Here is a 118,180-nt window from a genome sequence, read left to right on the forward strand (position 1 = left end):
CCAATCAATGAACATGTAAGGAGATGTTTTGGGTATTTCATTTTAATAAGTAAGGATAAATTCAGAACACATTTAAATCGTCTTAAATTTTGATTGGACTGTCCCACTGCCACGTGGTACGTTTGCCACGTGGTACGTTTGTCCTACGTAAGAATATCTCATAAACAAGTCGTCGTAGAACTAGGAGCTTATATCTATGTTACTTTCTTGCTAAAGCATAGCAGAGATGGGTGTGGATTTGATCGACTCGTCGTCTTCCGCCACCAAACCAGACGAATCGACCGAAAAACGGCACCGTTTCGGCGCCAGAGGCTAAAATCGATGCCGAGAATGCCAATGCTACGATGGACAAGGACTATCCGAGCGGTTGTTACGATCCCCGGGATCGTAGCCATGGAACGACATCGCAAAGGAAAGGAACTAAGAGAAAACTAGAGAAAATAAGTAGATAAAAACTGATTTTTCATTGATATCACTCATCAAGCAGACAATGGATATATATAAGCAGCTGACTGACAATTCCATCTACAATACTGAAACGGTGCGCAGCACCAAAGCAAGTAAAACGGTGCGTTTAGAAAAAGATAGCAATAGTCCTAGTAACACAAGAATTCTAACACCTGGGTTCCTAACAATCCAGCCCCCTTTAAACAAACTTGTCCTCAAGTTTCATAATCTGAATGAAAATCTGGGAGCATGTGGAGCATCTTGACAAAAATCAACCATGTGGAGCATCTCGAAAATTATCGTAGTTTCTGAAGCAACCCCAAGAATGTTATACCAGCAGCACTGAGACATGAAGAGATGATAGACAAACTCGAAGTAGAAGATGAAAAATGTCATACCCCATTGATGAAATGAGACGTTGCCTTTATCAGCAAGTTTGGTCATCTTTGTGGCCTCATGCACCCCAAGCTTGTCATTGGAGGTGTAGGACGGTGTCATCATACCCATTCTGACATTGGCAAAGGTGTTTTGAAGTTCATAACAGCTCGTGGCAATTTCCAGTATGAGGATTATACAGTCTAACTTATTGGTAGGCTGCCCCCATTCATCGTTGAACATCTTGACAGGCCTAATTATGTCAGTGCTTTCAAATGTCCATGCAGTACCAACCTGCTTTGTATTATCCTCAACTATGATTTTTTGTGCCATCATAATGTATGAGACAGACATACTGTACAAGACAATCCTGATGAAACTTTGTTGAATCTGTTCTGAAGCATCCACAATTACAACTATAGGAAGAATCGAATTGCACTTGCAATAGTAGCTAGATAATTTCCAAGATAGGAAACCAGCTATACTCTTAAGTAAAACATTAGTTAAGCAGACAACACAAAGTGAAGCAGCAACAATGATGTTCAGCATGCCAACAAGAGTCACTTCAATGCTACAAAGTGCAACAAGACAAAAGCCACCAAGAATGTTGACTAAGAAGATGTGAGAGTTATCCTCTGAACATGGGTTAAAAGTGCACCATGCTAAAGGCTGATGACCACTAGAATCATAAAAACCAATAATCCTCAATGTTTTTCTACTGCCAACATGGTATACTCGTGGTTGTGGACATTCAAATGAGATCTTGGGCTCTAGTAACTGGAATGACCACACAAGAAAAGAACTATCAGACAGTTTATCCAAGTTAGACTTACAAACTTGCAGTTCTGCCTGAATGAGTTTCTTCAGAATTATCTGCAGGGAACTGAATTGTTGGACCATCTTATTATTGAAGTGATGGACGGTAAGCAATGTGAGTAACCTTCTGCTGATTCTCTTTGTACCTTCGCAAAAGGATCTTTCATCATGAGCAGGGAGCCATTGATCGACATTTGTATCATAAAAATTCCCAACGAATGCAACATCAATGAATTGCTCAATTAACAGTTGTGGACCAACTGAGCAAAGATGGTAGGCCAAATAAGCAAAGGCTATATATATCCCAAAAGCTTGAAGAAGTTTGTCCATTCCCTTGCATAACTCAGTAGTTTCATTTGAATGCAATTGAATAATTACAATTGCAATAACAGCCTTGACATCGACTTGATCAATTTGATACTCATTTTGCAGCAACTCCAAACTCGTAAATTCAACATTTGCATCAATTTTTGGGGCTTCCTCTAAAGTAAGCGCATAAGATTCACCAGGTACAAGGGATATATCGTGGAGGTGAATGTCTGATGGTGCATAGACTTCCACCAGAATTGGTTGACTCAAAATTTCATGCCCAAATTGCTGCAAAGCATTGATAAAGAAAGTTGTGATCCCAAGATGTGAAGCAAAACTCTTAAATTTTGGGACATTTATATATTCACCACCTGAACTTGACATCTCAGTAATTGGATCCTCAACATGCACTTGAACACTAATGTAGGTAAACTGATAAGAGTCAAAAGTTCTCCCATCACTATGCTCCTTGACACCAAACTCGCCACATTCTTTGGCACAAAAACCCAATATACTTGACAAAGAATCTGCACACTCTATTTGTCCCATCAGATAATGCAAACCACACACAGTGAATGCCAGATTTTGTGTAATTAGTTTGTCGGCTGCATCACCAATAAGTTGTGCCTTCAGTTGGCAGCAAGGATACACATAGATTGCTTCCCATATATCCTCAAGGTCCCTATCAAAACACAAATCATGGAACTGATTCAGAATTTCTTTTAGCATAACCAATGAATAAAATGCCTTTTTCCAGAAAAGAATGGTAGTTTCATGAGGAGAATCATGAGTGACAGCATCTATGGCAGACTGTAAGATACTTTCAGTCACTTGTAATACACTATTGATATGCTTGTGGAATCGTTTCTTCATGACTCCAACTTCAACCAGCAAACTCAAAACCTGAGCTGCTACACTCCACAGTTGCTGCTTCTTACCCAAATACCAAGATAGACTCAGATTAGACAGCAAAAAATCTAAATGTTGTTGAAACCGTTTGTCTGAAAGTGGATAATCATTTAAGAAATGAGACAGAATCTTAATACACTTGTGACGAATTGGTTCTACTTGGCTTGTTACCATCAGTTCAGCAACTCTAGTAAGAAGATCATACACCTCCGAAGCAACTAGCTTGCATTTAATAATTGCCTTCAGAAGTGGAAGAGCATTAAACGAGGGGTCTCTTTCAATATCAACAAACAACGAAGTAGAATCAATATGCACCCCTTTCCTCCACATTAGCTTAAACATTTCCAAAGCCTCCACGACTTTGTCCTTCTTCTTTAACTCACCCATCATAGCCATAAAAGTAACCTCATTAGTCCCAGCCATGTCACCGAAAAGCTGCATTGCATCACTAATGACTCTGCACCTAGCATAAATGCAGAGTAGAGCATTCCCGTTCATTATCTCAATCCTATCATCAAGAGCCCAATTTTTTTCTCCATCTTCATGGTTCCAGGAACTATGATTATAGAGCTTACTCACATCACACAACACCCCATAAAAAGCTGCTTGAAAGTATTGAGAACCAGATATGATGGTAGTGAATACCTGAGGGACTAAGGTTTTGATGCTGTAATGTTCATGCAATGCCTCTTCTTTAATGCATACTCTGCTTCCTTCATCATCAGTAACCACTTCTTCATCTGAATCTGTCATAATACGCCCATCAACGCTCTGAAAGTCATCACCATAACTTTCAACGCTTTGATTTGATTTGATTTGATGAAATGATGACTTTCTCATCACGATATGGTAATCCTGATTTATTTATAACTTTTACTTGCAACGTTAAATGGCCAAAAATAGAAAGATATATACTTCAAAAACAAATCTGAATATAAAGTTGAAGACAGACCTGACATAATTTCAAGAATATTTAACATAAAATTACAAAATATGATTGCTTATATTAAATCTGGTGAACCTTTCGGACAAATTGATGCAGATGTTTGCACAGTAGAATTTCAAAAAAGAGGACTTCCTCATGCTTATATGTTATTTTGGTTAAAAAAATATTATAAATGTTATACAGCAACCGATATAGATTCAATTATTTCAGCTGAATTACCAGATAAAGATAATAATCCAGAACTATATGAAATCGTTAGTCAATTTATGATTCATGGACCCTGTGGACAAATAAATTCAAAATTTCCTTGCATGAAAAATGGAAAATGTTCCAAATTTTTTCCAAAACCATATAATACAAATACTACATTTGAAGCAAATACACCTCCAATATACAGACGTCGTGATGATCACACAAAATTCATAGTAAAAAATAATGTACATATTGGAAATAATTTTGTTGTACCTTATAATCCAAATTTATTATTAAAATATAAGGCTCATATTAATGTTAAATCATGTTCTCAATCAATGTTAATTAAATATTTATTTAAATACATTAATAAAGGCCCAGATCGAGCTCGAGTTCTACTAAATCAAAATTTAAATGATGAAATTACAACTTATCTAAATTGTCGTTATTTAACTCCTCATGAATCTGTATGGAGATTATTTGAATATTCAATTCATTCTCGGCATCCTGCTGTTCAACATTTACAAATTCATTTGCCTTCACAACAAAATATTATTTTTAATGAATTCCAATCTCTTGAATCAATAATAAAAGAAAAAAGTGGAGAAGATACTACGCTTACAGGATGGTTTAAAGCAAATTTAATGAACTCAGATGCATCCGAACTAACTTATACAGAATTTCCAACTAAATTTGTTTGGGACGATCGTAAAATATGTTGGACACGTAGAAAACAATATGAAACTATTGGTCGAATAGCATATGTACATCCTGCATTAGGTGAATTATATTTTATGAGAATGTTATTAAATATTCAAAAAGGTTGCCAAAATTATGATTAGTATTACATATACTTCTTATCAAGAAGCTTGCCGAGTTTTAGGTTTATTAGACGATGATAATGAATGGATTGAAGCATTAACAGATTCTTTACATACTGCAACAGCATCTGAAATTCGTGAACTTTTTGTTACAATTATTCTATTTTGTGATGTTGCAAATCCTGAGATGTTATTAAATTCACATTGGTCAAATATGTGTGACGATATTTTGCATAAAGCTAGAATTCAACTCGGAAATCCAAATCTAATTCTATCAGAAACATAATTAAAAAATCAATTACTATTTGAATTAGAACAAATATTCAATAAATCATCAAGTTCATTAAAACATCATCGATTGCCAATGCCCAGTATAGATAAAATATTAGAATTAAATAACAAATTATTAAGAGAAGAACTAGATTATGATTGTCTTCAATTAAAACGTGAGCATACAAATTTAGTAGCTCAATTAAATACATGTCAAAAAATTGTATACGATGAAGTTATTAAATGAATTGAAGAAAAAACATCTAATACTTTTCTTGTTCATGGTCATGGAGGAACTGGTAAAACATTTTTATGGCATACAATAATAAGTAAATTACGATCTGAAGGAAAAATTGTTTTAGCTGTTGCTTCATCTGGAATAGCTTCATTACTACTTCCAAATGGTAGAACTGCTCATTCTCGATTTAAAATACCTTTGACAATTAATAATATATTGATATGTCCAATAAAAAAAGGTACACATCTTGCAAAATTAATTGATAAAACAGAATTAGTTATTTGGGATGAAGCTCCAATGTCTAATAAACATTGTTTTGAAGCATTAGATAAATCTTTACGTGACATCTTATCAGATCCAAATGATATGCAAGTTAACAAACCATTTGGCGGTAAACCTATTTTATTAGGTGGAGATTTCAGACAAATTCTACCCGTTATTACAGGAGGAACTAAAGAGCAAATAATTGAAGCTTCATTAAATAGTTCATATCTTTGGCCATCATTTAAAATATTTCATCTAACAGAGAATATGAGGCTATCAAAAAAAAATCTAACTGACAAAGATAAAACAAATATTTCAACTTTTGCAAACTTGTTATTGCGAATTGGAGAAGGTCATATATGTTCAATTAATGATGAAAATGACAGAGACGCATCTTGGGTTGAAATTCCAAATGATATACTTATTCATACTTATACAAATCCGATAGAAGCAATTTTTCTTGCAACTTATTCAAATTTTAACATTAATTACAATAATTTTAACTATCTAAGAGAACGTGCAATTGTTACACCGCGAAATGCCACAGTTCGAGATATAAATGATTATGCTATTAATCTATTGCCAGGTGACAAAACAACTTATTTAAGTGCTGATAGTATCTTATTGAATTCCGGAAATAATGAAAATATGAATCTATTATATCCAATAGAATTTTTGAATAAGCTTGAATTTAACGGATTACCATCACATGAATTAATTTTAAAAATTGGAATGCCTATCATGTTACTAAGAAATTTAAATCAAATGTCTAGTTTATGCAATGGTACAAGATTAATAATAACACAATTATTTGATCGACTAATAGAAGCAAAAATATTAACAGGAAACAACATAGGTCAAAAAAATTTTATACCTAGAATTGTTCTTACTGCATCTGAAAACAAATGGCCATTTATTTTTAAAAGACGACAATTTCCAATAAGACCATGTTATGCTATGACTATCAATAAAAGTCAAGGTCAGTCACTAAATCAAGTTGGCATATATTTACTAGAACCTGTTTTTACACATGGACAATTATATGTAGCGCTCTCAAAAGTTACATCAAGAAATGGGTTAAAAAATTTAATAAACAATAACAACGATATGCCAAATAAATACACTAAAAATATTGTTTACAAAGATGTGTTACAAAATTTATAAATAGAAACAAGACAAACAAAAAATTTATCTATTCATTTGAAATTCGGAAAGCCTCCATCAAGCTTAACATCTACTGTTGCGATATCGCCAAAAACTGGGTAAAATTTGGTTCTCATAGAATCACTTGATTTAATCAATCTTTTGATTCTCTCTTATTCTATTATATATGTGTGTTTTGCTGTTACTTTATTCATGTCTTGAATTTAATGGTTTAACTAATTGGTTTTCTTTTTTATACAGATTAATTTGGTTCCCATCAAACCAATTGAAGGCCAGATGACCGGAACCAGCAGCCTCCAAAATAAGGTATGTATCTATCTTTCATTCTTGTTGTTGTGGCATTTTGCTGAAATTATGAAGAAAATTGTGATTCAAGTAAACCAATTGGTCTAAGCATGCCTAGCTGAATAGTATTTATATATGCAGTCAATTCTTACTTAAAGATTTAGAAAACAAAACTGTATCTGTTAATTCAAACATCAATGGCTAAATGGATACATGCAATAGTTCATCAATTTCATACAAGTGAAGACAAAGAAAGTTTTGATCAATTTGCTACCGCTTTATCTCTCATCTGTTTTGAGGGATTTGATTGTGTGTGGAGCTCTGTTTGGTTAGTGGCTAAGTGAAGGAATAGGAAAAAATGAAATCTTGATTATGGGTTTTCATTTAATTCTGATGATATGTACTATAGCAATGGAAAAGAAATTTATTTGTGGCTTAGAACATCTGTGATTTTGCATGTTCTGCTTTCTGTAATTCTGCAACATCTATGGCCACAAGTTTCTGTTACATGCATAAAACAGAGCTGTAGAACTCCTTTTACAACTAAAACGATTCAGAACATGTGATATACACTGTTCAAATGAAATTGCAGCAGTTATGGGATTGCTCATTCCAGAACATGTGATATTTCTTATCACTTCCAATTAAAGAGGGAGCTGTAAGGTCATTAAAAATCGGTAAGTCAATTCACAGCTCTGTTAGGTGAGTCAAACCAACTGTGGTTTTGGAATTCACAGCAAGCTAGGGTCACCCTTCATGCATAAATACTAACAGTTTGTCCTTATATATATTCTGACTTCAATAGGTTAAAGCAGTTTCAGACAAAATGGGAATTGGATTTCTTGAAATTAGTCATCAACCGAAATGGATCATTCAAAACATATCAATGATGCCCCAGGGTATTGTTTGTTTCTCTTATAATTCATATAGATGCTCAGGGCATCATTTCTTTTCAATTACTTTGTATTAGAATTACTGACAACCAAGTGCTTATATATGTTCAGCGAAGATATGAGATTGCTAATAATTACATGCCAAAGGTTGGCTTGCTTGGACATCATTTCGTATTCAGGACTTACACAGTACAGGCAAGATAACTTCTTTCATAATTTTGCGTTTCATTCTTTTTTTGACTGGCTAAATTCATACTCCACCTACCTTCCAGCATGGTTGTTCTTCTAAAATGCCGCACTAGGGAAGAGTCTTTTCAGGGCTATGAGTCCAATTCCAGATCCTTTGATGCTAAAACCATTCAAACAGTTCGCAGGGATATATCAAAACATGCCTGAGGTACAAGTGCATGTGACTGCTTCGTTTAGTTTTACATCAATTCTTTTGTTCTGTATAATAAATTTAATATCTACTTCAGTTTAGCAACTCAGCAAGAGAGACACAGTTGTGCTCACATGAGGAAGAGCCGCGCCTCATGCTTGGGTATGTCTTCTTACCAAGCTTTGTTATTTCCATATTTATCTGTTAATCGTTTTCCTGTGATTACTTACCTTGTATGCTATTCTCTAATTGTACATTGCTAGAACAGATCAAAGGCTTGCAGTATATCATACAACAAGTAAGCATTCCATTTAGAATAACCTTACACAAATCAAACATCTTGAAAACACATGTAGAGACATCATTGCTAATGTTGCTGCACAAGCCCAGATTCAAGAATCAATGGCTTAGATAAACAAAGAGGTTCTTCAAGACCAAGATTAAAGTAAGTGGACTTTTATCATTTGCATGTTTTTCAACAATCTCTTGGTAGTTTATATATTGTATGCTGATCATTTTCACAATCATCTCATGTAGCTTATCAGTGGTGATTTGGATTGAGTAAGGAAAGAGCAAAAGTCAAAACTTCAAAGATCAAGGACAAGATAATGTTAACTGGGAAGAGGCTGCAGCTGCAGGTACATATCATTATTTGACAATCTATGTTCAATTCAACTTGACGTTTGATTTGAAATCTCAACCTCCTTTGGTCAAAAAAACAATGAAAATAGCCTGTTGATGTATTCTTTCTTATTTAAAAGTTTATGTCTACAATTAAAATTGATTAATTAAAATGTCAAATGTGATGTATTCTTCTCTAATGTGCTTCGTTATTGCTGTGTTGCACACTGCTCTTATTGACACCATTTTTTTTTTTTTTGACAGATTGGGGTTAAACATGAATACTTCTAGTACTTTGGATGGAAGATTAACTAATCTTCATGAGGTACGAAGTCTATGTTTATCTTTTAATCTAATATTAAATCATTGTTTATTAGGTTCAACCTACTGTGAAAATAATATTTTGACTTTTTTCCTACTGAAGTAATTTTTTGTACTGACAATTTGTGTATTCAGTTTTTATGTGTCTTCCTTTTTTCCTGAATTCCAATACCCATCTTTTGCAGAACATGAGTTGTAATATATAGGACCACTACATGTTTTCTACAACCGTATGTGCTTGATTGCGATGGCAAGGCAAACTGGGCCAACTAGGACTGCCAGTGTTCCCAATAAGAAAAAACAATGTGACACAATGTGTAGTTGGTGGATTTTGTACCACACATGTATTCCCACCTAGCTTGGAATTGGAATGTATAAAAGAACTATTTAGCTATATAATCCATCAATGTTTGTAACCACTCTCTTATAATGGATGAATAAGATACCCGCTGCATCGGACGGGCATCATTTCTTATGTGATGTCATTAGAATTTGCTTCTTTGATATATGTCGATTTACTTGCTAGAACACTGTAATTTCTGCATTAAACGATTTTATTTTTCAATATCCTCAAAGCTAATTTGGTATATTAAATTTCCTCATGTGTCTCTAAAATTTAGTTACTTGAATCTTAGGACAGCTGCTACAACATGTCTATCCGTTTATTTTAGCATTCTCTGCTCCCTGCAATACTTGATGCTGTCTTAGTATGCTACTATGCTATGATACAATCTTATTGTAAACTGCAATAATGTAAACCAAACAATTTTAGACAGATGATACTTTGTCTCTTATTTTATCATTGTGATCAAGAATCAAATCCTTTTCATTGACAACAACAAATCTGGCGGCAGAAGCGCGGGCACCAGTACTAGTATTCTATATGGCAAACTATTTCCCATGACGTCAGCACCACCACGTAGAAATTTCTTTTGCTCAGGTTCTAGGAGATTTAGCCATATTAAAGACCCATCTCTTTGACTCTTTCACTTCGTCGGTCAAATTTGCAGATCTGAAAAAGAAATGAGGCTCTCATCCAATGAATGGAGGCCATGTCATATTCCCATGACGTCAGCACCACCATGGAACCGGCGCTCAAACTATTTCCCATGACGTCAGCACCACCATGGAACCGGCGCTCAAACTATTTCCCACACCACGTAGAAATTTCTTTTGCTCATGGAACCGGCGCTCAAACTATTTCCTACACCACGTAGAAATTTCTTTTGCTCATGGAACCGGCGGTCAAACGTGCAAGACAAAATCTCTCTATAAAAAGAGAGGTTTTCTACCAATGGTCTCAAAACACGTACTTCTCCGAGCAAGACTTGGTCGGGTTCCTGATCCTCCAAACGTAGAAATGGCTCAACTAGCGGACGTAGAAATGGCTCAACCACCGGCAGCAGCAGAGCCCAAACAACCCAACCATTATTGGGCAAAGATACTTGCTCTGTTCTGCTCGGCATCCACCATCGAAATAGCTCTCCTCTCCACCGAATCCGGCGCGGAGCTCCCTGCAATCTTTTACTTCCTCGGATTCACCCTCATCCTTGGCTTTACTTGCTTCTTTGTGGGTAGATGTATTCGCTCCATGTTCAGACAAGCGGCTGAGGTGCTCCAGGGAGTCGGCATTTTCTTTGGGGTCACTGCAATCTTCATATCCATCACTATTCCATTTCCCGCTCTTTGGTTCAAATGTGTCACCGGCTTTATCTATGCGCTCTGCTGGCTTACAATCTTGGCTTGCAATTACTTCGATTCTCACCTGCGACCAGTGTATAACAACCTGTATGACAAAGTGACCACTATGAGCTCCGGGCTTCTGAGCAAATTAAGGCAGATTAACTTACCCAGAAGAAGAGGAGGAGAAGAAGGCGGAGAGGGAGAGAGAGAGATACCTACAGCTCGGAGACCGGAGACGGAGAGAAAGTCAGAAACGGCGCTGATATAGGCTGGGTTGTAGGTTGCTGTGTTTGCGAATCGGGACTTCGGGAGAGTCCAACCCCGGCTTCAGTGGTGGGAAAGGAGTATTCCCAAAACAGGTACAAACCTAAAAGCTCGGTGGGGCTTGAGCCCTACCCATATGTGGCTGGATCCGCCCCTGCACCGGCCTGCAACTGTATAACAAAGTGACCAGTATGAGCTCGGGGCTTCTGGGTTCTACTACCTAACCACCACACACGGCCGTTTTAGTCATTATAGCTATTTTTGTATTTCTTGATTTTGGAAATATGAATGAAGCTGTAGATTTCCTTTTCTTGATTTTGTATTTTTGTCCAACTCTAATCCAATATGGTCAAATCCTTTTTATAATATACGGAATGTTTTTTTTTTTCGATAATTATAATATATGGAATGTTGCATCTCTGTAACGGACTGTTTTGCCCCTATTTTTCTTTTATTCACGACACTGCCACTCACCCAATGTTTTTCGCGTTTGTTACGATGCTGGCCCATGAAACGACATCTCGTACAGGAAAGAAATGAGAGAAAACTAAAGAAAATAAGTAGATAAAAACTGATTTTTCATTGATATACTTCTCTTCTCTTCTCTTCTCTTCAAGACAATAAATATATAGGCAGCTGACGGACACGAGTAACCATAGTCAGCTCTATCCAACATTGTAGAGATATATGCCGAAACGGTGCGCAGCACCAATACAAGTAAAACGGTGCGTTTAGTAAATAGGTAGCAAGAGTCCTAGTAACACAAGAATTCTAACACTTTTGGGTTCCTAACAGGGTTCGTCATCAGCAAGGTCATTAGGTCATCAGGAAGAACATGCATAAAAAAAAAAAAAAATTGAACAATCCAGAATCAGGCATGTTCTTCCTGGGAATTTGTTTGATGCATGAATAGATTCGTCGGAGGCTCGGCGAAGAACACCGCCTTTGATAAGTTTTTTTTTTTTTTCCTACTTTGAGTTGATTTTAGCAAAGAACACCTCAACCAGCTCCGTCTTTACCTTCTAAATGTGAAGATAGTTTATGCTTGAATATGCTCAAGTTTTATATTAGGTCATTATCAATCAAAAAAATGTAATACCCATTGCTTACTGGTTACAAAGGGTTCAGTTCAGTTATGAGTTTTCTTTATTCCATATGCTGTCGTGATTGCTAGTTGCTAATTTAACGCATTTTTATGGTTCGATACTTCGATCTTAATTTCAGGCTCAGAAATCATTGATGTTGAACAGCAGCAGAGGAGCAATAGTGACAGCTTTTTGGAGCTCCTACAGATTGGGACCAGATGCAGAGAGGTGTGGTTTCTGCTTTTCAAAGTAAAAGAAATAATATATTGGTTATGTTGTGCATCAAAATTATGAATATGAACTGCAATACAATAGGAATTGACTCTGAATTATATCCAACCAAGCAGCTTGAGACGGTAATAGTTGCAAATTTGCCAATACGCTTCCTTTTTGTTGTCTTAGTCGATGTATTGGTTTGTTCGGTATTATGGCTTAAGCAAAGATTTGGGACCGTGCGTTCCTGAAACAAGAGGCTACTTGAATTTTGTACCATTCCACAGGATTTCGATTTGCTAATGTCTTTTTCTCACTATTTGTTTCAGTTGCTACTGGAATCAATGCTTTGAATTGTGATTTTGTGGGGAGCAAGACGGAAGTGGGTCAGTTTATTTGTGCTTAAAGGAAGGAACTTTTTTGGTGTTGGAGGCATTTAGGATTTTGGGTGAGTTGTTATTTGATAGTGAGCTTGGAGAGTTTGGAGAGGTATGGTTTTCTTTTAGCTGAAATGCTGAGTATTTAGGGATGTGCTGATTGTTCATGGCTTCCTCGAGTGTGCTTATTCGGCTTTGTTTATCTCTGTTCTGATTAATTTGATGACTGTTCAGTTGAATGTAAGGTTTGGTGGCTTTACAGGGTGATGTGGTAGAGAAGCTGATATATCAGATATGCAAGAACCCTCATCCAAATATTGTTGTTTTAACTGTTGCAGCAGGTATTTCGTAGTCCTCTCATTAATCTCGTCTTATCATATTCCATATACAAAGGGGCAATTCTGAAATAAAAGTTGGAGTCATTGATGATTTGAATTACACATTGGAGTCATGGAGGGTATGCAATATAGATTTACACGTTCACATTAAAGTTAGTGACTGATGAGTATAGCAAGGTCACCTAGATGAAGTGTGGCTGGGCTTGGTTTTTTCTTGATCTTAGTTCTGGCAACAAGTATCTTATTATACAGTATGTTCCTTATATATTCACCGATCTAAAGTTAGTATATTCCTTATATGTTCCTTATTAAAGTTAGTGACTGATGAGTATAGCAAAGTCACCTAGATGAACTGGGCTTGGTTTTTTCTTGATCTTAGTTTCTGCAACAAGTATCTTATTATACAGTATGTTCCTTATATGTTCACTCCAATCATTACTTGATCTTTGTTATTGATGCTTTCCTTTTATGAGTTTACTGCTATCATTACTTGAATTGGCAGAGAAAAAAGTATCAAGTAAAAACTTTCTACCCACTTTTGCTATGTGAAGATAATGCTGTTAACGTTTCCAACTTTTCTTATAACTTACAAAAGGCACATTTGAGTTATTACGCATATATGGTTACTTGAAATGCTCAATATATCTATTCTGAGTCACTTCTGAGATGTTAGCTTTGATTTCATTCACAGTTTTGGGTTCTCTTCCTAAAATCTCATTCCACATTGTTGCTCAATCTTAAACCTGTGTATGTGATCAGTTTCGATATGGCAGGTTTGTTCAACAAAAGTTAGGAGGGCTATCTGTGCGTCTTGATATGAAAAGATGCAGGCTGATTTATCATTTGCGGATGGAGCATGACCAAACGTTTCACAGTTTACCAAAAGAGCAGCGCAGAGGTACTTTTCTCGCAGCATCAAAAGTTGTCTGCATATGAGGTTTTAATATGAGGGGATTCATATGATGTTTTTGTAGTAATTTGTTATTATATTTGAAAAAACATGATAGAGGATTGGTTAAGATCTGCCATTGTTTATTTTGTATAATTGAAGAATTTTATATGATATTTTGCAACTATTGAAGTAGAAGAGATTTTGGTTTCACTGCCTACTGCAGTACATAACTTGGATAGGTTTCTGTGAATAATCCTTAAACTCGCAACAGTAATTGGTCTTCAAGAGTTGCCGGCAATTCTCTATATACTAAAGCTCCTGTACTGTTCCTAAGCACGATTCCTATCAACAGTAAAATGCGCTTTTGTCCATGAGGTTTATGTTATGTAGTGAGAAAAGGGTCGGTGTATTTGCGCGTTCGGGAAACCTCCATCGACTGTAGCTATCAAGCTGTGAGATACAGGCGTAGAAGCGTAGCATCGACTGTCCGATAGAAGCGTAGCATCGCATTGATCAGGTTCTGAGATACAAAGGTTGCACTGAAAACAAGTGGGAGAGGTTTGGTTTTCAAAGTTTATTTACCAAATTTGGGATTTTGAATTGTTGATTTGATGTCATCGTAGGTTGCTGGGGTGGGAAAGAGAAGAAGAGAGATTCAAGATTGTGGTGGACTTTGGGGGGAGGGATTAGGTTTGTTTCCGGAGAGGTGGATTCGAAAATTTTGATCGAGTTTGGGGGATAGCTTTCAGCAGGAGAACAGGTGTGTGTTTGATTTTGGGTCTGTATGAGGTCTTTAAAATTGCGGTTTTGATTGAGTTTTGTGTGCGTTTGAATGGAGCTGAGAGTGATGATGTTTTTTTTTTTTTTTTGAGGGAAATGAAATAGATTTCATTGACTTACAAGTCATTACAATCAATGGATATAAGCTCCACCACATTTGGAGGAGGTACAGTAAAGAACTGCATAAAAAACTGCCCATGTCTAGCATCTTGTGCTAAAGTATGAGCCACTATGTTTGCTGCTCGGCGCACATGATGAACTTGCGCAAAGGATGCTAGCTGCAAGACCTCTCGAAGGTCACCTAATAGGTAGCCCAGCTCCGAATGATCAAAGGAGGCATGCACCACAGCTTGTACCAAGTCTTGACAATCAATCTCCACTATCAGAGGGACAAATTGATGAGAGATAGCTAGCTGGACACCCACCAGCAGCGCTACCAGTTCCGCATGCCGAGCGGAAGAAGCTGCAGGAAGTGTGTGGCGAAAACCTCCCAAACAAGAGCCCTCAAAGTCTCGAAACACACCCCCAACACCTACACTCCCATCCGCAGTGCTAAAAGCCGCATCCACATTTAGTTTGATCATCCCTATAGGAGGCTTCTTCCATCTAACATTCTGTATTGGAGATGCTAGGCGAGAAGATGAATGAGCAACCTTAAATTCCTCCCACCATCCTAGAGTAAGTGGCACAACTTCCGAAGCTAACTTAGCTTCATCTCCCCACACTTTCGCGTTTCGATTACGCCAAGTTGCCCAAATCACCATCAACAAGGTAGCAAAGGTAGTAGGGGACTGAGAATAAGAAGCTACTAACCACTCTATCACGCTTGCAGAAGAGGGAACAGTGGGAATATTTGCCAATTGAAGAAAGGATTTTGCATGAGAGCAATCTCTTAATGCATGTAGAGGGGACTCAATTTCTTCGTCACAGAATGGGCATTGGGTATCAATGTCTATACCCCTTTCACTTAGCCGACTCCGAGATGGAAGAATATTGGACGCCGCCTTCCATACACAAATTTTAACCTTCCCCGGGACCGGGGCTTGCCAAATCCTGTTCCAAAGCTCGGCACTAGGGTTAGGCATGCTAGAATTCTCACCCAAAACTCTATCCCGTGCTATATGGTAGGCGGATTTGACGGTGAAGCCTCCCTTCTTATCACCAGACCAAATCCACCGATCAGCATGCATACGATTACTAAGCGGTAGCGCCAAGATCTTTTGTGTAATATGTAAAGGGAAGAGCTCCTGTAGTAAAGCCTGGTTCCAAACACCTGGAGATAAAATAAGATCTGAAACCATATTAACTCGAGGAGTATAGAAAGAAGTCAAATCCTCCCCTATCAACCAAGGATCAGTCCACACGTTGGTGGACTTACCATCCCCAATATGACGCCGAATACCGGCCTGCAGAATATCTCTACCATTCAGAATGCTCCGCCAAGCATAGGATGGAGCTGAACCAACCTCCGCATCCCAAAAAGTACAATGGGGAAAATAGATTGCCTTCAACAGCTTACCAACCAAAGACCCAGGATCTTGAATTAGACGCCATCCTTGTTTAGCTAACATAGCCAGATTAAAAGCAAACAGATGACGAAATCCCATTCCACCCATCACTTTAGGTTTACATAACTCATCCCAAGCTCTCCAATGCATAGCTTTTTTATCTTCTGTACTCCCCCACCAAAATTGGGCACAAAGTTGGTGGAGTTCATGGATCAAATTCTGCGGTAGAAGGTAGCAATTCATAGTGTACAGGGGCATTGCCTGTGCTATGACTTTTATCAGGATCTCCTTACCAGCTGCACTTAATAATTTGGTACGCCAACCTGTAAGCTTCTTTGACAAATTATCTTTGATATAAGCAAAAGTGTCAGCTTTCGATCTACCTACCAGAGTAGGAATGCCAAGATACTTCTCATGCTTGTCCACTACCTGAACGTCTAGAATGTCAGCCAATGAGCGCTGTAGAATGGAAGGCACACTCCCACTAAATACCACACTACTCTTTTGCAAGTTAATCTTTTGCCCCGAAGCTCTCTCATAGACATTTAATATATTCCGAATCAAAAGGCAATCCTGAGAAGAAGCATTAGAGTACAACATACTATCATCTGCAAAAAGCAAATGACTAATAACAGGGGCCCCATCACAAACCCGCAACCCTTGCCACTGACCATTAGCCACAGAGTGAGAAATAAGGGTTGACAATCCTTCAGCACATAATAGAAATAAATAAGGAGAGATGGGATCACCTTGCCTCAATCCTCGATGAGGAGTAACAAACCCGCTTGGAATCCCATTAATGAGGAAAGAATACCGGACTGTGGAGAGGCAGAACATGATCAAATCCACCCATTGAACCGCAAATCCCATTTTGAGCATTATTTTCCTGAGGAAATCCCACTCCAAACGGTCGTAGGCTTTAGTAATATCCAATTTGAGAGCCAAAAATCCTTCCTGGCCTCTTCGCAACTTATTCATATAATGAGCAAGTTCAGTGGCCACTAAAGTATTGTCAGAGATTAACCTATCTGGGACAAACGCACTCTGCTGTGGGGAGATAATGGCCGGTAATAGCACTTTCAATCTATTAGCCAACACCTTTGAAGCTATTTTGTAAAGGACATTGCATAAAGAAATAGGTCGTAGTTGTGACATATGCTGTACTTCTTTCACCTTCGGAATCAAAACCACATGAGTAAAGTTCAAATCCGAAGGCATATCCTTAGTTGTCAACAAAGAAATCACTGCTCTACTAACCTCTGACCCCACAAGATCCCAGTACTTCTGGAAAAAGAAGGGAGACATGCCATCCGGTCCAGGTGCTTTGGAGGGATGCATTTGGAAGAGGGCATTTCGAACCTCCTCCATACTATAAGGAGCCAATAACGACTCGTTCATTTCGACAGTAACTCTTGAACCAATTGTCTGCAACACCACTTCTTGAGCTCTAACATCTGGTGCCTGACTAGCATAAACCTGCTGGAAGTATTTCATAACCACGTCTTCAATGTCATTAGAGGAAGTCTGCCATACCCCATTATCATCAAACAAACCTTTAATCTTATTCTTCTGCTTACGATTCGAGGCTCTTTGGTGGAAAAATTTAGAGTTCCTATCTCCATCTTTAAGCCAAATTGCACGTGATCGTTGACGCCAATAAGTTTCATCAATGGACATCAACTCACTCAATCGCCGAGATAACTGGAGCTTTTCAGCTTGGTCACCCGAGTCAAAAGGCTTCTGCAGCAGCAAATCCAATCGGCATCGGACCGAATCCAACTCTTCCCTCCTACTTTTGAAAGTTGTTCTGTCCCAATCCAACAACGTCTTTCCCGTATCCTTTATTTTTCGACACACTTGCACTATCGGGCTCCCATTCTGGGGTACCGTCCAGGCCTCCTCCACAACCTGGGTAAAAGATTCATGGGAACACCACATTTCTTCGAATCGAAACCGCCTCCTGCCTCTATGATGCACAATCTGTTCCGTTCGGACTTCCAGAAGCATAGGAACGTGGTCAGATCTGCTAGGGGGCAAGTGAACTACCCTGGAAAAGCCGAAAGCCCCTTGCCACGTTGAGGAACCAACAACCCTATCTAACCTCTCCTTTGTGTGGGCATCACTCCATGTGAAGGGTCCGCCAGCTGCCCCCAGGTCTACAAGATTGCAGTCCAGCAAAGCTTGGCGAAATGCGTTCATCTGTTGCTGACTTCGGAGCCTTCCTCCAGATTTCTCACTCAGTTCCAATATCTCATTAAAATCCCCGGCTACGATCCATTTGTCTGTCGATCGGCGCGCGAGGGAACGGAGCAGATCCCATGAGAGATGTCGCTGCCCTGTCTCCGGGTGCCCATAAAAACCAGTGAACCGCCATTGGATGTCATCAGGCCCTTTCACATCCACATCAATGAAGAAAAAGTTTACGTCTCGTACAGTTACCGTGATCGAATCATCATAAAGGAGGGCAAGCCCTCCAGCACGATCCACTCTATCGAAATGGATTATGTTTGGCAGCCCCACCGCCTGGGGAAGAGATTGATGCTGCGGCTTGGTGCAATGAGTTTCACTCAGGAAGACAAGACGAGGCTGGTGCTTCTGGGTAAGAAGTTTGAGCGCATGCCGGGTCTTCCGATTCACGATTCCTTGGCAATTCCAGACCAAGATATTCATCTTTCACCAAAGAAGACGAGTTGTCTTCTTCCTCCGGGCCGTAAACGGCTATGCAGAAACCCTAGAACCCGGGCGGCAAAACCCTAGGTTTCAAGAAGTTTCACTTTTTTTCTCGATATGTTGAAATGAGAGTGATGATGTTTTTGTTATGTGGTGTGAGTGAAATATCTGATGTTGTTCTCTATTTATATGGATGTGTTGTTTTTGTATGTGGTTGCTTTAGTGTGATGCATTTGTTCTTAGTGCGATGCAGCATGTACTATGATGTATTTTCAGTTGGTTATCAATTAGTAGATAGTGTTTCCAAAATTGAAATCTTGATTATGGGTTTTGAATTAATTCCGATGATATGCAGTTGAGGAATGGAAAAGAAATTTATTTGAAGTTTTTGTGTTTGGATTTGTAAATTCCATGGTCTGCTTTCTGTGATTAGCTTCATGTTCACTTGCATTTTTTTCTGGGTTCATTTTTCTTGAGAAACCCACAACATTTGGAATTGTTGTCTTGATTTTGCTTCACCTAATGAAGTGAGGGAGTGAATATATGCTTCTGATATAGTTTTCTGGTAATGATCATAAACATCAGCTTCATGTTTCTCGGACCTGTTCATTTTAAATCCTTTCCTTATGTAGCTCTTCATTATCAGTAAATGTTTATTTATGTGTGTTTATATAGAGTTAGGTATCTGCAGCAAAAACAGAACAAACATAATGAGCAATGACATTCTATGGTGATTAATAGTCAATGGGAAAACTTCTCATACCTTGGCATTCTCCTTATAGTCAAATGCTCACCGGAGTTTCATCTTCAGGGAGGCAGAGAAAACTAGATTCTTAACCTAAACCGGGCAGAATATTAGGTTATGTAATAATTCATGAAAAAGCTGATCTCTTGAATTGCGATTCTAACTTACCAGAATGAGGCCTATAATGTTTTTGGGATTGCTGGAGTAGTAGGTACACGACTGTGACCCTTGCCCTTGATTAAACCCATTGTTTGCCTCAGGATATAATGTAGCCGTAAACGTATTGGAAGATTCAAAGAAGTAAAAGAGGGAGGAAATATTGGACATACATGTTGAGTGTGGAATTTACGTCCAGAGAAAAGGTTTCAGAGATGGGTGTCCACATTGCATCCTTGACAGTTTTTTGTGTCAAATCCAATGCACCAGCAATAATACTAGCTTCATGATTTCACAGATCTCCTCCTTTCCCTGCCTAAACTGTATAAATGCATAAAAGACTAAAGTTATGGACTTCGCAATAATCCTATGCACCAGCAATAATACTAGCTTCATTATTTCGCAAAAAAATTGCTTTTTTATTTTTAAATCACTGTCATCGATTTTAAGACTATGGTACTGATTGAGTTCCACAAAATGATATAATTAATTTACACCTTTCATTAAGATTTGAAAAATTGGAATTTTCAGATTGTATATTCTTTATGGTTTTACTGTCAATGATTTCAAGTTTAGTTTGAAGTTTATAATGATAGCACATATTTCTCAGAAAGAAATGATAGTATTAGTCAATCTTTTGATATTTTGTACTACTGCTCTTTGAAATATCGTAGAAAAATGTAATGGCTTGGTATATTGAAAGATGATAGTACTGCATATCACAATTTGTTTACAATGATACAGATTTTGTAATAAAATTTATACTGTGAACAAATTAGTTACCGCACAACAGAGCAACTGCAATGTGCATTGTTTTTGGTTTCAACTTAATCATTTTTTTGAATGAAATTAGACAATATCATAGAGTGCATGATCGCTATTCAGCAGTCAACGTTTTTAGCCTATTACAAGTGTTAGAATTGATTGAAGTTAAATGAAAAGTTATACTCCAGTGAAATACATTTATAAGAGACAAATACTAGATCATTACAATGATAGAATGCTGCAATTCCTTTGGTTTCTCTATTGCTAGAGAGCTTAAACTGAAAATCAAGCCCAGTTATAACTATTTCGTTGCTACTTCCCTATCTTTCCTGCTTTCTCTCATGTTTATAACTATTTCGTTGCTACTTCTATATCTTTCTTGCTTTCTCTGATGTTCATAACAATCGTAAAGAAACTAGCTTTTTGATTCATATGTAATTTTGATTGCTATTTTGTTTAGCCATTTCAATTATTGCAAAAAACACTTCTTATCATTTGTTTTATATATGAATTATTTCTGTTTAACTTTGTGCAGCTTCATCTCTGTTTCAAAAGTTGAAATCAGTTAGAAACAAGAAAGACTTGAACAGTGACTTAGTCTGCTGTGTCTTAAAAGTGAGTAAACATTTAAAGTAGCGAAGTAAGAAACTTAATTGGTATCTTTCATAACTGAGGATTATTTACTATCATGTAAATGGGCAGTAAACAATCCTCAGTCATGAAATACTGTTTACTATCATGTAAACAGTGACTTAGTCTGCTGTGTCTCAAAGGTGAGTAAACATTTAAAGTAGGAAAGTAAGAAACTTAATTGGTATCTTTCATAACTGAGGATTATTTACTATCATGTAAATGGGCAGTAAACAATCCTCAGTCATGAAATTGCAAACTTACATCTGTGACATATGACATGTCCTTATTCATATGATCAATGCTTCATTGTTTAACATTTCAATTTGAATCCATATAGATCTTGCATTTGATACACGCAATTTAAAAAAAAAATGAAGAGCAAAAAGAAAAATAGTAAAATAGAAAGGAAAAGAAAGTATCAGGGATTACTCTTCATTTTTGTTTACTGAATTATACCTAAATACTCATATGGGTTGCTCCACAGGTTGATTTGTGCTGATCTTATTTCATTTGAGGCTTTCAAGTTTGAAGCGACTTAGCTTCTGAGGTATATACCTCTTCATCGGTTTCTGTAATTTCACTAATTTGTATCAGTTTGCTTTTTGTCTTCATTTTTTTTTTTTTTTTTGGTGTCAAATGGAGAATTCATATATTTTTGTATTCACTATTAGACACAAGTAAATGGAATGCAGGACAGGGCTTTCTCTGGAATACTTCCATTTGATGTATAACATAAAACTATTCATTTAGTTGTTTAGTTTTGGATGTCTCATGTGTAATCTTTTCACAAACCAACAAAACAACTGCCACATTTCGTTGTAATGCGATTTTTATCATTTGATTCAATTAGTTACCCTTAAATCAAGTGAAATTTGTGAAAATCCAAAAAACTATTGATCAAGTGATCATTCTAATCACAAACCAAAGACCAATTTTTTCGTGTGCAGCTAGCGAATTAATACACAATAAACCAAACTGTTTAGTTCTAGCTATTCATGCTTGCTCAGCGTACATACATCAAAACATATGCTATCCTTCATACCTATGCTGTGCACCTTCTCCATTAAATATCAACTGTTACTAACCAAATTAGGATAACAGCAAAAAAAAATTCTTTAGTGAATCATAATTGAATACTGATATCAGTTCTTCCACAGGTCTATCTTTTGTGGTGCTGTTGTTTCATTCAAGCCTTGGAAGTAACTTAGCTTCTTAGGTATGCATCTCTTCATACATTTTTATCTCCTTCTGTGAATGTGATTTTTTCTTCTTACTGCCTATATACTTCAATCAAAGCTTTTGCTTATTGGTCAGTTAGGATACTTTTGCTCAAGTTTGTGATCACCTTTGAATTATGCTATCAATTGTTTTGAATGGTATCTTATGGTAAGTGAACAGGTGTTTAGCCAGTTCAAATTTGTTTGATATTTTTTTGTCAATTCAGCTTTAGGCATAATGAATTCTATTTTTGTATTTCCTGTTGTAAATTTTTGAAACTACTTTCAAATCTTACAGAGATAATAATCTGTGCCATTAGGTAACCTAAATGCAATATCTCTGTAAGCCAAAAAAGAGAAAAAAAGATAACAAAAGTGTAGCAAGGGAAGAAACCAAGATGCATTATTGGCTGCTTGCCTACACATTGCTTGTAAACAAGAAGACAAGCCCAGAACTCTCGAGGAAATCTTCTCCGTCGCGAATGGAGCCTCAAAGAAAGAGATTGGTAGAGCAAAGGAATACATAATCAAGCAACTGGGGTTAACGGAGAAGCCGTTACAAGTAGCAAATGCTGGGGACTATATGAGGCGATTCTGTTCCTCTCTTGGCTTGAACAATCAAGCAATCAAAGCAGCACAACAAGCTGTGCACAAGTCGCAAGAATTTGATATAAGGAGGAGCCCTGTATCGATAGCCGCAGCAGTGATTTACATCATCACTCAGCTTTCAGATGATAGTAACAAGAAGCCTCTCAAAGATATTGCAGATGTTACAGGAGTAGCACCAGCAACTATCAAAAATTCATACAAAGACCTTAGTCCTCATGTATCTGAAATAATACCCAACTGGTATCATCTGAATTTGTCAAGATGATCAACAGTTTAATACCCAACGTCCCAACAGGCCCTGAAAGTGTTGTCAAGCTGATTAATTGTAGAATATGTTCATGCAGAGTTTTTCTTTGTTGTATTAAACTAGTATCTATGAACAATTTACAATGTGTTAAACTGAAGCTTGCATAAGCTTTACATAAAATCAAGTTTTACTTTGTTGTATTAAACTAGATATATGTTGCAAGCTTCACATAAAATCAAGTTTTACTTTGTTGTATATATATCTAGAACAAGGCACATGGCTTTAACTGAAGGATGCATAATCTTTACCTAAAACCAAAAACAGAGTACAAAGAGAGAGACCTAACCAGAAGAATCGTGAATCGTAATACAACATTATGTTACCACCACAAGGCATTACTAAACATGCAAATAGCGAGGTAACACACAAATTAAACATAGAACATGTTGCAACCATTCATTTTTGGCTAGTTAACAATCTAACTGAACTAACACCAACAGTTTCAAGATACATAAAGACGGTGCCAACTATGGCATGCCATGACTAAGTCTGCAACTCAAGCTAGCTCTGAAAAGTACAAAATACAACAAAAGATGAAATTAAATCCAAGGCCTAATCCTTTTTCTTTACTCCCCGCTCACTATCTTTCAAATGGGAAGAGGTCCAAGAGTACTCCTTTGTTAAGGGACTGCAGCACTCAATGGAAGTAACAAGGCATGTCAGGCGTCGATGAATCTTATGTCAAAAGTTTGGGGATTGATCAGCCAAACATTCAAGGCTGCGTATTCCTCCAAACATTCTTTCAGTTGGGCTTCACTGTAACCCTGTTCAAAAGCCAACGTACCCATTGGATTAAGACAATATACAGGGAAGATTCTTTAGAATCACCTATGTTATGACATATTGATTGTCTTTAACTTCTATATTAATAAAAGAATTAATTTCTGTTTACCCCCCTGAGGTTTGGGGGTGTCATCATGTCACCCCCTCGACTCTCAATTTTGAATTTTTACCCCCCAAACTTTCCAATTTCAGTCAGTCATGTCCAATTTCTCAGATTCCGTCCAAATTGGACGTTAATTCTGACGATCTAACCCACTTTGAAGCCTTTTATGGTCATTTCAAAGACAAAAAACTCATATGTGTCCTTAAAAGGCTTCAAAGTGAGTAAGATCGTCAGAATTAACGTCCAATTTGGACGGAATCTGAGAAATTAGACATGATTGATTGAAATTGAAAAGTTTGGGGGGTAAAAATTCAAAATTGAGAGTCGAGCGGGTGACATGATGACACCCCCAAACCTCAGGGGGGTAGACTGAAATTAATCCTTAATAAAACTTATTTTCTTATCACTTTGATGCTTATAAACATGATATAGCTTTACATTCAATCAACTTTTCATATGTCACAGATGCCTTGCAAATTTGAGGTTCAAAAACTAACCTTTCTAGAAATCCAATTCAGTGCATGTGCATAGCTGACATCTAGCTTATTTGTCCTGGCAGCTTCATCTCGCAGAATTGAATAGATATCAGAGATAGCATCAAGTCCAGATCTCTGACGATCGTCTGAGTATAAAGAGAACTTGGACATCTGCATTAGCCTGAGCGATTCATCCACGTCACTCTGAGCAACTGTTTCAGAGAATCGGAGTCTTGCTAGTGCCTGCAATTAAAAAAGTTAGTTTCATCCCATTTTTTCCTATCAAATCAGTTTCATATTTCAGGTAGTCAATAACCTCTCTGGATGGCAGTATTTGAGCAACCCAAAGAAAAACAAAGTGCAGCCGGTTTGGTCTATTTACCCAAAAAATAGTGTGAGGGTATTTGACAAAACTTTACCTTAATAGATATTTCTCTCTAATTGGATGACACTTTCTGTGCGACCCATTTAATGCATAAAAGATGTATAAAAGCAAATAAACCATACAAAGACCTTTTGCTCACACTATGGGTAACATTAGCCAGCAATTCTAAATATATTTCCCTTTTATAATTTTATCCTCAAAATCTGATTATTCAGCACGACGTCATTTCTTGCAAGCTAAATCCAATAAAGCACTTGTAGACAGTTCTCATTCAATGAAGCCAAACTTAAATAAACCATAAAGCAAATGAATAGCTAGACTTACTGCTGATATGCGAAGAATGCTGAGCAGAGTTCTCACAGTTGTATAGGAGTGGGGAGCATTAGATTTAGCTTCCTCTTGCCGAATTGCAGAGTAGGCACTTGCAATGTACTCCTCAAGTTCCGGTGGGACAGATGGAGACAATCTTCTTGCAGCAGAAATATATGCGCTAGAAAACAATAGATGAGGAGATAAGTATTGTATCAGAAAGTCCCACTGAACAACAAACTTGAAGATAGAGATTTATGTAGCTTTACAGAAGTGATGTACTAAGAAAGATTACAAACCAAGAGTGAATATATAAAATTGTTCCTTGTGTTGTGCTTTCTATGTCAAAAGTAATTAAATTTACCGAAGAACAGATGGTTCAAGTGGAGTGAAGCCAAGAGCCGGAGATTCTTTATTCTGGTGGACATAAACAATATGCCTAGCCATCTCAAGATCACTATCCATATCTGCTCGATCCAGTATCAACCAGAGAAGATCAAATCTTGACAAAAGGGCTGGAGGAAGATTAATGTTTTCAGCTGGAGTTCTACGTAGGTCATATCTTCCCCTTCAAGAAAATGTATGATAACCATAGTAAGACTTTGCATAGAGGAAAGACTATAACATTAAAATAGTTAGGTGTCTGCAGCAGAAAAGCTCCCACATCATAAGAGCAAGATGATGCAAATGAGAAACGTAGGACAACTACCCTACATAAAAACTAGGTTAAGTAGAAGGTTTGTACCATGCTGGATTAGCTGCAGCAAGAACAGCAGTTCTTGCATTCAAAGATGTAGTTATCCCAGCCTTAGCAATGCTGACAGTTTGCTGCTCCATAACTTCATGTATTGCTGTACGATCTAATTCATCCATCTTGTCAAACTCATCGATAGCACAAATGCCCATATCAGCTAGCACCTGAAACAATTAAACTCTTCTATTATCTAAGACTCAGAACCCCGTGAACACCAATCAGATAGGAAGTCAAGTAGAAAATGATGAGGAGTCAATAAGGGATTTGAATTCCAATTGGTTTGGGATTGGCTTCTATAAACTGATTAAATGCAACACTTTGGCAATAGACTTGATCAAAATATGCCTCCCTATATTTCTACTTCTCTCTTCACCTCTCTCCCACACTTTTCTACCTATTAATTCTGCATCAAAGCCACAGATTTGACATATTCCAATAACTATTTTAACTTTATATAGTCTTGTCCTCTGAAACAAATCTAAAGTTAAACAGTAGGGGATTTTCTTTTGAGACAGTCTGAGTCATGCAAGTATGTCATAAGTATTTATTGTTTATCCTCTGTTTCACTTGAATAGCATGTGCGGACTAACATTGAACAAGATCACTATGTACACTGATAAAAGAAATATATAATCTTACCAATGCTCCTCCTTCCAAGACCATTTCATTTGTGACCGGATCTTTCTGAACAGCAGCAGTCAGACCAACTCCACTACTTCCTTTACCAGTTGTATAGACTCCCCTGGGTGCTACATTAATTATGTGTTTGAGAAGCTGACTTTTTGCAACTCCAGGATCACCCATTAAACAGATATGTAAATCTCCTCTAATCTGCAATGTTAAAGGAGATATATTAAGACACTTTGTAGTCCAATCATTCAAAATTTAATCATTCTATAATCAGTATGTAACCTTCATTCCATCCTTCAGTTTTCTATGAGGGGCACCCACTAGGAGCAGAAGTAGAGCCTTCTTTATATCTTCATGACCATAAATTTCAGGTGCCAATGATCGTGCCAACTTATTGTAAATGTCCCCATCATCAGCTAAACTTCTAATTTGTTCTTCCTCATCTGCTCTAAGTTCATACCTGCAGTAGAACAAAACTTAGTACACAACATCTAACAAGTGAAAAGGTTGACCTCAGGTAAGAAAACAGCTCCTGTTTTACCAAAAACTGCATTTAAAGCACCAGATGAACTTCATACCAAAAATTAAAAGAAGGGACAACATTATGGAGTTGAAGATGGATGTGTTAAAACTAATTTGGTAAATTACAAAAGTACACATGTCCTCTCTTTTGTAAATTAAGAACTGATATAAAGAATATACAACAGATAAGTAAACTAGAATTGAGAAATGGAAAGTGGCTTACTCTTCATATTTTTTCTTGTAATGTGTAACAGACATGGCTTCTAAGTACGTATCTGCAACTAAGCCAGCTCGCATTGCTCTAAAACCAGTGTATGGAATGGGAAGAAATATGCCAGATAATTCAACAACATCACCCGGAGCTACCTAAAAAATAGAAGTTCAAAGAACAACGAGCATAATCAGTTAAGTAGAAGAAGGTTGTCATCACTCTTTTTTTATCATGCAAATAAGTAAATTGGGAACTCAGTACTTTCACTCCCATGAAGAGGGATTCAGTGAAAAGCTTGAAGTGTTTTTCTTTGGACTTCAGAGTGAAAAAAAAAAAAAAAGTAAGTTCACCCTATGAAATTGACAGAACAACCGACCTTTCTTGTAAGTTCACCCCTGAAGTGAACAGTCATTGTCCGAGGAATATGGCCTTTTGGAACATGTTCAGCCAACTCTTGTATCTTGGCCTGCAATGAAATGATATACACTATAGTTAAAAAATTGAATAAGCAATAATATGAGTGAATTGCATAAACTATACAGATTCCCTCCTAGTTATCACATAATTTATGATTGAATCAGAATAACATATGAACCTCCTGAAACTTCAAAAACTTTGATGCCCTGAGCTGAAGAATAAGGTTCCCCTTTGTTTTGTTAATATTGCAACGCCTAGATGGGCATTCGAACAGAGGCATAAAGATTCGAGCAGTTACTTCCTGTCAAGCAAAAATAGAATTAATGAGTCAACAAAAGTAGCTTTAAAGAAATGAGACCCGAGTATACACCCAATAGCATTGAACAGATAAAACTCCATTGAGTGAAAGAAAAAGGATGTTTCAAACGTATGAAGCTAGTACCGTGAAATATGAATGCTAGCTTTATTAACTACTTGGCAATTAAAGGGTTTAACATTATGTCATGTATGAGGGATATAGGAAAAGGCACAATTTACATCTGTACAAAAAGTTGCCATGAAAAATCTTCTTATTTACCGAGGAAACTCAGGATATCTGAGATAGACGTGTCCTTAATTACCTGGTAAATCTCGAAACCACATTCTTCACACGTGTACACAGCAACCTGCATCAATGGCTTAACATCCGAACACCGCGTCACAATACCTGATATCCTCACAAGCTGACCAATATATGAAGCCTTCACCTCCCTGATGGTAAATGGCTGCCCCTTTGAAGATGCTCTTATGTAAACTTCACTACAATACGTATGAAGAAAAAAAAAATTAGGAATTATGTAAACCTTGAGCTACACAAAGACAGGTACTGCTCCCATCCCACAAATGTTAAATACATCTACTACAAGTCATAAATGGGCTACTAAGGCATAAATTGGAACCACAGTAGGAAGTGTATTTGGCAACACTGATTCCAACGCATAACTTTTGGTACTTAAACTAACATTTAAACGCAAAGATCAGTTACTGACCACACCATTCACAGTTGGGAACAAATTTGGACAAGCCCAATGGCAGTTAAGGTTTTTTTAAAACTCACAAGTAGCGCTTGATTTCCGGAGGCATCTTCTGATGTGGATCAGAACCATCCATATTCTCGGGTCCATCATCAGACCTTTGTGTCATCAAGATGTCATGATCATCATCTGTAAAGGCCTCAGTGGGCTGCGGCATGAGCTCATCAATAGCATCAGCAAAAATACCCACATACCGCCGGGTGTTTTCAGTAACCCGTCTGAGGAATTCTTCGTCGAAATCCTGGTACTGCATAAACCAAATCCACAATTGGCTCGCAACAGAAACAACACAAGTTACATAATCAAAAATGTCACGGCTAGGTGGAACTTACATTAAACAAGTCCTCAAGATCAATCTGGATTGCCCGAATTTTGCGATTTGCAACTTCTTGCTGAAAGCAAACAAAAATCCAAAGTAAGATTCGACTTCCATCTACGGAATAATGTTGAGGACATGAAAATTAAAAGCGAAGAAAAGTTAGAATCTTGGGAAGGGGGGAATTTAGGGTTTAGTGTTGTAGAGGTGGTAATGAGAAAATGCGAGGAAGAAGATGAGAGAGGGCTCACAAGGATGTTCATGTATTTGGGTTCCCCAACCGCATCGGCAAAGTTGGAGAGGAATTCCTTCGCTAGCGCTGTCAACAACAAAGTCGAAATAACAAAAATGAAATCGGAGAATGAATCGAGAGAGAGAGAGAGATGAGGGAAGCAGAATTACCTTTGTCGGCGTCGAAGTTGAGGTCCTTCATGGTGACGGAGGAGACGTGGCGGCACAGAGAGAGAGAGAAGAGAGAGACTGAGACTTGTTTTTTCGTTTTGGGGTTTGGGGTTAGAAAAGGGAGATTCAGATTTGGCGGTAAATCAACAGATGGGGATGACGGTTTTGGCGGGAAACCAAGGTGGAGGTCAGGGCGTCTCACAATGGACTTGGGCCGGGCCTAACCAGGTATATAAAAATTATTCTTTTTTTATATATTATTATTATTATTAAGTTTTTTTTTTTTTTTGAATAAATGGCTGGTGCGGCTGCCCTCAAATCTTAATTAATAAAACTGTTGAATACAAAGGTGGACATTAAGCCTAAATTCTTGATTACAATAAGCATCTAGAGCACGTTCTCAAATACTATCATGAAGAAGGTTGGCTTGGATTTTATTTTCAATCATTCTTGTCGTTCAGTTCAGCAAGCAGGTAGTGGTATTAGGATTCCACATTTGAGATAGAGATGATTTTGTTTATGTTGAAAATGTGTATAAATATAACTCCCACATTGGAAAAATATAACTTTGCTTATGAGTTTATAAGGGTTTCGGCCACTCCATCAATTGTCAATTGATTTTGGATGTGAAACCCAGATTACTTTATCACTTTATGCCAAAGTCTTTATATATAAAAAGGTCCAAGATTCTTGAAGATACTGAATTAATGCTCTCTAGGTTAATCAAAAATCGTCAATCCTGATAAATTGCTTCTAATGTTCCAAGGATATTCGTTTGTATGAACTTGTTGTTTTCCTTTCTGACAGTGGTTGCCACGAGCAGCTATGGGTCATATCACAGATGCTACATATTCATGCGATTGCCGGTCAGTCTATGCAACCTTAATTAATGCTCTCTAGGTTAATCAAAATCGTCAATCCTGATAAATTGCTTCTAATGTTCCAAGGATATTCGTTTGTATGAACTTGTTGTTCCAAGGATATTCGTTTGTATGAACTTGTTGTTTTCCTTTCTGACAGTGGTTGCCACGAGCAGCTATAAGTCATATCACAGATGCTACATATTCATGCGATTGCCGGTCAGTCTATGCAACCTTTGAAGATTCAAACATGTGCAAACCACTTGGCATGACTTCATTGAATTGGGAAGAAGCTAGGCCAACAAGGCTAATTGAGGAAAACATGAAACAAATCAGACAACGACTCAGAGAAATAGTAGAAAAGGAAAGAAAATATATTTTGTTCAACAATAATGGAAAGAGATTGAGAACTGAATTTGCTGAATAATTGGAAGAGGAACTGGGTGATTACAAATGAATGGAGTTGATACACCTAGGCCAATTGGTTGGCTCTAATGGAGTTGATACACCTGGGCCAATTGGTTGGCTCTGGAATGCCACTGGACATGTATGAACAACTGATTTACCGTCCTCTAAACTAGTACAAGAGAGAAAAATTACTCTTCATTTATCACTTTTGGCTCAAGCTGATAGAAGATCAAGGCTAGAAAGACAATTTCAAGTCTACAATTGAGAAATACAACAGGAATCACAAGATCCAAGAACGTCTTAGAGAATTTTCAAGAAAATAGAGATAGTCATTCCAAAGGATCTAACAAGACAGACAATATCATACCGAACCATATGAGGAAAATGCTCTAGGAGTGTTAGAGTTTGCCAAAAAATTGATTACTCACTGTAACTATCAGTGCACTTTGGCAGAGAATTGACCCTAGATGAGCTTGAGCATGGAATCACAAACACCTTCCCTGAGTTGGCACTGCACATTTTCAATCACTGCCTGATCAACAAGATCAAGGTGAAGGATCTGCTTATCTACGGGATAAATAAAAAAAACTGTCAACATCTTTAAGAGGTTGATTTCTCACAAAATCGTTTAACCAGTCAGATTCCGGCGAAATTTTCCAGCTTTGGAAACTCACGAAGCTGTTGAACTATCTCTCTAGTGAAATCCTGCTGGAGATCAGAAACTACTCGTCGTTGATTCATTTATGGTGAGCAACAACAAGCTTACCACAGCAATCTCCCAGCAGATTGGGAGTCGACATTCTGTACCAATCTAAAAGTTCATCCAAGATGAACTCCCAATATTCTAATCCAAACGACCACACCGCTCCAATGAAGCTTACCAGAAGCAGGTAGTTTCCAATTACAAGAAACATGGTTACATAGAACTTCCCCATGAGCCTGGTGGTTTCAGTTTGATCTAGGACCCTAATTAAAACAAATGAACTTTAAGGTAGTTTCGTTTGTTACACCTTAAAGATAGGCTTCTGCAGAGTTTGTCATATCTTATGTGAAAATGAACTTTAAATAAACGAAAGACTGATGAACTTGACCATGCAACTTTGAAAGTTTTTCGTTAGAGAATAGAAAGAAGTAATTAATGATCTCTAGGTCAATCAAAATCATCAATCCTGATAAATTGTTCATTCTACTACCAAGAGCCTTCTGAAAAATTGTGCAAACAAAATCTTTGATGGAAATGTTCAATGGAGGAAAGCTGAAGCACAAAATTATGGGATAATCAGGTTGTCTTAACTATGGGACTAATGCATGGGAACCGATATAGCTGAATGTCTTTAAGCGACGTTTGTCCTACAAATTCAACCGCAGTGTTTCCATTTTTTTTGGTAGAGGTGGCATTCAGACAACGAAAGTCTCCAATTGCAAATGGTGAGGGATGGATCATCGATGAACGTTACAATATATTGTTTTCCACAAAAGAAAATCAAGTGTTTCAAGTCCGGATGTTACACACTCGACACCTATATGTTTTGTTTAATTCTAATTGACCTCTTAACACGCACAATGTGCATGCTATTTGACTCTTTTTAATATAAATTTTTGTAAAAAGTTAAATATAAATTGAAAAAAAAAGGATAGTAAATAGTTATTTTTTACAAATTAATAAACGGTGGCATGAGTAGTCCAAAAATTTAATATAATAGATGTCGCATACCTATGTCATTTCCAACTGTCAACATTTAGATTCAAACATGTGCAAACCACTTGGCATGACTTCATTGAATTGGGAAGAAGCTAGGCCAACAAGGCTAATTGAGGAAAGCATGAAACAAATCAGACAACGATTAGAGAAATAGTAGAAAAGGAAAGAAAATATATTTTGTTCAACAATAATGGAAAGAGATTGATAACTGAATTTGCTGAATAATTAGAAGAGGAACTGGGTGATTACAAATGAATGGAGTTGATACACCTGGGCCAATTGGTTGGCTCTGGAATGCCACTGGACATGTATGAACAACTGATTTACCATCCTCTAAACCAGTACAAGAGAGAAAAATTACTCTTCATTTATCACTTTTGGCTCAAGCTGATAGAAGATCAAGGCTAGAAAGACAATTTCAAGTCTACAATTGAGAAATACAACAGGAATCACAAGATCCAAGAACGTCTTAGAAAATTGAGATAGTCATTCCAAAGGATCTATCAAGACAGACAATATCATACCGAACCATATGAGGAAAATGCTCTAGGAGTGTTAGAGTTTGCCAAAAAATTGATTACTCACTGTAACTATCAGTGCACTTTGGCAAAGAATTGACCCTAGATGAGCTTGAGCATGGAATCACAAACACCTTCCCTGAGTTGGCACTGCACATTTTCAATCACTGCCTGATCAACAAGATCAAGGTGAAGGATATGCTTATCTACGGGATAAATAAATAAAAACTGCCAACATCTTTAAGAGGTTGATTTCTCACAAAATCGTTTAACCAGTCAGATTCCTGCGAAATTTTCCAGCTTCGGAAACTCACGAAACTGTTGAACAATCTCTCCATTGAAATCCTGCTGGAGATCAGAAACTACCCGTCGTTGATTCGGTTTTTGGCGAGCAACAACAACCTCACCGTAGCAATCTCACAGCAGATTGGGAGTCGACATTCTGTAACAATCTAAAAGTTCTTCCAGGATAGAACTCCCACAATTGTAATCCAAGCAAACACCCTTAAATAGAGGCTCAAAGCCCAAAGACATCTTGCTTAGGCCTAACAGTTAAGCTTGCCCCATCCACGCTCCACAGCCCAGAGGACTTCATGCTCCACGAGCACCTGCAGAACTATGCCGCCGTGCCCTTGCATCGACTCCACCGCACCGGCAAGCCGCCCAACCCCGCCCCACGTCAAGGAAGACCGCCATCTTGCTCCACCACCCAGAAAACGAAGGACGAGCTACAACATAGGCCGACCCTAACCCTAAACAAGGAAGGGTCTCTGCATCGAAGCCAAAAAACCCCTCAATGGTAGTCGCACAAGTCGCCGTCGCCTGGAGGGAAACCTAGCCGCCGCCGTCGCCTTCCCTGAAACAGGCACGCACAAAACCTCTAGCCCCAAAGCTATCTCAATCCGAATAGGCCCAGCTACAACTATCATACCGGAAGCAAAGAAATCCCAGAGGTTTAAACCATATGTCACCCATCCGGCAACATCACCACGACGTCGGAGAGCCACCGAACGAGATCTGGAAGTGCCACACCGCCGCAACCTTAGTGTTCTCGAGAGAGAGTTTTAGGGTTTTCTCGAGTTGGTAATGTGTTAAAATGTAACATTATCCTATGTTATTAACTCACAAAACCATTTAGATTATATATCAAATGGGGAAATTAGCAATTTTTATGCTAATAAAAAGCATCACATATTCCATGAAAACAAAACAAAAACAAATAATCAAATCTTCTCCAGCAAAGCCAAAATTAGCTTCCTTATTCTTTGTTTTACATCTTTCTCAATACCATTGTAAAGGTTAGATTGGGCATAAAGTTTCTTTAACTAACCATACGATCATAAAATTTAAAAATTGTCACCTAATCTACACAACATGGCCAGCAAAAAAGAAATTAATTAGAGACAAGTAACTTTACTGTCAATTTACAAAACCTCTATAAAAAAAGTTGTTATTTCCCGGGATCTGAATGTCCATTTTGAAGACTCCTAGCACTTCAACTGCAGCTTGAAACACTCCAAATCCAGAGAATCAGACACACTTCAGCCAAACCTAAAAAGAAGTACTCTCTTCAAGCAAACATCTCACTAGAACCGAAGCATCAAACTAAATACAGAAGGTAAGCTTTGTAGAAAAAAGCACGGTATGAGCAATAGAGAATGACACGTCACAAATGTTTCTGCACCTTTCAATATCATGGAGAAAGTAGATTCTGTTCCCTGGTTTTTACCAACTTTGCTTGCATAAGTCTGTCCAAGATGGGGGGCTCTAATGGAGTTGGGTCAAGACAACGCTCCGCAGTAGCAACAACCACCTATTCAGCAAAAGAATCCACTAAAATTAGGTCTAACAAATTTCCAAGACTTTAAAAGCAAGTTCTGAAATCCTGAGAAATAGAACCAGTATCAATCCATTACAAAAGAGCTTGAAGTTTAAATGTTCAGCATGTAGACCATATAGCTTCTTATACCTCATCTAGCAAAAAGTCAATGGCAGCTTCATCTTCTGCCATTTCCTTTAAAGGAGTCCTCATAAACTGAATGTCCAACTGAACTTGCTGGAATCCACTTCGACTAAAAGTTTGGAGTCTGACAAATTCTTGCAAGCTTTTTAGCCCAAGTTTTACCACAGTTGTTAAAACTGACCCCTGCAATTTGCAAGCAGACTTGGTTCACGTTCCTGTACCAGTATCAGTATTGAATCCAACAAGTACCAAATTACCTGTGTAAATTCCACTTTCGTAAAAATTTCAATTTTTTGCTTGAACAATTTTGCTAGATGGGTTTCCAATAGCTGGCTCCTTGCCCTTTGGGTATTTGACCGACTCAATTTCTCCTCACGTAATGGATTACTCCGTGATGAGGCAGTGCTCCCAGTGCTGTCAGCCCTACGATGTCTTCGGAGGCCTTCAGGTAAAATCTGCTTAACCTCTCTCCCTATTCCTTCCAACTAGCACATTAGACAAGGAGATAAGTTACCAAATGAAATTTCCTTGTAACTTTTTTTGGGGAGTACATAGTTTCACCTCAAATTTACTTTTATTCCAATACAGAGAATACAATGGGGGCGAGGAAACAAACATGTACTTACTTCGTGAAGAAATAAATCAACAAACATGCTAACTTCTCGCGGTTCCTTGTGCTGTGAAAATGTCAAATTTAATAAACAAATTATAGTAATTACACTGATAGGCACCATTATTCATTTCTTAATAATCCAGTACCCATGCCAGCAACTTCCCTCCCCATTATTGGAACAATGCCAAACAGAAAACATACCTTGACCCAAGTTGTTGCTGTAAACTTTCTCTTTTGGAGAACTGATATCCTTTGGGTTGTCATTTTTATGTACTGAAAAGAAGCAGATCAAAAGATTATTTAACCAAATGTTTGTATAAGTAATAGATTAGATAAATCTAATTTAATCATAGTAGCTCAGCTAATAATTCATTAAACAACCTAACAAATTCAGAAATCAGACAAGTTTTTAATTCATACAAGGTGCAGAAACTTTTCACTAGCTGACCGGAAAATCCTACAGATTTCTCCAGGAACAAAGGCAGGCCCATTTTCATAGCGTCTGACACCACCATCAGAAAAGGACGCACCTATTTCCTGACAATGAGAAGATGAAACTTCAACACAGGACGCTGGAATATGAAGAAATATATAACTACAGTACTGAAACTTTATAAAAACAAAATGCGTATTGTATTAGTAATCTACTTGCCTCAGTGATTCTTGGGATAGCATTTTGTTCTATGAAAAGCGAAATTTGGGCGAGCACAAGGACAAGCCCTGCCAGAACTTTGTCATCTAGTTTTCCCTCTGTCAAACCCTGATCTTGACTGGCTGAACTATGCCTGCCTGATAGCAAGAGGAAGTGACCATCAAGCGCCCTGAAGAATTCCTGAAACCCTTCTTGGACCCAATCAATAATAAAGTCTCTCAGTTTAACTAGTAGGCCCAAATCATCGTCCAAAAGTTGGCGGAAGTCCTGAAATTAAAGGATAGAATGATTGGATAAGCATCCACTCTCCCTGTTTGATAAGGAAAGAAAAAAACAAGGACTGCAGTTTTATTTATTAAGAAGACAAAGAAAAGCAGAAATCAACAGTCTGAGGACTTTTTGTTTTGGGTAAACAGTTGGTGACGACTTAAAAAAAAAAAAAAATATTGGGAAAGAATGGTCAAAATCAGGCCCATGTTTCACCAACCAAAAGAATGTATTTGTTCATTTGTATAGTCACCCATGTATATCCAAGCACAACATCCAAGATAAATGTGCATGCAAAATTACAGAAGTCATACGGAACAGATATACAAGTGTGGACTAGAATGATACATTTCTGAAAAAGTACCTACAGTCATATATGATGTCACATGTAGGAGATAGATGAACTTAAATTCCACATGCATAGTTAAATGAGGTTACATACCGAGAAACTGCACACTATCTCAGACATTACCACTTACCAGTAAGACATTCATGCTGCCTTGGAGAACTGCCTTTTTTCCGCCCTCGAGGGCAACTTGCAAGGAATAATCTTCTCCGCTATTCTTTTGTTTAATTTGGACCTTTTTGAGGGCATCTGAAAAGTTCAAACAGATTCAACTTAAGAACTTTTCTTTGGACTGAAAAGGTTCAAACAAATTCAACTAAAGACCTTGAAGTCATCAGAATGAGAGCGAGGAGAGAGAGAGAGAGAGATCGTTAATGATTAGAGGTCAAATCATATTGCATATCATTCCCTATCTATCAAAGTTATTCTCTTTTATGAGGTTCTGCCATTAAAAAATTTATTATTGTATTTGTACGGTTGAATAGATAAAATGATATGTACAGAAGTCCTGAAAAAGGAGATGGTAGTTGAGGATCTTACAGAAAAATATGTCTGTCGATAGGGTAAATGACTAAAATAAAGAATTTGCTGTTGACCCCAATTTGTTGAGACTATAGTTTAGAAGATGAAAAAGTTAAAAGAAAGTATAAATGTTGAATTAACATATGAATACCTGATATCTCGCTTTGGAGATGAGTAAATTTGTTGGCAATGTAGAATTTGACAGAAATTTGGGCAGCCTGCATCAGCACAGATTACTCCTTCTACTTAAACCATTCTTCAACATTAAAATTTTGTCTCCCCTTCAATTTTAGATAGTAGGAAGAACTTATGCAAATACTACTATAAAATAAAACTAAAAATTGAAATGACATTGAAGAAACCTCAAAAGAATAATTGGTTAGAGCAGCCTCATGTAGCACATCTTCCAATAGAAGTACATCTTTCCATATAATTCCTGCATAGAGACAAGATTTTGGTTAAGCATTTCAAGAGAAAATTTTTAGGTTGATGAAAAGCAACTTTAAAAGTGAATGCATTCCCATTGAAGATACTGGGGGCGGGTAGTTATCTGCAGGAGTAATGGGAAGTTACAAACAAACAGTGCCGATAAATTTTTCTTTTTAGTTTTGAAGTTTGATTTTTGTCATTATGCTATTTACAATCATACCCCTTATATATATGGTGTGAGGATATTCATGTTCTTTCAGAACCACTTTATTGACAAAGTAAGCACTCTTAATATTTAGTATAGACAGATTTTGACTCTTCATTCGTTTAAAAAGTGTTTGCAGATTTAAGAGGAGAAAGCACAGTTCATGAATGGAAATTCCAGAGACAGAGGCAAAAGTAGATATAACGAGAAGGCTGAATAGTTGACAGATATTTAATGTTAAAATTTCCATTGCTTTGAAAACAAGGTAGACATAGACCAATGTTAAGATTGGTGTCATAGCACAGAGATAGCACTTACGAAGGACACCTAGTAGATCTGCCGACCAAACTTGTTTCTTTATGTACTGCTCAGTGGTTCCAAAGTGCCTATGGAAACAAAAATAAATTAAATTCCATGAGCGAATTGCTACCAAAGTACAGATATTCAATTGTAGAAACATGTGCTCCTTACCTGGATACCAAGTCTTGTGCAAGTCTGGTTAATTGGTTATCCGAATCAGGAAATATCACCCGATAAGCACGAATAGCCTCCGCAAACTCACGAACAGAAGCCTAAATTTAGTTGAGTGATGGTAGCTGTTCAGTAGTGCAATTTTAAGGTAGGGGAGGGTGTATGTAACCACGAGTCGGGACTAATCACAAAACACATCAAACAGAAAACTCGAAGCATTTTGAAGTTGCATAGCAGCATTTTCGTACAACTATGTGTGAAACCATCAACTTCTAGATTTAACTAATCATTCTGCTAGCATCTTTCAAGGTTTAAAGTAGTCTTCGGAAAGAAGGCAAAAAAGCTATTCTACGATATATAGTTCCAGCAGTAAACTTCTTCACTTCAAACTAAGATATGTACACAGATGTGACAGAACCAACCAGTCATTCTGGATAGTCTCAATGCTACAGAGGTCTCCAGAGAACTAGCCAGCTACCATTGCCAATGTCATTTTTGTTTTATCTGATGCCAATGTCATTTTTGTTTTATCTAAAAAAAGGAGAGAAAGACTATACATATGCATCATGTAATTTAAACTGAATTAGATCAGAATGACGCATGTTAATTGAAGATTTGTGTTCAATGCTCGTCAACAGCTTTTATAGGTTCCTTTTAGATTCAAATCATCACACACTATCCAAAGATAAGAATACAAAACTGATAATGAACTCCAAATACTCACATCATGAGCAGTAGCAGGAGCTGGATCAGTAGAAGGATGATTTGAATCCACTGAAGCATTACCAACCTCTTCAATGTTAAGCTGCAGGTCGGCAACAGATTGTTCCAATTTCTCAAGGAGTTTCACCTTTAAGCTATCGACCTGCCATAATATATGCAATCTGTCATTAAATGCATCAAATATCAGCAAAACATCAGCAATGTATTATAATTTTCTTTGGAACAAAAAACGCTATTGCTCCGTTACTAAAAAGTAAAGAGAAAAAGGGTAACTTGGTTTTTAAAAAGTTCTAGCAAATTCACTTTATTTTGTTTTGTAAAACAAAGAAGTTTTATTGATCAGAATAAAAGTGGACAAGAGTCCACAACAAAGAACAACAGTAAAACTAGAAAGCTACACACCATTATTGTTAACAATAGATTTACTTGAAGCCAGAATTGGTTAACAGGAAAAAATAATCTGAATGGACACACTTAATAAAAAAAATAAAATACAAAAATAAAAAAATAAAAAAGTGCAGTACAAACTGGGAAATCCAATTGCTTAAGAAGCACAGCAGCCTCAGCTCTTGCTTGGATGGACTCAGAATCTGAGAAAAGCTTTCCCTGCAAAGAATAATCAGGCAAATATAAGATGAATTTTCTAGCAAGTAGACACAGTTGCAGTCACCACGTTATTCAGCATGAAAATTGAAATTTTAAACATTGACTGTATGCCAATGAAGCTAGAGGTGTCTAAAGCTGTCCTGCAGTAGATAATGCTGCTAAGTCAAATCTGTTGAACGTCGATCCTTTGATAAAATTTACCTTAGATTAGTAATCTAAAAGGCCCAAAAATACAGGAAAGGTTGACAAGTGATATCTAGTGAAAAATAGTTATCCCTTAATTCATAAACTTTTCTACTCCTAAGCAAGAAGATCTCAGTCAGACATAGACCAAGCCCACAAAGTCAAAGAGCTTCTTTCAGGACGTCCCATGATGAATCTTACTGGAATACTATTATGTGAAAAATGCTACCCAAATATTGCTTCCACATCTCTTTCCCTTGTTACTGATGCGGCAAAGATGCTCATAAGCCTCCTAGGCTCCTATCATGGTGATTCCTACCACTGGAAAGAGAAGACAGGACCATGAGGTGCAGCTTTTTGAGGTTTAAAGGCCAGCTGGGAGCAACAAGAGGCCCTTCATAAAAAGATATCAACTACAGAGACTAATACCTGAATGTTATATTGTGCACGGAGACTGTTGTATATATTTCACTCCTAAAGCTAGTCCCATATCTAATATTAGGGTAATACCCAACTGCTTCAGTGAATTTCCAATAGTGATAGTACTACTTAACTCATACTAAATCGTATAAACTGCATTCCAAATTCACATCCAGGTCTACATTTGAGCACCTAGACACATAAACTACAGAAATTTATTAAGAACCCGTCCAAGTGTCTAACTAAGCTTAACTACACAAATTTATCAAGAACCCACCAAAAAGGGATAAATGGAAGCTTTAAATAACCGCATAACGTTTTTATAACAAACAAGACATTTATTAAAGGAAAGGACAAATGGACTAGAAAAGAGGATGAAAAACAGTATGTAGAGGGAAGACAAAGACTTCAATCATCAGGACATTTCATATCAGAATTCTTAATGCATAAACAAGAAACTAAACAAATAACACCCAATGGTTCCTGGATAGGCATGGAGCCAGAGAAAAACAAGCAAAACTAGTATCAAATGGGAAAGAAAACATACAAACCTGCAAATTCTTTATAATTATGGCCACAGCTTCTTCAGATGCTCGCTTACAATCCTGAAACGAGGAGTCTCCATATGCCTAATAGTAGAGTTTCACCAAAAAAGAAAGAAGACAGAATGTAAATAAAATTCTAGGAGATCCCACATTCAAATGATAATAGAAGAGAATTACTTTAAAAATTGGCATTGCTCCAGTATAGAATTTGACTGCATCAGCATATGCTTCTGATTTGATACACTTTGCAAGTCTAGCAGGTAGATCGTATATGAACTGCAGTTCCACATAAAAGAAATATGTTTAACTCCCACAAAGGCAGACACTAAACTGACTATGAAAGCGTCATAAAATCACATATAATCCTCCAGACCTGAAGCTTACGAAGAAGATTCCGCGTACGATGCAATTTCTCTATGTGTTCTCTCTTTTCAAAAAGAGAAGTGTTGACCCCATCACTCCTAGATTGCACGGACATTATCTGCAACAATTCCCCAGGTGAAAGTAACATGTTAAACTCATTTTGTCCTTCCTAATTTTTCTTTGAAATGAAAAGGATAATGCGTACCTTATCAAGCAGCTGTTCCATGTTTGCCTCCATGCCCACGATATTACTTTTCATCCTGTTGGAAAAACGGATTACAGAAATGTCATTATGATAAATTTCTAAAAATGGTTATCCCAAACTGCCAAACAAAAGCACTCTGGTAAGAAATAGTCAAAGATTCATTAAAATGAATTGCGCACATCAAAACTTGATAAGAGATTTGGATATTTTATCGACAAACTGATACACAACAGCTGATGTTGTAAAAACCAAAGTTGAAGACTTACTGTTTAATTGTATCTGTTGCACTGATAAACTTGTTGTAGTTCTCATAAACTAACATTTGTAAGTCGGTGTCAAGATTCTTTATCTCAGCAGCCATTTCAACATGTCTCTGTAGAAGTCCTTCCAAGTTCGACTTATGTACCTGCAAATTGATACAAATAACAATTCTCAATCAAATTTTAAACTTGTACCTCGTCTTCAACAACACAAACACTACCGATTTATTATAAGAGATCCCTCAAACCATTACTCATGGCATCTCATATCTCTTCTCCTACCACGAAATCAAGTAATTGGAGAAAACAGATAGCACCAGAGCACATGCACATTACCATATGCAAAGCCAATTCGCTACGAAAACTGGTGATTTCTTAACTTTGCACAACCATATTCCCAACTGACCACTAGACCTCTCCATTCAAAACTGAACAGTAATAACTATCCATCAAGTATCAACAACAAAAAAATCAAAACTTTCAGCCTCCACAGACTAATATATACGATCTCACAACTAGAACTTCCAATTCAACCCTGTAAAGTTTTTCGTGTAACTGAATCCTCCATGTGCAATCTAATCCATAAGAGTAAGAGTAAGAGTGAGAAGTTAGAGGGAACGTACGAGAAGATTCATGTACTGATCGGGATCGAAGGAGGTGGTGTTGATGGCGTCGAGAGTGAGGTACTTGGAAGATGAATTGGAGTTTGGGGACGACATTGAAGGATCTGGAGAGTAGAAGCTCGATAGCAGATCCCTCATTCTCTTTGCCTTGTCGTCCAGAGGCGCACCTTCCACCTCCATTCTTCTTCTACAGAAATCGACTCTGCTAGAATACTACTTCTTCCAGAGAGAGCCGAGATTTGGAGAAACGTCGATGGTCAAGTACTGGACCGGAGTTTGGTAAAGAGACCCGGTTAAAGGCTGAACGACGTCGCAGCTCTTGTTTTCTGACTTTCTGTAAACAGCGAGTTAAATCCGAACCAAAACTTATCACATTCCATGTTTTCTTATTTTAGTATTTTTTTTTTTTGAATAAATAGTAATTCCATTGATAATAGCGCATGCCAAGAAGGTCATTACATACCCATCCGCTGACACATAACAATGGCCAGACAAGACTTCATGGAGGAGCCACCGTGGTACATAGGATAGACCAACTATATTTGAACTTATCGCTCACATAAAAGCGAGCCTATAAGCTATGAAAAAAACATAGCGAAATAGACAAGCCAAACTACACTCGTTAGACTCCTAATACAAGGAAACATATTGTAATTAGACAAAAGCTAAAAACATAGGTTTGGGCCAAGAGCCTAAACCCTAGCCCAAATTTAGAAGCTAATGGACTAGGGTAGGACCCCAGCCCAACAACTCGAAGCCCAATAGGGTAGTCACCCAGGAGATCCCTTCAGGCCCATCATCTGGTTCAGTCCAAACCAACCATCTGCTCCCATCCCCTTCGTTGTACGTCACAATCCGGCCGAGCTCCGGCTGACCCAAGCCGTTCGACTCGTCTAGTTGCGATCCCCACCGCCACGACATCTCTCCGAGCGATTCAACCGTCTCTAGCCACGCCGCTAACCTGCGTCATCACGGAACAAAAAATCATCCCCGATTCGGGTCCTCACAGCCCCACGCACAGCCACCGATAGAAACCCATGGCGCCGCTAGTCCAAAAAACTCTTCACGGAGATCAATTTCCGGTTTGTAACACCACGACCACCTCCTCACCACCAGCCCAGCCAAACCTTCTGACAAAACCCGAGAAAAAACTCCTTCGACAGAGTCCTATGGGAAGTAGAGATTGATCTCCCGTCCGGCAGCAAAGCCCAAGACGACGGCAAGGCCGGAGGCCAGCCCGGAAGTCCAGGCGCCGCCGGACGAGAACAAGTTTGCAGAAACGGAGTCCCCGGTCTTAGGGTTTCTCTAGAAAATAGACAGAACTACTCCTTACTTACCCATATCCTTATTTTAGTATCTAACATTAGGGAGTCATTCTAAATTTCTAATGAGGACCATTAAAATTTAAAATGAAGACTTTTGTTTGAAACTCACTTATCGATAACATTTCCGCAAATCAACTGTTAGATATTTAGATATTTATGTGTAGATCATTTAAGCAATTTTTCAACAAAATTGAAAATTGTTAAGACAATCATAATCATGATTTATCAGTTATGAGTATGAAAGGTTCATGTTTGACAAATTTGGTTCGGTGATTAATCTGATCTAGTTCGGTATCTTAACGATTAGCAATTTGGAAGAAAATTTTCAAAAGTGATCTACTCATGCATACATAAACATCTAACGGTTGATTTGTCGTAATGTAATCAAAAAGTAGGTATTCCAAACCGTTAATTAGAAAGTCCTCAACTAGTCCTCATTTTAGTGGTTCTCATTAGAAAAATCCACATTACAAAGAATTTACAATCCACACTACAAAGAACAAAATTTAAAATACTAAAAAAAAAAAATAGAACGTGGATTGTAAAATAGGGAATGTGAATTAACTGAATTTCACTCCCTAATAAGTAATCAAAAACTATTTAGGTTTAACAAATGTTTGTGAAACGTATTCTACCTAATTCCACTAACCTTCTTCGAAATTTTTTTTTTTTTTCAGAAGAAGAAATTGCATAGATTAAGCAATTGAGATGTTTACATCAGCTAAAAGTACATTGGAGAGCCATTGTGGCCCATCCTCAATTCAAACTTGAAATGCAAGATACATAAGGATTTTCTAGCTAAAACATGCGCTAGCTGATTACATTTCCTAGGACTATAAGTACAAGGAAAAAATTCTGCTTACTACCTTGTATTTTCAAGAGTTCATCAGTTCAGTCCTTTGACTTCTAATTTAATCAGAAAAGTCTCTGCACTATTCAATTTCATCAAATCGATCCATTTCGTCACTACTCCGTCAATTTTCTCTGTTAAGGTGCTGATGTGACCGGAGGAGCAGTTTTGTGGGACCTTCTCACAAGAAAAACTCCCAAAATACCCATTGACTATATCTTCCCCTGTTCCTTCCTGAGCAGCCTAATTCCCCGTTTTCACTCTATGAGTCAGCTTCTCCCTCTCCGAAACAGCTAGAATAATCGTGGTGATGCTTATCTGAATGACCAAAGCTACGAACTCCAGCATCATCCAAGTGCTGGAATTAAAAAGGTTCGATCCAAGATCGGAACTTGACCCATTTTGGTAGTGGAAAACTCTTTTCAAGAAGGTGAACCACCTTGCTCTAGATATCCTCATAGCCATTCTGATCAAGAATGTAGAAGGAAGAGGTCTAGAAGATCTGGGCGTCACATTCACAGCCATTCGATTCTCTCCTAGAGAACTCTGAAAACAAAACAACACTAGCAGAGTTACACATTGAATCTGGTTGGAAAATGTAACGGGTACTATGCATAGAGAGTGACTCTATTGCCCCCTATATATCTGGCTCTGGAGAAGAGTTATAATATGGTATGGTGTTGAAGTGTCAGCGGGATTTGAGAGGCTAACATGAAATATATGAGAGTTGTATCACAAAAACTGTGCTGGCATTTTCACAAATAGGTGGTGTGCAGTTGGTTTTGACAGAAAAGCTTTGTATTATAATATTCATGTAACCTTCGGGGGTGTTTGTTTCACCGGACTATCACTCCCGACCTTAATTTCTACAAGAGTCCTGGACTCTTTTAACTTGGGTTATGCTATAGTAAGCCATGAATCTTGTTTGGCACTGTCTAGGACTAAGGAGCAGCAAGAAAGAACACATAAGCAACTAATGAATCATATGCACAATCATCCATGAATCACAAAAAAATTGGGTTTGTCTCAACAATGGAAGCAAGCCATGAATCATATGCACAATCCTCACAATTCACAGAACAATTCTGAATCTCATAAATGAAGCAAAAGCAAGCAAATCAAACACAAATTGCAAAACCCTCTCCCATACCTGGAATTGAATTGGTTCTATCTCCAACTCTTCAATTCTTGCAGCCAACAACCAAATATCAATTGGGTCTTTCCCAGACCTCCCAAAACTCAACGATTCAAGGCAAATAAATTTCTGCAAAATCCTCCTTCACTCATCACTTTGGGCTTAATGGGTACCCGTCTGTTTGGACCCAAAATGAACATTTTGGCCTGACAAGGCGTGTCTTGGAGAAATTGAGCCAATGTCAGTGGCTCAAGCTATATATTGTCGACAAGCTCGAAATATATATTTAGAGGCTAAATAAAGCCTACTATGGAAGTATGACAAGTCAACTTTAGCATATTTTCCTACTTCGGCTAGGAAAAACCGAGCTAGACAAGGAAGGAGGGGTGGCAGACTAACCAAATGAAATCGAAATGTGCTGAAACTTTCCAGATCCATTCTAGACAGCCCAAGGATCATTTCTTATGAAGCGTGCAAGAGCTTTTTTTGAGTGGAAGGCCTTCAAACAATCAGCCCAATTTTCTACAGAAGCAAAACTGGAAAACTGGACCTGTAAGAGGTCCAGCAGCATTTTCGGCCCAACCACATGGAAGAAAGCTCTGAAATTTGGTCAGCATGATCTAGATTCATAGTGGAACATTTTTTATGAAGACATCATGGCCAGAATCTGAATTTCTGATGGAGATATACATGAAGGAATAAAGGAGCCGAAAGTGCTTCGTTATCTCCCAAATTCATCATTCCTATTAGTGCTCCACCTCCATCTCCACCTCCCTTATCTCCCAAAATTCATCATTCCTATTAGTGCTCCACCTACACCTCCACCTCCCTTATCTCCAATTAGTGCTCCACTTTCATTTGTTTAATGCCAAAGTAGTTGGCATGGTAGCCTATAAATAGAGGTTACATTGAAACACAATTCACACATTCACATTCAACAACAACATCTCTAAGATGATCTAAGTTCTCTCTAGAGCAAACCTCTCTAAGAGCAACTCCTCTCATTCTCTTTCTCTTACCGGTGATCATACTCCTAGTCCTAGTCTTCTCAGAAGTCGACTTTCAGTGCCACCAAACCCTCTGTCAACGTGCTTCGGTCCTAGTCTCCTCGGGAGCCGACGGTAGTGCCGCGACCACAACGGTTACAGAACCAGCCAAGCAAGGGTAACGCCCTAGCAACCTAGCCAAGCTAAAGTCACGCTTTAGCAAGTTCTCTCTACTTCCCGGTGGTTCTCGCTCTGCTCGATCTACAACATCGAGTATCGATTTGGTGACGCAAGAAGATTAGCAAAAGTCCTCACCACGAGGCACAAAGAATCCCACGACGAGGTTGGTGCTCTCCTCGTCCACAATTGCTTGAAAGAAGTCAGGTCAAGGGACACCCCCGACGACCGCACCCGAACGGTGCTGGCACGCCCGCGCAGAAAAGAGACTGTTGACCAGCTGCAACAAAATTGGAGCCAAACACCGTCATCTCTGAATCTCTGTGTTTTGGCTGGCAGAAAACTGAGGGGATTGGAGGGGAGAGTGAAAAATTGAACCTGCAGAAGAGACGGAAGGAGACCCAAGCGAACAGTAGCAGAGAAAACCACGAAGCTGAAGTGAAGAGTCGAAGAGCGAGATTTTGGCTTCCACAGTCCGATGGTTTTTGACATCGCTGTGGAAGAAGGTGAGAGCAGGTTTTTGGGGACTCTGGAGTCTCATTAATTGAGTCCCAGTTGTTGCCAAACACGGGATGATGTCTGTTGGACTAGATAAGCCAGTCTAGTCCCGTCCAATCCCACGAAACAAACACCACCTTCATGTTTTCAATGATAGTCATGAGTTAAATGAGGCAGAAGGTGAAAAATATCATATTGGTTGAGTAGCCACAAGCACAATCTAGAAAACTTGTATCTCCAATTACTTAAAGCTTCAAGCTTTTAATCAACAGCAGCAAAGTGAGCAAACCCAAAACCCCAATTTCATAAGCTATGAAAGACTCTCTTTCTCCAATGACTCAAAGCTTCAAGCTTTTAATCAACCCATCAAATTGAGTATCTTTATTGGATTCTATCAGAAAACCAATCAACTTTTCACTAAAGATGCCAAAAACCCAGAAAGCCAGAAACTTCCAAGGCCTCAATTATGGGACCTAAAACCCTGAAACATGCAGAGAAGATGCCAAACTGTGAATATGAACAAGATCAAAGAAACTGATGTGTGTAAAAGGGGATTGGGGAAAATAGGTGTGTAGAATATGTCAGGAAGTTGAGGGGTTGAGTCTGAGATGGTGACAAAAAATCAGCTACTATAGAGGCTTTACTTTGATTCTAAGTGAATCACAAAGTTTGGAGGGAGGGAAGCTAACTGTTGTTGGCCTAACTTGCCTCTTGCTTTTGTTTATTAAGCAAGCAAAGCTGAGAGATTGACTACTGGGCGTCCAGGTAGGAACGGGGGGAGATATAATTGATGGGTATTTTGGAAATTTTACATGTGTTCTAGGTCCCACAAAATTGACAAATCAGAGCTCCTCCAGCCACGTCAGCACCTTAACAGAGAAAATTGACGGAATAGTGACGAAATAGATTGATTTGATGAAATTGGAGAGTGCGGGGACTTTTCTAATTAAATTAGAAATTTAGAGACTAAACTGATGAACCCTTGAAAGTACAGGGTAGTAAGCAGAATTTAATCCTAAGTACAAATAACTGATTGATCGATTTTCTACCAAACTTGCACATCAATGAGCGATTAATTTTAAAAAATCAAGAACAAAAATGGTTATTATCTGATAAAAATTGTTGGTTATAAAGTTTTATTGTAATGTAGAATGCGAATATCAATTTTAACACGACTTAAGCTTGTATGATTAAAAAATATTTTATCTGCACTTATAAAATACGTTTATTATAGTAGTCGGGTTGGATTGTATATAAGTCGCATACATTATTTATTTTTTAGTAATTTTGTATGTATCTAAAAATTAAATGTCATATATCAGTCAAGAGTTTTTCACTATAAATCCAAAATGTCATGTATCTTTTTCGGTCAAATGTCTTAAAATTTGATAAGTAGCGAACATATTTATATGATCAAAATGGATCATTAAATTCAAACTAATACAACATGTTTATTTAATAGATTAGGTAGATCATTGCAGGTCACCCATTTAATAAATAAATTGAGTTTGAGTTTCTATATCCAACAGAACTATTAAATAGTTTGAGTTCGGGTTTATCTATTATGATAGATTTAACCACTGCAAGTGGCCTAGTGATTCTTGCCTAGTTGGGTGTGCTCCCCAACCTAGGTTCGAATCTCGAAGCTGTCAAAGTGGCCAGGCACTGTGCTGCAATGCACAGTTGGAGCATTTCACATGTGCCGAAGGAGTTTATCTTGGGGCTAGGAAGCTTTTGGGTTCCTCTTGACAAAGTCAAAAAAAAAAAATTATGATAGATTTAGTAAATTGACACAATCCCTTGGCAACTATGTTAGAAAGGTCTAATTTTTTTGGAATTTCAGTATTTTATTCTATTGAAATTTTATTGTTGTTCACCATTAAAGTTTGAAGGCACATTGATAATACTTAAACCCTATTCTTAGCGTCTTTAGCGGCTTTACTGACTTGTCGAACAAGCTCAAAAGGTCTCTTCCTCGCATAGCCATTAATCCCATTATGGTGGTAAACAAAATTTACTCTCTCAAGGTGCCGTGGCAAGGCCGCCCCTGAGGGTTTCCTAGTGAGGCGGTTGCCTTAGGCCACCAGCTGCCGGAGGCCTCCGATTGTGTCTCAGTTATTATATATACGTATATATACATTATTTGTGGAAGTGGAACATACGTGCCAAACTGGTGTAGTGGACAAACTGCCTTGATATGTGAATAGCGTGAATCCCTGGTTGTTTATTTTCTTTTGATTTCTTCTATTTTTTTTTTAAAAAAATTATTTGATTGTTAAAATGCGAAATTCAAGTGAGGCCACAATTTTTTTTTTTTTTTGCCTTAGGCCTCTACAATCTAAGGACGGGCCCTGGCCGTAGGTAGTGGTTTCTCCTTGTATGTTTGCTTTGGATCAGGTTCGATCTCAATCTTGGCGATGTGCTAAGGTGAGTGAGGTGCACTGGCAGCACTGTGCACCCAAGGTGGTAGCAGTAGAATGTGTTCGAGTTTCTTTAGATTGCCTACTTATTAATGTTGTATTTTAGCTTATTATTTAGGCGACATCTATTTGGGAGATTTATGTTGAGTTTCAACTTGTGTGGCAGCAAGTTTGTGCTAAAGGCTAGTTGTGGGATGAGTTATGAGTGACATTGGCAGTGGCGCAATTGATATCAGTGGTGGTCAGCGGTCCTTAAGTGGACCAGATTGTCTAGGCACGACAAGGGGTTGTTGGATTCTTTGTTGTATTTGGGTTGTTTAGGCTTAACTTAGTTGTAAATTGAGCTATTATGGAGGGCGTCTTGACATCCCTAAGCAATACTTAATAGTTTGGCGATTGGAGCGGGAGGTTCTTCTAATCCTCCGTTTTGTAGTAGCAAGAATTCCTATATGAGTCTTCTCATATATTACTGATTTCTTATACCATAATTGGTAACTGTCAAGATTTCTTTTAAAAGAGACATGTTTCTATTTAGCTATCGACATGGGAGAAACATTATTTATGTCATCGTGTGTTAAAAGTAGGTTATGCGTTAGTTTGCGTATCTTAGTTTGGTATTTATATTATTATAGCCTTTAGTTAGAATCGTTTTTATTTTAATGAGGTACATGGTGTAAGGATGAATTTTTTTTTTTTAAACAATAGTATATTATGAAAAATTTAGAAAAAAATAAATAGTGAGAAATTACGGTAAAGAATGGAAACATATATAATATATTAATTACACTGAGTGGGACCGGATCAAATTCAAATTGTTACATGCTTTGTTATCAAGATGAAAACTGAACCACAAAATCTGCCTCCTTTTGATAACATCGCATTTGGAATTTGCATTAACTCATATATTTTCTAGTTGGCATAGTATCAAGTTTCCATATATTGGCAGCTAAAATTATAGAGAGATTCGAATCCTTTGAATTTTGATACGCCACCTTTTCATCAACCAATCAAGAAACGTGCATTAACGAAGACAGACAAGATTTGACATTGACTTTACAACTCAGTAAAATTGAAAAAATGAGCAAAAGGAAAGAGGTAAAGAACCTTCCTCATTTTCCTCGTCTATGCCAATTACATCATAGCTGTATGTTACGCCAACCATGACACCAAATTAGCACTCACGATATCGTAGTATAAAAGGGTCCCACTTTTTTATTATTATCCACACCCACTTGGGACCCTCCTACCCTCTCCGATTTTCCCTATAAAACCCACCCTCCATTGCCCTTGTTAACCTTCCCTTCTTTCGCTTTGCGATTCATATAGCCTCCCTCTGTCTCTCCGCCCAGCTTTCAGATAAAGTTGTAGTAGTAGTTGCCTTGTCTCTTTCTCTCTCTCCAGATCTCTCTCTGGTGGTTTGTGTTGTTTGTTTTCGGGTTTTCTTGAAATTTATTTCAATTCTGAATTTGGGGATCTGGGAAATCTAGGGTTCTTTGTAACGTAACCCCAATGAGTTCAGAAGCGTTTCTATGACACCGATGCGTCGTATTCGCCTGGTCCATTCTTTCTCCGTTGCATTCCTCTACTGGTTCTACGTTTTCTCATGAACTAATCGAAACCCAGATCGTCGTTTCCTCATTCCAATTTCTCAATTTCACCACAATCCCCAATTTTTCCAGAAACCCTAATTTTTTTTTCTTTTCTAAATTTGTTAATTTCTTGATTGATTCTCCTCAAAATGTCGTCGGTTCAGCGCCAATCGAGCTCCGGCTCCGACGGATCTGTGGTGGATGACAAGAAGAGGAAGAAGATGCAGTCCAATCGCGAATCGGCGCGGCGATCGCGGATGAAGAAGCAGAAGCGTGTGGAGGAGCTGACGGTGGAGATCAGCCGGCTCCAGATCTCGAACGGCCAAATCCGGCAGAGCATCGACGCCAAGGACAAAGCCTACAGCGAGGTGGAGGCCTGGAACAATGTCATGAGGGCTCAGGAGAAGGAGCTGACTGATCGACTTCGCTACTTGGAGTCGATTGAACAGACTTTTGTGGAGTTCAGCGGCGGCGTCTTCGATGAGGACATTAACGACATGGCTGAGATGCATGACTCTCTGCTCAATCCTTGGCAGCTTCCTTACTCGACTCAGCCGATCACCGCTTCTTCTGCTGATATGTTTCTCGATTGGCCATAATCAATTGCATTAGTCCCTTGCTTTTCGATTGTTAGTGTTATATCAATCGTTTCTGTTTTCGGGTCCGTGTTAGTCTATGTTTCGTTTGTGTATAGTGGTAGCTTGTTTCATGTAATCAGTATCATCCTTGTCTGTGTAATCCAAATGTGTGTTCAATAACCTCAAGTCTTCTATTGGTACCTGATCGATCAATGTAGCATAATGTATGGTGTTCGTTTAGGGTGTTGTATTGTTTTGACTGTAAGGTTTGGTCTGAATGGTAGAAGGAACCAGTTTTATGTGGCTATCCATTTTGATTTGTGAGATAAGGATCAGAACATATAGACCATTGGACTCGGCCTCCGGATTCAGCCGTTCAATTTACTAGAATATAATGTTTTGATGCCTCAAATTTAGTTTTTATTTTTTATGTGATCTAATGAGTTGAGATCCAATTTGCCACGAAACTGCATTATATGATTGATTGCTTGATGGTTGGCACTGTTTACTTGTAAGCATAATTGATATATATGCTGCTTGCCTGAAATGCCACGAAACTTCGATCCCCTTGACGCGTAGTGACCTTCACGACTCACCAGCCTTAAAATTTGTCAATCAATTACTTGTAAACTGACCAAATCAGTTACTTCTAAGATTGACCAAGTTACATCTTCTTGGTAGTTCACCAAAATTACCCAACAACGCATTGGTATGTTGAATCAAAACTACACTATTGGAGCAAGAGATCCAAGTCCCTTATCCAAGCCTCCTAATTTTTATGAGTGGTGTTGTGAATATTCTTTGCTTGTCACGCAGATTCATAAACTTTTTTTTTTTTTTTTTTTTTTTTTGAGTGGAAGACGTCAATAGAACCAACACACACACCCATGCAGTGTATCCCAGCATAGCCAGACTAATCACTGCACCGCAGACGCACGAACCATTGGGTGTTTTAACTAACCCAGGTCCCTCAAATCTGCTGGCCACGGGATGGAGCTGAGATTCGAACTCTAGACCTGGGGATTCCAGACTAGGCAGCTCGACCAACACACCACACCACGTGGTTTCAGATTCATAAACTTGATTAATGAAACCGCAAAATGCGGAGTGATGGGACATGATACCTATAAACTTTTTTTTTTGTCAACTGATACCTATAAACTTTAGCGACCATAACCTTAAAGATGTAAGATAAGAAAAGCTTCTCTATAATAATCAGAAGCTAATAAATTAACAATCACCATTATATTGCTACTGTATCATCATCATCATCATCATGTTTAATAAAACAGCGAAAGTATGATCACGCAGGCAACAGCTTCAATTTAGTTTCAACATAAAACGAAACAAGTAGTACTACGAAATCTAAAACATGACGGGACATGCAGACAGACAACCTTGATCATCAGTTGTCGTAAGTACGGCACTCGTCGGTTTCGGGGTTGTCGTTGCAGTAAGTCTCCAAGGGGTCCTTGTTCTTTTCGCTGTCGCGCTTGTGGCTGGCCGCCGCGCTCAGCTCCTCAACCTCGTCCCACGCCGCCACGCACTCCCCGCTCGCCGGGTCCTCCGAGCACGCCTGCTCCGCCTCCTTGATGCTCTCCTGCACCTTCTCCGATAGTTTATCCGGGGCAGCTGCCACCGGTCGGATCATGCTCATCCGACCCGAACCCACCTGGCCACCCGAGTAGCCGAAGCTCAGCCCAGCTGGCTTAATAACCTTGGGTGTCTCTGCCGCCCTGGCAAAGACTCTTGGGGTCGAGAGGCTCACTCCTGCTACACTTGTTGCCATTTCTTTCTTTCTAACAAGTTTTCTGCTTTGAAAAAAGTGGGGTGATAGAATGGCGTTGTGATAAGGAGCCTAGCATGAGGGTTTAATTGGTGCTGGCATGGTTTAACGATCGCACACTTCTTATCGAATTTCAGCCAATCAATCTGTTCCACGTCAGAAATGCTTAAGATTTTTTTGGGCGAAAAAAATCACACTTTTCTTTTTAAGACGTGACCAAATTAAAGTTTGTTAGAAATATTTCGTCGTTTTACTATGAGAAGCCAAGGGGGTGATGCAACGTTCTCAGCTTGATATTTTAGACATTTTAAGTGGTATCAAAATATTCAGATGGCGTGTGCTGTTAAGCATCATGATCATGATTGCCAATTGGAAAGCCTTGTAAACCAGTTAACACCCTTGTAGCTGAAAGTCGTAGATAGAATGCACCTAGACCTGATTGACCACATGTTAGACTAGTTTATTCACCGTAAGAATATTAGCAAGAATTTAGAGGAAGCCATGATTTTGGTTCTTATCTGATCATTTGAACATGCAAAAAATGATCTCTTCCACAACCAATTAAATACAGAAATTGGACAAAACCAAGCGGGGAGGCGTGTTAGCTGGGAAAAGTTTTGCCCCGCTGTTTCTGCAGGACTACACTCTGTAGAAACAAGGGAGGGACTTGGGACTTGGCACTTGACATTGACCCATAAAAACAGCCATATGATTTTGCATTCACTCAAAAAAAAACAAGATGATTTGGCCTTTGTTATGATCTAATGAATTTTTTTTTTTTTTTTTTTTTTTTGAGAATGATGATCGAATGAACTTTAATACACGACATGCAACGAATATAATGTAGATCATTCAAATCACTAAAACCCATAGGCTATATATTTGTGAGGAGGAACTGAAAGCTAAAAGTCTAAAACTGTATTCCCAAGTGGGTCAGATGGACAAAGGTGCAGCTTGAATCATACAAAATCAATGAAAACCAAGCTCCATTAAGTCCACATACAAGTTCATGTCTCATATTTCCAATGAAAAACTTCAAGGTGCAAGATCACGATTAACAGTAACATTTTTGTGAATTGATATATCCAATATCCAGTGAGATTTACATACTACTCAAACATATATGGGAACATCTGGAACCCCAAGCATCATGAAATGAGAATTTACTTGCCGACCCCAGCTGATGGGTTCGTCAACAACTCAAGTGATTTTATTAAGTGATCCACCGCAACTGACACATCATCAAATGCCAATGCTCCAACTGCAAATCTGGCTGCCTTATGTGCCTCTGCTATTTTCTCTGGTGATGGCATGTAGCTACTATCATACTGGAAAGTCTTTGATGGGGCAGGAGGAGCAGGTTCTGAAACAGTCCCATTTCTGTGGCTCGCCTGGTGTTGGGCCGCTGATGGGTAGTTAGTTGTTGAAGGAGCTGACTGGGGAGAGTAGGAAGGATCAGTGCCCTGATAGTAAGAGGGATACTGGGACGAGACTGCTGGAATGCTGCTTTCCGTAAAACTTGGATAGGATTGGAAATTACTCAAATTAGGATAGGTGTAATTAGTAATATCATGGGGAAGATAGTCATGTGGCGAAGGCTGTTGGGGTTCATGTGGGTAGGGTTGCTGGTGGTATGGCTGAGGATAATCAGAAGTGTTTGGTCTATTTGTTGGAGGAGGTAGATGGATGTCATGGGAGGGAGGAGGAGGTAGATGGATATCATGGGAGGGAGGAGGAGGTAGATGGAGATCATGGGAAGGAGGAGGTGGATGAACATCATGGGAAGGAGGAGGTGGATGGATATCATGGGAAGGAGGCGGTCGATGGATATCATGGGAAGGAGGTGGAGGAAGGGCATCATGGGAAGGGTAGCCAGCACTAGGGTAAGATTGAGATGGTGGTGGAATGTTAGCAGAATGCTGGTCGTTGACTCTATCATGGAACTGCGGTGATGATTGAAAGCTAGCAGAACGCTGGAAATTGACTTTATCATGAAATTGAGAAGGTGCAATATTTGTAGGATGCTGCTTGTTGACTTCATCATAAAACTGGGATGAAGGATCGGACTGTGGCCCAGGACTGGTAGCTGCAGTTTCACTTGGCCCAAGATCCTGCAAGGATAAACATATATGAAGATCATATTAAGTAAAAGAAATAAAGTAACTTTTCTTCACTTAGAAACTTCAGTTTAGTTCCAAACATGTGTACAAACAAGCAAAGCTGGAATTCTTTAAACATGTACTCTTAACTCCATATGACAAGGGCTCAGTGGTGGAAACATGGATTCACATGCTGCTTATGTTATGCCTAGAAGTAATAAGTTTGGAATCATGGCTGGAATTTTATCACTTTGTTCTCTCGATAATGAAAAGTTGATTATCACTTCAAACCAAATAAGTCGGGGAAAAAAAACGGAGGAGGAGAAGCCCAAATCGTTCAAAAGGCTAAAAAAAAAAAAAAAAAAAAACTAATGTGAAGTTTAGAACCATACATATGAACCACTAGTTGTACTCGAGGGAACTGAAAGATCATCATCACCAGCAGGGGGGCCAGCCTGAGGTTTCCTTCCTTCTTTCACAGCTTTCCTTATATCTGCTGCTTTCCAAGCTGCATACTTCTGTTTCTGCTCAAGCTGCAAAAAGATCATAAAAAGGTGAACTACTCAAATCCAACTGTATATAACCTTCAAATCAGTAATAACACATTCCTATCATCTCACTTTAACCAAAAAGAATATATGAAGTTTCAAGTGGCATAGCAAAACGTAAAACTCACATCAGGTTGAAGCACACCAAACTGGTTAATAATCTCAAAGAAAATGCTTGCAGCATAGAAGGTTTTAGCAGTATTCCTGTAATGAGATCAAAAAGATAAATTCTGTGTCACGGATAATTACCAACTTCAAAAGGGAATGTAAAATCTTGCCAAGAAACATAAGCGAACAAACACAATGGGGGGATCCCTCCCCAAGACAGGAATATGCATTTCACGCAACCTAACAGCCTGGAGCTCAATAGTTGAACTCATTGAGATGTAAATGAAGGTTCACACAAGCACAGGCAAACTCAAAACAATTTCAAAGAATAATAGGGGGAAAATGGACTAACAAATCTGCTCGACCAGCACGATCTTGCTTGTCTGCCTTCCCAAAAACATTTAAAGCAAATCCCTCAAGATACAGATTGTCTTCAGGCCCCAACTGCAGTGACTTCTTATCCTGTAGAGCAGAAGTGTCAATAGACACCAATAAAGATAGGGCATTGAATCTATGAATTTTGTCATTATATCATTTCTATAAAAAAAACACCGGGAAAATCGAGTCCTCAGGCTCATAAAGTATTGGTCACAATCCTATCCCGATCATGGGGAACTTACAGGGCCTATACAAACCAAAAACAAACAGCAATCTCATTTGCGTTCATCAAACTTCAACGAAGCATCTTTTGCTCCCTAAAGAGTTCTCCTAAACCCCTCCACTGATGAACTTCCAATTAAATGGTATAACTTATTTAGAATCAAATAGTATAATTATAAGAACCCTCTGACATTGCCGAAAAATAAGTACTCTTGTTTTCTTGAAATTACAGGCATCAGAGACATATCATGGTTTCACAAAGTGAGATAATTAAGTAACCAGTAATCTGCTAGCTGTTACAGGGAGCCTCAGTATTTGATTTTGAACCGAAAATCAGGTAATGGCAGCAAAGCTAAATTTCCATTACTATTTTCCTTGATAAAAACAAAGCAAATAGACCAACCCAGTTGACAGTCAACTCAAAAACGGTATAGAGAAGTGGTTAAGAGAGAAGAAAAGACCTTTTCGAGCTGCTTCATCAGCGAAATCAGGAGGGAATTGGTGGTCTTAGTGCGCTCGTTCTGAGGAATCTTCAGCCCTCGCTCCATTGCGTATAATCGACCTAATTTCAATACAAAACAAATACAATTCAATCAAACCCTAGGATAAATTAGGGTTTTAGAGCTCATAATTTGGGAAAGATTGGATCTTTGGTAGGCCTTACAGTAATAAGCGACGAGAGGCTCGTGTTTCTGCAACTCATCGGCTCGTTGGAGGTAGGGTAACAGCAGCTTCGCCGGTTCGCTATCGCTCGCCATCTTCTTCTGTTTGATCCAGAGAGAGAGAGAGATCGACTATTTGGGCAAGGCAAAGCTTAGTGTAGAAGGCAGAGTCTGAAATTCTGAAAGGATTTCGTACTAGTAATCTGACGATCCTGAGACGACGTCGTTGGTCAAAAGCATGGTTTTTCGCACTGGTTGCCGCATGTACCTGCTGTACCTTGAGGTGTCCCCCTAATTACACAATTTTACTTAATAATCACATTAGTATGCTGTTACCTAACATAATCGAAAGTGCAAGATTTATATGTTAAGTCGGAATGTTAATAATAAAAAAAAATATAAAAAAATTGTTATGTCAGATTAGATGTGGCAAACAGGTCGCTAGGTCCAAGCACGACACAAGCTAGGCATGTTTAAAAGCGGTTCGGCCTGGCCCAAGTCCGTTAGCAGCTCGAGCACATTATTCTAATGAGTCGGGCTGGATCGAGGAATATGGGTTCATTAACTTGGCCCGACCTGAGCCCGTTATAGGCTTGGCACAGCCCGAAAACGACATATTGCGACCCGTGATCCGGCCTATTTCTATAATATAAATTTTGTCCTTTATAATATAAAGATAATATATTTTTGTAAACAATAAACATAAGTTTAGAGTGTAAACAATAACCTTACATATAAAGATGATATATATTTGAGTATGAATTTGGATTCCCCTTCATACTTTTTTGCTTAAATTTGCTGAAAGTTTATTACTTTATAAACAATGAGCAAGTCGATTGGTTTGTAAACAATGAGCATTTGTCATTTATTTATCTATTTTGTTTACAAAAAAAAAATGATCAATAGTGTAGGAATTAGTTTTGTTTTGTGACTGGATTGTGTATAGTTGAGACTTGACACTTTGATAGTGGAACCGATAGTATATGAGTCACAATTTATATTAATAATATTGGCCTCGACTAATTTTGTCAAGAAACGAGCGCGACACGGCCCGCTAATGGGCCTGGCACGTTGTGGGATTGGGCCATGGACTAGGTTGGGTCTAATGTTTTAGTATATGGGTCAGCCCGAGCCCGTTAAGAAACTAGCCGACTTGGGACCTCTCGTGTGCCACATAAATAAACAACTTTTTATGAGTTCAAGTTTCAGTTTATATGATCACGTTTGCTTTCTTTTCTTTATAATGTGCACCAACGTGGAAGTTGTTCGATGAGAAGGATTTTGGAGGAGCAATTTGATATAGAAAAATAAACAACTTATTCTTTACTAGGTTATTGTTTCTAACATTTGAAGTTTTGAACTGGAACACTGTCCGTTTTCTTAGATCATCTCCAACTGAAACTAAGGGCCTCACGGGGCTATTATCGTAGGCCGTAGTCATTCTTCATCTCCAACCAAGGGTGTGGGAATCCAAGACTATTATCAGGGCTAAAATTTGGCCATCGACTAGTTGGAGACGGTTAAACTATAGTTTATATTAGGGAATCTAAGCATCCCCACCGCCAGCTCAAGTATTAACAACGACACCAAGACCTTCAGCACCCATTACAATAATAAGAATGGATCCGATAGCCACATGCCTAATATGAAACTCTCATGTTTGGCGTTCGAGTCCAAACTCTAGCAATTTGTGGTTAGAAGGTTTGAGTGATATACGATGCTTCGTGTGCCTGCGGGGGTAGATTAATCTGACATTACCGAGGTCGTGGACCTCGTTTTGAATACTGACTGAGTGTGTGTTATTAACTTACTAACGTAACCGAGGAGGTGCCCTTACCTCACTCCCTATTAGATCCAAAATGACCCCGCTCCCGGTCACATCCCAATTCCCTAGTTTTGCAATCCATCCAAAACTTTGTACGGCCCATTTGATTGGAGGACCCATATATATCTCTAATAGTGCTGCTGGACCAATGATGCAAGTTACCCATCACACCCTCCTTTCTAACTTTGATTACGAGTTGCAGACTCCAATTACAACACACACAGTGCGCTGTGATGGGCGACGCTACCGCACTAAAGTGTAAAAGAATCATCCAATAAAAAAAAGAAAAAAGAAAAAAAAAATCAATGAGCGATACGATGCTCCATCTTCAAAAAGTCTATCATCGCCTATCTCTTCGCTCCTTCACTCCACACTCCCTCCCTTTCAAACCACCCCAATTCCCATCCCTCCGTTCGCCTCCGCGCCTCCGTGTGCGGCCGCGAAGCCACGCCGTCAGGTCCATCGGAACCGCCGCCGCCGTCATGTCTGCTAGCGCTAGCTCGAGGCTCAGCAACATCGTCCCCCTCAACGCCGTCGTTGCCGAGGACGGCGGCAACGGTTCCGTCTCTTCTGCCACTGCTACTACATTTGAAGATGAAGGTACTTGTTTACACTCATTTAAGCTTAATACTTCAATCCGAGCTTCAATTTTACTTTCATAGTCTAGCTATATTTGCGTTTGAATCCAGCATCTGAGTTTTCCGTTAGGAATTTGAATTTCCTCTGGAGCTTTATAGTTTTTGAACACAAAATCTGAGTTTTGCTGAAGGAATTTGAATTTGTTATGAGTTGTAAATTTTTTGCCGTATGTAGAAGATTCCACGCTGGGATATCGTCTTCCTCCGAAGGAAATTAAAGATATAGTTGATGCTCCGCCGCTTCCGGCCTTGTCATTCTCGCCGTACAGGGATAAGATACTGTTTCTGAAGCGGAGAGCTTTGCCGCCGTTGACAGAACTTGCAAGACCAGAGGAGAAGCTTGCTGGTGTTCGGATTGATGGGAAATGCAATACAAGGACTCGGATGTCATTTTATACTGGGATTGGGATCCATCAATTGCTGCCAGATGGTACTCTTGGTTCCGAAGTTGAGGTGCATGGATTCCCTGAGGGTGCTAAGATCAATTTTGTTACTTGGTCCCCAGATGGCCGCCATTTGGCCTTCACTATTCGATTTGATGATGAAGATACTAGTAGTAAGCTTAAAGTGTGGGTTGCCCAAGTGGAAACCGGGACAGCCAGGCCTTTGTTTGAGTCGCATGAATACTGTTTGAATGCGGTTTTTGACAATTTTGTTTGGGTGAACGACTCTTCTTTGTTAGTTTGCACCATTCCTCTGTCCCGTGGAGACCTGCCAAAGAAACCTTTGGTGCCTTTTGGGCCTAAAATTCAATCTAATGAGCAGAAAAACATTATTCAAGTCAGGACCTTCCAGGATTTGCTGAAGGATGAATATGATGAAGATTTGTTTGATTACTATGCCACCTCACAGCTTGTTTTAGCTTCTTTGGATGGCATGGTGAAGGAAATTGGTCCACCGGCTGTATATACATCAATGGATCCCTCCCCAGATCACAAATACCTTTTAATTAGTTCCCTTCACAGACCATACTCTTTCATTGTACCATGCGGAAGATTTCCCAAAAAGGTTGAAATGTGGACAGCTGAAGGGAAGTTTGTTAGAGAACTTTGTGATTTGCCTCTTGCCGAGGACATCCCCATTGCATTCAATAGTGTGCGAAGAGGGATGCGCTCTCTCAACTGGAGAGCGGATAAACCATCAACACTCTACTGGTATGTATATGTAACCCTGATGTCAAACTATTTGGATGTCTTAAATGACATGTTTTAGAGATGCTATGTTGTAAAAGATAAGACCATGTATTCAACAATAATTTTCTATAAAGGAGTACAATTCATGCACTAGAAAACTACCCAACATATTAACAGCTTTGGATTTTCTCTTATTCGTCCCTACAATGCTTTGTCAACCTATATTTATTTTAAATACTAAGCAGTTTACTGAAGCAACTCTTAGTCACCATATATAGGACCTCAACTTCTTGTTCCTTTATTTATCGGGTTTCGGCCCAGGCCCAAACACAGTTTACATTTCCAAGGAAAGTCTAACCCATGGTCAAGAGATTACTTGCACAGAGTTGCTTTGTGTATATTGTTTCAGTGACCTGTTTGACTCTCTCTCATTACTAGGGTTGAGACCCAAGATGAAGGAGATGCAAAAGTGGAAGTTTCTCCACGTGATATTGTTTATACACAGCCTGCTGAACCACTAGAAGGTGAAGATCCAACAATCTTACACAAACTCGATCTCCGTTATGGGTATGAATTTGTCTTATTTATTTTTGTTTTGTAATTTCATAACAAAAGCCAAAATTTTGAAATGGTGGATGTTCTCTTTGAAAAGAATTCAACTTGTTTATATATGATTCCTATGAATTTGGAAGAGTGATATTTCCAAAAGGAAGTTTATTTCTTGGGACTTCTGAAATTGTTGTAAGCATAAGGTACTTCATGACGTGTCTTACAGAGTTACAGTAGCCATACTTATTTTCATGTGTGAGAACTTTTTTCAGAGGGATTTCTTGGTCTGATGATTCACTAGCTCTAGTTTACGAGTCATGGTACAAAACACGGAGAACAAGAACCTGGGTAATTTCTCCTGGATCAAATGATGTCAGTCCCCGCATCCTGTTTGATAGGTCATCGGAAGATGTGTACTCCGATCCTGGCTCCCCCATGCTGCGGAGAACTCCTGCTGGCACATATGTGCTTGCAAAAGTGAAGAAAGAAAATGATGAAGGCACTTATTTACTACTGAATGGAAATGGTGCTACACCAGAGGGGAATATCCCATTCCTCGATTTGTTTGACATGTAAGTGTTTAAATTACTTGTTTCTAGTGTGTTCTCCAAGTTGTGCTGTACTGGTCTAAATCAAATTCTTTCAGAAATACAGGAAATAAAGAACGAATATGGAAGAGTGACAAAGAAAAGTATTATGAGGGTGTTGTTGCTTTAATGTCTGATGAGAAAGAAGGAGATCTTCCCATCAATACCTTGAAAATATTGACTTCCAAAGAGTCAAAAACTGAAAACACCCAATATTATATCCTAAGCTGGCCGGAAAAGAAAGCATGTCAAATTACAAATTTCCCTCATCCGTATCCACAGCTGGCATCATTGCAGAAAGAGATGGTCAGGTACCAGAGAAAGGATGGGGTTCAACTAACTGCAACACTATATCTTCCACCAGGCTACGATCCATCCAGAGATGGCCCTCTTCCATGTTTGGTTTGGTCTTATCCTGGAGAATTCAAAAGCAAAGATGCTGCCGGACAAGTTCGTGGTTCTCCTAATGAATTTGCTGGGATAGGTCCAACATCAGCCCTGCTCTGGATGGCTCGAAGGTATCATTGTTTGTCTTGCTATGTTTTGGTGATTTCTATTTGTATGGTTCTTCTTTATAATTGACCCTTTCGATGTCTGGACTGTTTTGGAATATGCTAAGCCAATTTTCGGTTGCTCCAAATTATGCAGGTTTGCTATTTTATCTGGACCAACTATTCCTATTATTGGTGAGGGTGATGATGAAGCAAATGATAGGTAAGTTGTTAATCACACATCTATGAATGCAGGTTTTGGCGTCCAGAACTATGAATTTTTTTCGGTGACAAATAAAACTTTATTGCCTAAGGACTAAGGGGAGTGACTGAAGATTCATATTACATAATGTAGTCCCATTTTTAACAAGAAAAATAAAACTATTATATAACACGCCTGTAATGATTTGGATTTTGTCAATGAATAACATTTGCATTTTTGACCAGGTATGTGGAGCAATTGGTAGCAAGTGCAGAGGCTGCTGTGGAGGAAGTCATTCGACGTGGAGTAAGCTTCTTCATATTTGCAGCTTGAATTTTGTTTACATGCTTTTGGCCTTAAAACTTGACCCGACTCTTCTGGTGACTGGGTTACCCATATTAAGGTGGCTCATCCAAAGAAAATTGCTGTTGGGGGACATTCATATGGGGCATTCATGACTGCAAACCTACTGGCACATGCTCCTCATCTTTTTGCTTGTGGAATTGCTCGTTCGGGTGCTTACAACAGAACACTTACTCCTTTCGGTTTTCAGGTTGGGCATTGCTTTGATTAGGATTGCTAAATATTTTGTTAGATTATTAGCTGTTCCAAAAGTTATTAGTGTTATTATTGAACGAATACCTATGTTTTTTTTCTTCCTTCTTCTCTTGCCAAAATATTGTCCCCAAGTAGATTTCTATCTCTTATTTTGATAGTCTGACTCATTAATTTCTGTGTATAGAATGAGGAGAGAACTCTTTGGGAGGCTACTAGTACTTATGTGGAGATGAGTCCTTTCATGTCAGCTAATAAAATTAAGAAGCCAATCTTGCTTATCCATGGAGAGGAAGACAATAATCCAGGGACTTTAACCATGCAGGTAAAAGGCCCTCCACCCCCTTCTAGCATTGCTTGTAACTATTAATTTCCGTCATCCTTCATGCCCTTCATTGTTTCAAATAAGTAACCTACAATATTGGATGTTTAGTTTGCTTAAATGTTAGTGGCATGATGGATTTCTTCTTGTTTGTAAGTTGTTGACTTGCTATTAATGATCTGGTGTGCTGTGCAGTCCGATCGTTTCTTTAATGCTCTGAAAGGTCATGGTGCTCTTTGCCGCCTTGTGATTCTTCCCTTTGAGAGCCATGGCTATGCTGCAAGAGAGAGTATCATGCATGTGCTATGGGAAACTGACAGGTGGTTGCAAAAATATTGTGTGTCAGACACTTCTGATGTAAATGTTAATCAAGATGCATGTAAAGACAATATAGGCACAGGATCTACAAATTCTGAAAGCAAACCAGTGGCTACTGGCGGAGGCAGTGGCTCAGAAGAGTCAAATTCTGAGCATGAAGGAGTTGACCCTTTGCCGAGGTCATTGTTATGGTAATTTCTTTTCTTGCAGAGAATGAAGTTATATAGTAATATTAACTCAAGCAATGGTCAAAATTAGAACTCACTGTAAACATATTACAATCTCTTCATGCTTGTCACTTCTTTTTGAACATAGCCAAACCTCAGACCTCAGCAACTTGTCTTCAAACATCAACAATTAATTGTTGGGTCAAATATATATAACTAGCATAAATGTCCGCGCGTTGCTGCGGGTTTTTGAATAAAATCTGAAAGTTTAGGAGGATAGAGCATCTCGTTAAGAACTAACATACATCATGTTTTACTGAAATTTAGTGTTCAAATACAGATTTACAGTTGCTGTCGAAACAGCTTGCCAAAAATAACCTGTTCTACTTATAGGCTAACTTAGTTACAACAAATGCCTAATCTGGTTGCCAAAAATAAGTGATGATGTCCATCAGCATATATGCATGCTGAGATGTTGTTAGCCTAGTGATGACCAGTAGTGGAGGTTGTCCAAAAAGTTGCTTTCTCCAGTTCTATTTACACAAAAAGTGCTGTGACACTTGGTCCATTTTTTCTTTGCTGATGATTTCTGTTGATGATGTTGCTGATTCAATACTGGCTTCTCTGTCACTGTGGAAGTAAGAAATTATAAAAAAGATAGTAAAAGTCAGTAATTATAAAAGATGCAAGCTTCTTATCTCAAATAACAATAGTCAGAAGCAATAGATATGTCTGATACTGGAATTGTAAGTTCCCTTAAACCACAATAAATTCAAATTTCAATCAACAATTTATTCAATACAAATCATCAACACCACGAAGTGAAAATGGATGAACCCAAACAATTGCAGAAGCTAGCTGAATGCATGAAAACACAAAGCCATCAACGCCACGAAAGTTAAAACCAAAAACCCTGCTCTAGAGAATGCTAATGCCATCTTCTTCAATTTTTCTATCTCAAGTGTCTTGTTATCTTTTATTCTCTGATTTTCAAATGCATCTGCCTGCTCCTGGAACAATCTATGGTACAACTTCTTTGATAAAGCCATATTATCTCAACAGGCTAGGACCACAATGCAACAATATATACTAACCTTCTTTTTTCATGCTTCTTGTTTGGCATCCAAGAACTATTGAGGGACACTACTGGCATTGTTTTACGCACTGAGAAGAAGCGTCCAAAGTTCTCTCGTATACGTCACCGTGTTTTTCTAAATAAATCCATTCAGTGAATTTTTTTCCATTCACTTCCTGCAAATTGAAAAAAAAAAAACAAAAAAAAAAATGCCATGCATGAACGTATATATTGACAACAAAACACAAATACACAAATGCATGGCCTTCATACACTGAAATGGGACCTTGATTCAAAATTAAGGGCAAAGGGTCCAAAGGATATACTCAGTAAAGGAAAAATTAAAAGAGCCATACTCAGTGTTGGGGAGGGGGGAGGGACACAATAGAAAGAGAAAAAATGATCTCAAGCGTACGGGTAAATCTAATGTTGTAAATGCTGCTGTTACTTGCACGAAGTCAGCGAACTACAGCAACTATAAACTAATGCAAACACGCAATTCCAATTCTATATGGACTTAACCACATTATCCTAAATATGTTATACACCGAACCATACCAAATTTGAATATGAGTAACCCAGTAAACAGAAGAAAATAAACATGAGTAATCAGGTCTGGTAAGTCATGTTTGAAATAAGCAAAAGCTGGGAACTTGCTTTAGAGGAAAACTTAAAACTGGGTCACAATTCACATAACAAATCAGACTACTTGGAATTGGAAAGCTTCATGAACTTGGAGTGGTTCTTGAACATAAATGGACCGTGATCCATGCTTTATCAGCGTTTGGCTTTTTATGGATATTAAATCCCAAATAGGCTAAGAGATTGATAAACATAAATAAAATATATTAGAAACCATGCTAGATTAGCATGCCATGAAACCTATAAAAGCTAGTGACTGCATACTGTAGAGAATACCTGGGAGGATCAGTTGACTGAATTCCCGTACAAATCGACAATCATGCACTGCTTCTCACTTCAATAATAGTGATTGAGGAAAAGTTCTAAATGGTAAATAGTAAAAATCAAAAATCCATCAATTCAATTGAAATTTTTATCGATCTAACTGCAATAAATTTATCTATGAGTGAAGAACAAAATTACTTACAAAAAGAGTGATTTTTTTGTCTGAAGATATCCGGAATGTAATCTGTGTTGGAATTACATAATTTTCTTCAGGAAGAACCTAGAATCATGAAAAAAAATTCACCCCTGAAAAATTAAGATAACAAACACATGTTTGAAGCCCCAATCGCTAATTCAAAGGTCAAAGTAAACATAAAAAACAATAACCCACTTATTGATTAAGCAAGGCCAAAATTAATCACCTGATGCCTGTAATTCCAGTATCCATTGGAGCAAGCAATCAAACTGTCCCACCGTACCACATGAAAAAAGAAGAAGCTTGAGCTATGAAGATCACTCAAGAAAGTTTGTCCTGCACTAAATTCCCAGAAAAAAAAAAAACAAAAAAGCTGTCAAGAAAAAAATCAACCCAAATAAATTAGTGACAGCTATGAAGATCACTCAAGAATATTATGTAGTATAAATTTATCACAGGGTTATTGTTTTTTATATCAGGTGATTAATTTTGGCGTTGCTTAGTCAGATACCATGTTAGATTGACTACTTTCTTACATGATACTATACTTACCTTCTCAAGCCTGTAAAATTCCGTTCTGCCAATTGAATAGGGAAAGTATAATATCATGTAAGAAGGTAAGACACTACTTATATAAGCTCCATCAATTAGCTCAAAAGATATTCTTTTCCTCCTACCTTGGTTGTGTATTACAAATTTGAGGTAGAACAGAACACTGCTTTACTTTATAAACCATAGAATGCAACTCACACTCTTGAATTGTAAACAAAAAATCTACAAAATAAATGAATCTATAGATAAAGTAGAAGCAATGAGAGCAATGTATGAGCTGAAAAAGTACCTTGATTGGCAGATCCAAGCCTTTCCTTTTCTTCAGACCTTGCAGACCAGTTTTACAACAGATAAATCAGTTGCAGCAACAATAATAATAGAAGGTGAAACCTGCATACAAAAGCAATCACAGTTTAACATTCAAAACACAGATCAAAATCATAAATCCCTAAACATGATCTGAGAGCGTTCAGATTTGAGAGAGAGAGAGACAGAGACAGAGAGAGAGTGAAGAGAGAGAGTGTTGAATAAATCTATATAAACATGCAGATCTTGCTTTACTAACATTACCCAAATTTAGAGCATAGATCTTGCTTACTAACATTACCAATAATTCTCTATGTTAGTTCCAAACGTAATTCTCTATCCCTAATCAATAACAGACCCATATCAATTTTTCAACAAAAAAAAATCAAAAATCAAAAAATCTCACCCAAGGTCGTATTCTCTGTAAAGCCTCCAACAAATATATTTCTCCACAAAAAAAGAACGATGCAACCTAAACGATTACCCCACAAATCAATCGAATTATTTACAAACCAAATCATACAATACGATCATTCATAAGTAAGTTGGAGGGATCCAACATGCAGAATCAAAGCCAATAGTTTAGTCCAGAATCAATAGCTTACCCATCCCTTAGTCTTTAGCTGTGAATTTCTCTTCCATTTCTTCCAAAATCACCCTCCACCTTCTCGCCCAAATCAACCACACACCCAAGAATTTATCACAAAAAGACCAAATCAGACACAAACCCAACACTCTCTCACAAAAACCCAACAAATAAGTGCTTAACCGAACAGAAATGCACATAACAACGACATGCAGAACCCAGCACCCAACAACTGCATACCTCTAGATGCGAAGAGCCCAGCCAAAAACGAAGAGAAAAAGAGAGAGAGAAGATCGCGTCAATAACCCAACACCTTTTTGACCTAACAAAAACAAAACAAACACCGATTACGACAGGTAGAAAACTGAGAAAAAACATTAACCCATTGAAGCAAATCATATGCACCTGAGCTTCCACCAAACCCGAAATCGCCAACAAAACAAAATCGCCAAAGAAAGTACTCTTCTGCTTTCCTCAATCTAATTCCAAACTTCGTCTTCCCTCTCGTTGCTAACAACAAACCCATAAACTCCTGCATCACCGAAACCCCAAATCAGTCACATGCAAGGAACAAACAAACACTAAATCGAAGGAAAACATACACGATCACAACATGCAGAACTTATTCTCTGTAACTCTCTCCCAAGAACACAGAGCTGAGGCAAAAACGAAGAGAAAAAAAAAAAAGGTCGTTTCCACCGGTTCATCACGTTTTATAGCCAAGTCAAAACTGGAAACCGCAATTAAGCCAACAGATGAAGGGCAAAACGGTCCTTTCATAGTATCAGCTCGGCTCGAGCCGGTACTGTTCATAAGCCGATGAACAGTTAACTGAGAATTAGAAGTTTATAAATTATAGATGCATGATTTCTTTTGTCCTGTCAAAAATTATAGATGCATTTTTGCCGAGTGTTAAATTTGGTTTGTTACATATACTGCAGAATACATTGCTGATCTTGGCTGCTGAGGAGTACAAGTTCGCACGTCATTGTCGTGTACAAACTATGTCAGAACAGCATGATGCTTGCCCCTGTGAAAGCGCAATAGCAATATGCTTCCTCAGGTGCAATTTGCATTTGTATTAGTGGTGTACTATTCAAAATTGTAACCCAAATTTACTTTCCTCCAATATGCTTTCCGTACCATAATATTCAAAACGGTGAATGGTCAATCAGTTTGGAGGAGGAAGTTGGGGTGAGGGGGGGATTAGGACCAAAGGATTCTATTGCCTGTCTCCTGATTCATGAAGCTGTTGGAGTAAAATATTTGTGTATTTTTTTGGCCAAAAAAGAAAGAGACATGTGCAGACTTATGCAATAGTATTCAGACAAAAAAAAAATACAAAAATAAGGCTTATGCAAATAGGGATTTGATGAATTTTTGTGTGTGCTTTGGATCTGTAATACATAAATGGTATGACGATGAGCAGTGAATGGTCAACTTTGATTTTACATATTATGAACCATTTATTTGTCAAAAGAAAAATCGTACAGAAGCCTGGTAAAAATCACAATGCAGCAAACAACAACAATTTCTGTTCAAAACAACATTGTTGAAACTTTGAAGTGTCCATGAATACATGATGGTCTAAACAGTTTAGCATCTCACTTGATCAACAAGATTGATTTCTTCACCTTTATCCAGCAAGTCATAGAATTATTGCCTTCACTTTCCTGTGGTCATTCTGGCCAGTGATGCGTTAAAGCAAGGGCAGTGATGCTACAGATCTCATTGACAACACTTGGTCCTTCAGCATCAGCAATCTTGTGACCAGCCATTTCACTTAATCCTGCAATTGGGAGAAGTTTCATTAATTACATGATAACTGATAAGAAACAAGGATCTGGTCTATCAATTAAATCCAAACATAACGCACACGGTCTCATGGAATATTGAAACAAGGTGATGAGAATCAGCTCCTTTTTTTCTTTCAAGGAAGAGAGCTGCTTTGGATCTGTTGCCGAAAAATTGAAGACGGCTCATGTCAGTGGACTAAAAAAAAAAGCGTTCAAACATGGCAAAGAGTAGTTTTTTTTTTTTTTTTTTTCAGTGTGAAGGCAAAGCATAGTTTATACTGTTATACATACAAGCACATACATAGCAGCTGCAGAAGGGTGATAGGTTTTATCTTACGTTCCTAACCATTATCACCAACAAAGGGAAAAAACAAAAAAAATTCGGAATGGTGAGGGATTTGAAGGACTAACCCAATTAACGATACTTCTCTTGAGTCCTGACGGTCCTCTGTTTTCAAAACAGGGGAAAGTTATCAACCAGCACAAATAGCAAAGAAAAACTGCAGAATCAATTCTACAATATCCAGCAGTCAACTCAAGTCCTAACAGGGAAAACACCATAATCGATAAAAATAAAACTACAAATAAAGTCTCCACAACAAACAATTAATTATATACAAGAAAATACCCTTTTAGTCACGAATTTATAGGTGACAAACTTCAAATATGTCACCTATAGTGGAAAAGGGTCACAAACTTTTTAAGTTCGTCACCAATGATTTCGTCTTCTAGAAAAACGTTGTTGCTCCTATGTTTGTGACGGAGAATCTACAATTAGTGTCGAAATTTTCTGCTACTAAAGGCTAAGTTTAAATTAAATACTCTCTCCTCTCTCCTCTTTCTTCTCTTACCAAACCTCATCTCTACCACCACCAAACATTCTTGAGTAGGATGAAAAGGATTGTATGCACCGACACTGTCGGTTATTTTAATCTCTAAAAAAATAATAGCCAATCATTTAATTCACTTCTTTATATATTTTAATATCAAAAAAATTACATCCATTCATATTGCAAGTACCCATGCACTGTCATTGCATGGAATACACTCCCCTCCTACAGGCCCCAAAACCTAGAACCTAAACAATCTTCGTATCTCAATCTCAAAATCGAGGTTAGTATCTTTACAATTGAAACCCATGAAACCTTTCAGTTTCGATCTCGATTACTCTCTCACCCTCACCCTCTCAATTTCGCCTCCCTCACTCTTCTTCTCGTCACCGATGAGAATCTCGGCTACTATCTCGATCTCTAACCTGAAATTACGGACCGAGCACCATGAGCTCGTTGCTTATATTCTTTCCAAGGTATAGACCCTCTTCAGTCGTTCTGCTCAATTTTCGGTTTTGGGTTCAAATTGGATTCGAGTTTCTATGGATGTGGGTTTAAATTGGTGGGTATTATTCAGGTTGGTAGTTACGAAAACTCAATTCCAAGGTTGCTATGCTTCTAGTTTTGAATTCAATGTTGGTTGTTTCAATTAATTATGTTGTTCATTCACTACCAGACTATGCTAACTTTGAAGATGCATTCACTTAGGTGTCAAAACCCCAAATTCAAGTAAATAACCAATTCATGAACAACTCTGATTGAAGCAAAGGCAATTGGTATTTGGTGAAGCCGAGCCAGAGAGACACTTTTATTTGGTGAGTAATCTCTTCCTTCCCTTCTAATTGTTTGCTCCGATTAAGGCTGCAAATGCTTGGAAATTTTACTCAAATGTATTTGTAGCTGCTGCAAATGGGTCATTGGAGATTTCACTAATTAGAGCGAATTTGTATTCTTTCTTTATGGGTTATTGAGTAAAAGTTGTATCTGGCATGGGGGTTTTGTATTAGCATTTCTATGTATGTTTCTGTTATCATTTGAGTGATTATTTTGTGTGATATATTTTAGTTGTCTACCTAGTACCCAGCTTATTGTGTAAAAGAGAGTTGGTAATGTTAGGGATTTGATTGCAAAAGGTCTTCTGCATATTGACTTAAGTAGAAGATAATGTAGTGAACACTGTTTTTGTCTACTTTATATGATGGTATATATCGGAAACAGAAAAAGAATTAGGTGATTTGTGTTCACTTCTTAAAAGTGTAATTTTGGCCATTTGTGTATTTCTTGTAGTGGATAATAATGTCACGAAGAAGGGGGTTGAGGAGATAATGCTCATTTGAACTATGAACTTGCAACTAAAGTTCAGGTGACATTTTTGTTTTCTGAATGCAAGTTTCCCACTTTATCTTATTGTTCTTGCTTTGCTTTAACACTATGAAGTTTGCTACTAGATGACATGTTATTCAGCATTATCCACTACAAGGAATGTAAGTTAATGGTATACTATACTTTTGTTGGATTCTGTTCTATATACTTAGCTCGTTAGCGATGATACTGGGTTTTCACAAGTTTGCTAACTTAGGTTTGGAATTCATATTGCAAAGGTAGAGATTGGAGTAAATGCTGACTTGTCTTGAATGTTTACAGGCTCTATTTTCCAACTATTATAGTTGGTCAGTGGCAGGCCACAGAACACAGGAAATGTAATGAAAGGTCAGTCCCTTGGAAAGGCGAGAAGCCCATGAGTTTTGCGCTCTTCGCCACTGCTCAACAAGCTATTGCTGCCAAAGACACTCTTCAAGTTCGGTTTTTAATGGAGATTTATGGCTACATTAACTCTTTGGTGTTGATGACACAGAAAGTTTGAATTTTGATTGGATTTTGGGTGCAGAGTATGGTTTTCGATATGGAATCAAAGACATTGCTGCATATAGAGATGGCAAAGAAGAATCTTTTTCTAAAAAGAGGTGAGAATGCTCTAAATTTGTTAGATTTAAAAGTTGAATGGAAAATTTCTATAGCTTGCAAGGAATGTATTGTCTACATTCATAGGGTATGGTATGCGGAGTAGTTAATGTATTGGTTCCTAACTAAGTTTGATAGGGGAAACAAGAAGTTGGGTCTGTTATGTACCTATTTTGGTAATCCACTTTAGCCATTTTTATGTCTTAAGCACCTGGTTTTGAGATAGTTGTTAGAAGATAAATGTGGGATAAAGCAAGTTTGTGTTTGCTACCTGATGAGTTCAGATAATTGGTGCTTTTGGGTGTTTTATTTAGTTAAAAATTAGATAATTGTAGATCCAAGTGTTAGGAAGTGTGGGTGGGTATTGTAATGTTGCCATTGTTCTGATATCATTATGGTTGTAGTCCAGGTAGATATATAGTTCCAAAGATGAAAATGTTGGCTCACTATGCAAAGGAGGAAGATGATGTAGAAGTCCAGTAAGTTCATTCTTAGTTTGTTTGATATATATATAGTAGCTGTGTTCATATCATTTTTTTCTTTCTCATCCCCAAAACAGTTCTGCTGCTTTGGCTTTGCATCAACTTCTTATAACAGTTGACAAACTCTTTGGGCTACAATGTATTGCTGCAAGGTATAGTCGAGACCCAAAGACACCATCCTAGCTCGCCGTGATGAGGATGGTAATATTGATGAAAATGAGCAAGGGAAGGATAGAAATGATTAGAATGTGTATTAGGAGTTTCACATTTCACATTTTGGATGTAAATTAATGTCCAATACTTGAACATATTCTTGTTTATCTATGAATATTCTCAGTTTGTACTTTGAAATGCAATATATGATAGTTTAATTGAAATATATGCCAGAACATGCAATAAGCTATAAAAATGATGAATGTGAAATAAATTTTCAAATAACCAGTGAAATTAAAAAATAATAAATAATAAAAAATGGAGACGGAATGAAGTTCGTCACCCATTGAGTGAGATTTGGTGGTTACCAAAAATTTTTGGCTCCAATTTCTGAAATCTGTCAAATTTTGAGAGAGAATTGCTGACAAAATCAGGGATTGGGTGACAAAATCATTTCGTCACAGAAACATATTTTGGTGACGAACTTATCATTTCGTCACCTAAAGGAATTGGTCACGCAGTATAGGTGACGAAACTGGTGACGAACTTTTTTCGTCACCCATACTTTTAGGTGACGAAATTTTCAGAATAGGTGACAAAAGCGGTTTGACACTAATTGGGTAAATTCTAGTAGCGCAAGAAGAGACCTGCTTTGAGTCTATTCGTGAGGTTCTGTGCGTGGGATAGTTTCATACACACTTCATTTGGTGGCATTACCAGGTGCACTCCGCAGCTTTTCAAGGGAACCACGTTAGTATAGAATCTTTGATAAATACTAACTCGACATTGAAAAGGTGGCAGCGGACGCTTATAACCAGATGGACCCATTCTATGGAACGGAATATAAAACAGCGACATACGAGGCGAATCAGCATCTTCAGGATTGCCATGATAATGTCTAAGTTCACTTAAACTTTTAATCGGCAGTAGTACTTCATTGATAAAAATTTCTAATCCGCAATCATACATCCGTGCCGCAGTAACACATAGAGCCAATCCTGTGTTCTCCCATTTGAAATTAGGAAGGACTTGAATATCAAATTCAAACAGTCCATTCCCTTTGAAATCCATTTGACAGCTGAACCACTTTGGAATTTCATAACCTGGAAGTACAACCCCGAATTCAGACTTCTGAGAAGAGAGAAAAAGAGAGAAGAGATCAGCCTCCACCTGATGATCATAATTCACCAACAAACCTTTCTTCTCTGCCTCCTGAACCAGATTGTCACACAGTCTCCAGCAATTGGTCAAGTCCAGCCACTTAATCATTTGCGATTCTTGATTTTTCAAAATGTTTGATAACTTTGAAATTCTTTCCAATGATACGCAGTTTCTCACATTTAACATTTTCAACTTTGCTGGAAGCTCTGGAACTTGTTGAAGCCTCTTGCACCCACACAAGTGAAGCGCCTTCAAGTTGATAAATTTGGTAAGGCAAGCGGGAAGACTAACAAAATTGCTTGCTGGAAACCCAAGCTCTGTTAAGGTGGAGGCACAACCAAGCCTCACAAGAAAATCACTGTCCGAAGGAAACACTACATTGCCTTGATCATCACCACCACCACCACCACCACCGTCACAATCACTTTCTTTTTCTGATGAAGTTGCCTTGCCGTAATGTGAAATCTTTGAGCTGGATGTTGGAGTTGGCATTTCACAGTATTCCATCTTCTTCGGAAATGGAGGTAGCTCCAGTTTTCGGCAACCTATGAGTGCAAGATGCTGTAGCTTTTGCAACTCATAAATGCTGAGTGGCAGATTCGTAAGGTTATCGCATGAACATAAATGCAAAATTCGAAGATTAAAGAGATCATATCCAAATGATGAAGGCAATTCTTTGATGGCAGTTTTACCAACAAGCAAGGCTGTTAAGGATTCCATCCTTCCCACAATTTCTGGGAAGTTCTCGAGCCTCTTACAGCCAGTCAAATCAAAATAGTCCAAAGATTTCATGTTGACTATTCTTGGGAACATCTTAAGGTTGTCGCAATTTGTAATCTCGAATTTAACAAGCTTATTAAGGAATCCAACAGAAGGATGCAACTCAGCTAAACTTGTACAGTAACTTAAATTCAGCAACTCCAAGTTTTGGATTCCAGACAAGTCAGGGACCTCTGTTAGGAATTTGCAACTTTCAAAACTTAGAGATTTTAAATTTTGAAAATTCTGCAACACAAGAAAGGAAAGATAATATTATGAGCTTGAAAACAAATCTATAACGATTCAAAATAGAAAAGCTCTGCAAAATAGCAAATTAATAGTTAAAAGCTTAGAATACCTTGAATCCTTGCCCAAGTCGTGAGATGTGACTGTTTGGCATATTGAGCTTGACCAGTTTTTGTGGACTGAAGTCGGATGGCAAAGATTGTGCTGGGAATCCAGGCCAATCAAGGAACCTCAACTGATTTGGGAGATAATTAACCTCTCCAGTGAAGCGTGCATTAATGTTTATAAAAAGTTGAAGATTTTTCATCTTTTTAAAGCATTTAGCACTCAAACATATCTCATCTTCTCCTGGTAGCTCTACTTTGATGCCTTTAACTTTCCTTGAGCCCTGATATGGAACAAAAATATAGGCTTAGCAGAGCAAGTACTATATATATATGACTATAGTTTTCACAATTAAGAAGCTCTACACACACAAAAACCTATGGAAGAATACATGTTCTATACTTACTGTATTTTCAGTCAAAACACGATGAACATCCTCATGAAACCATAGTCTGCTACGTCCGCTAGCATCTGCAGGTGACTCTCTAAGAACTATTTCTTTTCCCATTTCCTCCAGCAAGTCATGCATCCAAATCATACCAGATCTATCAGTATTTATGAGGGCCTTTTCTTCAAGTACTTCAATAGCATCTATAGGGTTGAGGCGAGAACCATCTAGTGCTTGCATCACATAGTCCTTATCTTTACCGTTTAAGAAACATGCAATGTCGAGAAATGCTCCTTTCAATGGATCTTCCAATTCACTGTAACTTGTTTCTAGGACTTTTTGGATATTGCTGTTAGGAGATCTTCTGAAACTATCCAATGCAGCATGCCATTGACTTATACTCTTACCACAGAGAAGGGAACCCAAAATGTTTATAGCTAATGGAAGGCCATGAGTATAGAGTACAGCAGTATCAATTGGGAATTTCAGATACTCATCTGGATTACTGTTTTTCTTGAAGGCATTCAAAATCAAGAGGTTACGGGCTTCATCATTACCTAATGCCTTGGCCTTGTATATTTCATTGACAGGATGATTAATTAGCAAGCGTCTATCTCTTGTTGTTATGATAATTCTGCTGCCACGACCAAACCAATCCAATCCTCCAGCTAATTTGTCCAACTGGTTCAGTTCATTCACATCATCAAGAACTAATAGAACCCTTTTACTACCTAACCTTTCCTTTATCACCTGGATTCCTCTATCATCATTGGTCATCTCCATTTTCCGGCCCCCTAAAATCTCATTAAGAAGATTGTTTTGTAGTTGAACTAGGCCTCCATGGCGTACTGAAGCTGCTCTAACATTTGCCAAGAAACACGAACCTTCAAACTTATGGGCGATTGAGTTGAATATAGCATTAGCAATTGCTGTTTTCCCTAGCCCACCAATACCCCATATACCAACCATGCGAACATCACTTCCCTCGACATCTAGACGCTTAAGCACATCTTGTACACGAGACTCTATACCAACGGGATTCTTTGCCACATGTAAATAGCTACGTTTTGATACTTGTGCTGAAATCTCTTCAGCAATCTCACTAATGAACTTAGGTTCATGCCTGCCAATTTAGATGCAAATAATATTTTTATTAGAAGCAATCTTGTGATGGTAACTTGATCCAAAATTTTATAAAACAATGGCTTTTTTTGTTTTTTTTTTCCTTTAAACTAAGAGAACTTTTAAATACACACCCCTAATTACTTAATACACACTCCTTACTCAATACACCTACCATTTAATTTCTCATTCTAATATTTTACTAAATGCACAATCCAAATTACCTAAAATATCCTTAAACGAAAAAACCATGAAATACACTATTATTTAACTACATTAAGGCTACTATTTAATTTGATGAGTATATATAATTGACCATATTAATTACTTGTGTTAGTTATTGGAAAATCCATACGGATTCATTATTGTTCCCTAAATGATGCTTAGAAATAGTTTTTGTATTATTTGAGTTCTCATCCACCAAATACCCTATTGATCAAGTATAAAATTTTGAGTTGAACATTCAACCAAAACTGTAACAGTAGTTTCTTCACAATGCCAGAACTACGAAGTTATTATTGGATGGTCAAACAAATTAATAATTACAAAGTTTTATATCTCTGATATTTTATGTTGGATAATAAATTGACTAATATATCGTAACTTTTTGAAAAAAAGAAGGGACTAAAAAGTGGGAATAATGCGATATGTTTTAAAAATATTTAATGTCATTGATTTCGAAATTCTAAATTATATGGTCTCTCACCCCATTTAATTACAATGTATTTAAGGAAAATTTAAATTAAATAGTTTCTAACTTTATTCTTGTTTTAAATGAGGATGCCATGTATAGAAATTTATTGTGTTTATAATTATAGAATGATATAAGGAATATATGATTGTTATTATTTTTCTTATAATACATATATGTCTATTTTGGTCATTTAACCTACCTATAAAATTTTATTTGAAATATAAAATAATAGAGTTGTGTATTAAGTAGTTTGAGGTGTGTATTTAAAATTTCTCTTAAACTAACTTTGAATCGGATAATCTCACCCGGCTTAGAGCCTCTATGGTCAACTAAACAAACAAGATAAAAAAAATTGAAAGGAAAACCATACTTAAATATGGAAATATACCCGTTGGAGAAAGTCCACCCTGATATATGAGCTGCATCACTAAGAGCCTTCCTCCATCTCTTGACCTTGTCCATGTCGTTGTCGTTGAATCTGCCCTCATGTTTAGCAAGTGCCTCACCATATTTACCCTTCTGGTACCGTACATCGGAGGGATCCACCTTGTAAAACACCGGCCAAACCAATTGTTTCTTCAACTCCTTACATTGTAGGATATGAACAAGTTCAACCAAACACCACCTTGAGGATGCGTAGTTTTCAGAGAATATGACGATAGAAATCTTTGACTCTTCAATTGCTTTGAGAAGTGCAGATGATAATTCTTCTCCTTTTCTAAGCTCTTCATCATCTATGAAGGTATTAATTCCCTTCTGAACCAAATAATTGTACAAATGGCCTGTGAAGTTGTCTCGAGTATCCCCACCTCTAAAACTCAAAAAGACATCGTATGGACGTGAAGGGGAAGAAGAGAAAGAAGAGGAAGAAGAGGCCTTTTCTTGTTGAGTAGCAATGGAATCCGAATTGATTTTTCTTCTCTTTGGTAATGGGAAATCTGGGAAATCCATATTGTTTGATAACTAAAGAGTTGGGAGTTGGGAGTTTTAATGATAACCAGACTTTTGAAGGCTCTTTCCTGGCAGGTTTATTGAAACTTCAGGGGTGATTGACCCAGCTTGGAATGTTGTGCGGTGCCAGAGTGACCGACCTTTGACACGGATTCGAATATTTCAGCTTTATTATTATTATTTATTTACTTTTTTGGTAATGATTTTTTAGTGGTCATCAGTTTGAATCCGACCGAAAGATTTTAATACCAAAAACTTGGACCACATTCCAGGACTGTTGATGGCTGATAGCCAATCAGTTTGAGAGAGAATGTGTGAAAATAGGTAATGGCTTCGGTTTACATCTTTGTGAATGATCTTTTCCTTTTTGAAATAATATCTAGGCCCACGAGACAGCAAATTTCCAGTGTCCAGAATGAATAAAGTCATGCTCCTATTTAACTTTTGACCTTATTTGGTAATCTCTGATAAATATACTAAGAGAACAGTTAAGATCAATAATTGTACCAGATCACAATGACACAATTTGTGCCATTCATTTTCTTAAAATCATCACTCTCTGTTCATTGCATGAAAAACAGAGGAAGAGTATCATCCAGATAACATAACATAAGCTCAACCTCATAAGCTGACCTCGAGCAACCATGAAAGAATATTACAATGACGCAATTAAACAACCAGAAGATTAATCTACTTCCATTTAAAACAGTATTGTATTCCACAAAAGTTTCTCAAACAGATTCAGAACCCAGACTAAGCTCATCGTTTTAACTTATTCCACAACTGTTGATGGAAGCTTCAGTGTAACTTCAGGCTTGAAATGTTTTGTACTGTGAGCTCAATCGATTCTTATTACCCCACTGTTGCGATCTATTAAAATTTTGCTGAGGTGATGTAATGATAAGACTAATTATAAATGTATTAGCAAACCTCTTGCAGTTTCCTGAAAGCTTCAATGCAAAAGTCATTGACTAATTAGTCTATCAAAGAAAAGGACAACTGACCAATCGATCAAATTTCCCGGCAGCTTCATTATATAGAAACTTCAAGGGTGATTGACCAAGCTTGGAATGTTGTGTGGTGCACAACTGAACCATGTTGCCTAGTAAAGAGGCTTCAGTGCAACTTACAATTCGGGAGTGATTGACCAAAGAAAAAAAAATGACGACCGACTTAAAAGACACGATTGTCAATATGTGATGCGATACGGTACTGATGAAAGTTTTTGACAGTGGTCATCATAACCTACCATCTTTCAGGACTGTTAGGGAGAGAAGGTTCGATATTTAAGTGTTTGTCCTTGTTCTAGGATACTCATTTGTTGCCTGCCAAAGAAAACTATTTGTGAAGGCTTAGTAATATCAAGAATTTCGATCACTGGTGTTTTTGATCAGTGGTTTCACATCGTGCTAGGAGAGTTGATTCCCTAAAAACACACATGATACCCCAACAAATATGAGATCCTGGACCAGATAAAACCCCAATTAGGATCTTGCCTTCAGCGCTAGAGACATGCCCCCAAATGTTAAGGATGAAGAAAGTCATGCTTGTATTTAACTTTTTACTTAAGTTGGTGATCTTTGATGAATATTCCGAGAGAACAGAAAGATCAATAAACCAAATAACAAGTCGTGCCATTCATTCTCCTGAAAATTATCAACCTGTTCATTACATGAAACAGGGAGGAAGAGTAGGGGAAAAATAACATATAATAAGCTCCGCTCGAGAAGCCATGAAAACAATCACGATGACGCAATTAAATAACGAGAAGAAGATTAATCAACTTCCATTTAAAACAATAATGTATTCGACAACAGTTAGAGAAACTTATTCAAAACCCAGACTAAGCTCATCATCTTACGTGTTATCTTAAAGTTCCTAACCTTTTATCACAAAAAAAAAAAGTTCTTAACCGTATACAAATTCGGAATGGTGAAGAATTTGAATGACTTACCCAATTAAAGATCAATTCAGCCTCTCTCGAGTCCTGACGGCCCTTCTTCTCTTGAGCTTCTTGCCGACTCACTGTCAGGGTCTCTTGATTTGAGTTCATCAACAAAGCCGTCACTTGATTCGAGTTCATCAACATAGTCGTCACTTGATTCGAGTTCAACAACATAGTCCTCTGTTTTGAAAACAGGGGAAATTTATCAACCACCACAAATAGTCCAATAGCAATTAAAACCTGCATAATCAATTCTACAATATCCAGCAGTCAACTGAAAGACCAAACCGCCACCACACACAGTGAACTCGCGGTGGCCGAATTCACCTCAAATACCACCTCCTCAAAAACGTAATCAAAACTGAAATCCAATTATACCAACTTGTAGAGCGTGATGATCAGGTCGAGTTTCATACCTCATGCATCACCGAAGGTGACCGGAGTCGCCGGAAAAAAGCTGCAAAACCGCCGGAGCTGCCGAAACTTCTCGGCTTCGATTCTTCTTCCTCGTTTGGAGATTGGACGAACCAAGACCAGAGGGAGGTCGGAGATGAGAACGTCGCCGCTGTGCCGCCTCTTCATGGCCGGACAGCGGAGTTCCGACCGGGTTGCTTTCGCGGGTCGAGAAAAGGGTCGTCATCTTTCCAAAAATCTGGAGCTTTCTGATTCATACGATCAAATTGGGTCTTTAATGCTTCAAATCAACGGCTTAGATTTAATGGTGATTGGAATCAACGGTCCAGACCGCTCTGTTAATTTTTCTTTTATTTAAAAAAATTTTCCATAATTTTCAAACTTCCAAAATTCATAATAAATAACTCGGGCGACTGAAAAATTTTCTGAAAATTTTCAAGACTCGTCGTGTCGTGTAACTTATTATCAAACCTTTAAATTGAAGATTTCACCTTAAGAAAAATTCAAGAAATAATCTCGAGGGTCCTTAGTAATTACTAGATTACAAATTAAATTTCGAACTATTCATTTTAGCTCCTTAAATATTTACGGGGCTCATAATCATCATCATTACCTTACCCATGTATATCATTTTAATTTCCTAAATTTTTCATTTAATTTACCGATTTACAATTGCGTTCTAAAAAGTAAGAAATTGAAAATTGATACATTTGACATTACCCAAAATTCAACCAATTTCATTCTCATTTTGACTTCGATCCATCTGGTCAACCAAAGTTTGTTTGAGCCCTGTTTGGCTCCAGTTTTGTTGCAGCTGGTCAACAGTCTCTTTTCTGCGCGGGCGTGCCAGCACCGTTCGGGTGCGGTCGTCGAGGGTGTCCCTTGACCTGACTTCTTTCAAGCGATTGTAGACGAGGAGAGCACCAACCTCGTCGCAGGATTCTTTGTGCCTCGTGGTGAGGACTTTACTGCAGTTTCTTCTTGTTCACAAGTCGATACTCAATATTGCAGATTGAGCAGAGTGAAAATCACCGGGAAGTGGGGAGAACTTGCTAAAGCGTGACTTTAGCTTGGCTGGGTTGCGAGGGCGTTACCCTTGCTTGGCTGGTTCTGTAACCGTTGTGGTCGAGGTACTACCGTCGGCTCCCGAGGAGACTAGGACCGAAGCACGTTGACAGAGGGTTTGGTGGCACTGAAAGTCGGCTTCTGAGAAGACTAGGACTAGGAGTGTGATCACCGGTAAGAGAAAGAGAAGGAGAGGAGTTGTTTTTGTGGTCGCGGCACTACCGTCGGCTCCCGAGGAGACTAGGACCGAAGCACTTTGACAGAGGGTTTGGTGGCACTGAAAGTCGGCTCTTGAGGAGACTAGGACTTAGAGTGTGATCACCGATAAGAGAAAGAGAAGGAGAGGGGTTGCTCTTAGAGAGGTTGCTCTAGAGAGAACTTAGATCATCTTAGAGATGTTTGTTGAATCGTGTTGTTTTTATGTTGTTGTTTTTGCCTCTATTTATAGGCTTCCAAGCAACACTATTTGGCATTTAAACAAATCATAATGGAGCACTTAATGGGATCATGATGGAGCACTTATGAGATTATGGAGCACTTAAGAGTTTATGGAATGTTAGGTTTAAGCACTTAAACACTAATGGAATGTTAGGTTTAAGCACTTACTGCACCAATTTTACTCCAGCTATATCTCCACCAAGCATTCAGATTTTGACCATGACTTCTTCATACGAAATGTTCCACTATGAGTGTAGATCATGCTGTTAAAATTTCAGAGCTTTTGGTATAGTTGTTGGGCCGGAAACGCTGCTGGACCTCTTACAGGTCCAGCTTTCCAGTTTTGCTCTTGCAGAAGATTGGGCTGATTGTTTGAAGGCTTTCCACTCATATCTAGCTCTGGAACTCTTCATAAGAAATGATCCTTAGGATGTCTAGAATTAATCTGGAAAGTTTTAGCTCATTTGGATTTCATTTGATTGGTCTGTCGCCCCTCCTTCCTTGTTTAGCTCGGTTTCTCCTAGCCGAAGTAGGGAAATGTGCTAAAGTTGACTTTTCATTTCCAAGCTTCCACAATTTCCTTTTCTTGCCGCTCGCATAATCTTCCATAGTAGGCTTTATTTAGCCTCTAAATAGTATATTTCGAACTTGTCGACAATATATAGCTTGAGCCACTGATTTTGGCTCAATTTCTCTAAGACACGCATTGTTAGGCCAAAATGCTCATTTTGGGTCCAAACATTGCCCCCCAGACCTCGAAGTCAAAGGTCTCCGTCTTGACTGAAGAGGTCTTGAATCAGCACTGCTCTTATAATGTTGTTGCTCTAAAGCCACTTTTATTGGCTTGCTTGAAATTACTTGACTGATTCCATATTAGGCATATTAAATGCCTCTTGTATATGTGCCCAGGCCAAAACCAATGGCCTCTAAATATATCAGAAAGTTCAAGCCACTGTTTAGGCAAGAACACAATTTTTGCATCTTCCGCGACGCACAAATTTGAAACTTTTTTTTGTATTTTTTTTTTTTTTTTTTTTTTGTAGGGTTTAGGTTTTAGGGATGTGAATCAAGGTTTAGACATGCGGCCCAAGTATAGTCGCCTAAACACAAATTTTCTTTCAAATCCTTTGGGCAACCTTACTGAAATGGCCAGGTGGGGGAGGGCGAACAAGAGAGGCAGAATCCATTTTGGCATGAGCTACTCCCACATAGTGGTTTAGGCCCATTTCCACGCACTTCTGGATTCAAGAACCTGTCATGAACGTTGTCCCTTTTCTAGACACCATTTCACATAGGCTATACTTACTAAGATGAGAAAGGTCATAAGTGTGAAGACAGTTCAACAAGTGTTAATAAAAGCCGCCCTTAACCTTAAGGGACCTGAATTAGGCACCAATAAGGAGTTTAGGCCAATATTAACAAAAGAAACTTCACCTATTCCGTTATGATTCACAACCAAATTCAACTTCTTTTTTTTTTTTTTTTTTTTTTTTTTTTTTTTTTTATGAAAAGAAAAGAAGAAACGAAAAAATAACAGGAATTTAAAAGCAAAGAAAGAAAGAAGCTAGCAGCACCATGTTTGGCTAACCTCTAGAAGACCGCGGGGGAGGCCATCTATGCTTCACTCCAAGCTCCGATGTATCAAAATTTGTAGGGTAAAAATCTCTCCTGTGAGAGCTTGTAGGAAAAGAACAAAGATACTTCGCGTTAAAAACTTGGAAGAAATTTGGCTCGTAGGAGGAGTAATATTGCCCCCCAAGTATCTTTGTTGGTTGACGAAGCATGATCTTCAATTGCAATTTTGGTGATGACGGTGTCCCAAGATCGGCTGTGTCGCCAACTACCATGTCATAGAACATGGTGCCTTCAGAATTAGCCATGAATTGGCTATTGCATTTGACCACTTGTTGGTCTGAATTCTCATGATCAAAGGGATGATCATGGGTCATATCTTGCCCCCCATGCTTCTGATCAGTAGCCACGTATTTGGCTTGATCAGTGGAGAAATCAGATATTTGTTCAGAGACAATTGTATTGTCAAAAGAACAATCTTGTTGATGACCTTCTCCATGCACAGCCTCTGTGTAAGGCTGTGACTCACCAGTGAGACCCTTAGGTTGATTGCCACCTATAGGCAAGTTAGTCTCAGAAACGACCTCTTCGCGAGCAGCTTCTTGACTTTCCAATTCGCCTTGATGCGAACTGACTTGAATAGCCAAGCTGGGACCTTCCTTGCGTAAGGTCGTGAACTCCGGTGAGGTCTGCTTGTGCTGGATCGCAACGACATTCACAAGCTGCTGGTGGTTTTCTTGGGTTTGTCCCTGTGTCTGTCGCGACCCTATCTTAAGCTTTTGGACCGAAATCGAAAGTTCATCAAGCCTTCGACGGTCTTCTGCAAAGGCTTTTTTCATCTTTGCATGGTATGCGGCAGAATTCTTTTGAAAGATTGCAAGCCGCTCCTCAATGCTCGCATTCTCTGGGACAGGAATGGGCACAAAGTCAACTGTTCTCACCTCGTCTTCAACCGTTTTGGTGGTATTAGACGCATCTCCAGCCTTATTAGGCTGAGTGGTGGGAACTTTCTCGCCCTCAGTAGCGGGTAGCTGATTTCCTCCTTGCTCAGTCGACATCTCGGTCGATGGCGGGTTGAGAGAAAATCTTTGGATTACCTGTTCTTCAGAAAGGCCATAGATGATCAGGTTGTCCCACCGGGTGTGCCAAAATGTTTGGCTCCAGTTTTGTTGCAGCTGGTCAACAGTCTCTTTTCTGCGCGGGCGTGCCAGCACCGTTCGGGTGCGGTCGTCGAGGGTGTCCCTTGACCTGACTTCTTTCAAGCGATTGTAGACGAGGCGAGCACCAACCTCGTCGCAGGATTCTTTGTGCCTCGTGGTGAGGACTTTACTGCAGTTTCTTCTTGTTCACAAGTCGATACTCAATATTGCAGATTGAGCAGAGCGAAAATCACCGGGAAGTGGGGAGAACTTGCTAAAGCGTGACTTTAGCTTGGCTGGGTTGCGAGGGCGTTACCCTTGCTTGGCTGGTTCTGTAACCGTTGTGGTCGCGGTACTACCGTCGGCTCCCGAGGAGACTAGGACCGAAGCACGTTGACAGAGGGTTTGGTGGCACTGAAAGTCGGCTTCTGAGAAGACTAGGACTAGGAGTGTGATCACCAGTAAGAGAAAGAGAAGGAGAGGAGTTGTTTTTGTGGTCGCGGCACTACCGTCGGCTCCCGAGGAGACTAGGACCGAAGCACTTTGACAGAGGGTTTGGTGGCACTGAAAGTCAGCTCTTGAGGAGACTAGGACTTAGAGTGTGATCACCGATAAGAGAAAGAGAAGGAGAGGGGTTGCTCTTAGAGAGGTTGCTCTAGAGAGAACTTAGATCATCTTAGAGATGTTTGTTGAATCGTGTTGTTTTTATGTTGTTGTTTTTGCCTCTATTTATAGGCTTCCAAGCAACACTATTTGGCATTTAAACAAATCATAATGGAGCACTTAATGGGATCATGATGGAGCACTTATGAGATTATGGAGCACTTAAGAGTTTATGGAATGTTAGGTTTAAGCACTTAAACACTAATGGAATGTTAGGTTTAAGCACTTACTGCACCAATTTTGCTCCAGCTATATCTCCACCAAGCATTCAGATTTTGACCATGACTTCTTCATACGAAATGTTCCACTATGAGTGTAGATCATGCTATTAAAATTTCAGAGCTTTTGGTATAGTTGTTGGGCCGGAAACGCTGCTGGACCTCTTACAGGTCTAGCTTTCCAGTTTTGCTCTTGCAGAAGATTGGGCTGATTGTTTGAAGGCTTTCCACTCATATCTAGCTCTGGAACTCTTCATAAGAAATGATCCTTAGGATGTCTAGAATTAATCTGGAAAGTTTTAGCTCATTTGGATTTCATTTGATTGGTCTGCCGCCCCTCCTTCCTTGTTTAGCTCGGTTTCTCCTAGCCGAAGTAGGGAAATGTGCTAAAGTTGACTTTTCATTTCCAAGCTTCCACAATTTCCTTTTCTTGCCGCTCGCATAATCTTCCATAGTAGGCTTTATTTAGCCTCTAAATAGTATATTTCGAACTTGTCGACAATATATAGCTTGAGCCACTGATTTTGGCTCAATTTCTCTAAGACACGCCTTGTTAGGCCAAAATGCTCATTTTGGGTCCAAACAAGCCCAAAAGTACTTTTGGCTATATCCCGTGAAGAGCTAAGCATAGCGGGCCGATATCAGCGGCCCATGTTACAAGTCTTTAATAAGTAGCACACAGAGGCCCAAAGGAGATCCAGATTACGCAAGACCGCCCCAGGTAATCATTAAGGTTCCGTACCCACATGGGGTTCAGAGAATACAGCGAAGGTTTCTCCCGAGGTGGAGAGGAGGTGCTAGGCGTGCTAAGGGATACAGTTACCTTTGCAGGGAAACATGAATATAGCATCATGACTATATGAGTGCGCCACCATTGCGGGACGCTCGCGAAGATGTGTTTAAGTAACATATCCTAACGGCTCGCGTCCAATAAGTGATTAGCTTTACTTATATTTTAATCATATCCAGATCAACAGGCAATTAACAATTATCCGTAGTATCTGCCAAGATTCCCAAAGTAATGCTTTTACAGGGCCAAAGCCTGTGGCCCAGAATAGAATATTCTCCACCTTTGTAGGGATTGGGAATTCACAGAAGAGCCTATATCTGAGGCTAACACGAAGGTACAAGGACAATCAATCAATCAACTAATCTCTACAGATTATCAAAGTCTCTTCGGAGCAACTTATCCTCAACCTCGGTTGAACCAGTCAAGCTTGGGTCGAGCACTTGCAACCTCACGAAGCTAAAGATACGCTTTAGCACCGGTGACCGCACTCCAGTCCAAGCCTCTCCTGAGTAGCTCCACATCAATGTCAGTTGAACCAGCGAAGCAAGGGTACCGCCCTCGCGAACCAGCAAAGCTAAAGTCACGCTTTAGCAAAACGCCTGCTTCTCTCCTGCTTCCTAGTGATTGCTCTGCTCAAACTACGTTATTGAGTATCGATAATTTGGTGATACGAAGAAACCAGTCAAAAGTCCTCACTCACGAGGCATAGAAAAGAAACCTGAGGCGAGGTTGGTGCTTTCCTCGCCCGGCCACGGTCGCTCGAGAAGAAGTCAGGTCAAGGGACACCCCCGACGACTACACCCTCATGGTGTTGGCACGCCCGCACAATCACTACGTCACTGAAAAAGAGACTGTCGACCAAGTAAAACTTGAGTCGAACAAAGTTATCTTTATAACCATATATTCATCAATTAGATTTTTTCAAAGAGAAACCCTATCAAGACATAAGCAACTAGGAAAATTGGGCGTTGGATGAGAGGATTAGAATATTATATGCATGTTATAAAAAATTTAGCAAATTTCATCGTAGTTTTGACTTCGATCGACTTAGTCAACCAAGAGTTTATATGTTATCTTGGTTGACTGATGGCATAACAATCACAAAGTCTGCCAATTTTTTCACACGACGTATATAAACCACGTTGTTGATACATGTGAATTTCGTAAATAAAATTTTTCAAATTCAATTTCTTGAATCATAGGAAATACCAATGTCCTTACTCATGTTGCAACTTATACATTCAGTATGAAGTGATGTGGACCTTTCAAAAGCGACAACAAGATGAAAAATGAACTTGGAGAAGCTGATCGTTGGATGGAAAGATTAGAATGTTTCATGGTTGTTGTACAAAATTCAACCAATTTTGAATTCGTTTCAACTTTGATCCACTAGGTCAACTATAATTATCTATTTATCTTTATAACCCTATATTTATATATCATATTCCTCAAAGGGCCACCCCATCGAGACATACGAAATTGGAGAAATTGACCGTTGTATAAGAAGATTGGAATATTTTATATCTGTTGTAAAAAATTCAGCCAATATTAAACCACTACACATACTAACCATGTAGATCAGCATCCACAGCTGCATTTTGTGCGTCTAATATTTCCTGAATCTTTCATTATCGTTTCAACTTCAATCCATTTGGTTAACCAAATTTTATTTTATGACCACATATTTATTAATTAAATTCTTCAAAAATCAACTCTAAATAAATTGGAAAAATCAATCGTTGGATGAGAGGATTGGAATATTTTATGCATGTTATAAAAAATTTAGTCAATTTCGTTGTAGTTTTGATTTCCATCCACTTGGTCAACCAAAGTACTTTGTTTATCCTCTTTTTGTTGACCGATGACATAACGACCACGAACTGTGCCAATTTCACATGACATATATAATTACATTATTGGATACATGTGAATAGTTGACAGATCGAGAAAAGAAGTTACGAATGAGTAGTTACGAGCATTTTAGTTTGATGGGTATTTAGGGTTTAGGGTTGACGACGTGGACCAAACAATGACAAAAATAAGTAAGTTTTTCACAATAGTCTTTTCTTCTTGTCATGAGAATATCCAATTGTTGAAATTGTGAAATTATACTTCCTCCACGTTATTGGGTTTAGAATGTATATTTATCCATATAACTAAAACTACATTAGTAGGCATAGAAGGCTTTTGTGGAGGAATATGTCACCAAAAACTGAAGAAGGCAATTTTCAAATGTGAATCCCTGAAAATTAAAGGAGCTGAGATGAGGTTGTTCAAGATTAATTTCTTAACTTTGGTAAATATTATGGATGCTCAGAAATATTTTTTTGAATTTTTCTTCATAATTAAATCTATAATTTAAAGGTTAGTTAATAAATTGCATGATGTGATGAGTTCGTGGGAATTTTTGAGAAAATTTTCCGACACTTGAGCTATTTATTTTGATTTTCCGAAGTTTCGGAATTACAGAAATTAATTTTAGGAAAAAGAAAATTGGTGGGGTGCAATCTGAGCCGTCATATATCCACCATTTTATCTGGGCCGTGGATTTAAAACTGTTTTATTGTATATTTCCCCAAGATCGCATCAGATGGTCATGACTCATGAGAGACCGAACGCCTTCGACCCGCGAAAAAAGTCCCTCTCGGAATTCCTCCGTCCGGCCATTTCACGGTGGCGCACCGATGCTGTTAGATTCATATCCTTTTCGCCGACTTCAATGTGGTACCGGTTTGTCCAATCGTTGAGCGAGGAGGGAGGCCGAATGGTTCGGCAGCTCCGGCGGATCTTCAGTGTTTTCCGGTGACTCCGGTCACCGTTGGCGGTGCATGAGGTATGAAAGTTGATATACTCTTCACGTTCTACAAGGTGGTATACATGGTTTTTGAATTCGGTGAAGTATTGAGGATTTGATGTTTTGGGTGCACACGGCCACCGCCGAGATCACTGTTGCCGGCAATTGTTCTGGAGTCCTTTGCCTCATTTTCGACGTTGGTTCTTTTCCCATAGCAAGAATTGATGCTTGATTGTGTTTAGTTTTAGAACGTGTGGAGTGGAAGATTTGAATTACAATTGTGGGATCCATCAGCTGTTGCCGGATGGTTCTCTTGGTTCCGAAGTTGAGGTGCATGGATTCCCTGAGGGTGCTAAGATCAATTTTGTTACTTGGTCCCCGGATGGCCGCCATTTGGCCTGCACTATCCGATTTGATGATGAAAATACAAGTAGTAAGCTTACAGTGTGGGTTGCCCAAGTGCAAACCGGGATAGCCAGGCCTTTGTTTGAGTCACATGAATACTGTTTGAATGCGGTTTTTGACAATTTTGTTTGGGTGAACGACTCTTCTTTGTTAGTTTGCACCATTCCTCTGTCCCGTGGAGACCCGCCAAAGAAACCTTTGGTGCCTTTTGGGCCTTCAATTCAATCTAACGAGCAGAAAAAACATTATTCAAGTTAGGACCTTCCAGGATTTGCTGAAGGATGAGTATGATGAAAATTTGTTCGATTACTATGCCACCTCACAGCTTGTTTTAGCTTCTTTGGATGGCATGATGAAGGAAATTGATCCACCAGCTGTATATACATCAATGGACCCCTCCCCGGATCACAAATACCTTTTGATTAGTTCGCTTCACAGACCATACTCTTTCATTGTACCATGCGGAAGATTTCCCAAGAAGGTCGAGATGTGGACAGCTGATGGGAAGTTTGTTAGAGAACTTTGTGATTTGCCTCTTGCCGAGGACATCCCCATTGCATTCAATAGTGTGCGAAGAGGGATGCGGTCTCTCAACTGGAGAGCGGATAAACAATCAACACTCTACTGGTATGTATATGTGACCCTGATGTCAAACCATTTGGATATCTTAAATGACATTTTTTGAGATGATGTGTTGTAAAAGATAGAGTTAATTACTGTTTACTCCCTATACTTATAGGGTTTCATCGTTTCAGTCCCTGACCTTCGAATTTCACCTAAAAGGTCCTTGAATTCTCAATTTCCTCCTATTTCGTCCCTGCCGTCAAGCTCCGTCCAAATTGTCCGTTAAATTGCTGACGTGGCCTTCCTCACGCGCTGAAATACCTAATTTACCCTCACTTAGTTTTTTTTTTTTTTTTTTTTTTTTTTTTTTTTTTTTTAAGTTATTTATACTCTTCTCTCTCTCTTGTTTTTTTTTTTTTTTTTTTTTTAGCCTCTTCTTCTTCTAGCTCTCTATCCTCCTCTGGGTTTTTTTTAATTTATTTATTTTCTTTTTTATCCACTTGCATCAGTGCTATGGATCTTCAAACCAAACAGAAAAGCAAGCAAAGTTCCAAACAATCTCCACTCAACGCAAAAGCAATCAACTGTCAAGTATCAATTCATCTATAAACGTTTTTTTCCTATCACAGTGACGGTTCTACCGAAAAATTCAGAGTCAACCAAGCACAACCTAAATCTGGGCAATTACAACTTCGACAGAAAATTGCACTGCACCAAATTCGTAATACATCTTCCAAGAGTGAAAATGCATAACTTCATCATCCCAAAACCCTAGTCCAATTTCCAAACCTCACATTCTGACCAATACATAAAAATCAGCATGTCAATCTTTCAATAATCAAACTTTCTACCATTTCCTTCGAAACAAAAACCGACTCAAAAATCAAATTCCAGAGCTCAAAAGAGAGGAAATTCATGAAAACCCAGTCACAAAAAACCACTCAGAATTCACAAAATTACAGATTACAGCAACGATTACATCAATTCAAGTTCATCTTCTACGAATTTCAACGCACCAAAAACCAACGGCGACGAGATTAACAACATGCATTTGAATTATCAAGTTCTCAATGCTACGATTCTTTCAAATTCTTCAAGAACAGAAACAGTGAGAATTACATAAACCTAATCAATCTGTTCTCGCATTTTCCCAGACTGAAGAGAAATTTGAGAGCGACGACTCACCTGGTTGTTGTTGTTGTTGGGTTGGAACATCTTCCTTCTTCTCCTTCCGAGTTGACTCAGTGAGTCAGCTCTCCCTCTCTGACTCGCTCTCTCTCGCTCGCTCTCTTCCTTCTTCAACTGAAATTTTAGCTATTAAGGGGAGGAGAGAATCTGAAATATCATTTCTTCCAGCTCTCTAAAACCGGGCATCACCATCCTCTTCACGCGCTTCACCCACACAAGTTAGCGCCACAACCACCACCACTACCATGGCCTCATCTCGCCCTCTGCCGCCGAAGCCTCCCGATCTCGACCTCACGATCGTCTCCGTCAAGCACCTGAAGAACGTCAACCGGAAGAACGACGACCTCAAGCCCTACGCCGTCTTCTGGGTCGACCCCAACCTCCGCCTCGCCACCAATAACGACAACTCCGGCTCCACCAGATCCGTCTGGAATGAGCGCTTCGCTCTCCCCCTCTCCTTCTCCCTCCACGACTTCTTCCTCACCCTCGAAATCTTCCACTCCAAACCCTCTTCCACTCCCAAACCCTTAGTCGGCCCTCTCCACCTCCCCCTCAAAGACCTACGCGACCCGGATAAACAGAGGAGGAGAGAGATGGAAGAAGTAGAGGTAAAAAGAAAAACAAAAAAGAGAGAGAAGAAAAAAAAAAAAAATAATAATAATAATAATAAGTGAGGGTAAATTAGACATTTCAGCGCGTGAGGAATGCCACGTCAGCAATTTAACGGACAATTTGGACGGAGCTTGACGGCAGGGACGAAATGGGAGGAAATTGAGAGTTCAGGGACTTTTTAGGTGAAATTCGAAGGTCAGGGACTGAAACGACGAAACCCTATAAGTATAGGGAGTAAGCAGTATTTAATCCTAAAAGATAAGACCATATATTCAATAAGAATTTTCTATAAAGGAGTACAATTCATGATTCCTTGTACTAATAGTTAATTTCCTGTAAATCTAACACATGCACTTGAAAACTACCTAAGATATTAACAGCTTTGGATTTTCTCTAAATGCTTTGTCAACCTATATTTATCTTAAATACTAAACAGTTTACTGAAGCAACTCTCAATCACCATATATAGGACCTCAACTTCTTGTTCCTCACCCATTCAGATTTTAAATTTCCAAGCAAAGTCTGACCATGGTCAAGAGATTATTTGCATAGAGTTGCTTTTGTTATTGTTTCATTTACGTGTTTGACTCTCTCTCATTACTAGGGTTGAGACCCAAGATGAAGGAGATGCGAAAGTGGAAGTTTCTCCACGTGATATTGTTTATACACAGCCTGCTGAACCACTAGAAGGTGAAGATCCAACAGTCTTACACAAACTCGATCTCCGTTATGGGTACGAACTTGTCTTATTAATTTTTATTTTGAAATTTATGGTCAAAAACCATAAATTTGAAATGGTGGATGTTCTCTTGGAAAATAATTCAACTTGTTTTGGAAGGGCGATGTTTCCAAAAGGAAGTTTATTTCTTGAGACTTCTGAAATTGTTGCAAGCATAATGTATTCCATGACGTGTCCCACAGTAGCTATACTTTTTTTCATGTGTGAGAACTTCTTTTTTCAGAGGGATTTCTTGGTCCGATGATTCACTAGCTCTAGTTTACGAGTCGTGGTACAAAACACGGAGAAGAAGAACCTGGGTAATTTCTCCTGGATCAAATGATGTATGCCCCCGCATCCTGTTTGATAGGTCATTGGAAGATGTGTACTCCGATCCTGGCTCCCCCATGCTGCAGAGAACTCCTGCTGGCACATATGTGCTTGCAAAAGTGAAGAAAGAAAATGACGAAGGCACTTATTTACTACTGAATGGAAACGGTGCTACACCAGAGGGAAATATCCCGTTCCTTGATTTGTTTGACATGTAAGTATTCAAATTACTTGTTTCTAGTGCGTTCTCCAAGTTGTGCTGCAGTGGTCTAAATAAAATTCTTTCAGAAATACAGGAAATAAAGAACGAATATGGGAGAGTGACAAACGAAAAGTATTATGAGGGTGTTGTTGCCTTAATGTCTGATGAGAAAGAAGGAGATCTTCCCATCAATACCTTGAAAATATTGACTTCCAAAGAGTCAAAAACTGAAAACACCATTATATCCTAAGCTGGCCGGAAAAGAAAGCATGTCAAATTACAAATTTCCCTCATCCGTATCCACAGCTGGCATCATTGCAGAAAGAGATGGTCAGGTACCAGAGAAAGGATGGGGTTCAACTAACTGCAACACTATATCTACCAGGCTACGATCCATCCAGAGATGGCCCTCTTCCATGTTTGGTTTGGTCTTATCCTGGAGAATTCAAAAGCAAAGATGCTGCCGGACAAGTTCGTGGTTTTCCTAATGAATTTGCTGGGATAGGTCCAACATCAGCCCTGCTCTAGATGGCTCAAAGGTATGATTGTTTGTCTTGCTATGTTTTGGTGATTTCTATTTGTGTGGTTCTTTGTAATTGACCTTTTCGATGTCTGGACAGTCACAAAGAACGAGAGGATTGGGAGATTTTTAGATTCCTTTTTACTCCATAAACAGAGCATATATATACACAAGTCCTATTACAAGAGCACTATTATTACAAAAGAATATTTCTAATATACCGGCATGATTTAAGCCAGGATTCCAGGGATGTCGGTCACTTCACTCCAGCATTTAGGGATGTAGGCCACCTTTGTCGATCCAACACTCCCCCTCAAGTTGGTGCATACAGATCACGGATGCCCAACTTGTCAAGTGAGTCATAAAAGGCTTTTCTCGATAGAGCCTTTGTAAGAATATCTGCCAATTGCTCTTCAGTAGGAACGAAGGGAAACAAAATGACACGTTCATCCAGCTTCTCTTTAATGAAATGGCGATCTACCTCCACATGTTTCGTGCGATCATGCTGAACCGGATTATGAGCAATTTCAATTGCAGCCTTATTATCACAGTAAAGTGCCATAGCCTTTTTTTGCATGAACCCCAAATCTCTCAATAAATTACTCAACCACAACATCTCACAAAGTCCTCGGGCCATTCCTCTATATTCTGCTTCTGCACTGGAGCGAGCCACCACCTTTTGTTTCTTGCTCTTCCAAGTAACCAAATTACCACCCACAAACGTGAAATAACCTGAAGTAGACCTGCGATCTGTAATATTACCTGCCCAGTCTGCATCTGTGTATCCGCAAACATCTAAGTGATTGTTCTTTGAGAAAACTAATCCCTTCCCTGGAGCAGACTTTAAATACTGCAAAATACGAAATACAGCATCCATATGGGTCTCACTGGGATTATGCATAAACTGACTCACCACACTTACTGCATAGGCTAAATCTGGTCTAGTCTGGGACAAATAAATCAGCCGTCCAACTAACCTCTGGTATCTCCCTTTATTTGTGGGTACTTGATCCAAATACTCTGCTAACCGATGGTTCTGCTCAATAGGAGTATCAATAGGTCTACAATCCAGCATACCTGTTTCTGCCAACAAGTCTAAGACATACTTCCTCTGACTCAACACAATACAATCCTTCCCACGAGCAACTTCAATTCCCAAAAAATATTTCAAATTACCCAGATCTTTCATTTCAAATTCAGAAGATAACTGACCTTGTAACCTTTGAATCTCCTCAATATCTGTTTGGACCAAAAATGAGCATTTTGGCCTGACAAGGCACGTCTTGGAGAAATTGAGCCAATGTCAGTGACTCAAGCTATATATTGTCGACAAGTTCGAAATATATATATTTAGAGGCTAAATAAAGCCTACTATGGAAGCATGAAAAGTCAACTATAGCACATTTTCCTACTTCGGTTAGGAGAAACCGAGCTAAACAAGGAAGGAGGGTTGGCAGACTGACCAAATGAACTCGAAATGAGCTGAAACTCTGCAGATCCATTCTAGACAGCCCAAGAATCATTTCTTATGAAGAGTGCCAAAGCCCGTTCGGAGTGGAAAACCTTCAAACAAACAGTCCAATTTTCTGCAGAAGCAAAACTTGGAAACTGGACCTGTAAGAGGTCCAGCAGCATTTCCGGCCCAACCACATGGAAATAAATTCTGAAATTTTACCACAATAATCTACATTCATGGTGGATCATTTCATATGAAGAAATCGAAGGTTGAATCTGAGTTCTTAGTGGAGATAAAAATGGAAGGATAAGGGAGCAGTAAGTGCTTAAACCTAACATTCCATTAGTGTTTAAGTGCTTAAACCTAACATTCCATTAGTGTTTTAAGTGCTTAAACCTAACATTCCATTAATGTTTAGTGCTAAAACCTAACCATTATGAGTTGTTTAAAGCCAAATAGTGTTGCTTGGTAGCCTATAAATAGAGGCTACAACATAGAACAATTCACTCATTCACACATCAAAACATCTCTAAGATGATCTAAGTTCTCTCTAGAGCAAACCTCTCTAAGAGCAACTCCTTTCCTTCTCTTTCTCTTATCGGTGATCACACTCTAAGTCCTAGTCTCCTCAAGAGCTGACTATCAGTGCCACCAAACCCTCTGTCAACGTACTTCGGTCCTAGTCTCCTCAGGAGCCGATTGTAGTACCGCGACCACAACGGTTACGGAACTAGCCAAGCAAGGGTAACGCCCTCGCAACCCAGCGAAGCTAAAGTCACGCTTTAGCAAGTTCTCCCCACTTCCCGGTGATTTTCGCTCTGCTCGATCTACGACGTCGAGTATCGATTTGGTGACGCAGAAGATTAGCAAAAGTCCTCACCACGAGGCATAAAGAATCCCACGACGAGGTTGGTGCTCTCCTCGTCCACAGTCGTTTGAAAGAAGTCAGGTCAAGGGACACCCCCGACGACCGCACCCGACGGTGCTGGCACGCCCGCGCAGAAAAGAGACTGTTGACCAGCTGCAACAAAATTGGAGCCAAACATTTTGGCACGCCCAGTGGGACAATCTGGATAACACTAGAGTCTTTTTGTGTTCGCCATCATTGGGATGTCAGGGGAAAATCTTTACCAAAAGAAATTCCTAAAGTGACAAGATGGCCAATGTTGCCACCATTGGCAATATTGACATTGATGACGAGTTCGAACCACTCATCATTCCACCAGATGCTAGCCTGGATGAGAGGCTTCGCATCCTTACACTGCATAGTGAAAATTATGGGAAGCATCTGGCAGCTTCGATCGCGAAAAGGGAACAACGAATGAATCAGAATGCTCAGAAAGCTAAAGAGCAGTCACAAAAGCTTTTCTCGAGCAGAGACAAACAGACTGCCCAACCTGCCGCAAACATAACATCTGAGTTCACAACCTTGCGCAAGGAGGGTTCCATCTTGGCTACCCAAGTCGGTTCACAGCAAGGAGAATTGAAAAGTCAAGAATCTGCTCGCGAAGAGGTGGTTTCTGAGGTTGAATTGCTTACAGGTGGCGATAAACCTAAATGCTTTTTTGTTGAATCACAGCCTTACACAGAGGCTATGCATGGAGAAGATGGTCAACAAAATTGTTCTTCTGACAATAAAATTGTCTCTGAACAAATACCTGATTTCTCCACTGACCCAGCCATATACGTGGCTACTGATCAGATACATGGGGGGCAAGATATTGCCCAGGTTCACCCCCTTGATAACCAAAAGCAGGTGCATAATCAATCTAATTATGATCTTGCTACTGGACGTCATGGCCATGCAAAGGGTCAAGAGCATGATCCACTTAATTATCAATCAAGGCATGGCCCACCTTACAATCATCAATTTTGCCTTGGCCATGCTACTGGACGTCATGATGAAGGTGGCCACAATCATGGCCAACTTAATTATCAATTAAGTTTTGGTCTAGAGAAGCCAATCTGTGGCTTTATTCATCAATTCAACTTGAATTTCTTCATCAGTGTTTCAAGGCCAAGCAGTGGCTTTGATATACATGGAGGATACATCTGCAACCCACCTTGCAAGAATGGCCAGAATAATTATTCTAGTGGCCAATTTTTACTTCGCGACTGCAAGTTTGAGTATCACCAGTACAAGTTAACTCTTGTTTACAATTATCAAGCTCCAAATTTCTTGCAAAAAGAATTTGTTTATGATACTATACAGCCCATAGAGGCGTCTCAATACGATGCCTGGAAAGTGGACAGAGGCAAACAAATACTTGATATGCCTATTTTTGAAGAAGAGATCAATTCACCACTCTTTGGTGACTCTAAGTATGATCTCAACATGGAGCCAATCTATGATGAATATGATGATAATTACAATTTGATTATTGGTTCCAAGAATCATATGCAGGAGTACAAGTTCTTTGAGGCTCTTGATTATGAGAATTTTTACCAACAAGTGGTTAAATATAATGGCCAATCTGTGGCTTATTCTGAAAACATCATGTCCTATGACATGGTAGTTGGCGACAAAGCTGATCTTGGGACATCCTTATCTCCAAAATTGCAATTGAAGATCATGCTTCGCCAACCAACAAGGATACTTGGGGGGCAAGATTACCCCTCTCACGAGCCAAATTCCTCCAAATTCTTCAACGCTAAGTATCTTTGTTCTTTTCCTACAAGCTCTCACAGGAGGGATTTTTACCCTACAAATTTTGATACATCGGAGCTTGGAGTGAAGCATAGATGGCCTCCCCCGTGATCTTGTAGAGGCGGCAAATGGTGGAAACACACCACTATTAAGAAGTTGAGGTTGGTAAGGGGTTGTGAATCATAACGGAATAGGTGAAGTCTCTTTTGTTAATATTGGCCTAAACTCCTTATTGGTGCCTAGTTCAGGTCCCTTAAGGTTAAGGGCGGCTTTTATTAACACTTGTTGAACTGTCAAAAAAAAAAAAAAAAAAAATAATAATAATAATATATATATATATATATAATTATTAAAAAAGTCATAAATACAACTCTTAAGGGGCAATTCTAAGTGTCCCTACACTCGCGAAGCTACTAAGCCGAGTCAGCGGCTCCGGAAACTTTTTCCAGCTTTGCCCTCGCAGGAAAGGCTGAGCTCAAGGGAAATGTGAGAGCCACCACCGTGACCTCCACCTCCATCGGAAGTAGTCTTCATGTTACCAAAGATGTCCTCACCATGCATGGGGAACAGAGGAAGGGTTTCAATCTCCATGTTTATAGATCCATAACCACCATAGTTCCCCATCTGCCCGTTAAAAGCAATCACACCAGCTGAAGAAGTAAAAGCAGATGCAGAAGATCCAAAGTTAATATATTGATCCTCAGGTTTCCAATTGGTACCATTGTCATCACCAACAAGCCCTGATCTTTGCATGGGCACATGAACATCCGAAGTGGACCTCTTCTTCTGCTTCTCCCGAGCCCTTTGGTTCACGAACCAAAAATAGACGTTCTTGAACTCGATCTTGCCGTACCATTTCAGCTGGAGATAGATCCTCTCAACCTGCTCTACAGTTGGGGACCTAACTCCCTTATTGTAGAAAAGCTCCTTGAGGATTTTTATCTGATCTGTAGTGGGAGTCCACCTACTCCGCTTATAAAGCATGTTAGCACTACTCCCGGCTACTTTGTTGCTTCCTCCATCCTCGGTTGGTTGCTGTGTTTGTGGTTCCATTGGTGATGGATTGAGAGAATGCGAGAATTGAAGAGTGATGATGATGAGTAATTAAGAAAGATTGCTGTTAGAAATATTCGAATTGATGAAGTGATTTTGGGATTGGAACTTTGGTTTTATAATGTGGAGGAAGATATAGGCATGCAAATATCCACCCTTGGATGGACGGTCAAAGAGGAGTCAAATCGATGTCAGTAAATCGAGATTAGTGATTCCAAATCTCGGGAAAAAAAAGGGACTAGCAGCATGTGAGGAGCGGTTTTTGAGGAGTTAGCTATTATTAAAGGATTAATAGCATGTGGGGAAACCGAACGGTTTTCGAGGAGGTAACTGTTCTTTTCACGAGATTATTTTTCACGACTGTTGTTTTTCAACGAGTGATTAATGCCTTAAATCTCGGAGAAGGAATTATTGGCGCTAAGAGTTTTGAGTTGGGAGCCAGCAAGTGGATCCAAAAGATACATATTTTCTCAAAACCCTCGCCGCGAGGCTCTTTTTGATGCGGAGCATATTTTAAAAGTTCATATTATTTTCAATATACAATTATGGGGGCCTATATTTGGGGCCTTGCGAGACACAATTATTAGCTTCCCACGGATATTTGGATATCAGAATAAGAAAATATTATTGTATTCATAAAGTGGCTTTGCGACCAAAAACAGTACATTCATTACAAAGCCAAAAGTGGCTAGAATACAAAACAAGTATCTTCGGATTATCTTCTGAATCTTTTCTCAAGTGGAAGAAGCTATGGAATCCAATGTCGGGTTGAGCCGCGCCATTATCTCCTGGAGGGGCAGAGAGTGAAGGAACCGAATATCAGCTTGAGTCTCTGCACCCCCTCTAGCCTTGGTAACCACCATTAGTTGGACGTGAAGTATAGGAACAGCCATTCTGTGGCTTGAACCCATTCCTTCAAAGAGTCCAGCCCTTCTCATCCCTCCAAGATTCTATCAAGAAGAGAAAGGGGGAGAAGGAGGTGAGAACCAAAGCCCCTTCCATCTGGAGGGCACAACACGGGCCGGGTCCAGAAGGAAGGAAACAGAGGAGGAAAGACGAACCTCAGAGTGGCCGTCCTCCCTTTCTCCGTTTCGCTCCGTGTGTAGGATTATGACAAAGATGATCTCGCATGATCGTGGATCCCACACTCGGAGCCCCCTCGCGTTTCTAAACCAATCTGAAGCCTGGCATTTTTGTTGCAGAACTCCAGAAGGAGAAACAAGGGGTTACCTAAGATTACGCCATAAGGCCTAACCCAGGCTTAAGATTACGCCATAAAGCCTAAAAATTTAGAGGCTAAAGGTCATTTCATGAGGGGAAGATTTGTGAAGAAGGAGAAAAAGAAGCAAGGATTGAAAGGCCATTTCTCGAATATTTCAGAAAAGTTGTTGTGAGTATTCCCTTCCTGAAATACAACTATTTATAGGGACTTCAGGCAAATTCCCACCCTTGGATGAAGCTCAATTTCAAAACCGATGTCAGTAAATCGAGATTAGTGATTCCAGATCTCGGGAAAAAAAGGACTAAGCAGCATGTGAGGAGCGGTTTTTGAGGAGTTAGCTATTATTAGAGGATTAATAGCATGTGGGGAAACCGAACGGTTTTCGAGGAGGTAACTGTTCTTTTCACGAGATTATTTTTTCACGACCGTTGTTTTTCAACGAGTGATTAATGCCTTAAATCTCGGAAAAGAAGGGATTAACAGCATGTGAGGAGACCGAACGGTTTTCGAGGGGGCCTACAGAGATTGGCCCGCAAAGCTCAATTTCAAGCAAAGTTCCTCCACGCGGAGGTTCGCCGCAATAGCACTAGCTTCGGCTTGAGTGGCCCGTTCTCTGAGACGGGCCAGGTTGCGGCCCATTTCTTCAGAAGCAGCCAGAGGTTCATCGAGTTGGGCTTCTTCTGTAGCAATCGCATTTTCAACAAAGGCTAAACCGGTATGGAGGTCCTCGATCCGAAGTTTGAAGTCGGACCTTTGGATTTGTAGTTCCCGCAGGCGGATGGTTCGCTCATTTAAAATACCGCGAGAGATGTCCATTTCTCGAGAGAGGCTATTCAAAGCCTCTCGAGTGTCGTAAGCCTGGGCGTTCGCGGCCGGTTGACGTTGGCGGGCCTCACCAAGTTCATTCAGCAGATCATCAAGGGCACTAAATTGCTGTAGGGTCAATGCCTTCTCCTGGCAAAGATACCTTAGGGCTTCCAAGACTCGCGGGAGGATGTCTGTCTCCAATACCTGAGGACCCAGATGTTCGTGAAGCACCATCTTAGCCTCATCCACAGCAGAAGGAGGAGTTATCTCCAACACCCTCATCAGTCTCTCGAATCTGGTGGGAGGAGGAGGAGGCGGCGGAGGCGCCACAGAATCACGAACCACCAATGCAAAAGGGTGGACAGCTTCCTCAATTTCTTCATCTTCAATAGGTTGGTCTGTCCCTTCAGCCGCGGGAGAATCTGGAAACTCAACTCGCGGCTCACCATGGGCAAGTGGAGCAGATTCAAGCACAGAGCCCTCAGCTTTGACGGTTGTCTCATTTGTTCGCGAGACTTGGGGGCACCACCACCGTCAGTATCATTTTCCATCTCTGGGGCGACTGTCCCGCCGATAAGACCAGCAGCGTTTGCAGCCACTTCCTCGGTACAAACAGAATCCTGGTCAGGTTCAGAAATGTCAGAGAGCGGGGTTGGATCTAAAGGGAAATGGAAAGTATTGGCCAAACAGTGGCTTACCTCTCGAGCTGTCGGGTCAATATCTGGTACGTGGTCACCAAGAGGAAGAGGCCCCGCCTCATTCACCTCTTGAACCTCTAGTGCCGCGAGAATCTCTGTCGTCATCATTTCCTCATAAGCGGCAGAAGTCTCAGAGTGGCTTTCCACGCTTTCATCCTCCGAGGAGTCGTCATCGGAGATCGTTATTAGAATGGTAGGACCTTGCAGATGCTCTGTAGATGTGGGAGACGGAAGAGGCGCCACGGGGTTAGTTGATGCTTGAACTAGCGAGAGAGTTGGTTCTTCTGCAGTGGCTGAGGGTCCAGCCTCGCTTAGGCGAGAGGGATTAGTGGTCCTTTGACGGACCTGTCAAAAGATACGTAGTGAAGATCCTGCCCAGATTCTAAAATTTAAATAGGAGTTTACCAATCGCATTCCCAGAGGTTCGTCATCTTCAAAACTCTCTTCGACGAATTGAGCTCGATCGCGTTTGCAAGCAAAGACAGCAGTGGCCTGTACGAGAAAAGAGTCATAACTCAAAAAGGGGGGAAGCACCAAATATACAAGTTTGGGATCATTCTTAACTAAATTACCTCAGCGGGATCTTCATCATGCAAAGACTCTCCCTCAGAAGTCTCCTCTGCTATTGCCTTTCGTTTCCCGGCCTGAACAGAGGCTATCCTGCTCTGGGTAGTTTGCTGCAAAACACACTCAGGAATAAGAGCGGGAAAATCAACACAAGGAAAAGGAATGGTGAAGAAAGACAAAAACTTACTGTTGCCCTAGGCTCGTGGATTTGTATCCCTGGACGCGATGAGCGAGAAGGTAGATTAGGTCGCGGGGGTTGTGCTGCAGGGTTGGAGAAGCGCTCAAGAATCTTGCGGTCCTCCGGACCAGGAATACTCATGCCACGAAAGATCAGGACGAAGAGTTCGTCATGTGGCAGGTCCCAACAGTTCACGGACACTTCTTTCCACCAATCAGCATAATCTTCGTCGACATCGTTGAGGGAGTACAGCGCTCTGACCCAAGGGGGAATCACTATCAAAGTAAACTGACTCTGAAAAGGGGCAGACCCAGGTGGGGCTAATCTCCGCCAAGAGGTGTAGTAATTGGCAGAATCAACCAGAGGCCAGGGTACCAACTGGGCCAACCCAAATTGGCGAGCGAAGTGGTTAGGGGCATAGAGCTCATAACTTACGCGGTCGGTGGCAAGACGAATATCCAAGCAGGAGATGGCGCGACGAAAGGCCAGGAGGGCTCTTTCGCTATGATCCCGTCCACTGGGCAGAAAGCCATCGTCAAGGGGAGGAGGGAAACTCCTAGAAAGGACTATTTTTGGGTCCGGCATCTCTCCCAGCAAGTACAAGTAAATAAAACACTCGGAGTAGGGAGGAGCTCGATACCTTACGTTGCGGCAAAGCCAGTTCCCCAAAAGGGAATCAACTGGAGGTTCCTTTGGAATATCACCGCGACGGAAGAGAGGGAAATAAATCTGCAGCCAAAAGGCAAGGATCCAGAAGGGACCACTAATTTCGGTATCGAAGGGGCGCATTACGGCTCTATAAAGGGAGCGATATAACGCACCTAATACAGGTTGCCCAAGGCCAACGCAAATACCATTGTAGAGAGCAGTGGCCAGAGAATTCCAGGGCCCAGTAGGTTTGTTGGAAGAAGTGCAAAAGATAAATTTGCAAAGCCAGAATTCCAGGAATGCGATACCTCCTGTATGGTCACGCTGGGTGCAGTAATAGTCGCGCCAGAATGGGTAGGATCTGCTGTGATGCCCTCGACCAGCCATATCCATTCTCAAAGAAAATTGAATGCCATCAAACTGACCATGCACATAGGGGTCAAAGTCAATGGGCAACCCCGTGATGGTAAGAACATCCAGCAGAGTTTTGCTCATCTGCCCAAACTAGAAGTCGAATGTATTGCTGGAGGTGTTCCAGAAGCAAAGAGCGGCGGCTAGCGGTGCAGGACTAGTATTATGGGGAAGACAGAAGCATAGATCGATGGTTTGGGTGATACCCACCGCATCCCATCGGGCCAAATCTCTCGCTCGGACCTCCTGATACCAAACCTTTTCCTCGGGAGCGACGGTAGGCCAGAAGCCCACTTTCCTCCTTGGTCCCCAACTGCTAAAATCACCAGGCACCTGCCGAAGAGCCGCTATGGGACGGCGGATGGGAAGCGCATAATAGGCCATAACATCATCTGGCAAACGATCGCGAGGTGTGGGACCCAGACTCGCTTGACTATCGCCGCCACCAAAGCCCATCAGTCGACTTCTCTCCTCTCCGGTCTGACTTCTACATCGAACACTCATGTTAGTCCGCCAGGTGAATGCGGCTTTCTCAGTGATTTCATCTGCCTGATCGATAACGAATGGTTTCTTGGATGCCATTTCTGGGTTGTGAGGAACACTTCTCCATTACACCTTGATTTATAGCTCAGATATTACTGGAGATTAATTTATTAGCTGGGCCAGTGAGTGGCCCTAGTTGATAATTAATGAGTTATTATTCCATCTTGAGAATCGCATCTAAGGCGACAGCGGAGATACTTCTCCATTACACTTCGATTTATAGCTCAGATATTACTGGAGATTAATTTATTAGCTGGGCCAGTGAGTGGCCCTAGTTGATAATTAATGAGTCATTATTCCATCTTGAGAATCGCATCTAAGGCGACAGCGGAGATACTTCTCCATTACACTTTGATTTATAGCTCAGATCTTTCTGGAGATTAATTTATTAGCTGGGCCAGTGAGTGGCCCTAGTTAATAATTAATGAATAATTATTCCATCTTGAGAATCGCATCTAAGGCGACAGTGAAGATATTCCACCTTTTCCTACCACCGCAGGGCCAACATAGTGGCCTGAAGTTTTTAAATAAAACATGATTAAAACCGATGCGGGAAGTAGATACTAAAGTTGTAGCAGATACGGTGGTTTCACCTGGTCACACGTCATGATGTCGATAGCCATGATCTAATCATCCTCTTCGACATAAGACTCGCGAAGGATTAAATGACAGCAAATAGTTTGCTATTTTGCATCTTATTTCGCCAAGTACTATAGGCCTTGATCTAGCCAGGAAAGCGACTTCAACACCTACATTTGAGAAAATCAACAGAGAGCCCGCGAACAAGGCAGATACATGTTGCTATACACATGGCGAAGCTACCACCAAGGAAGAGAAGGATACTCATTCGCGATCAAAAGCAGTCTCCTTCGCATGGGGGGCACGCTAAAGTTCTGATCTCCTACAACCTGCCCAAGTTTCGCCAGATCCATGGGGGGCAATAAAGTTGGCAAAGGAAGCGTCAGTTCATGACAAAGGCAATCCAGATTGTGGCATTCAAGCCTTATGACCTATTTAGAGGCCTATATGGAATCAGTCAAGCCAATAAAAGTGGCTTTTGGAGCAACAACATTATAAGAGTAGTGTTGATTCAAGACCTCTTCAGTCAAGACGAAGACCTTTGACTTCGAGGTCTGGGGGGCAATGTTTGGACCAAAAATGAGCATTTTGGCCTGACAAGGCACGTCTTGGAGAAATTGAGCCAATGTCAGTGGCTCAAGCTATATATTGTCGACAAGTTCGAAATATATATATATTTAGAGGCTAAATAAAGCCTACTATGGAAGCATGAAAAGTCAACTATAGCACATTTTCCTACTTCGGTTAGGAGAAACCGAGCTAAACAAGGAAGGAGGGTTGGCAGACTGACCAAATGAACTCGAAATGAGCTGAAACTCTGCAGATCCATTCTAGACAGCCCAAGAATCATTTCTTATGAAGAGTGCCAAAGCCCGTTCGGAGTGGAAAACCTTCAAACAAACAGTCCAATTTTCTGCAGAAGCAAAACTTGGAAACTGGACCTGTAAGAGGTCCAGCAGCATTTCCGGCCCAACCACATGGAAATAAATTCTGAAATTTTACCACAATAATCTACATTCATGGTGGATCATTTCATATGAAGAAATCGAAGGTTGAATCTGAGTTCTTAGTGGAGATAAAAATGGAAGGATAAGGGAGCAGTAAGTGCTTAAACCTAACATTCCATTAGTGTTTAAGTGCTTAAACCTAACATTCCATTAGTGTTTTAAGTGCTTAAACCTAACATTCCATTAATGTTTAGTGCTAAAACCTAACCATTATGAGTTGTTTAAAGCCAAATAGTGTTGCTTGGTAGCCTATAAATAGAGGCTACAACATAGAACAATTCACTCATTCACACATCAAAACATCTCTAAGATGATCTAAGTTCTCTCTAGAGCAAACCTCTCTAAGAGCAACCCCTTTCCTTCTCTTTCTCTTATCGGTGATCACACTCTAAGTCCTAGTCTCCTCAAGAGCTGACTATCAGTGCCACCAAACCCTCTGTCAACGTACTTCGGTCCTAGTCTCCTCAGGAGCCGATTGTAGTACCGCGACCACAACGGTTACGGAACTAGCCAAGCAAGGGTAACGCCCTCGCAACCCAGCGAAGCTAAAGTCACGCTTTAGCAAGTTCTCCCCACTTCCCGGTGATTTTCGCTCTGCTCGATCTACGACGTCGAGTATCGATTTGGTGACGCAGAAGATTAGCAAAAGTCCTCACCACGAGGCATAAAGAATCCCACGACGAGGTTGGTGCTCTCCTCGTCCACAGTCGTTTGAAAGAAGTCAGGTCAAGGGACACCCCCGACGACCGCACCCGACGGTGCTGGCACGCCCGCGCAGAAAAGAGACTGTTGACCAGCTGCAACAAAATTGGAGCCAAACAATATCATCACCTGTCACAACCATGTCATCAACATAAATAATCAAGGCAGTCACCTTACCACACCGATGTTTAAGGAACAAGGTGTGATCTGAATTGCTCTGTCGGTACCCAATTTTCTTCATGAACTTGGTGAACCGGCCAAACCAAGCTCTGGGAGACTGCTTCAAGCCAATAAGCGACTTCTTCAATTTGCACACCACCTGCTCTCCAGAAGAAGTACCATATCCAGGAGGCAAATCCATATAAACCTCTTCATGCAGATCACCATGCAAAAATGCATTCTTAACATCAAACTGTTGCAAATGCCAATCAAGATTAGCAGCCAACGAAAGAAGTACCCGAATTGTGTTAATTTTGGCCACTGGTGCAAATGTCTCATCGTAGTCCACTCCATACTTCTGAGTATAGCCTTTAGCCACTAATCTTGCCTTGTACCTGTCCACCGAACCATCCGAATTATGTTTCACTGTATACACCCACCTACAACCAACTGTCTTGTTTCCTGGTGGTAATGACACTAACTCCCACGTACGATTCTTCTCAAGAGCATCCATCTCCACTGTCATTGCTTTCATCCACTTCTCATCCTTCATGGCATCCTGCACTTTACTAGGAAGAGACACAGAAGATAATTGATTCACAAAGGCTACATACGGTTTAGATAACCTATGGGTCGACACATAATTAACAATAGGGTATTTAGTTTTAGCACTTAGAACAGGTTCATAGTGTTTCGGAGGCTGACCACGGGTTGAACGACTGGGCAAGGTTTTGGTGGAAACACTACCAGACACAGAAGGATTATTAGACAAGGAAGGATTAGGACATACCTCGGGTGATGATTGAGCAGGTGAGACCGCTGAACGAGAGGGAGAGACAGAAGAATTGTTCAAAAAACCATCAGAAGACTGCAGAACCTCATCTGAAACAGGGTCTGAAACGGCCTCCTCGACCGACCGGTCAGACTGATCCAATTGACCAGTCGGTAACACATTGCCCAAAGTTTCTTTTCCGGCCGAACCCCTGTTTTCCGTTTCCAACTCAAATGATGGGTCGGTAGAGCTTCTATCCTCCTTTTCCAGCTCTGTTCCTAAACATTCCAACCTTGAGGATTCAGATGCCAGACTCTCATCTTGCCCATTGAACAAATCTTCATAATAATAAGAACTCTCCCCCTGAGGAGGAGTCACAGGAGGCAAGAAATAACAAGCATCTTCACTGAAAGTAACATCCATGGTGACATAAAATTTTTGGGATTGAGGATGATAACATTTGTAACCTTTCTGATGAGAGCTATAACCAACAAAGACACACTTAAGGGCTCTAGCATCTAATTTTGACCTTTGATTCTTGTACAGATGAACATATGCAACACAACCAAAGACACGAGCAGGAAGAGTATTAGATGATGGGATAGAAACGTAGTCAGACAAGACCTCAAGTGGGACCCGACCTTGAAGAGGGGCGGATGGAAGGCGATTGATAAGATGAGAAGCACACAAAACGGCCTCTCCCCAAAGGTACTTAGGCATGTTAGCACTAAGCAAAAGGGACCGAGCCATTTCCAGAAGGTGACGATTTTTCCGTTCAGACACCCCATTTTGCTCAGGTGTCTGTGGGCAGGAAGTTTGATGGATTATGCCATGGTGTTGGAAATATTCATGAAAAGAATGATTAACAAACTCACCTCCATTATCGGAACGAAAGACCTTAACATTAGCATCATATTGAGTACGAATAAGACTATGAAATGCTGTAAAAGCAGAGAAAACCGAAGCTTTGGACTTAAGTAAGACAACCCAGGATAGTCGGGTAAAGTCATCGACAAATAACACAAAATATCGCATTCAAGAAATGGTAGAATGTTTTGAAGGACCCCACAAGTCTGAATGAATTAACTCAAAAGGCATGGTACTAGAATGAAAGCTCGAAGGATAACTAGACCTATGACTCTTAGCCAAAGCACAAGTTTCACAATGCAAGCTAGAATCACTTATTCCCAAGAATAACGAAGGCATAGACTTTTTCATAACCCCAAAAGATGGATGACCCAAACGTCTGTGCCACAACCATACCTCACTCAATCGATCAGAACTCAATGTCAGGGCCAAAGGCTGTTCCGGTACTTGTGTTTGTCCTGCGTACATGTAATCCAAGTGAAACAGTCTCCCCCTCAGGTCTCCCTTGCCAATAATCACCTGATTGCACAGATTTTGAAAAACAACATACATTGGATAAAAGGTTACAGAACACTTATTCTGTGAATTCAGTTGAGATACAGATAAAAGATGATGAGACAACGAGGGTACATAAAGGACATCATGCAAAATAATGGACGGTGTAACCTGAATAGACCCAATACCTAGGACCGGAAAAGACGCACCATTTGCATTAGAGACATGAGATATAGAAGGAGATGACATAGACACAAAGAAAGACTTGTCGTAGGTCATATGATCAGTCGCACCAGAATCAATTATCCATGTATCACTACCAGTAAAGTCAGAAACATGTAAAGCAATACCAATTTTACCTCGAGTTTTCTTAGTCAAGAAAACATTATCCTTAGAGATGTCTTGCCCTTCTACACTGTAGAAATTAGGTTCTGGCACCTGTTGGACTGTAGCTTTGCCTCTGTGACTTCTACTCCCTCCAGTATTGCTCCCTCCACTCCAACCAGAATTGTTAGAATGAAATCTTTGCAACTTAGGACATTGATTCTTGAAATGACCAATTTCCTTACAATAGTTACAAGCCATTTGCAAATTTTTTTTTTTTTTTTTAAATGAGAATGAGAATGACGGATGGACTTTTGTTTAATTGAAAGCTTTCAATGTAGTGATACGTGCCAAAGCTATCGAATTTGGTGGCAAACAAAGATGAATGAAGGGCTTTTGTTTAATGGGTGGAAAAATGTGGAAAGTTAATAAAAGAAATTGGGAAGTGTGGAAAGTGCCGAAAGGTGGTACGGCATAAGTGGGTGGTGTTGGAAAGTTTAATAAAATAAAAAGTGGATGGAAAGTGCGGAATGAGTTGGTGGTGTACGGCAAAGGTCCCTCTTTTTTTTTTTTTTTTAATTGAATTTAGATGGGTGGTTGGTGGGAGAATAAAAATAAAGTGTCTAACACGTGGGAGAGCAAATGTGGGATAGGCGTGCAGGTGGTGAAATGGAAAAAAAAGAAAAGAAAAAAGGATTAATTAAATGAGGGTGGTGAAATGGGGGTTGCTGCAAAGTGTTTAATTAATCAAAATGTGGTTGCAAAGCTGCTGCAAAGTGTTGGGAGCTGCAAGCTGAACAGGCGTGCTCTAGTGCAGCACGTAATGATACCAAGCAGGCGTGTGGTGGCTGGCGGAGCGGCAGCTGACAATGGAACAGACAGAGTAGCGGCAGCTGACAAAGGGATTGAGCCAAGATACTCCCACAGCTGCTGATGAATTGGGCCAAGACTTTTACAAAACTATACTGTGATTGTCGCGGAAAGCAACCACGAAGCGGATCGGACCTAAGAACCAAAGAAGAGATTTGACGGAGCAGAGCGGCGGCGGCGGCGGAAGAAAGAGGAAGGTATAGCTCTGTTTGTGTTTCTCTCTGTATTAACCAAAAGAACCCAAAAGAACTCAAAAGAAACCCAAAAAAACACAACAGAACAGACAGAGTCCAAATTGGATCTCTGCTCTGATACCAAGTCACAAAGAACGAGAGGATTGGGAGATTTTTAGATTCCTTTTTACTCCATAAACAGAGCATATATATACACAAGTCCTATTACAAGAGCACTATTATTACAAAAGAATATTTCTAATATACCGGCATGATTTAAGCCAGGATTCCAGGGATGTCGGTCACTTCACTCCAGCATTTAGGGATGTAGGCCACCTTTGTCGATCCAACATGGACTGTTTTGGAGAATATGCTAAACCAATTTTTGCTTGCTCCAAATAGCAATTTGATCTGGACCAACTATTCCTATTATTGGTGAGGGTGATGATGAAGCAAATGATCGGTAAGCTGTTAGTCATATATGTATGAATACAGGTTTTGGTGTTCAGTAATATGAACTTTTGTTTATTTCTGGTGACAAATAAAACTTTATTGCCTGTGGACCAAGGGAGTGACTGAAGATTCATATTACATAATGTTGTCCCATTTTTAACAAGAAAGAAAAAACTATTTTATAACACGCCTGTAATGATTTGGATTTTGTCAATGAATAACATGTGCATTTTTGACCAGGTATGTGGAGCAATTGGTTGCAAGTGCAGAGGCTGCTGTGGAGGAAGTCATTCGACGTGGAGTAAGCTTCTTCATATTTGCAGCATGAATTTTATTTGCATGCTTTTGGCCTTAAAACTTGACCTGACTCCTGCGGTAATTGTGTTACCCATATTAAGGTGGCCCATCTAAAGAAAATTGCTGTTGGGGGACACTCATATGGGGCATTCATGACTGCAAACCTACTGGCACATGCTCCTCATCTTTTTGCTTGTGGAATTGCTCGTTCTGGTGCTTACAACAGAACACTTACTCCTTTCGGTTTTCATGTTGGGCATTGATTTGATTAGGATTGCTAAATATTTTGTCAGATTATTAGCTCTTCCGAAAATTATTAGTGTTATTATTTATTGAATACCTATGTTTTTTTTCTTTCTTTTTTCTTCATTATTCTCTTGCCATGATATTGTCCCCAAGCAAATTTTTATCTCTTGTTTTGATTGTCTGACTCATTAATTTATTTGTATAGAATGAGGAAAGAACTCTTTGGGAGGCTACTAGTACTTATGTGGAGATGAGTCCTTTCATGTCAGCTAATAAAATTAAGAAGCCAATCTTGGTTATCCATGGAGAGGAAGACAATAATCAAGGGACTTTAACCATGCAGGTAAAAAGGCCCTTCACCCCCTTCCAACATTGCTTGTAATTACTAATTTTTCTGTCATCCTTCATGCCCTTCATTGTTTCAAATAAGTAACCTACAACGTTGGATTAGTTTGCTTAAATGTTAGTGGCATGATGGATTTCTTCTTGTTTGTAAGTTGTTGACTTGCTATTTAAATGATCTGGTGTGCTGTGCAGTCCGATCGTTTCTTTAATGCTCTGAAAGGTAATGGTGCTCTTTGCCGCCTTGTGATTCTTCCCTTTGAGAGCCATGGCTATGCTGCAAGAGAGAGTATCATGCATGTGCTATGGGAAACTGACAGGTGGTTGCAAAAATATTGTGTGTCAGAGACTTCTGATGTAAATGTTGATCAAGATGCATGTAAAGACAATATAGGCAGAGGATCTACAAATTCTGAAAGCAAAGCAGTGGCTACTGGCGGAGGCAGTGGCTCAGAAGTGTCAAATTCTGAGCATGAAGTAGTTGACTCTTTGCCGAGGTCATTGTTATGGTAATTTCTTCTCTTACAGAAAATGAAGTTATATAGCAATATTAACTAAAGCAATGGTCAAACTAAGAACTCACTTGAATATGTTCACAATCTCTTCATGCTTGTCACTTTTTTCTGAACATATCAAACCTCAGACCTCAGCAAATTGTCTTCAAACATCAGCAATTAATTGTTGGGTTATATATATATATATATATATATATATATATATATATATATATATATATATATATATATATATATATAAATTAATAAATTATAGATGCATTTTTGCCGAGTCATAGATTGGTTTGTTACATATACTGCAGAATACATTGCTGCTCTTGGCTGCTGAGGAATATAAGTTCGTTCGCAGATCATTGTGGTGTACAAACTATTTCAGAAAAGCATGATGCTCACTCCTGTGAAAGCGCAATAGCAATATGCTTCCTCAGGTGCAATTTTTATTTGTACTAGTGGTGTACTATTCAAAATTGTAACCCAAATTTATTTCCCTCCAGTATGCTTTCTGCACCATAATATTTAAAATGGTGAATGGTCAATCAGCTTGGGGGAGGAAGTTGGGGTGAGGGGAGATTAGGACCAAGACATTCTATCTGTTGGAGTAAAATATTTGTTTATTATTTTGGCCAAAATAGAAAGAGATTTGTGCAGACTTGTGCAATAGTATTCGGACAAGAAAAAAGGCTTATGCAAATAGTGATTCGATGAATTTTCGTGGGTGTTTCTTGTGTATCTGTTGCACGTAAATGGTACGACGATGAGCAGTGGATGGTCAACTTTGATTTTACATATTATGAACCGTTTATTTGTCAAAAGAAAAATCGTACAGAAGCCTGGTTAAAATCACAATGAAGCAAACAACAACAATTTCCGTCAAAACAACACTGTTGAAACTTGGAAGTGTCCATGAATTCATGATGGGCTAATATGGCAGTTTAGCATCTCACTTGATCAACTGGACTGATTTCTTCACCTTTATCCAGCAAGTCATAGAATTTGTGCCTTCACTTTCCTGTGGTCATTAAAAGGTTTAGAAACAAGGGATGGAAATGTAGTATTGAGCACACCTTAATTGATGGCCAATACCATGTATTTATATTCAACAGATACTAGTGATCACTACAAGTCGTTACACAAGATAGAGTAGAACTCTATTATATTAGATTTACATATACAATTGATAAGCATGATAATTATAAAGAAGGTGGGATAAGGTTAGGAGACTTGAGAGATAGAGTTGCCTTGCATGCATGCATACGTGAAGAGTGCAGACATTCTTTTGGTCTATCATGCCCCCGCAAGCTGGCAGGGCGAGAAAGAACTGGCAGCTTGGAAACAAGAAAGTGAAACCGTGGAGCAGGGAGTCCCTTGGTGAATATATCAGCTAGCTGATCTGTTGTAGAAACAAAGGAAACCTGAAGCTCGCGGTTGACAACCTTGTCCCGCACATAGTGATAGTCGACTTCAACATGTTTAGTGCGTCCATGAAATACGGGATTAGAGGCAATTGCAATGGCAGAGATATTATCACACCAAATACGGGGACAGTGAAGGAATAGGCCAAGATCACAGAAAATAGAGCGGAGCCATGAGATTTCTGCTGCAGTATAAGCAAGTTGCCTATACTCAGCTTCCGCACTAGAACGGGAAACGGTTTTGTGAGTCTTAGAGCTCCAGGAGATCAGATTAGGACCCAGGTATACACAATATCCACCAGATGAATGACGATTATCAGGATCGCCAGCATAGTCGGCATCCGAGTAAGCTTGAAGATGAAGAGAACCTGGTTTGTAAAGTAACCCATGAGTGATAGTGGCTTTAAGATAGCGAAGAATCCGTTTCACGGCTGTCCAGTGAGTAGTAGTTGGTGCCTGCATAAACTTACACGCTTGATTGACAGAGTAGGAAATGTCAGGTCTAGTAAGCGTGAGATATTGGAGTGCTCCAACAACACTTCTATACTCTGAGGGATCAGAAAGACAAGTGCCGGCATGTTTACTCAACTTTTGACCACTTGTTGCTGGTGATGAAATTGGTTGCACTTCATGCATGTTAGTACGTTTAAGCAAATCAACGACGTACTTTGTTTGTGTGAGGGAAAGATGAGAGCCATGATAGGTTGCTTCAATGCCAAGAAAATAATGTATAGGACCAAGGTCTTTCATAGAAAACAAGGAGCTCAACCGGTGAATAAGTTTAGTAATTGAAGAAGGGTTGTTACCAGTAAGAAGAATATCATCCACATAGATGAGAAGGATGAGAAAGACACCATCATGACGATAAGTGAACATGGAATAATCTGCTCTTGATTCTTTGAACCCCAAGTCTTCGATGTAGTCAGCAAAACATTGAAACCAGGCCCTAGGAGCTTGCTTAAGGCCATATAAGGAACGCTTCAATTTACAAACATGTTTGGGATAGGTTGGATCAACAAAGCCAGATGGTTGTCGCATGTAGACGTCCTCAGTGATATAACCATGCAAGAATGCATTATGAACATCTAGTTGCCGAACATGCCAACTATGACTAACTGCCAAAGCCAAGACAAGACGAATTGTGGAATGCTTGACGACCGGACTAAATGTTTCTGAGAAATCAATACCTTCCTGTTGATGAAAGCCGTTGGCAACAAGGCGTGCCTTGTACCGTTCTATAGAGCCATCAGCACGCTTTTTGATTTTGAAGATCCATTTATTGGGGAGGACATTCATAGAGGGTTTGTACGACACCAAATCCCATGTACCACTCTTTTGGAGCGCAGCGTATTCTTCAAACATTGCTTGCCTCCAGTGTGCATGTTTAACAGCTTGTTTAAAACCTGTAGGCTCAACCACATCATTAAGAAGAGAAGCATGCAGCGCATACTTAGGATTGGGTTTCCGAATCCCATCCTTTCCACGGGTGATCATGGAATGTGAAGAAGGTACGGCGCTTGCACTTGGTTGTATAGGCACGGGGTGGGGTTGAGGTCGGGAAGGAAGATATGGGATACTGGAGGAAGGATTAATTGGAGGTGGTGATGTTGGTTGTGAAGGTGACAACAAAATAGGAGAATTAATTGTAGAAGAGGTCAAAGCTGAACTGGGTTGTTGTGAAGTACATGGATTAGGTTGAAAGTGTGGTGGAATGGATAATGATAAAGATCTAGAATTATCTTGGGAGGAAGACGGTGGAGTAGGTGGATTTGTATCATTAATTAAAGGATATGGATGAGAAGAAACAGGAGGAAAAGTAAGAGGAGAGAATTCTAAAGGATGTAAAATTGAAGAATTACCAGGAGAGGGAGAATTTGTCTCACGAAAAGGAAAGCAGCCTTCATCAAACACAACATGCCTTGAGAGATAGACACGACCTGTAGATAAATCCAAGCACCTATACCCTAGATGATTTAAAGAATATCCCAAGAAGACACATTTCTTTGACCGAACTTGAAGTTTTGAGGTGTTGTAAGGTCGTAAATACGGAAAACAAGCACAACCAAACACCTTTAAAAATTTGTATTGTGGTTCACGGTGAAACAAATTAGTATACGGTGTGCTATACTGAATAACAGGAGAAGGAAGTCTATTTATAATATAAATAGCAGTGTTAAAGGCTTCAACCCAATATGTTGAAGGAACATAAGCATGAGCCAGGAGAGTAAGACCGGTATCAACTATATGACGATGCTTGCGCTCGGCAAGACCATTTTGCTCAGGGTGTTTAGGACAAGAAAAGCGTTGACAAATTCCATGATTAGCTAGGTATTGTCGGAGAGCAAGGGAGGTATATTCACCACCTTCATCAGTTTGAAGCATTTTGATTTTAGTGGAAAGGAGATTTTCAACTTGTTTATGAAAGTGGACAAAAATTGAGTATACTTCACTTTTGTTTTTCATTGGGAAGATCCAAGAGTATCTAGAGTAATCATCAACAAAAAGAACATAATACTTAAATCCTTGAATTGACAAAGTTGAACAAGACCAAACATCCGAATGAATTAATTCCAAAGGATAATTTGATACAGACTCAGATAATTGAAAAGGAAGCTTAGTACTCTTTCCTAATGGACAAGACTGACAAAATGACATTGACGAAGGGCCTGACACAGGCACACTTTTATTTGATAAAATCCTAGATAAAATTTTGAATGAAGAATGTCCTAGCCTAGAATGCCAGACATGAGCGGGGACCCGTACACCAACAAAAGCAAAATGACGACCGGGATCAAGATCATGTTGTGATTGAAGGCGCAACGGATAGAGACCATTTCTACTCCTCCCCCGAAAAAGCGTCCTCCCTGTTTTTAAGTCCTTAACAAGAAAAATGGTAGGAGAGATTAGAAAATAACAATCATTATCAGAAGAAAATTGGTAGAGAGAAAGGAGGTTGGTAGAAGCGGTAGGACAATGGAGAATATTGTTTAGCTGAAAAGATTGGTTACCGGTAGTTAAGAGAGAAGAACCAACATGAGAAATAGGTAAATTAGAGTTGGTACCTATACCACCAATTTGGTCAGTGCCATTGTATTCTTTTGGGAACTGCAGATTATTGAGATCAGAGGTAACATGGGTGTTGGCTCCACTATCAAGCAACCATGTAGATGATGATGGTGTAGATACAGAGGCAGCCAAAGCACTGAGTTTCTTAGTGGGAACTCGACCTTCAAAGGAAAGGTTCAACCTGTTATAGCAATCTAAAGCTGAATGACCGCTGCGGCTACAAATTTGGCAAGAAATTCTGCCAGAGGATGAGTTGGTTGTGGAAGGGTGAGGACCAAGAATAGATGTTCCACCAGTTGAGATGCCACGTCCTCGAGTACCAAATGTAGTTGGGGTACCCGATCTGCCAAAGCTAGAAGGAGGATAAGGATTACGTCCTCCAGAAAATGGAGTCTGATGACGACCACGGCCTCTCCCACGGCCAGAATTAGAGACATGGAGGGCTGTCAGTTGAGAGCTGAGGTCAAGAGCACCTTGATGTTGATCAGCCATTCTTCGTTCCGCAGATAAAAGTAAGGCTTCAAGAGAATCATACGTGATAGGGGTATCACGTGCTTGAGCAGAACTCACTGTGGTCTCATAGACTGGACCAACGTTGTTCATAATAATAGATACCAGATCTTCATCACCCATAGGATGTCCGGCAAGGGCAAGATTATCTGCAATGGAATTAATCTTGTCAAGATAGTCAGAGATGCTGAGATTACCACGGAAAGTACGAAGGAGATCGCTACGGAGTTGCAGAACCCGATTCTGGGATTGAGATGCATATCTCCTAGCCAAGGACTTCCAGGTGAAAAAGGCAGATGTGGAACGGGCAACTGTTGCAAGGACAGAGGGAGTGAGAGACCCATTGATCCAACTGAGCACAGTCTGCTCTTGAGCAATCCAATTTTCATAGTTGGGATTGACAGTGTCT

At 39.4% G+C, this 118,180-nt stretch overlaps 10 protein-coding genes, 2 long non-coding RNA genes and 1 pseudogene across 33 annotated transcripts; 7 read left to right on the forward strand and 6 right to left on the reverse strand.

The window, feature by feature from the left end:
- The first annotated feature begins 11,969 nt into the window (after positions 1-11,969).
- LOC133745130 (uncharacterized) lies at positions 11,970-14,719 on the forward strand. Of its 2 annotated transcripts, XR_009863482.1 has the most exons (5): positions 11,970-12,510; positions 12,825-12,984; positions 13,135-13,213; positions 13,984-14,108; positions 14,296-14,719. It is a non-coding gene; the product is annotated as an uncharacterized LOC133745130 (long non-coding RNA). The 2 variants fall into 2 exon arrangements; XR_009863483.1 differs by lacking the exon at positions 14,296-14,719 and having other exon boundaries at positions 11,972-12,510; positions 13,984-14,280.
- An 8,095-nt stretch (positions 14,720-22,814) lies between these two features.
- On the forward strand, positions 22,815-23,612 carry LOC133742617 (transcription initiation factor IIB-like). The gene is made up of 2 exons (XM_062170307.1): positions 22,815-22,841; positions 22,953-23,612. The coding sequence occupies exons 1-2, from the start codon at positions 22,815-22,817 to the stop codon at positions 23,448-23,450; spliced, it is 525 nt and encodes a 174-aa protein (XP_062026291.1). The 3' UTR covers positions 23,451-23,612.
- Positions 23,613-23,789: 177 nt separating this feature from the next.
- Positions 23,790-29,997, reverse strand: LOC133744131 (DNA replication licensing factor MCM7). Its single transcript, XM_062172272.1, has 15 exons — positions 29,874-29,997; positions 29,723-29,790; positions 29,488-29,547; positions 29,179-29,402; positions 28,703-28,880; positions 28,261-28,383; positions 28,042-28,131; positions 27,678-27,820; positions 27,215-27,392; positions 26,942-27,133; positions 26,294-26,466; positions 25,913-26,116; positions 25,564-25,729; positions 24,876-25,097; positions 23,790-24,256 (listed from the first exon to the last, which is right to left on the reverse strand). Exons 1-15 carry the CDS (start codon positions 29,902-29,904, stop codon positions 24,152-24,154), a joined length of 2,157 nt encoding a protein of 718 aa, XP_062028256.1. The 5' UTR covers positions 29,905-29,997; the 3' UTR covers positions 23,790-24,151.
- A 4,584-nt stretch (positions 29,998-34,581) lies between these two features.
- On the reverse strand, positions 34,582-43,121 carry LOC133743698 (vacuolar protein sorting-associated protein 51 homolog). 2 transcript variants are annotated; one of them, XM_062171729.1, is made up of 21 exons: positions 42,758-43,121; positions 42,141-42,280; positions 41,875-41,929; positions 41,680-41,787; positions 41,484-41,582; positions 41,313-41,390; positions 40,081-40,158; positions 39,554-39,694; positions 38,830-38,930; positions 38,677-38,744; positions 38,087-38,160; positions 37,876-37,942; positions 37,336-37,451; positions 36,590-36,856; positions 36,358-36,474; positions 36,139-36,210; positions 35,951-36,001; positions 35,582-35,809; positions 35,331-35,507; positions 35,046-35,174; positions 34,582-34,912 (listed from the first exon to the last, which is right to left on the reverse strand). In XM_062171729.1, the coding sequence occupies exons 1-20, from the start codon at positions 42,935-42,937 to the stop codon at positions 35,055-35,057; spliced, it is 2,337 nt and encodes a 778-aa protein (XP_062027713.1). In that variant the 5' UTR covers positions 42,938-43,121; the 3' UTR covers positions 34,582-34,912; positions 35,046-35,054. The 2 variants fall into 2 exon arrangements, with proteins under 2 accessions (XP_062027713.1, XP_062027712.1); XM_062171728.1 differs by having other exon boundaries at positions 34,582-35,174.
- An 8,308-nt stretch (positions 43,122-51,429) lies between these two features.
- Positions 51,430-52,624, forward strand: LOC133742999 (bZIP transcription factor 53). Its single transcript, XM_062170737.1, has one exon. It carries the CDS (start codon positions 51,887-51,889, stop codon positions 52,334-52,336), a length of 450 nt encoding a protein of 149 aa, XP_062026721.1. The 5' UTR covers positions 51,430-51,886; the 3' UTR covers positions 52,337-52,624.
- Positions 52,625-53,613: 989 nt separating this feature from the next.
- Positions 53,614-54,174, reverse strand: LOC133743581 (calvin cycle protein CP12-2, chloroplastic-like). The gene has a single exon (XM_062171563.1). It carries the CDS (start codon positions 54,102-54,104, stop codon positions 53,721-53,723), a length of 384 nt encoding a protein of 127 aa, XP_062027547.1. The 5' UTR covers positions 54,105-54,174; the 3' UTR covers positions 53,614-53,720.
- Positions 54,175-55,060: 886 nt separating this feature from the next.
- On the reverse strand, positions 55,061-58,405 carry LOC133745577 (protein HOMOLOG OF MAMMALIAN LYST-INTERACTING PROTEIN 5). The gene is made up of 6 exons (XM_062173672.1): positions 58,121-58,405; positions 57,918-58,018; positions 57,209-57,318; positions 56,877-56,952; positions 56,593-56,733; positions 55,061-56,212 (listed from the first exon to the last, which is right to left on the reverse strand). Exons 1-6 carry the CDS (start codon positions 58,212-58,214, stop codon positions 55,265-55,267), a joined length of 1,470 nt encoding a protein of 489 aa, XP_062029656.1. The 5' UTR covers positions 58,215-58,405; the 3' UTR covers positions 55,061-55,264.
- Positions 58,406-60,149: 1,744 nt separating this feature from the next.
- On the forward strand, positions 60,150-69,655 carry LOC133742877 (probable glutamyl endopeptidase, chloroplastic). Of its 3 annotated transcripts, none has more exons than XM_062170568.1 (11): positions 60,151-60,543; positions 60,757-61,735; positions 62,153-62,281; positions 62,536-62,835; positions 62,910-63,368; positions 63,499-63,564; positions 63,789-63,849; positions 63,947-64,096; positions 64,286-64,423; positions 64,616-64,929; positions 69,468-69,655. In XM_062170568.1, coding segments are annotated over exons 1-11 (2,892 nt in total). In that variant the 5' UTR covers positions 60,151-60,248; the 3' UTR covers positions 69,469-69,655. The 3 variants fall into 3 exon arrangements, with proteins under 3 accessions (XP_062026551.1, XP_062026552.1, XP_062026553.1); XM_062170569.1 differs by having other exon boundaries at positions 60,760-61,735; XM_062170567.1 differs by lacking the exon at positions 69,468-69,655 and having other exon boundaries at positions 60,150-60,543; positions 64,616-64,933.
- On the reverse strand, positions 65,496-69,205 carry LOC133742881 (uncharacterized). 6 transcript variants are annotated; one of them, XR_009862813.1, is made up of 11 exons: positions 69,129-69,199; positions 68,932-69,058; positions 68,767-68,848; positions 68,546-68,604; positions 68,347-68,412; positions 67,924-68,024; positions 67,309-67,423; positions 67,089-67,192; positions 66,899-66,984; positions 66,000-66,156; positions 65,496-65,535 (listed from the first exon to the last, which is right to left on the reverse strand). It is a non-coding gene; the product is annotated as an uncharacterized LOC133742881 (long non-coding RNA). The 6 variants fall into 6 exon arrangements; XR_009862815.1 differs by having other exon boundaries at positions 67,309-67,418; positions 68,932-69,205; XR_009862812.1 differs by having other exon boundaries at positions 67,089-67,166; positions 68,932-69,205.
- A 300-nt stretch (positions 69,656-69,955) lies between the features above and the next one.
- On the reverse strand, positions 69,956-79,324 carry LOC133742876 (disease resistance protein Roq1-like). 3 transcript variants are annotated; one of them, XM_062170565.1, is made up of 6 exons: positions 78,595-79,323; positions 76,427-77,531; positions 76,028-76,303; positions 74,397-75,915; positions 70,734-70,770; positions 69,956-70,315 (listed from the first exon to the last, which is right to left on the reverse strand). In XM_062170565.1, exons 1-6 carry the CDS (start codon positions 79,173-79,175, stop codon positions 70,306-70,308), a joined length of 3,528 nt encoding a protein of 1,175 aa, XP_062026549.1. In that variant the 5' UTR covers positions 79,176-79,323; the 3' UTR covers positions 69,956-70,305. The 3 variants fall into 3 exon arrangements, with proteins under 3 accessions (XP_062026549.1, XP_062026548.1, XP_062026550.1); XM_062170564.1 differs by lacking the exon at positions 70,734-70,770 and having other exon boundaries at positions 78,595-79,324; XM_062170566.1 differs by lacking the exons at positions 69,956-70,315; positions 70,734-70,770 and adding an exon at positions 70,781-70,836 and having other exon boundaries at positions 78,595-79,324.
- Positions 71,381-73,975, forward strand: LOC133742880 (uncharacterized). 11 transcript variants are annotated; one of them, XM_062170574.1, is made up of 7 exons: positions 71,381-71,729; positions 71,829-71,967; positions 72,440-72,515; positions 72,797-72,950; positions 73,041-73,116; positions 73,524-73,593; positions 73,674-73,975. In XM_062170574.1, exons 3-7 carry the CDS (start codon positions 72,493-72,495, stop codon positions 73,777-73,779), a joined length of 429 nt encoding a protein of 142 aa, XP_062026558.1. In that variant the 5' UTR covers positions 71,381-71,729; positions 71,829-71,967; positions 72,440-72,492; the 3' UTR covers positions 73,780-73,975. The 11 variants fall into 11 exon arrangements, 6 of the variants coding, with proteins under 6 accessions (XP_062026558.1, XP_062026557.1, XP_062026556.1 ...); XM_062170573.1 differs by having other exon boundaries at positions 71,861-71,967; XM_062170572.1 differs by having other exon boundaries at positions 71,381-71,628; positions 71,861-71,967.
- An 11,120-nt stretch (positions 79,325-90,444) lies between the features above and the next one.
- On the forward strand, positions 90,445-99,844 carry LOC133742626 (probable glutamyl endopeptidase, chloroplastic; annotated as a pseudogene).
- Positions 99,845-110,604: 10,760 nt separating this feature from the next.
- On the forward strand, positions 110,605-113,400 carry LOC133742879 (probable glutamyl endopeptidase, chloroplastic). The gene is made up of 7 exons (XM_062170571.1): positions 110,605-110,954; positions 111,216-111,393; positions 111,624-111,684; positions 111,782-111,931; positions 112,132-112,269; positions 112,464-112,777; positions 113,086-113,400. Coding segments are annotated over exons 4-7 (552 nt in total). The 5' UTR covers positions 110,605-110,954; positions 111,216-111,393; positions 111,624-111,684; positions 111,782-111,832; the 3' UTR covers positions 113,087-113,400.
- The last annotated feature ends 4,780 nt before the right edge of the window (positions 113,401-118,180 follow it).

The sequence above is a fragment of the Rosa rugosa genome, chromosome 4 (assembly GCF_958449725.1).
Source record: "Rosa rugosa chromosome 4, drRosRugo1.1, whole genome shotgun sequence".
Taxonomy (NCBI): domain Eukaryota; kingdom Viridiplantae; phylum Streptophyta; class Magnoliopsida; order Rosales; family Rosaceae; genus Rosa; species Rosa rugosa.

Bases quoted from the DNA above. Each gene is read 5' to 3' on its own strand.
- LOC133743581 (XM_062171563.1), bottom strand. From the start codon at position 54,104: ATGGCAACAAGTGTAGCAGGAGTGAGCCTCTCGACCCCAAGAGTCTTT.
- LOC133743698 (XM_062171729.1), bottom strand. From the start codon at position 42,937: ATGGAGGTGGAAGGTGCGCCTCTGGACGACAAGGCAAAGAGAATGAGG. The intron at 41,391-41,483 runs GTAATTCTCTTC...CTCTACTATTAG, and splicing joins GAGCAATGCCAATTTTTAAA to GCATATGGAGACTCCTCGTT. The intron at 36,002-36,138 runs GTATGTTTTCTG...ACATTTTCACAG, and splicing joins CAGCAACAACTTGGGTCAAG to CACAAGGAACCGCGAGAAGT.
- LOC133744131 (XM_062172272.1), bottom strand. From the start codon at position 29,904: ATGAAGGACCTCAACTTCGACGCCGACAAAG. The intron at 27,393-27,677 runs GTAAGCCACTTT...GTTCTACTGCAG, and splicing joins TACAAGAAAAAATATGAAGA to GTATGAACTTAGAGCAGATG. The intron at 24,257-24,875 runs GTTAGTTTTTGA...GCTTTTGAACAG, and splicing joins TGAATTGGATTTCTAGAAAG to GGTTACAGTGAAGCCCAACT.
- LOC133742617 (XM_062170307.1), top strand. From the start codon at position 22,815: ATGAATTCTATTTTTGTATTTCCTGTT. The intron at 22,842-22,952 runs GTAAATTTTTGA...AGATAACAAAAG, and splicing joins CTATTTTTGTATTTCCTGTT to TGTAGCAAGGGAAGAAACCA.
- LOC133742877 (XM_062170567.1), top strand. From the start codon at position 60,249: ATGAGCGATACGATGCTCCATCTTCAAAAAGTCTATCATCGCCTATCT. The intron at 63,369-63,498 runs GTATCATTGTTT...CAAATTATGCAG, and splicing joins CTGCTCTGGATGGCTCGAAG to GTTTGCTATTTTATCTGGAC. The intron at 64,097-64,285 runs GTTGGGCATTGC...TTCTGTGTATAG, and splicing joins TTACTCCTTTCGGTTTTCAG to AATGAGGAGAGAACTCTTTG.
- LOC133745577 (XM_062173672.1), bottom strand. From the start codon at position 58,214: ATGGCGAGCGATAGCGAACCGGCGAAGCTGCTGTTACCCTACCTCCAA. The intron at 58,019-58,120 runs GTAAGGCCTACC...TATTGAAATTAG, and splicing joins GCCTCTCGTCGCTTATTACT to GTCGATTATACGCAATGGAG. The intron at 57,319-57,917 runs GTCTTTTCTTCT...TCTGCTCTACAG, and splicing joins TGATGAAGCAGCTCGAAAAG to GATAAGAAGTCACTGCAGTT.
- LOC133742880 (XM_062170574.1), top strand. From the start codon at position 72,493: ATGAACTTGCAACTAAAGTTCAG. The intron at 72,516-72,796 runs GTGACATTTTTG...GAATGTTTACAG, and splicing joins AACTTGCAACTAAAGTTCAG to GCTCTATTTTCCAACTATTA. The intron at 73,117-73,523 runs GTGAGAATGCTC...GTTGTAGTCCAG, and splicing joins GAATCTTTTTCTAAAAAGAG to GTAGATATATAGTTCCAAAG.
- LOC133742876 (XM_062170564.1), bottom strand. From the start codon at position 79,175: ATGGATTTCCCAGATTTCCCATTACCAAAGAGAAGAAAAATCAATTCG. The intron at 77,532-78,594 runs GTATGGTTTTCC...CTAAATTGGCAG, and splicing joins GGGTATATTTCCATATTTAA to GCATGAACCTAAGTTCATTA. The intron at 75,916-76,027 runs GTATTCTAAGCT...CTTGTGTTGCAG, and splicing joins GACTTGGGCAAGGATTCAAG to AATTTTCAAAATTTAAAATC.
- LOC133742879 (XM_062170571.1), top strand. From the start codon at position 111,833: ATGACTGCAAACCTACTGGCACATGCTCCTCATCTTTTTGCTTGTGGA. The intron at 111,932-112,131 runs GTTGGGCATTGA...TTATTTGTATAG, and splicing joins TTACTCCTTTCGGTTTTCAT to AATGAGGAAAGAACTCTTTG. The intron at 112,270-112,463 runs GTAAAAAGGCCC...TGTGCTGTGCAG, and splicing joins AAGGGACTTTAACCATGCAG to TCCGATCGTTTCTTTAATGC.
- LOC133742999 (XM_062170737.1), top strand. From the start codon at position 51,887: ATGTCGTCGGTTCAGCGCCAATCGAGCTCCGGCTCCGACGGATCTGTG.